Here is a 144179-nt window from a genome sequence, read left to right as displayed (position 1 = left end):
ATCATCATGGGAACTTATGAAAGAAACTTCAAAAAGCCTTCTTTTCTCTTTTTTACAACGAGGGGATGTGTAAAAACACTTTATGATGCTTTGGATTACTTCCATACTCTCCTTAGGTTACAAAGAATGAAAAAAAAAAGGATTTTTACAAAAAGGATTCTAATTGATTAATTAACACAATAGGGCCTATTAATTAATCCATTAGCCCAATCTAGAGACCTTGTTCACTTACCCCTATGCAACCTTGCATAATTATCAACACGCCCTTATGCACAAAAGTGAACCAAGAGCCAGTTCGACACTCATAACCCATGCCAACAAAGTATATAAGCATAAAACGGGGACCATTGGGACCTATAGGAATATTGGCTCTCTTATAATCCAATTCTAAAGTTCATACAACATCCCTCTATAGAGAATCAATTGAACTCCAATATCCTATGTAAATAACAATGAGACACCAAGTGCTCAGGTTTGTGACTTGCTATCCATTGTGTTCAGTCTTTCCATTAACCGGTGTTCATAGTTTAACAATGTAAAAGCTATCAATCTTGCAAGACTAACTTTACCATCCTTGAGTTACAGATCCTCCTATTGTGTGTTCAATTAACATATCTTAGCTCTCAAAGAGCCTATGTCAAGTTCCACTTAAGGAACTATTATGGCCATTGTTTCCATGAACACACCTCCTTAGGATCACCCAAGGGGACACACTATCTTAATCTCAAGAGATATCATGGTACCTTTATTAAAAATACCTATTGCTACCAGCTTCCATCAATAGTGACCCAATCCATAGGGAATATATGATTAGCTTATGATCTCACCCATAGGTCAAAGCCACTACTAACTTTAACACAAGCACAATATTTTCTCAAGGTTGAGAGACAATACAATAAAGAAGCTTGATGGAGTCATAACTACTTGATAGCCTTAAGTCATAGCTTACCGTAGGTCCTGTCCAATGTGCAACCATACACACTAGTGCACTCACCATAGGAAACTCATCCCAATAGCCAAGACTAACCATATCTCCCATCAGAAGGTGGTGCACTACAACCTATAATGGGTTGCCTAAGCCCATGAACCGACTATGAATAAGTCATCTATTTGCATGGACCCCATGACTTGGATCGTCTGCACAACTCCTAATGCACCTAAGTCATGCACAATGCAAAAGATGCAGACAAGAATGCTCATAAAGTATAATACATGGAATAAGAATAGATAAAAGTGAAACTATAATATCATTAAATAAATAATGAATTCCAAATTTATTACATCATGTCATGTTTTTAAGGGCTCTATCTTAAGATGAATGTCTCTGGGTCATGGGTTTAGAGTTGTAGATGCTATGAATATCTAAGGGTTGTGGATGACATGAACAACACTAGGTCATGACCTTAGCGCTCTAGATGCTATGAAAATCTCAAGGTTGTGGATGACATGAACGACTCTAGGTTGTGAGCTGAGCATTCTAGATGATATGAACAGCTTAAGGTTATTAATGATATGAATAACTCCAAGTCATGAGCTTAAGGCTTTAGATGCTATGAACAGCTTAGGACTATGAATGATATGAATGACTCGGGGATGTAAGCTCAAGGCCCTAGATGCTATGAACAGCTCAAGGTTGTGCATGACATAAACGACTCTAGGTTGTGAGCTAAGGGCTCTAGATGCTATAAACAACTCAAGGTTATGGATGACATGAACGACTTTGGTTCATGTACTCAAGGATCTAGATGCAATGAACAACTTAGGGTTGTGGATGAGTTAAATGACTCTGGATCATGAGCTCAAGACTCTAGATTCTAAGAATAGCTCAGGGTTTGAAGTTCAAGGCCCTAGATGCTATGAATAGCTTAGGATTGTTGATGATATTAACAAATCATGGTTGTGAGCTCTATGCTCTAGATGTTATGAATAGCCCAAGGGTGTGGATGACATAAATGATTCTGTGTTGTGAGCTCACAACTCTAGATGCTATGAATAGCTCAAGATTGTGGATGACATGAATGACTCTGGGTTGCAAGCTCAAAGCTCTAGATTCTATGAACAACTCAAGGCTTTGAATGAAATGAACGACTTTGAGTCGTAAGCTTAGGGTTCTAGATGCTATGAATAGCTTAGAGATGTGGATGACATGAACAAATCTAGGTTGTGAGCTAAAGGGTTTAGAAGCTAAGAACAACTCAGAGCTATGGATGACATGAATTACTTTGGGTTGTGAGCTTAAGACTCTAGATTCTATGAATAACCTAGGGTTGTGGATGATAGGAAGACTTATGGATTGTAAGCTGAGTGCTCTAGATGCTATGAATAGCTTAAGGTTATGGATGACATGAATGACTTTGGGTCATGAGTTCAAGGCTTTAGATGCTATGAACAGCTCAAGGTTGTGGATAATATGAACTACTCCTTGTCATGAGCTTCGGTCTCTAAATGCTATGAACAACTCATGGTTATAGATGATATGAACAACTCAAGGTCATGAATATTAGGCTCTAGATGCTATGATCGGCTAATGGTTATAGATGATATGAATAACTCAAGGTCCCGTGAGCTTAAGGCTCTAGGCTTAATAAACAACTCAGTGCTATGGATGTTATAAATGATTGTGGGTTATGAGATCAAGGTATTAGATGCTACAAATAGCTCAAGGTTGTGGATGGCATGAACGATTATGGGTCTTGATTTTAGGGTACAAAATGCTATGAAAAACTTAAAGTTGTGGATGGCATGAACGATTACGAGTCTTGATTTTAGGGCACAAAATGCTATGAAAAACTTAAAGTTGTGGATGACATAAACGACTCAGGGTCGTGAGCTAAGGGCTCTAAATGCTATGGAAAGCTAAGGGTTGTGGATGATTTTGAGAACTCATGGTCATGAGCTCTAGGCTTTAGATGTTATAAATAACTTAGAGTTGTCGATGACATGAACAACTCCGGTGCATGAGCTTAAGGCTCTAAATGCTATGAATAGATGACGATTGTTGATGACATGAACGTCTCTACGTCATGAGCTCAGAGTTATAAATGCTATAAAGATCTAAGGGCTATGGATGACATGAATGACATCGAGTCATGAGCTTAAGGCTCTAGATGCTATGAACAACTCAAAGGTGTGGATGGCTTGAGCAACACTGGCTAGTGAGGACAAGGCTCTAGATGTTATCAATAACTCAGGGTTGTGAATGACATGAATGAATTTGGGTTGTGTGCTCACGACTCTAGATGCAATGAATAACTTAGGGCCATGGATGAGTTGAATGACTCTGAGTCATGAGCGCAGGGCTTTAGATTCTAAGAACAGCTTAGGGTTATGGATGATATGAAAGACTCAAGGTCAAGAGCTCAAGACCTAGATGTTATGAATAGATCAATGTAGTGGATGATGATTGCAGGTCATGAGATTAGGGCATTAATTGCTACGAACAACTCAGAGTTGTAGATGACATGAACTACTTGTGGTCGTGATCTTATGCGTCTAGATGCAATGAAAGACTCAAGGTTGTTGATGATATTAATGAATCATGGTTGTGAGCTCTAGGCTCTAAATGCTACGAATAACTCAAGGCTATGGATGACATGAGCGATTCTATGTGGTGAGCTCACAACTTTAGATGCTATGACTAGCTTAGGATTGTGGATGACATGAACGACTCTAGGTCATGAGCTGAGAGCTCTAGATGATATGAACAACTCAAGATTATGGATGAAGTAAACAACACCTGGTTGTGAGCAGATAGCCTTAGATGTTGTGAACAACTCAAGGCTATGAATGACATTAATGACTCCGGGTCGTAAGCTCAGGGTTTTAGATGCTATGAATAGCTCAAGGTTGTGGATGACATGAACGACTCCAAGTCATGAACTTAGGGCTCTAGAAGCTAAGAACAAGTCAAGGCTATGGATGACATTAATAACTTCAGGTCAGGAACTTAAGGCCCTAGATGGCATGAATAACCTAAGGTTGTGGATGATAGGAAAACTTATAGATCGTGTTGAGAGCTCTAGATGTTATAAATAGCTTAGGGTTGTGGATGACATGAACGACTTTGGGTCGTGAGCTCAGGGCTCTAGATGCAATCAATAGCTTAGAGCTGTGCATGACATGAACAACACCAGATCATGAACTCAAGGCTCTAGGTGCTATGAATAGATCAAGGTTGTGGATGATATGAACTACTTTTAGTCGTGAGCTCCAGTCTCTAGATGCTATGAACAACTTAGGCCTATGGATGACATGAATGACTCCAGGTCATGAGTATAGGGCTTTAGATGCTACAAGCAGCTAAGGGATGTAGATGATATGAATGACTTGAGGTTCCATGAGCTCAAAGCTCTAGACTCAATGAACAACTCAGGGCGATGGATGATTTGAATGATTCTAGGTCATGAGATCAAGTTCCTAGATGCTACGAATAGCTCAGGTTTGTGGATGACATGAATGATTTTAGGTCTTGAGATTAGAGCACTAAATGCTAGAAACAACTTAAACAACTCAAGGTTGTGAGCTCAAGGCTCTAGATGTTATGAAGAGGTCATGGTTGTGGATGATTTTGAGGACTCATGGTCATGAGCTCTATGCTCTGGATGCTATAAATAGCTTAAGGTTGTCGATGACATGAATGACTTCAGTGCATGAGCTCAAGGCTCTAAATGCTATGAATAGTTGAGGATTATGGATGACATGAACCTCTTCGGGTCACGAGCTCAGAGTTGTAGATGCTATGAATATCTAAGGGTTGTGAATGACATGAACGACACCAAGTCATGAGCTTAGGGTTATAGATGTTATGAATAGCTCAAGGGTGTGGATGACATGAACAACTTCAGGTCATGAGGATAGGGCTCTAGATGCTATCAACAGCTTAAGGTTATGGATGACATGAACGACTTTCGATCGTGTGCTTATGAATCTAGAAGCAATGGATAACTTTAGGCTATGGATGAGTTGAATGACTTCAGATCATGAGCTCATGGCTCTCAATTTTAAAAATGGTTGAGGGTTGTGGAAGATGTGATCAACTAGAGATCGAGAGCTCAAGGCCCTAAATGCTATGAATAGCTAAGAGCTATGGATGATATGAACAATTATGGGTCGTGAGATCACAACATTAATTGTTGCAAATAGTTCAGGGTTGTTGATTATATTAATAAATCATTGTTGTGGGCTCTTGGATTTAGATGCTATGAATAGCTCAAGGCTATGGATTACATAAACAATTACGTGTCGTGAGCTCATGACTCGAGAAACTATGACTAGATCAAGACTATGAATGACATGAACGACTCTAGGTTGTGATCTTAGGGCTCTAGATGCTATGAACAACTGAAGCCCATGGATGACATGAACGACTCCCTATCATGAGGACAAGGCCCTAAATGCTATGAACAACTCAAGGCTATAGATGACATGAATGACTTCATGTCTTAAGCTCAAGGTTTTAGATGTATTGAAAAGCTTCGGGTTGTGGATGATATGACTGACTCCGTGCTGTGAGCTCAAGGCACTAGATGCTATGAGCAACTCAGGTCTATGGATGATATGATAAACTTGAGGTCTCATTGGCTCAATGCTCTAAATGTAATGAACAACTTTGGGCTTTGGATGATATGAACAATTCTGGGTCGTGAGCTCAAGGCTTTAGATGCAATGAATAGATCACGGTTGTAGATGACCTAAACAACTTTGGATCATGAGCTTAGGGGTCTAGATGCTATGAATTGATCAGGGCTATGGATGACATGAATGACTCTAGGTTGTGAGCTCAGGACTATAAAAGCTAATAACAACTTAAGGTTGTGGATGACATGAACAATTTTGGGTCATGAGGTTAGAGCACTAAATGTTGTGAACAACTTAGGCCTATAGATGACATGAACGACTTAGGGTTGTGAGCTCAAGGTTATAGATGCTATGAAAAGCTCGGGTTTGTGGATGGTATTAATGACCTGTGGTTGTGAGCTCTAGACTCTAGATGCTATAAATAGCTTAGGGTTGTGGATGACATGAATGACTCCAGGTTGTGAGCTTAGGGCTCTAGATGTTATGAATAACTCAAGGTTGTGGATGACATGAGCAACTCCGGGTCGTTAGCTCAAGACTCTAGATGTTATGAATAGCTCAGGACTATGAATGATATGAATCACTCCGGGTCGTGTACTGAGGGCTCTAGATGCTATAAATAGCTTAAGGCTATGGATGACATGAACAACTCTTGGTTGTGTGCTTCAGGCTCTTAATACTATGAACAGTTCAGGGCTGTGGATGATATCAATGACTTTGTGTCGCGAGCTTAGGTCAATAAATGCTATGAATAGGTAAGGGCTGTGAATGATATGAATGAATTAGGATCATGAGGTCATGGCCCTTGATGCTTCGAACAATTCACTGTTATGGTTGATATGAAGAACTCGAGCTCATGTGCATGGGGCTCTAGATGCTATGAAAAACATAGGGCTATATATGACATGAATAACTCTGGGTCATGAGATCAGGGCAATAAATGTTATGAACAACTCAGGGCTATGGATAAAGTGAAAGACTATAGGTCACAAGCTCAGGGCTATAGATGATATGAACGACTTGTGGTCGTGGGCTTTAGGCTCTAGATGCTATGAATAGCTCAGGGCAATAGATGATATGAATGACTCTGGGTCGTGAGCTCATGGCTGTAAATGTTATGAAAAGCTTAAGGTTATAGATGATAGGATTGACTTCGGGTCATGACCCAAAAGCTTCAGATGCTATGAACAACTAAGGATTGTGGATGACATGAACGACTTTGGGTCATGAACTCAGGGTTCTTAATATTATGAACAACTTAGTGTTGTAGATGATATGCATGACTTGGGGTTGTGTGCTCAAGTCTCTATATGCTATGAATAGCTCAAGACTGTGGATGACATGAATGACTCTAGGTCATGAGCTCACGACAATAAATGCTATGAACAACTCAGGGCTTGATTCGTCCCCAATTGGTGTTCCTTTGATTCAGTCCTCAGATGAGAGTTATCAACAAAATTTATAAACCTAAATCAGCATATACTAGGGTAGCATATCTAGCTAGCATAATGGTTCTAGGATTGTCCACAGGGATGGATTTTCATTTCACACATGATATTATTTAAAGCACTGAAATGGTGGTTTTTCTTTTATGAGTTAGCTTTAAAAGAAAACAAAAAGTTGGTTGGAAAAGGTTGGTTTTAAGCTAATAAAAAATAGTAACTGATTTTAATTGCATAAAAAAGGTTTCTTGGAGTTTTAGGTCACTAGGTTCAGGTTCCTTATACAAAAGGGGAGATTCCGGATCTTTTCCTCGCATTGAGGATTTAACCTATAGTTATTTCCCTAACCGGTGTGTTACACTGCATCCAATTAATGGTTTCAAACACTAAAATCCTCTCACTAATGCATCTTGCAATGGTTCATACCTCTCACCTAGTATTGGCCATTCAAGGTGATCTTTAACCTTGGCTTACCCTTCAAAACCTCGCAAGAGATAACTAATGGATGTCCCCAAGGAGTCCAAAAGCTTACCAAGTGTTGTCTATTCTAGGTAATCCTACCTTTAAACCACCTCCCAGAGGCTCGCAAGAGATAACTAATGGATCTCTATGGACTAAGTCCGAAAATATTACCAAGTGTTGGCCCAGATGATTATAAGGGATTTTAAGTTAACTAAAAATATAAAAACCATTAACGGGTCACAACTTCTCTTTATTAAAAACTGAAACAAGAAAAACTTCCACTTTTGTATCCGGATCCCTTACCTAGCTTCTTTCAGTCCAATAAACAAAAAGCCTAGCTACTCATCCTCTGAGAAAACATCCTCAGAGGTTGTTTGGCTAGAAAGAAAATAAAATCAAAATGAGTAGGTAAGGTAGAGCAAAGCTCTGTATATTTCTAAAAATGTACAAGTGATTCCCAAGAATTTCTTCCAAGATTCTGAGATAGATGGTACAAAAAGAGATATGTTAAGACATATATAGAGAGATATTTTTAACCCCTCAATTAGATATCCTAAATATCTAAAAAGATCTTTAGCTGATTACAAGGAGAGAATAGATAATTACATAAAATATCTTGAGATAAAAATCTAACGAAGTCGGTGCAAAAATATTTGAAGATTTCAAGAAGATTTCGCAAGGTTGTGAAAATTTCGCAAGGGGTTGCGAAATTCATCAATTTTGCAATGCTTGCAAAATTCCTTCTGGCTTACGAAAATTTTGCAAGGGGTTGTGAAATTCATCATCGGTTTCGTAAGGCTTGCGAAATTCCTTCTTAGGCAAGTCACAAGGGGTTGCGAAATTCATGAATGTTAGATTCCTTATCTGATTCTCTTCCTTGCATACTTGATTGATTTGGCAAAGGCTTTGAAGCTCTCCTAAACTTGGATTATTCATGTAATTTAACTTCAATCTTGCTTTTCCATGGACTATACCATGTTCTCCCTCATTCATGGCTTGTTTTAATGATAAAAAAGTTATAAAAAACATCAAAACTTGCCAAAAACTGATTAGTAACACTTGTAAGAGTCCTTAATGTGCCAATTGAGTTAAAAGGTAATAAATACTACTCAAAAGTGTTTAAAAAAGTTTATAAGAAGCTATAAAAGAGCACTTTTTGAGTAGTAATAACTCCCCCCAACCGACATATTGCTAGTCCCTTAGTAATGAAGGAGAGGAAAACAAAAATTAAGACAGTAAAATAATTTACAAAATCATGCAGATCACTCCAAAAAATCATAAGTGGCATGATTGTAAAGCATACTCTCACATGCAACATTAAAGAAACAAAACCCATCCTTCAACAAGAGGGTATCAAATATCTTTCCTGATCATAATTCATTAAGAGTAGGCATTATGCAAATTCAAGTATTGAGAGGATTTCCACTCTCCTAGGCTCAATCATTACTCTTCCACAAAAATCTATGTATTAAGCTTATTAGTTTCCGAATATAGTACTCTAAACTAATCTCTCCCCCCAACCTAGTTCTTACTCAAACTTAAGCAAACTAGCCAACCTCCAATAGGTTAAGAACGCACTTATTTTATTTGACAACAATTTTTTTCATTGTAGGCGTGCAATGCTAAAGGTATTGTTTTCTAAAGTGTCCATGTAACGGGGATCCATCGATGACTCCCAACCAATCAAGGTTTAGAGCATCAAGCTTTAAGGATCTTTCGACCACTAACTCCTCGGATTTTACCTCGGACTTTTGAGATTGAAATTTAATACCCAAGCACCTACAATATGTTAAACTCCACCTATTCACCCTTGTAACGAGCATTGAGGTCGGTGACTCCCAACCAATCAAGGCTTAGGGCATTGGGTTTTAAAGATTTTCCCCATATACCCCTCAGACCTTACTCAGGTTTCAAAGCAAATGCAACACTTTGTTATTTTTCATTTTTTTTTCAAAGGCTCATTGGCCTTTTATCAGGTGTCCCAACACTATTAAAACGAGGTCAAAGGTACCAAGTCTAAATTTTCCTAAGTTCAGGGGGTGAGATAGTTTTTCATCTTATAAATGGAACCTAAGGTGCATAGTGTGTGGTAAGACTATAGTGGAAGAAATAAGGTTGAATTCAATAAGAGTTTCAATAAATCATCAACTTTAATAAGCATAATACGAACTCTAATATTCAAGTAAAAATGTAAGAATTCAATTTCTCCCATTTCATTTTGAGAATTTTTCATTAATAATCATGGAGAGTAGAGTAAAAACTTTAAAATTAAGCAAAAAGTACTAAATTAACAAAATAACCTAGCAATATTAACAAGACTTCCTTCCTTAACTCTTCTTCCCCCAACCAAGATCAACATTGCCCTTAATGTGGCAAGAATGATTGTAATAAAGGGAGGAAGTGGTGCCTCCTAAGTGACATTGAATCTGAGCCATCTAGGAGAAACCACATGATTAAAAAAAAAAATAAAAGATTAATGAGTAAAGGAGATAGAAAAAATGCCAAGTATAAACAAAAATGATGTGTATATATTACTCTAAGAAAGTACAATGATATATGATCATGTAATACATTCAATCCCAGAATATAAACTATCAAAACAAGTAATAATGTCTACTAATATACTAAGTAAATACAAAATAAAGAAATGATCAAGGAGCGGGGCTCTCTGATGGAGATGATGGCTCTATGGCTGCCTCGTGAGTGGCCTGGACAAGGACATCGGCTCTAGTGGTCTCCTCAACTGGAATAACCTCCTCAATTGGAGCTATGGGCTCTGATGGTCCTGGAATATCAGTCTAAGGAAGTGGCAAGAGTCCCAGATGCTGCTGAATCTGATGAAGAATAGCAGTATGTTGGTCCTACTGAGCACGCATGTCTGCCATCTGCCGGAATAGAGCATTGTGCTTAGTGGTTAGTGTCTTTAACAAATGTACCATGGCACGAAACTCCATGGCAGATATGGTGATAGAGGCCTCCGATGTAGGAGGTGCAGCTGGTGGAACAGGAGATGTAGCTAGAGGATCAGTAGAGGTGGCCTTAGGCATAGATAGTGCAGCAGGGGCATGTGGTACATACTCTACGGGAAACTCATCCTATTGCTCAACATGTGGTGACACTAGAGATGCTAGCCTGGGTAGTGTTGCTACAGGTGTCGAATGGCCTACCAACTGTGTCCGCTCAAGGCGAGGCTCAGTAAGATAGCCCATGTGTTCCAATATTTGACAGAGCAGCCTCGAAAACAATAAAGGAATAGTGTCGGCTCGTAGTAGCTTCCTTCTATGAACTTTCTCCTCAAAGTGGAGGAAAGCGGCCATAATCAGGTGATGTGGCCCAAAATAGAAGCCCTCAGATATCCTGAATAACACGTCCAGGATGGCTCCTCGCCTCTGCACTAGATGCTGAAGAGGGAAAATGTTGGACTGCAGCAATACATCTACTAGGAGCATCCCAGATGGAAGCTCCTCACGTAGAAGGAATGAATCTCCAAAAGTCCCCCTGGATAGGATGCAGACCATGTCCCACTGAGAGATAGGGGACCACTCTCGGAAATGTGCAGGATCTTCTTGTTACTATGGAATATGGAGAGCCTCAGCAATGTGCCTAGCCTCTAGGATACCTCGGCGCACATCAATGTTGAAATGAATGGCGGTAGGACTTTGGGCGCCTTGAGTAGTCATGGACTGATAGAAGTCCATCACCACTCTGGGGTAGAAAAACTCCCTGGGAGTCATAAGGCACTTGAGATGGTACCTCTGGAGCAGTCTAAATGAATCCCGAAGCTCTGGCTGCTGTCGCATGTCCTCAATGTCAAAATAAAGCTCAAAATGAAATGGCCTGGCTCTACAATATGTATTGTCCTCAATGGGCAGCTGGATAACCATAGGCCTCTAGATGATGGCTTCCGGAACAATGTCGGAAGGATGTTGAGAATCTGCTGGGGCCTGAGGTTCAGGTTATGCATGCCTAAACGTCTCTCCAAGGCCTGAGGTCCTGGCTCTCTTTGGTGGAATGCGGTGTACTGATGGCTCAGGGGGCGGAGAAGTCGATGGTCTCCGTGTTGAGTATCGGCGCTGAGGAGGGCTAGAGGGCACCTCACCCTCAGAAGACAGAACGATCAGGGCCTAAGGGGCCTGAGATGAATCTTGAGGAAATGAGGCTCTTGGCTTGGCCTCGCAAGATACTGAAGGGTTGGTATGGCCTCCTCTGATGCGCGCCATGGCCGAAATAGGGTGAGAGGTGGAGGTAGAGGTGGAGGTCACTTCTTCAAATTCATGGCCGCAGCGGGGCCTGGAATGGAAAGGAAACCAATTCGCAATGTGGCGCAGGGCTTCTCGCAATAGGGAAGGGGGTATGCGAAATGAATAGAGGCAGATTGGGTAGTAGGAGGTCTTTAAATAGGTTTATTCAAGCGACCTTTGGCTTTCCCACTAACCGTTGGCATTTCACACAGAAGCCGTTGGAATTCGCAAGGTTGCGAAATGGGTTCTTGAGTTGCGAACTGAGTTTGAAACCTCCTTCAAATTTTGCAATGTTTTTACAAAGCAAAGTTGGTTTGCAAAATGAGTTTGCACAGGTTTTTCAAATTTCGCATCGGATTTCGCAAGGAAAAGTTGGTTTGCAAATTTTTTGCAAGACAAATTTGGGGTTGCGAAATTTTCGTAAGCTAATTTTGGGGTTGCGAAATTTTCGCAAGCTGATTTTGGGGTTGCGAAATTTTCTCATGCCTTTGCGAATTGCTCTGTTTTTCCTCCTTTAGAAAAAAATTGAAAAGTTTTTCCATCCGTTTTTTAATTCACCTGCAATTGATCATTAAAAATTAAATTAAGTCACAAAAAAATAAAATTAACGCAAGAAATTTCAATTTAAAACATATACTAAATCAATGAAACCTGAAATTAACATCAAAACAAAAAATATGGACTTAGTGTCTTCCGATAGACTAAGTCCATCTAACCATTTATCTTTTTAAGCTTGATTTGGCTCAAAGAGGTTGATTTCCTCCTTGTCTCGAGAAAATGGCTCCATGAATGGCTTGAGACGTTGGCCATTGACTTTAAAACTCCCGGTGTTGTTGGAATTGAGTAGCTCCACTACTCCATTTAAATACACTTGTTGGATAGTAAACGAACCTATCCATCTTGACTTCAACTTTCCTAGGAAGATGTGGAGCTTAAAGTCATACAACAAGACTCTTTGTCCCTTCTAGAATTCTTTGCGGGAGACTAACTGATCATGCCACATTTTCAATCTTTGTTTTGCCATGTTTGAATTATTATAGGCGTCATTTCTCAGTTCTTCCATCTTATTAAGGTGTAGAAATCTCTTCATGTTAGCTCTGTTCAAGTCCATGTTGAGCGTCTTGATTGCCCACCAAGCTTTGTATTGTACTTCAACGGGGAGATGGCATGCTTTGCCATAGACTAGGCGATAAGGAGACATTCCAAGAATGGTCTTGTAAGTTGTTCTATAAGCCTATAGTGAATCATGAAGCTTAATAGACCAATCTCTTCTACTCGTTTTCACCACCTTCATCAGTATGTTTTTGATCTCCCGGTTTGCTAACTCAACTTACCCAGAAGTCTGAGGGTGGTAAGGTGTAGCTATCTTATGCTTTACCCCGTACTTGGCTAAGAGAGTTTCGAACGACTTGTTACAAAAATAAGTACCCCCATCACTGATTATAACCTTAGGTACTCCAAATCTGGAGAAGATGTTCTCTTTGAGAAATTTGAGAACAACTTTGTGATCATTGTGTTTGCACGGGATCGCTTCAACCCCTTTAGAAACATAGTCCACTCCTACCAAGATGTAGAAGTAGCCAAAGGACATAGGAAAAGGTCCTATGAAGTCAATGCCCCAGACATAAAAAAAATCAACTATTAAAATGGGGTTCAAAGGCATCATGTTCTCATGTGTTAATTTCCCAAGCCTTTGGAATTTGTCACAACTCCTACACATGGTGAGGGCATCTTTGAAAAGTGATGGCCAGCAAAAACCTGATTGCAACACCTTCATAGTGTCTTTTGAGAAGCAAAGTGGCCTCCACATGCGCTTTCGTGGCATTAACTGAGGATCCCCTGTTGCTCTTGCTCAGGGACGCACTTCCTTATTATTTGATCCGCACAATATTTGAATAGAAATGGCTCTTCCCAATAGTAGGCATGAATTTTTGCAAAGAAGTGCTTATTCTCTTGTACTCCCCACTCACTTGGAACTTCTCCGGTAACTAGATAGTTAGCAATATGAGCATACCAAGGAGCGGCTTCTATCAACATGAGTGACTCCTCTAGAAAATCATCATTAATTGGCAAACTATGGGAATTATGTGCGATGGCTAACCTTAACAGATGGTCGGCTACCACATTCTCTACTTCTTTCTTGTCTTTGATCTGAAGATTGAACTCTTGAAGCAAGAGAATCCATCTAATTAGCCTCGCTTTTGCATCTTGTTTAGCCAGTAAAGATTTCAAGGCTGAGTGGTCCGTGAAAACCACAATGAAAGACTCTACTAAGTAAGTGCAGAATTTGTCTAAGGCAAAAGCTACAACTAACAATTCTTTTTCTATGGTTGTATAGTTTCTTTGCCCTTCATTCAACATTTTGCTTGCATAGTAGATCACATAGGGCTTTCCATCTTCTCTTTGCCCAAGAACAGCTCCTATAGCAAAGTCACTGGCATTGCACATCACTTCAAAGGGCAATTGCCAGTTGGGAGCTCTCACTATTAGAGTGGTTGTCAGTAATAGCTTTAGTTCTTCAAAACTCTGTTGACATCGATCATCCCATACAAATTTCGCATCCTTTAGCAATAGTTCACAAAGAGGTCTTGCAAGTTTAGAGAAATCTTTGATAAACCTCCTATAGAACCCAGCATGGCCAAGGAATTGCCTTACTCCTTTGACAGTTGTTGGCGATGGCAACTTGAAAATAAGTTCAACTTTTGCTTTGTCCACTTCAATACCTTGCTTGGAGATCATATGCCCAACGACAATCCCTTGGGGTACCATGAAATGACATTTCTCCTAATTAAGCACCAAGTCTTTCTCAATGCATCGATTCAACACAGCTTCCAAGTTGACTAAGCATTCATCAAACGCACTTCCATATATGGTGATATCATCCATAAAGGCTTTCATAATACGCTCCACCATATCAGTAAAAATGCTTAACAGGCATCTTTGGAATGTTGCTGGTACATTGCATAAGCCGGAAGGCATTCTTCTATTTGCGTAGGTTCCAAATGGACATGTGAAACTGGTTTTCTCCTGGTCCTCAATAGCAATTTGATTCGCGTGTAACTCCAGTCAGGTCATTTAATCAAAAACATTTATAAAACCTATGACCTCATACTAGCGTAGCAAAGCTACTATAGCATAGTGGCTCTAGGGTCTAACTCTGGGATGGGTTTTCATTCTACCAGTGATATACTCAAGATTAGAAATTGAATTTAATGATTTCCTTTATCAAAAACTTAAAGTTTAAAAGAAAATAAAATTTGTTTTGAAAGTGTTTGAAACTAAACTAACATAAACTAAGTAAAAATGGAAGAAAGAAAGTCTCCCAAAGCTAGAGGTTGCTAGGATCAAGTTCAGAATGCAAAGTGGAAAATTCCGGATTTTTCTCCTCGCATTGGGGATTTAACCTATAGTTATTTCCCGAACCGGTATAGGTTTGACAATGAAGATTTAATCCATAAAAAGTCAATAGAAATGGTAGTCAAGGTCCATTAATGGCTTTAGACACTATGGGTCTTCACCTTGAATCACTTTCCAATGGCTCGTACATGATAACTAATGGACTGATATGGATCTAGCAATAAGCATCCATAGAGACCTGAAGCTTACCATGTATTGGCCATTCAAAATGATTCTAAGGGATTTAAAGCAAAACTTTGGATTTAGAAGCCATTTATGAACTCCAACTACCTATATTTAATGCACGGGAGTTTTCCACCTTTGCATCTGGACTTTTCACCTAGCTTCCTTCACTCCAAGAAACCAAAAGTTTAGCCTCTCATCCTCCGGGAAAACATCCTCAGAGGTTGTTTGGCTTCCAAGAAAAAGAAAATAGTAAAGAGAAAAGGGAAATGAGAGAGCTTTGTATTTTACTAAGTGTAAAACGTAACACACATGTTCTCTCTTTTTCAAGAGGTGATTTCCACCCTTTATATAGTCTTTACAAAAGCAAAAGCTTGTGATTGGCTAGTTACAAGGATAAGAAAGGAAATTACATCAAAAAATTACATAAGAAAAGATCTAAAGTGGAGTCGGCAAAAACAGAGGAAAATTCGCACCACGCATGGGTTGTGCGAATTTTGAAGGTGTTGTGCGAGTTTCGCATAAGCTTCGCACAACCTGAAGGTGTTGTGCGAATTTCGCACAAGCCTAGAGCAGTTGTCTTCCAAAGGCCATATATTCCTCATTTCAGCTCCAAATCGTACACGGTTTGAAGCGTTGGATTCTTGACTTCCTGAGCTTTGAAATGGTATACAGCATGTAGAAAATGGACTTCGGGAAGTGATCCAAAAGTTCGAAGGAAGACTGCAGCTGCTGTCCTCTATTTTCTTCATTTTCTCTTAGCTTCTCTTTGCTTCTCTTTGCTTCTCTCCTTTGCTTGGCTTGTCTTAATGATCCAAAAAGCTGTCAAAACACTAAAAATAGCCACAAATATGATTAGAAGTCATTGCTAGGTCCTTAACATGCCAATTGGAATAAAGATGGAGAATTACTACACAAAAGTGCTTAAAAGATATTGAATTAAAGGTATAAAATAGCACTTTTTGGGTAGTAATCACAATTTCTATTTGAAAATACCTAAGTAGCCATCCAAGAAACAGTAGAATGAATGGCCTGAGACCCTCTCAAGCACTTGATCAATAAACGGCAACGGGAAGTGGTCCTTCCTTGTTACAACATTCAACTTTCTATAATCAATACACACCCTCCAACCTGAAGTAAGGTGTGTAGACACTTCTTCTCCCTTATCATTTTTCACCACTGTGATCCTTGATTTCTTTGGCACGACTTGTGTAGGACTCACCCATGGGCTATCTGATATGGGGTAGATAATACCGGCCTGTAGTAGCTTAAGCACTTCGGCTCACACCACCTCTTGCATGCGAGGGTTCAACCTTCTCTGGGGTTGATGAACTGGCTTAGCTTCCTCTCCCATGTATATATGATGAGTATAGACTAAAGGGTTGATCCCTTTCTAATTAGAAATTTTTCACCCTATCGCCTTCTTGCATCTCCTGAGGATTTCAAGTAGACAATCCTCCTGAGTAGTGGCAAGAGACAAAGAAATAACAATAGGGCTCTGCTTGCTCTCTTCCAAACATGCATACTTCAACTCCGTGGGTAATGGCTTCAGAATAAGCTTTGGGGGCTCCTCCTTAACGGCTTCTTGTGTCTCCTCGTCATTGAATAAAAGGAGAATTTCTTCCCTCATCTTCAAATGGAGTAGAGTAGCAAGCAAATCTAAGGGTTCAGGTAACCCTTCATCAAGATCCCCAAGATTCTCTTTCAAATCTTCTAGCATTTTCTTATCACAATGCTCTTCCACTAAGTTGTCTATCATGCATACCTCTTCTGGTCCTTCTTTTTCTTCTAGATGGAATTGTTTATTGCACATATAGAAGATATTTAGCTCCAACGTCATGTTTCCAAATGTAAGTTGCATGACTCCATTCCTACAATTGATGATAGCATTTGATGTAGCTAGGAATGGTCTTCCAAGTATGATAGGAATACAGTTAGTTTATTTGGCAACTGGGTCCATATCAAGAACAACAAAATCCACTGGGTAGTAGAATTTGTCAACTTGAACTAGGACATCTTCAATCATACCTCTTGGAATTTTCATAGATCTATCTACTAGAGATAGAGTTATTAATGTCGGCTTTAACTCTCCAAGTCTCAATTGCTTATAGACAGAGTAGGGTAGCAAATTCACGCTTGCCCCCAAGTCTAACAAAGCTTTCTCCACACACGTCTCTCCAATCATCACTGAGATGGTAGGACAACCCGAATCTTTGTGTTTCATTGGAGACTTGCACTGTATAATGGAACTTACTTACTCAGTTAAGAAGGCTTTCTTATTCACATTCAACCCTCTTTTTATAGTGCATAAGTCCTTCAGGAATTTTGCATAAGTCAGAACTTGTTTAATCATGTCTAGCAAAGGGATGTTAACTTTCACTTGCTTCAACACTTCAAGAATTTCTGGTGCATTATTGATGCCCTTTTTGCCATGCAAAGCTTGTGGGAATGGTGGAGGCATGTGCTTCTTTATCATTTCTTCTTGGTTGATGGTCCTCTACAGTTCTTCATTCACAGTAGCTTCATTGTCCTCATTCTTTGTATTGTTCTCTTTCCTCTTTCCTTTGATTTCCCCCCTCTTCTCTTTCTCTGCTTCACTCAGTGGTTCACGTTCTGTCTTAGATGTAGGCAGATCAACCTCTTTACCACTCCTTAGAGTGATCACTGCTTTAACTTCCCTCACTTGTGAAGATTCTCCCTCGTGAGCCTTCACTTAATGGATGTCCTTGGGATTCAGATGAGGTTGAGAAGGAAATTTTCCTTTCTCTTGGACTGTGTTGAGATTGGTGAGCCTTGAGATTGAGTATTGGAGATTATCTATCTTTTGAGATAGATCATTTTTCATCTCATCCATCCTTTTGTTTGTCCTTTCAATTTTTTGTTTGACTTGAGCATTGATGGATTTCTGGTCTCCAACAAAGTCTCCCACGACCTTGCTAAGATTCATAATGGCTTGTTCAAGACTTGAGGCTTACGAAGGTGCTTGGTCAGGTTGCATATACTGAGGTACCCTTGGCTTCCAAGAGAAATTTGGATGGTTCCTCCAATTTGAATTGTAGGTGTTGCCATATGAAGCATTGTTATTGGGCTTAAATTATCCAATAACATTTGCTTGATCCCCAAACATTTCTCTCACAGCTGGCATCGTAGGACACTCCTCCACCAAGTGCTTAAATGATTGACAAATGGAACACGGCATAGCTTGCACTGGTGTCTCTAAAATGGCTTGTACGTCTCGTATCTTCTTCACTTCAAGCTCCTCTAATCTTCTTGCCATAGTTGCAAATTTTGTTTTCATTCAAAGTATACATCCCAGCCTTAGCATTAGAAGCATTAAGTTGAGATTTCATTCTTCCCACTTCTCTCACATTGGGTTCATCCCATCCTCTTGACACTTTAGCTACATAACTCAAGAAATCCATGGCTTCCTCCGGATTCTTACTCATGAAGTCTCCTCCGCACATTGTTTCTAAGAGTTGCTTCATTGAGGAAGACATACTGTCGTAAAAATAACTCACCAATAGCCATGTATCAAAGCCATGGTGAGGACAAGCATTGATAGTCTCCATGTATCTCTCCCAACACTCATAGAATTACTAATTCTTTTTAGCTGAGAAGTTTGAAATTTGCCTTTTCAAGTCGTTGGTCCTATGAGTCGGGAAAAATTTCTTGAGAAACTCATCTTGCAAATCAGTCTAAGTTTGGATACTCCTTGTCCTTAAAGAATTAAGACAGACCTTGGCCTTGTCCTTTAAAGTGAAAGGAAATAGCTTGAGCCTCATCAAGTCGATTGAAGCTCCTCCTTCTAGGAAAGTATTACAAACCTCCTCAAATTCCTTGATATGCGAGTAAGGATTCTCACTTTCCATCCCATGGAAAGTAGGTAGAAGTGGCACAATATGTGGTTGGATCACTAGATGCTCTGTAGGTGGCACTATACATGAGGGTGCACTCATACGAGGTGGATGCATGTGGTCCCTCATGGATCGGTATGCTTTGATATTCTCCTTTAGAGCATGTTAACTATGCTGATCTTCAGGTGTAGCTTCCATAACGTTCACACACAATTCCAACTCTGTTTCATGAGGATTTTTTTTATTTTCACAAGTCTTCCCTTACTGTCTCGTATCCAATATGGGATGCACAACTAGCAATAACTGAAACAAAAACAAAGAAAACAAAAGAAAAACAATTCTAGAAGAAAAAAGAAAAGTAAGATTAACTAAAAACTAGATAAAAGATAAACTAAAAATAGAAACAAATAAAAAGAAATAAATAAAAGGAGTTAGTAAAAGAAAAGAAAAATCACCAAACTTGTGATGAAGATCACAAGTGTTCTGAAAAGATCATATCACTGTGAAGTGGCACCATCCCCAGCAACAGCGCCATTTGATTCGTCCCTAATTGGTGTTCCTTTGATTCAGTCCTCAGACGAGAATATCAGTTGTAATTTGAAAACCCATCCCAGTGAACGATCTTAGAGCCACTATGCTATGCTAGCTGAGGCTATCCTAGTATATGGTGAAATAGGTTATAAATTTTGTTGATTACTCCCGTCTGAGGACCGAAATCAAGGTACACCAGTTGATTGATCACCAATCAACAGGACATACACTAGCTGGGCATGGAATCAAATGGCGCTGTTGCCGGGGATGGTGCCAACTTTACAGTGATATCATCTTTTCAGAGTACTTGTGATCTTCATCACAAGTTTGGTGATTTTTCTTTCATTTTACTAACTCTTTTTAATTGTTTCTTTTTTCTTGTTCATATTTTAGCATATCTTTTAATTTAGTTTTAGTTAATCTTAATCTTTTTGTAGTTTTGTTTTCTTTTGTTTTCTTTTGTTTCTTTGTTTTTGTTACAATTGATACTAGTTGTGTATGCCATATTGGATACGAGACAGTGGAGGAAGACTTGTGAAACTTGAAACACCTCATAAAACAGAGTTGGAATTGTGCTTGAACATCATGGAAGGTACACCTAAAGATCAGGATAGTCACCATGGTCACCAGGACAATCCTAATACATTCAGATCAATGAGGAACCACATGCATCCACCTCATATGAGTGCACCATCATGTATAGTGCTTCCTACAGAGCAGCAAGTAATTAGACCGCATATTGTTCCACTTCTACCTACTTTCCATGGGATGGAAAGTGAGAATCCCTATGCACATATCAAGGAATTTGAAGATGTTTGTAATACATTCAAAGAGGAAGGAGCTTCAATCGACTTGATGAGGCTAAAGCTATTTCCTTTTACTTTGAAGGATAAGACCAAGATTTGGCTTAATTCTTTAAGACCAAGGAGTATCCGAACTTGGAATGATTTGCAAGCTAAATTCCTCAAGAAATTTTTCCATACTCATAGGACAAATGGCTTGAAAAGGCAAATTTCAAACTTCTCAGCTAAAGAGAATGAGAAATTCTATGAGTGTTGGGAGAGATACATGGAAGCCATTAATACTTGTCCTCACCATGGTTTTGATACATGGCTATTGGTGAGCTATTTTTATGACGGAATGTCTTCCTCAATGAAGCAACTCCTCAAGACTATGTGTGGAGAAGATTTCATGAGTAAGAATGCAGAGGAAGCCATGGACTTCTTGAGTTATGTGGCCGAAGTTTCAAGGGGATGGGATGAACTGGACAAAGGAGAAATGGGGAAGACGAAGTCTCAACCAAATGCCTTTAATGCTAAGGCTGGGATGTATACCTTGAATAAAGACATTGATATGAAAGCAAAAGTTGCAGCTATGACAAGAAGATTGGAGGAGCTAGAATTGAAAAAGATACATGAAGTGCAAGCCCGTTGCTGAGACACCAGTGCAAGTCATGCCATGTCCTATTTATCAATCTTATGAGCACTTGGTGGAGGAGTGATTACTACTCAAAAAGTGCTATTTCATAACTTTTAATTAACTCTTTTAAACACTTTTGAGTAGTAGTTATTGCCTTTTAACCCAATTAACATATTAAGGACCTTTGCAATCAATTCTAATCAAATTGTGTTATGTTTTGGTGTTTTGATAGCTTTTTGATCACCAAAGCAATCCGAGGTTGAGGAGAGTTATCTGGAATCCTTGGCAAAGCATTGGAAAGCTCAAAAACATGAAGAACCAAAGCTTTGAAGTCCTTTTCCATAATCAAATCCGGAATGCAAGGAGGGGAAGCAAAGAGAAATCTGCCATGAAGCATTCTTGATGACAGTCATGTCAGCCACTTTTGGAGCACTTTCTGAAGTCCAATTTATCCATGCTATATGTCGTTTCGAAGCTCAGGAAGTCAATAATCCAATACTTCAAACGGTACACAATTTGGAGTTGAAATGAAGGAGTTACAACCATTACAAACTGATCACTCCAAGCTGAAGGAAGAATTTTGCACAGCGCTACGAAATCACCCTTTTGTTGCGAAATGATTTCGCAGCCTTTTTGTACAGTACTGTGGATTTCCCCCTGAAGTTTCCCATCACGATGGAAGCCAAATACCACAAGCTGAAAGACTGCTTCGCAGTGTTGCAAAATCAGTCGTTTGTTGCGAAGTGATTTCGCAGCCCTTTATGTGCATCTGCGAAATCTCGCAGACCTCGTTTGCACCTGCGAAATGGTCCCTAGTGCTTCCCAATATTTACGACTGACACTTGGAGATATTTTTCATCAGATTTTTGTTGTCTAAATCCCAAAATTCTCCTTGTAATCCACCAATTATAAGTTTCCTTAGCTTTTAAGTTAGGAAAAAGACTAAATATCCATGTAATAATTAGTATTGTAATTTTTCATATAAATAGCTCTTGAGAGCCTGTTCCCAAGGGACGACCCCTTTTGTAAAAGTTTGTAAGAAAGTAAAATACAGAGCTTTGCTTTGCCTTACCTTCTCACTTTGATTGTATTTTTCATTTTCTTAGTTATGCACTCTCTGAGGAAGATTCCCTAGGGAATGAGTAACTAAACCTTTAATTCCTTGGAGCTAAGGTTGCTGAGAAAGGTTCCAAGTGCATGAATTAGTAGCTTTGTGGTTTCAGCCATGAATGAAGAGTAAGTGTGATCCTTTTGTGATTTCTTTATGTTTTTAGTTAACTTAAAACGCCTTGAAGTCACCTGGGCCAACACTTGGTAAGGCAAGTGATCTCCGTCGAAGGAGATGCACTAGTTTACCCTTTGCGAGCCTCTGGGAGGTGACTTGAAGGTAGGATTTTCTAGAATTGCCAACACTTGGTAAGCTTTTGGACTCTAAGGAGACATCCATTAGTTATCTCTTGCGAGCTTTTGAAGGGAAGTCCAAGGTTAAAGATCATCTTGAATGGTAAGTGCTAGTGAGAGGCATAAACCGTTGCAAGTTGTATCAGTGAGAGGGAATCAGAGCTGAAATCCAATTAAGGGATGCATTTATACAGCACTGATTAGAGAATTAACTATATGTTAATTCTCTAATGCGAGGAAATGAGCCAACTGACCAGAGTTATGTTTTTGCATGAGGAACCTCCCCTGTGAACCTAAATCTCCAAGGAATGTTTTTCTTCATAAGTAATTTCCATTACTTGTTTTGCCGTTAGCTTAAATCTAAATCTTTTTAAACCAAAGTTTGTGTTTTATTTTTTAAGCTAACCTTGAAATGAAAAAGCACCAATTCACTTTGAATTGGTATCATTTGTAATTTGGAAACCCTTCCCAGTGAACGATCCTAGAACCACTATACTATAGTAGCTTTTTCTTTGCTACCCTAGTATATGGTGTAATAGGTTATAAATTGTGTTGATTACTCCCTCAATCAAGTAGCCAGCTGGACACGAATCAGCTGAGACACCAATTGGGCATGAATCAAGGAGTATCCTAAATTCCAGCTGCTAGGAAAATGTTTGGAGATCAAGCAAATGTCATTAGACAATTCAAGCCCAACAACAATGCCTCATACGGTAATATCTACAACTCAAATTGGAGGAACCACCCAAATTTCTCCTGGAAGCCAAGAGCACCTCAGTATACACAGCCAGGCCAAGCATCTCAACAAGCTTCAGATTTTGAGCAAGCAATAGTGAATGTAAGCAAGGTCGTGGGAGATTTTATTGGAGATCAGAAATCCATCAATGCTCAACTCAGTCAAAGAATTGACAGTGTAGGGAATACATTGAGTAAAATGATGGATGGAATGCAAAATGATTTATCTCAAAAGATAGATAATCTCCAATACTCAATCTCAAGGCTTACTAACCTTAATACAGTGCAAGAGAAGGGGAGATTTCCTTCTCAACCTCATAAAAACCCCAAGGGTATCCATGAAGTGGAAGCTCATGAGGGAGAGTCTTCACAGGTGAGAGACGTCAAAGCCTTGATCACTCTAAGGAGTGGTAAAAAGGTTGAGCTGCCAACACCCAAGCCACATGCTGAGAAAGAGAAGGAAGAAGAAAAGACAGAGAAGAGGGAGGAAATCAAAGGAAAGAAGAAAGATAGCAGTGAAAGGAAAGAGGACCATGATTCAACAGTGAATGCAAATCCAGAGAAAGTAGTTATCAAGGGAGATATGATGAAGAAACACACACCTCCACCTTTTCCTCAAGCTTTGCATTGGAAAAAGGGAATTAGAAATGCATCAGAAATTCTTGAAGTATTGAGACAGGTGAAGGTCAACATCCCATTGCTAGATATGATTAAACAAGTGCCAACTTATGCAAAATTCCTAAAGGACTTGTGTACTATCAAAAGAGGGTTGAATGTGAATAAGAAAGCCTTCTTGATTGAGCAAGTAAGTGCTATCATACAGTGCAAGTCTCTATTGAAGTACAAAGATTCGGGTTGCCTTACCATCTCAGTCATGATTGGAGAAACTGTAGTGGAGAAAGCTTTGTTAGACTTGGGAGCAATTGTGAATTTGCTACCATACTCTGTCTACAAGCAATTGGGACTTGGTGAATTGAAGCCAACATCAATCACTCTATCTCTAGCAGATAGATCAGTGAAAATTCTAAGAGGGATAATTCAAGATGTCTTAGTTCACTCTATCTAGTAGACTTTGTTGTTCTTGACACAAACCCAATTATCAAGGAAACTAATTATGTTCCTATCATACTTGGAAGGCCATTCCTAGCTACATCAAACACAATCACAAATTGTAGGAATGGACTCATGCAACTCACGTTTGGCAACATGACATTGGATCTCAATATCTTCTATATGTCCAAAAAGCCAATCACTCCGGAAGAAGAGGAAGGTCCAGAAGAGGTGTGTAGTATTGACACTCTAGTGGAGGAGCATTGTAATCATAAAATGCAAGAGAAGTTGAATGAAAATCTTGAGGATCTTGAAGAAGGGTTGCCTGACCCCTTAGATTTGCTTGCTACTCTACAAGGTTGGAGGAGGATAGAATAAATTCTACCTTTGTTCAATAAAGGGGAGGCACAAGAAGCTGCTAATGAGGAGACCCCAAAGCTTAATTTGAAGCCCCTACCCACGAAGTTGAAGTATACATACCTAGAAGAGAATAAAAAGTGCCCTGTTGTCATATCTTCATCTCTTACTACTTCTCAGGAGGTGTGTCTACTTGAAGTTCTTAAGAGATGTAAGAAAGCAATAGGATGGAAAATATCTTACTTGAAAGGCATCAGTCCTTTGGTCTGTACACATCATAAATACATGGAAGAAGAAGCCAAACCAATTTGTCAACCTCAAAGAAGATTGAATCCTCATATGTAAGAGGTGGTGCGAGCTGATGTTCTTAAGCTACTTCAAGCAGGTATTATCTACCCCATATCAGATAGCCTATGGGTGAGTCCTACTCAAGTGGTACCAAAGAAGTCAGGGATCACGGTGGTGCAAAATGAAAAGGGAGAAGAAGTTGTTACATGCCTCACTTCAGGTTGGAGGGTGTGTATTGATTATAGAAAATTTGATTACTACTCAAAACATGTTATTTTGTATCTTGTAATTAGCTCTTTGAAACACCCTTGAGTAGTAATTATTACCTTTTAACTCAATTGGCATGTTAGGGACCCTTGCAATCGTTTCTAATCAAATTGTGTTAAGTTTTGGTGTTTTTGATAGCTTTTTGCTCACCAAAGCAATTTAAGAATGAGGGAGAGCTGTATATAGTTCATGGCAAAGCTTTTGGAAGCTCAAATTCATGAAGAAACCAAGCTTTGGAGCCTCATAGTCCTTTGCCTTAGTCGTTCAAAGTATGCAAGGAAAGAGCAATGGAGAGAGGAAAATAGAGTGAAGAAAACAGATGACAGCAGATTCAGTCTTCCTTCACCCTTTTGGAGCACTTCTCGAAGTCCATTTTCTACATGCTATATAGCATTTCGAATCTCAAGAAGTCAACAATCCAACGCTTCAAACCATGTATGATTTGGAGCTGAAATGAGAAAGATATGGCCTTCGGAAGGCAACTGCATCAAGTTGAGGGACAATTTCGCACCTTGCGAAATTGGAACTTCAACGTGCGAAATTTAAAGTGGATGGTAGCTGTGTAGTCGCGGTGAAGCCTAGCATTCGAAGTTGATTTTGCAACTTGTGAACTTGGATTTCAACGTGCAAGAGTGGATTCTAAGTTGCGAAATCAACTTGCGAAATTTTCGCAAGTCACCATGCAACATGCGAAACTGGGATATTTGTGCCGACTCTTTTTCTTCAGATATTTTTGTGTCTAAATTTCCATTTTCTCCTTGTATTCAGCCACTCATGTAATTCCTTAGCTAGGAAGTATCCAAGGAAGGGTAAATTACCTTCCTATAGAAACTCTCTTGTAAACACTAAAAAACTCTCTCTCGGGGAGCTTTTCCTAGGAGACCAACTTATGTATATTTGATACTTAGTGAAATACAGGGATCTCTTTTGATTTCTTTTTCCCTCTACTATTTTATTTTTCTTGGAAGCCAAACAACCTTTGAGGATGTTTTCCCAGAGGATGAGAGGCTAAACTTTTGGTTTCTTGGAGTGAAGGAAGCTAGGTGAAAAGTCCAGATGCAAAGGTGGAAAACTCTCGTGCATTAAATACAATTAGTTGGAGTTCATAAATGGCTTTTAAATCTAAAGTTTTGCTTTAAATCCCTTAGAATCACTTTGAATGGCCAATACATGGTAAGCTTTAGGTCTCTATGGATACTTATTGCTAGATCCACATCAGACCATTAGTTATCATGTACAAGCCATTGGAAAGTGGCTTAAGGTGAAGACCCTTAGTGTCTAAAGCCATTAATGGAACTTGAATTCCACTTCTATTGAATTTTTATGGATTAAATCTTCATTGTTAAACCTATACCGATTCAGGAAATAACCATCATTTATGTTGTTGTCCCCAATGCGAGAAGAAAAATCCGGAATTTCCCACTTTGCATCCTGAACTTGATCCTAGCAACCTCTAGCTCCGAGAGACTTTCTTTCTTTCATTTCTCCCTAGTTCTATATTAGTTTAGTTTCAAACACCACTTTCAAAACAAATTTTATTTTCTTTTAAACTTTAAGTTTATGATAAAGGAAATCATCAGACTCAATTTCTAATCTTGAGGCTATCATTGGTAGAGTGAAAACCCATCCCTGAGTTCGACCCTAGAGCTGCTATACTATAGTAGCTTTGCTACGCCAGTATAAGGTCATAGGATTTATAAATATTTTTGATTAAAATACTCAACTGGGCATGAATCAAAATTGAATGCTATGACAAGGAAGGATCATTTTCCATTGCCATTTATTTATCAAGTGTATGAAAGAGTCTCAGGCCATCCTTTCTATTGTTTCTTGGACGACTACTCCGGGTATTTTCAAATGGAAATTGATGTTGAAGATCAGGAGAAGACCACTTTCACATATCCATTTGGAACATATGCCTACAGAAGAATGCCTTTTGGTTTATGCAATGCACCTGCAACATTCCAACGATGTATGTTAAGTATCTTCAGTGATATGGTGGAGCAAATTATGGAGGTTTTCATGGATGACACCACTATATATGGAAGCACATTTGAGGAATGCTTAGTTAACTTGGAAGCGGTTCTAAACAGATGCATTGAAAATGACTTGGTGCTTAACTAGGAGAAATGCCATTTTATGGTACAGCAAGGAATTGTCCTTGGCCACATCATCTCCGAGAAAGGCATTGAAGTTGATAAAGCAAAGGTGGAACTTATTATCAGATTGCCACCCCCAAAAACTGTAAAAGGAGTAAGGCAATTCCTTGGCCATGCAAGTTTCTACAAGGGGTTTATAAAAGATTTCTCTAAGCTTTCAAAGCCTCTTTGTGAACTATTGGGTAAGGATGCTAAATTTGTATGGGATGAGAGATGTCAAAGGAGTTTTGAGCAACTGAAGCAATTCTTGACAACCACTCCAATAGTAAGGGCTCTTAATTGGCAACTACCTTTTGAAGGGATGTGTGATGCCAGTGACTTTGCTATTGCTATAGGAGTTGTTCTTGGTCAAAGAGAAGATGGAAAGCCCTATGTGATCTACTATGCAAGCAAAACATTGAACGAAGCGGAAAGGAACTACACATCCATAGAGAAAGAATTGTTAGTTGTAGTGTTTGACTTAAACAAGTTTCGTGCTTATCTAGTAAGGTCTTTCATCGTGGTTTTCACTGACCATTCTGCCTTAAAGTATTTATTGACAAAGCAAGATGCAAAAGCAAGGTTGATTAGATGGATTCTCTTACTACAAGAGTTCAATCTCCAAATCAAAGATAAGAAAGGAGTGGAGAATGTGGTAGCTGACCACCTTTCAAGGTTGGCTATAACACATAATTCCCATGTTTTACCTATTAATGATGACTTTCCAGGGGAATCACTCATGTTGCAAGAAAATGCTCCTTGGTATGCTCATATTTCTAACTATTTAGTTACTGGTGATGTTCCAGGTGAGTGGAAAGCACAAGATAGGAAGCACTTCTTTGCAAAGATTCATGCCTACTATTGGGAAGAACATTTTCTTTTCAAGTATTGTGCAGACCAAATAATAAGGAAGTGTGTCCCTGAAGAAGAGCAACAAGGAATCCTCAGTCATTGCCATGAAAGTGCATGTGAAGGCCACTTTGCCTCTCAGAAAACAGCCATGAAGGTGTTGCAATCAGGTTTTAGTTGGCCATCACTTTTCAAAGATGCCCACACCATGTGTAGGAACTGTGATAGATGCCAAAGGCTTGGGAAGCTGACGTGAAGAAATCAAATGCCTATGAACCCCGTTTTAATAGTTGATCTCTTCGATGTTTGGGGCATTGACTTCATGGGACCTTTCCCAATGTCTTTTGGTAACTCTTACATTTTGGTGGGGATAGGCTATGTTTCTAAATGGGTTGAGACAATCCCATGTAAACACAATGATCACAGAGTTGTTCTCAAGTTTCTCAAAGAGAACATCATTTCAAGATTTAGGGTGCCCAAGGCCATAAATCAGTGATGAGGGTACTCATTTTTGCAACAAGCCTTTTGAAACTCTTTTAACCAAGTATGGGGTGAAGCATAAGGTAGCTACACCTTATCACCCTCAGACTTCCGGGCAAGTTGAGTTAGCAAATAGGGAAATCAAGAATATATTGATGAAAGTGGTGAACACGAGCAGAAGAGATTGGTCTGTTAAGCTCCATGATTCACTATGGGCATATAGAACAGCTTACAAGACTATTCTTGGCATGTCTCCTTATCGCCTAGTCTATGGCAAAGCATGTTATCTCCCTGTGGAAGTTGAATATAAGGCTTGGTGGGTAATTAAGAAGGTAAACATGGACTTGACCAGAGCCGGGATAAAGACGTGCTTAGACCTTAATGAGATGGAGGAATTAAGAAATGATGCCTACATCAATTCCAAATTTGCAAAATAGAGGATGAAGAGGTGGCATGACTAGTTAATCTCCAACAAAGAATTGAGGAAGGGACAAAGAGTCTTACTCTATGACTCTAGGCTCCATATCTTTCTTAGAAAGCTAAAATCAAGGCGGATAGGCCCTTTCATTATTCACCAAGTGCATCTAAATGGAGTAGTGGAACTACTAAATTCCAATAGCACAAACACTTTCAAAGTCAATGGCCACCATCTCAAACCATTCATGGAGCCATTCAATCAACACAAGGAGGAAGTCAACCTCCTTGAGCCACAGAAATCCTGACCAAAAAAGGGTTAGATGGACTTAGTCTTTTTGAAGACTAATCAAAGTCCATGTTTTTGTTTTGATTTTGTTAATTTAAAAGTTTTATTAATTGTTTTAATTTTTATCTTTGCTTTGATATATTTTATTTTGACAGAACTTAGACTTTTTGAATGATCAAAATCAGGAGAAATTTCAAAGGAAGTGGAGGGAAGCCACGGAGGACCAAAGAATGAGGAAAACAAAGGGATTTATTTTACTTGCGAAAATTTTGCAAAATAAAAAGTCATCCTGCGAAAATGGGGTCATCCTGCGAAAAAATTTCGCAAGCTAAAGAGCCATCCTACGAAAAACTTTCGCAAGCCAAAGACCCAAGCTGCGAAAAGTTTCGCAGATTCGAACCACCCTCTAGGCACACATGTGCCATTTCCTAGCCTTCAAAGCCCATTTCACTGCTGCGAAATGAGCTGCGAAATCCCCAAAGCATAATTTCGCAAGCAAAAGGCCCCAAGTTGCGAAATTTTTTGGAGCTGCGAACCACCCTCTAGGCACATGTGTGCTATTTCGCAGCCTCCAAAGCCCATTTCACAGCTACGAGATGAGTTGCGAAACCACCTGTGAAATCTCCTTATAGTTGCGAAATCTCCATCATGCTGCGAAATGGCCCTCCAGCTGCAAAAATGTTAACCGTCATTTGAACATCTATTTAAGCCTCTAATTTCCAAAAATTTTATTTCGCACAACTATTTTAACCTACGAAAAACCTCTTTAACTTGCAAAACTCAAGAATATTAGAGAACCCCCTCCAAAGGAAGTCCAAAGGACATGCGTCTAAAGAAGAACACCCCGCGCACCTCCACCTACCCTCTGGAACCTCTTCACTTCAGCCATGGCCCAAACGAGATGAGCCAAGGCCCCATCTCCATCAGCTCACAGCAGTAGACCAAGAGTCTCACCTATGCGAGACTCCATGACTGAGCCTCCACAGCCACCCGCCATGCCACCTTCCGAGGATGGAGCGCCATCTAGTCCTCTTCAGCGAAGATATCAGACCAAGAAACCACCCATTACACCACGGGCAAGCTCTTCATGCCCCAAGAAGTCAATTAGTTGCCCTCTTGCGAAGAAAGCCAGAGTCTCAGGTCCAGTAGAGCCATCAGAGCCTCCACAGCCTCAACCGCCTACTACAGAGTCTCAGATTCCTTCTAGGATGACTCCGGAAGTGATTATCAGGTGACCTATGGTTACTCAGCCACCCATAGAGGGAAATTTGGATTGCCGAGCTAGGCCATTCCACTCCGAGCTATGTTTTGACAGAGAGACTTTCCGACACTAGCTAGAGCTCAGAGATTCATTCCACCTACTGCAGAGGTAGCATTTGGAGCACCTGATGACTCCAAGGGATTTCTTCTATCCCTGAATAGCATTAGACTTTTATCAGTCTATGATTACGCATCACGTCTGGGATCCTACTGTCATCCACTTCACTATTGATGTACGTCATGGTATCTTAGGAGCCAGACACATTGTAGAGGTTCTGCGCATTCCATATGAAATAGTGAGTCCAACAGATTACAGAGAGTGGGCTCATCTTTCTCAGAGCGATATGGTTCTTATATTATCTAAGGGGACATCCACACGCTCGTTTCTTTTGAGGAAAGAGATTCCGCCCAACATGTTTCTTCTGGATGCACTCCTACACTTCAACATATTTCCACTTCAGCATATGGTGCAGAGCAGGGGAGCTATACTGGAAGCCTTGTTCAGGATATCAGAGGGTTTTGACTTTGGCCCTTATCATTTGATCATGACCGTTCTTCTGTACTTTGAAGAGAAGGTCCACAAGAAGAAGTTATAGAGAGCAGATGCCATTCTACTGCTTTTCCCAAGGCTGCTCTATTAGATATTAAAGCATTTGGGCTATCCTTCTAAGCCTCATCTTGAGCGTAGACACATTTGCCGAGAGATATTCACTCTTAACAAATGGACTAATATGACGGCTTATGTTGCACATCCAGGAGCCCCAGTTGGACCAAAGTATCTAGAGATACCATAGGACGAGCAACCACAATAGGTACAATAGGCTGAGATACCTACAGAGATCATAGGACCTGCCCCTGCAGTGCCTTCTATAGTGCTCACACTTGAGGCTACATCTTCTACTCCTCCTACCACTCCTGGGACTCCGCTAGTTGTACCGACTACATCCGCGCCTCCTCCATCTGAGTCTAGTATCACCATATCCATTTCAGAGTTCAGAGGTCTATGTCATACATTGTAGACATTGACCGCTACTCAGAGCGTCCTTGCCCAGCAGATGGCAGTCGTACGTGCACATTAGGATCAGCTTATTACTACCCAAACCCAGCATACTGCCATTTTAGGCAGATACAACAACATTTGGGTATTTTATCGCCACCTAAGCATGATATGCCCGGCCCATCAGAGCCTACAGATCCATCTCAGGACTCTCCTCCAGTAGAGCAGACTGTGCCTTATGAGAAGACTACTACAGGAGAGATAGAGACACCGATCCCGAGCACTCAGACTTCCACAACCGAGCCATCGTCTCCACACGATCCTCCCACCACCACCTGATCATCTATTTTTATTTTTTTTTGTATTTACTTATTATAGTAGAACTCGTAATGCCATGTTTTGATGTTTTATATATTGGGATTGGATGTATTACTTGCTCATAGTTCATAGTGTACTTTCTTAAAGTAATACATATCCATCATTTTTTAGTATACTTGGCATAATAGCATTTTATTTCCTCTACTCATAAATTTTTGTTGTTTTTTGAATCATGTGATTTCTCCTAGATGACTCAGACTCCATGTCACTCAGGAGGTACCACTTCCTCCGTGTATTTTTAATCGCTCTTGCCACATTAAGGGCAATGTTCAGCTTGGTTGAGGGGAAGAGAGTTGAGGAAGGAAGTTTTGTTATTAATGCTAAGTTATTTTAGTTATTTAGTTGTTTTTGCTTAAATTTTTTTTTTTAAAAAATTAAAGTTTTTATTCTACTCTTCATGGTTATCAAGGAAAAATTCTCAAAATGAAATGAGAGAAATTGAATTTTTGTCTTTTTACTTGACTGAGAATTTGTATTATGCTTATTAAAGTTGATGAATTGTTGAAACTTCTATTGAATTCAACCTTATTTCTTCCACTTCAAGCTATTCACACACTATGCACGTTAGGTTCCGATTATACGATGAAAAACTATTTCACCCCCTTGACTTAGGAAATTTTAGACTTGGTACTTTTGACCTCATTTAATAGTGTTGGGACACCTTATAAAAGGCCAATGAGCCTTTAAAAAATAAAAGAAAGAAGAAAAAATGTTTTACTTGCCTTGAAACCCGAGCAAGGTCTGGGATATATGGGAAAAATCTTTAAAACCTGGTGCCCTAAGCCTTCATTGGTTAGGATTCACCGACCTCAATGCTCATTACAAGGGTGAATAGGTGGAGTTTAACATACTGTAGGTGCTTAGGTATTAAAATTAATTCTCAAAAGTCTGGGGTAAAATCCGAGAAGTTAGTGGTTGAAAGATCCTTAAAGCTTGATGCCCTAAACCTTAATTGGTTGGGAGTCATCGATGAACTCCCATTACATGGACAATTTAGAAAAGAATACCTTTAAGCTTTGTACTCTTACAATGAAAAAATTGTGAACCAAGAAGTGCGTTCTTAGCCTATTGGAGGTTGTCAGTTTGCTAAGTGTTGAAAAAGAACTAGGTTGGGGGGAGAGATTAGTTCAGCATACTATATTCGGAAGCTAATAAGTAACACTTAGATTTTTGTGGAAGAGTAAGGTTTGGCCCTTTGGGAGTGGAAATTCTTTTAAAGCTTAAATTTGCATAATACCTTCTCTTTATGAATTGTGATTAGACAAGTTATTTGATAACTCTTGTTGAAGTGATCCACATGATGTTGTAAATTATATCTTTAATGATCCACATGAGAGTTTGAGTTTTATTTTTCTTTTTCTCTCCTTCATTGCTAAGGGACTAGCAATATGTCGGTTGGGGGGAGTGATTACTTCTCAAAAAGTGCTATTTTATAGCTTGTAATGAACTCTTTTAAACACTTTTGAGTAGTAGTTATTACCTTTTAACTCAATTGGCATGTTAAGGACCCTTGCAATCATTTCTAATCAAATGATGTTAAGTTTTGGTGTTTTTGATAGCTTTTTTATCACCAAAGTAATCTAAGATGAGGGAGAGCTCTGTATAATCCATGGCAAAGCAAATGGAAGCTCATTAATAGGAGGATTCCAAGCTTTGGAGCTTTGTAGTCCTTTGCCAAAACCAAATCAAGAATGCGAGGAAAAATAGAGAGAGGAATCTAACATGAAGAAATCCAAGAGGACAGCAACTGTAGGACACATTTCTAGCACTTTCTGGAGTTCATTTTATGCATACTATATGTCTTTTCGAAGCTTGGGAAGTCAAGAGTCCAACACTTTAAACAGTGTGCAAATCAGAGCTGAAATGAAGAAGTTATGACCATTGAAATACAATTGCACCAAGTTGAAAGACAATTTCGCAAGCTACGAAATCACAAAATTCAAGTTGCGAAATCAACCTTTTCTTGAGAAACGGACACTTTCAGCTTGCGAAATTTTCGCAAGACATGTTCCAAGCTGTGAAATCCATCTGTGCTCCCAAATATTTCAGACCGACTCTTTTAGATTTTTTTCTTCAGATATTTGTTGTTAAATCCCCATTTTCTCCTTGTAATACACTAATCATAGGATTCCTTAGTTAGGAAGTAAGAAGAAATGGTGAATAACATCCTATATATCATTTGTAATTTTCTTTTTATAGAGATATCGGGAGTTTGTTCTCAGAGACCAACTTTTTGTATAGTTTTGAAGAAAGTAATACACAGAGCTTTGCTCTGCCTTACCTACTCATTTTGATTGTATTTTTCTCACTAGCCAAACAAGCTCTGAGGATGTTTCCTTAGAGAATGAGTGGCTAGGCTTTTTGTCTCTTGGAGTTAAGGAAGCTGGGTAAGGTGCTGAATGCAAAAATTGGAAGTTTTGTTGTTTCAACTTTTAATGAAGAGAAAGTGTGACCCGTTAATGGTTTCTATGTTTTTAGTTAACTTGAAACGCCTTAAAATCACCTGGGCCAACACTTGGTAAGGCAAGTGGTCTTCGTCCATTGAGATACACTAGTTTATCTCTTGCGAGCCTTTGGTAGGTGGTTTAAAGGTAGGATTTTCTAGAATAGCCAACACTTGGTAAGCTTTTAGACTCCAAGGAGACATCCATTAGTTATCTCTTGCGAGCTTTTGACAGGTAATCCAAGATTAAGAATCACCTTGAATGACCAATACTAGGTAAGAGGTATGAACCATTGCAAGATGATTCAGTGGCAAAGAATTAGTGTTTGAATCCATTAAAGGGAAGCATCTATACCACACCGGTTCGGGAAATAATTATATGTTAAATTCCCAATGCGAGGAAAAGATTCAAGTGATCGGAACTCTCTTTTTGTAATAGGAACTTGAGCCTAGTGATCCAAAAACTCCAAGATACACTTTTCTTTGTAAGTAATTTCCGTTACTTTATTGTTGGTTTCATTTAAAAACCAACCTTTTCAAACATCTTTATGTTTTATTTTTTAGCTAACCTTGAAATGAAAAAGCACCAATTCAGCTTTGAATTAATATCAATTGTAATTTGAAAACCCATCCTAGTGAACGATCCTAGAGCCACTATGCTATGCTAGCTGAGGCTATCCTAGTACATGGTGAAATAGGTTATAAATTTTGTTGATTACTCCTGTCTAAGATCCGAAATCAAGGTACACCAGTTGATTGATCACCAATCAACAGGACATACACCAGCTGGGCACGAAATCAGTTATGAACAACTCAAAGCTATGGTTGACATGAACAACTCCAGGTTCTCAGCTCAAGCTGTAGATGCTATGAACAAATCAATGTTATGGTTGACATGAATGCCTTCGAGTCATGATCTTAGGGCTTTATATGCTTTGAAAATATTAAGGTTGTGGATGACATGATTGATTCCGGGTCGTGAGCTAAGAGCTCTAAATGCTATAAATATCAAAGTGGCATGGTTGACATGATCAAGTCTAGGTAGTGAGCATAGGGCTCTAGATGCTATTATTAGCTTAGGGTTGTGGATGACACAAATGACTATGGGTCGTGAGCTCAAGGCTTTAGAATCTATGAACACCTCAGGGCTATGGTTGGCATGAATAACTCCAGGTCATGGGCTCAAGGCCCTATATGTTATGAACAACTTAGGGATGTTGATGATATGAGCTAATTCGGGTCATAAGCTCAAAGCGATGGATGTTATCAACAACTCAGCGTTGTGGATGAACGAATCACTCCAAATCTCATGGACTCATGGCTCCATATGTTATCCACATATAAGGGTTGTGGATGACATGAACGACTTCATGTCATGAGCTTAAGCCTCTAGATATGTTGAACAACTCAAGGTTGTGGACGAAATGAATGACTCTACGTCATGAACTCAAAGCTCTTGATCCTATGTATAGCTTAGGGTTGTGGTTGACATATACGATTCCCAATCATGAGCTCACGACTCTAAAACCTAAGAATAGCTCAAGGTAATGTATAACATGAACGAGTCAAAGTCATGACCATAAGGCTCTAAATCCTAAGAAAAACTCGGGGTATTGGATGACATGAATGACTCTAGCTCGTCAACTGAGGGCTCTAAGTGATATGAACAACTTAGAGTTGTGGTTGACATGAATGACTTTAGGTCATGAGCTGAAGGCTCTAGATGCTATGAACAGCTCATGGCTGTGGATGACATGAAAGACTCCGAGTTGTGAGCTTAGGGCTCTAGATGCTATGAACATCTCTAGGTTGTGGCTAACCTCAGTCACTATGGATCATGAGCTCAGGGTCTAGATGCTACAAATAGCCTAGGGGTGTTGTTGAAAGAAATGATTCTAGGTCATTAGCTCAGGGATCTTTATGGTATGAACAATTTAGGACTATAAATGGCATGTGCTACTGTCGATTGTTAGCTCATTGCTCTTAATGCAGTGAATAGCTCAGAGTTGTGGATGATCTGAATGGCTTAGTATCCCATGTGCTTAGGCCTTTAGATGCTATGAACAGGTCAACGGTGTGGTTGACATAAACGACTCCAAGTCATGAGCTTAAGCTATAGATGCTATGAATAGATCAGTGCAATGGTTGACATGAATGCCTCCGAGTCGTGATTTTAGGGCTTTATATGCTATGAAAATATTAAGATTGTGGATGATATGAACGACTTCGGGTCATGAGCTAAGGGCTCTAAATGCTATAAATAGTTCAAGGGTGTGGTTGACATGATTGAGTTGAGGTTGTGAGCTTATGGCTCTAGATGCTATTAATAGCTCAGGGTTGTGGATGACACAAACGAATCTGGGTCATGAGCTCAAGGCTCTAGAATCTATGAACACCTCATGGTTGTGGTTGACATGAACAACTCCAAGTCATGGGCTCAAGGCCCTAGATGTTATGAACAACTTATGGTTGTGGATGATATGAGCTACTCCGAGTCATAAGCTTAAGGCGATGAATGTTATCAATAACTCAGGATTATGGATGAACGAATGACTCCAAATCTCCTAAACTCATGGCTCCATATGTTATCCACACATAAGGGTTGTGGATGATATGAACAACTTCATGTCATGAGCTTAAGCCTCTAAGTATGTTTAACAGCTCAAGGTTGTGGATGGCATGAATGACTCTGGATCATGAGCTTAGAGCTCTAGATCCTACGTATAGTCTAAGGTTACGGTTGACATAAATGATTCCCAATCATGAGCTCACGACTCTAAAACCCAAGAATAGCTCAGGGTTGTGTATAACATGAAGAAGTCCAAGTCATGACCATAGGGCTCTAAATCTTATGAAGAACTCAATGTAGTGGATGACATGAATGACTTTAGGTCGTCAACTGAGGGCTCTAAGTGCTATGAACAACTCAGAGTTGTGGTTGACATGAATGACTCTAGGTCGTGAGCTGAGGGCTCTAGATGCTACAAATAGCTTAGGGGTGATGTTCGAAGGAACGATTCTCCATTGTGAGCTTAGGGCTCTCGATGATATGAATAGCTCAGAACTAGAAATGACGTAAGCTACTCTCGATCATTACCTCATCGCTTTAGATTATGAGAATTGCTTAGGGTTGTGGATGATCTGAACAACTCAAGATCCCATGTGTTTAGGCCTTTAGATGCTACGAACAGGTTAGGGGTGTAGTTTGTATGAACAATTCCTAGTCGTGATCCCATGGCTCTAAATACAATGAATAGGTCAGGGTTGTGGATGACATTAACAACTCTGGGTCATAAGCTCAAGGCTCTAGATGCTATAAACAACTCAAAGTTGTGGTTAACATGAATAACTCCAAGTCCTGAGCTAAGGGTTGTAGATGCTATGAACAGCTCAATGCTATGGTTGACATGAATGTCTTCAAGTTGTGATTTTAGGGCTTTATATGCTATGAAAATGATAAGGTTGTGGATGACATGAATGACTCTGGGTTGTGAACTTAGGGCTCTAAATGCTATGAATAACTCAGAGGTGTGGTTGACATGATCAAGTCGAGATTGTGAGCTTAGTGCTTTAGATGCTATTAAAAGCTTAGGATTGTGGATGACACGAATGACTCCAGGTTATGAGCTCAAGGCTCTAAAATATATTAATAGCTCAGGGTTGAGGTTGACATAAACAACTGCAGGTCGTGGGCTCAAGGCCCTAGATGATATGAACAACTTAGGGTTGTGGATCATATGAGCTACTCCGGATCATGAGTTAAGGGTGATGGATGCTATCAACAACTTAGCATTGTTGATGAAATGAATGACTCTAGATCTCGTGAGCTCATGCCTTTAGACGTTATGCACACGTATGGGTTGTGGATGATATGAACGAATTCGGGTCACGAGCTCAAGGCTTTAAATATATTTAATAGCTAATGGTTGTGGTTAACATGAACAACTGTTGCACATGAGCTCAGAGCTATAGATGTTATGAACAACTTATGGTAGTGAAAGACATGAGCAACTTCGAGTCATCAGTTTATGGCTCTAGATGCTATGAATAACTTAGTGCTATGGATGATGTGAATGAATCGAGATTACGTGAGCTCAAGGCCCAATATGGTATGAACAACTTAGGGTTATGGTTGACATGAACAACTACAGGTCATGACTGTAGACCCTCTATTTTGTCATACTAGCACATGTTCTATTACGTGTCCGTTTGATACTTTATAATAATTCTCTGATGACCCATTGGGCACCACCTTAGGCCCACTTTTGCACCCTAGGCCCATTTAGATACACCTGGCCCGGTAGGTACACTCCTAGGTCACTTAGATTTTTTATTTTTTTATTTTTTTATTTTTTTATTTTTTTATTTTTTATTTTTTTATTTTTTTTATTTTTTTATTTTTTATTTTATTATTATTATTATTATTGGTAAGCTTAATTCTCTAAGATTAGTTTCTTGATTGATGAATTTTTGAGACTAGGTGAGTATTCAGCTTGATATTTCTTTATTATTTTATTTGGGTTGCCTAAGATGAGTTTTCGATGTTTAATTGTATCAGCTTAATGTTCTATTTTTATTTTCATTTTATATTTTTATTTATTCATTTATTTATTTATTTTTATTTTTTTTCATTTGTGTTTTAGTTTAATATTTAGATTATTGTTATGTGCGTGTGGTATTTATTTATTTTTCCTACTTTATTTGTTCATTGATCCACTTATTTATTTTCAGAAAATTGTAAGTGACTAGGGATCTTATATTATCATTAGTACCAGTATTATTAGTTGTCTTTATTATCATCAATATTATTATTATTATTATTATTATTATAATCATTATTATTATTTTTTTTATCATCACCTTTGTTATTCTTAGTACCATTATTATTTAGTTATATTATGCTTTTACTATGTCATTTTATTTTCATTTTTTTATTGTATTATGTTTTTTTTTTTTATTGCCTTATTTACTTTGTTTTTATTATATAAAAAAATAAATAAACAATAGAAAAGGAGAGTCAGTGGACTACATAAATAAGAAGAAGAAGAAAAAAAAAAAAAAAAGATATTTTGTGGAAAAAATTAAAAGTCAAAAGCCAGCAAGAAGCATGGGGATTAAGAAAGTTGTTATTTTTTAAAAACAAAGAAAGGGAGAGTAGAAAAAGGGATTTTTTTGGAGAGAAAGAAAAGTGGGGGGTATTTTCCCGAAGAGGGAAGCTGTAGGGAAGTCTAAAGGGTGAAGTCTGGAGAGGAAAAAGAGAAGGAAAGTTGGAAGGGTTAGCCGGCTGCATGGAATGAAGAGAAGCTTGGGAAAACGGTGAGAGGGAGTTTTCGAAGAGTTTGGCACGGGAAAATGCAGAGAAGGGAAGTATTGAAGAGGAAGAAAGGAGCGGTCGTAGGTAAGATGGGTTACATACTGAACTTGGTTGATTTATGGATTATTGTTTACATTTAGTTGTTGTTGATCTCACTATCATTCTTGAGGACTGGCTCGGTGTTAGTGTGACTCTGTTTTGAATTGGATTCTTCTGAACCATTTTCTAAGGTTTCCGACATTGTTTTATACGTATTGTAGATTTGTTTAGCTTCAATTGGGTCTCTTTTGTTAGGGCTAGGGTTTGTGGGGGTTTATGGTCGGGTCAATTTGGGGGCTATTCTTCGTGTAATTTTCTGGGAACAACTCTGCTTTGTTTCTTTATTTTTATTTTGTTATTCGGAGAATTTTCGATCCAGGAGGAACCCTCCCCAGCTTGATGGTTGAAAGCTTTCTTTTCAAGTCTTGGTAAAAGAGGCGCTTCGTGACATATTGCCAAGGAGTCCAATGAACGGTCCATGCTTATATGATACCCCCCCTATACCTAGCTCCAACTTCTCATGACTCATACCCATTGGAAAATAATAAGGCTGGTGAACGGGTTGATGTTGATTCAAGGAAGCGAAATCCCGCTAAATTCGTGTTGTGGAAGAATGTAAGGCCTGGTGAGTCAAGTCAGGACAACTCGTGGGATTTTAAAATACCAGGACGGCACGTAGAGTTTCAGCATAATGAGTGCACGTTATTTGACCTTCAAATTTGATATTCCTGGCGGTGGAAAGTGGGTTTGAATGTTTCCATGCATGGCTGCATCTTGCTCATCCCACGCTCATGCCCATTTCGTGCCCGTTTCTTCCCATCCATATTCATACCCATGTAAACGAAGCTCCATGCAAATGCCATGTGACACCCAGTCGTGATGTTTTTAAGCATGTCGCGAGTCTATTGCTGCCTTTTAGGAAGTGGAATGAGGCTCTACATGGTGATTTGTGTGCTGCCAGGTGTACATGGGCTGCGGGCTGTTGCTTTAGTGGAGAAATGGAGCTTCGTTCTCCGTCTTCCAGAAGAGGCCACTCACTAAGGACATAAGAAAGTTTAAATAAACTATGATGAAAAGTCAATGGTGGCATGGTATTTCCCATAAGTGGCAGGCACTTCAAGTTTTCTTTTGGAATAAATTAGTGACTGTTGCGTGGCCCAGTTGTGGTCTCATGTGGTGGATTTTATTATTATTTTTCTTATTACTATTTTTACCCTTTTTTTTTTACATGTCAAGTTTGGATATTTTTCTTTAGTGGAATTATTATTATAATAGGTAAGTGGATTGAATTTTATTACTAGTGCCGGCATATACTTGTTTCATTTTAATATGACAATACGGGAATTGTGTTTAGGGTTAGTTTTTGGTTTATTATATTAAATTCGGAAAATATAATTTTTTTTATGTAGTTTTACTTTAAGAAAAAAAATATATATATAGTTTGATTTTTATTTAATTTAGTTTTGATTCATTTAATTATTAGTTGTTTATTTATTTATTTGCTACTAATTTAATGCTTAGTAACTTATTTATTTATTTATTTATTTATGAGATTGAACCTATGGGTTAAAGATTTAGTTTAAAATAAAAATTAAAAAAAAAATATATTGAAGGTGGTTTGAATTGGCTTTAGGTTTAGTTAAAATTATAGTATGTCGAAATGATTGATTTTTATGTGTTAAGTATTATATTCTAAACTTGCCTTGATTAGTGATAAAAATGTTTGTTAAGCTCAAATTTATTTTACTGATGTAAGTTTATTAAAAATAAAAATAAAAATAAAAATTATTTAATTCCTTGAGTTCGTATTTCGTTTCATTCATATTTTATTGCATTCATATTTATTTGTTTGTGTCATCAACTTATCCATTTGATCATGAGTTTAATTTTGTAGGTTAGAAATTTAGTCTCAGGTAGTTTTTTTTTTTTTTTTTTTAATTTAATTTGTGGTTAAGGTAAAATTTTAGTTTGTTAAAATAATTGATCATGTGTGTTAAGAATTTAAGTTTAGATTGACTTTAATTAATGTTTAGTTGTTTTTAAGCCTAGATTTCATTTTAATAATGTAAGTTTATTTCAAAATTAGATTCCCTGAATTCATATTTTGTTTTAGTTTCCTTTCGTTTAAATTGATTCATTTTAATTATTTTAGGAGTTTGTATAATTTTAGGTCATTAATAAAATCAATTCTATTTTTGAAAATTCATGCCTTTAGTTTACTTTGATTTAGTTTCGCACATCTATTCGATTTAGGTATTTTATATAATATTAGTTCATTAATAAAGTTAATTCTATGTTTGAAAATTATTGTTTGCTTTGATTTAATTTGACTCATTTTAATCAGTCTAGATGTGTTTGTGTGTTTAATTGATTTCATGCTAATTCTTGATTGTTATTCTTAATAGATGTGTTTCTTGAATATTTGACATTAATTCTTGGTGGGTATTTGGTTAGCTTATTTGATCTAAGTTTGAATAGTTTATTGCTTTGGTAGTCTCTAGTAAAATTTACTTTCCGGAGGCTATCGGAAAATAGTGAAGATTGGCCCCCATTCTCACCGACTATGTACCATCTGTTTATTTATTATTTTTATTTTTATTCTCATACATGAAAAAAAATATATATAATTTTCAAAACGTTGATCTTCACGTTTCGATTTTCAAAAATTCCAAATTTTCAAAAATTTCTATTTTCGAAATAATTTACCAAAATTTCATTTTTTTTAGTTTAATTTTCCGAAATTCTATTCTCGAAGTCCCAATTTTCCAAATTTACAATTTTTAAAATTTAATTTTCCGAAATTTCATTTTTCAAAAATAACCCTTCCAAATTTTCAATTTTTTAATTTAATTTTTCAAAATTCCATTCTCAAAATTCCCATTTTCCAAAATTCCAAATTTATTTATTTTATTACTTTTTTTATTTTTTATTATTTAATTTAATTTTAATTTATTTATTTATTTTGAAATATCATTCTCAAAGAGACTTCCAAAATTTTCAAGCTCACTTATTTTAAAATAAAATTCCACACTTCCGAAATTTCAAATTTAATTTTCAAAATTCCTCTTTTCAATTTTTTTTAAAAAAAGTGAATAAGCTTTCATAATTCCAAAATGATGGAATTTATGAGAATTAATTCATAGCAAAAATAAATTGGGCTTTGGTGGGGGCCCGACATTCATAACACTTTCTTTGAAAATAATTCAAGTAAGTTGTGCTCTCCATTCTGTTTGATTTTGATTTAGTTTTGTATGAGATTGTTTTTACACTTGTCATTGTACACTAACCTTGTTTTCATGACAGCGCTTTATTAGCTGCTAATAAGGTACACTCTCACTCTCACTTCGTTTATCATTTCGTCATCATGACTTATTTTTGAACTATGATCGTTTTGGTATCCGTTGATCTTCTAGTTAATTGCCATGTCTGGTTCACCTTATTTAGTAAAGACCCATTTTTTTAGGGGCTTAGAGGGGTGCTACGGTCTTTACCGTACCTTCCCAATAAGTAACCTGATCCCCGAACCCAGACTCAGGTTTTTCGCAGACAGCTTTTCCAAAAAAAATCAGGAGTCCATTTAGGGGTTTTATTCTTACTTGTTTTCCCCTTTAAAAATAAATAAAAGTAAGTGGCGACTCCAAGTCTTTTCTAAAAATCATATTTTTCACCTAAATAAACGAAAAGCGAGTCTCGTCGATCGAGTGGGAACGCATCATTAAAAATGTGGGGTTTGCTTGATTGCCTGTTGCATGACAGCTCTTCTCCTATGTGATTGCATGTTGCTTGTCTGTGTGGGTCGCACATATATCCCCTTACCTCCAACCCTCTAGTTTCGGTCATTTCCTTCCTTTCGGTTCGTACATTTGCAAGTGTGAGACCTTGTGTGTGTTTGTTTCTCTGACCGAGCTAGTGGTTAGGAGTAGGGTCTAGCGATGGGCTATATTGATGTTTGGGAGCATTTTGGAGAAAGCCGACACACTGATACTGATTGAAGTCCGATCTTTGAAGACCTGTATAGCCCAGAGCTAGGATTTATGGATATTTGTGTGACAAGTGTGTTTCTGTTTTCTATTTTAGATTCATAGGATTTTCGGATGCACCGACACCACTCACTGTGCACTTTAGTTGACTACTGAGTGCTGAGAATTGTGAGAGCTTTAGCCATAGGAAACCCCCTGGGATGTCGAGGTAGTGCATGTGTGGAGGTGATAACCACCTTGCATGGAAGCGCCCCGTCTCTTCGGAGGCGTGTAGAGGGTTGCATACCGCTGGAGGGTATGATCGCTTCTGCTAGGGATCCTTTAACCCACCTTGTTATTTTTAGAGCCACCTTGTCCTTTTAGGCTAAGCTTAGGCCCCATTATGATTCCCTTCCTACACGTGGGTGCATCTGTGGTCCTTCAAAGTCGGGTTAGTAGAAATAGGTTTAGTTACTGATTACTACCCAAAAAGTGCTATTTTACACCTTTAATGCATTATGTTTTAAGCACTTTTGTGTAGTAGTTCTCCATCTTTAGTCCAATTGGCATGTTAAGGACCTAGCAATGTCTTATAATCATATTTGTGGCTAGTTTTAATGTTTTGACAGCTTTTTGGATCATTAAGACAAGTCAAGCAAAGAGAAGCAAAGTGAAGAAAAATCAAAATGTAGCAGCTGCAGTCTTCTTTCACACTTTTGGAGCACTTCCCGAAGTCCATTTTTTATATGCTATATACCATTTCAAAGCTCTGGAAGTCAAGAATCTAACGCTTCAAACCGTGTACGATTTGGAGCTGAAATGAGGAATATATGGCCTTCGGAAGCCAACTGCTCCAGCATATGCGAAAATTTCGCATTCCACAAGAGCATATGCGAAATTCGCATAACATTCGCATATGGTTCGCATAACCCATGCGTGTTGCGAATTTTGCTCTGCCCTTTGCCGACTCCACTTTAGATATTTTCCTTTGTATTTTGTGATGTAATTTCCTTTATTATCCTTGTAATTAACCAATCATAAGCTATGGCTTTTGTAAAGACTTTATAAGGGGTGGAAATCACCTCTTGAAACATATGGAATACGTATTACGTTTTTACACTTAGAATTTTGCAGAGCTCTCTCGTTCTCCTTGCTCTTTACTATTTTCTTTTTCTTGGAAGCCAAACAACCTCTAAGGATGTTTGCCTGGAGGATGAGAGGCTAAACTTTTGGTTTCTTGGAGTAAAGGAAGCTAGGTGAAAAGTCCAGATGAAAAGATGGAAAGCTTCCATGCATTAAATTCAGGTAGTTGGAATTCATAAATGGCTTCTAAATCCAAAGTTTTGCTTTAAACCCCTTAGAATCACTTTGAATGACCAATACATGGTAAGCTTCAGGTCTTTATGGATGCTTATTGCTAGATTCATATTAGTCCATTAGTTATCATGTACGAGTCATTGGAAAGTGATTCAAGGTGAAGACCCATAGTGTCTTAAGCCATTAATGGACCTTGACTACCATTTCTATTGATCTTTTATGGATTAAATCTTCATTGTCAAACCTATACCGGTTCGGGAAATAACTATAGGTTAAATCCCCAATGCGAGGAGAAAAATCCGGAATTTTCCACTTTCTATTCTGAACTTGATCCTAGCAACCCTTAGCTCCGGGAGACTTTCTTTCTTCCATTTTTAATTAGTTTATGTTAGTTTAGTTTCAAACACTTTCAAAACGAATTTTATTTTCTTTTAAACTTTAAGTTTTTGATTAAGGAAATCATTAAATACAATTTCTAATTTTGAATACATCACTGGTAGAATGAAAACCCATCCCAGAGTTCGACCCTAGAGCCACTATACTATAGTAGCTTTACTACATTAGTATGAGGTCATAGGTTTTATAAATGTTTTTGATTAAATGACCCATTTGGAGTTACACGCGAATCAAAATGGCGCCGTTGCCGGGGATGGTGCCACAATACAGTGATGCAACCTTTTAGAGGCTACTTGTGATTTCCATCACAAGTTTGGTGAATTCCTTTTTCACTAACTTCATTTCCTTTCATTTTATTTTTGTCAGGTTTATTTTCATTTTCTTTCTAGCCTTAACTTTTTTCTAGGTTTCTTTTGTTTTTGTTGTTTTTGTTTTATTTCAGGTAAGTTGTAACTTGTGCATGCCCTATTGGATTCGGGACCAAGAGGGAAGATTAGTAAGGATTGAGAATCTTCAAGACACAGAGTTGGATATTTGTGTTAACATCATGGACCCTCCACCAGAGGATCAGAATTCTCAACAAGGTCAAGGGGGTAATCCTAATGCATACCTATCCATGAGGGATAGAATGCATCCACCAAGGATGAGTGCACCCTCATGCATCCTGCCTCCTCTTGAGCAGTTGGTTATAAGGCCCCATATTGTGCCCCTTCTACCAAATTTCCATGGAATGGAGAGTGAGAATCCATATGCCCATATCAAGGAGTTTGAAGAGGTTTGCAATACCTTTAGAGAGGGAGGAGCTTCAATAGACTTGATGAGACTCAAGCTATTCCCTTTTACTTTGAAGGACAAGGCAAAAATATGGCTTAATTATTTAAGGCCAAGGAGCATAAGGAATTGGGTTGATCTTTAGGCCGAATTTTTGAAGAAATTTTTCCCCACCCATAGGACCAATGGGTTGAAGAGACAAATCTCAAATTTTTCTGCTAAAGAAAATGATAAGTTCCATGAATGTTGGGAAAGGTATATGGAGGCCATCAATGCTTGTCCTCATCATGGCTTTGATACATGGCTCTTGGTGAGCTATTTTTATGATGGAATGTCTTCCTCCATGAAGCAAATTCTTGAAACCATGTGTGGGGGAGATTTTATGAGTAAGAATCCGGAAGAAGCCATGGACTTTTTAAGTTATGTGTCTGAGGTGTCAAGAGGATGGGATGAGCCCAACTCAAGCGAGAAAGGGAAGTTTCCCTCCCAACCAACCCAAAATCCAAAAGGTGGAATGTATGTATTAAGTGAAGACATGGACATGAAAGCTAAAGTGGCAACAATAGCAAGGAGATTGGAAGAACTTGAGTTGAAAAAGATGCATGAAGTCCAAGCCATTTCTGAGACCCAAGCCCATGTCATGCCATGCACCATTTTCCAATCATGTGATCATGTGGTAGATGAGTGCCCAACCATGCCAGCTGTGAGAGAGATGTTAGGTGATCAAGCCAATGTTGTGGGGCAATTTAGGCCTAACAACAATGCACCTTATGGAAACACCTATAACTCAAGCTGGAGAAACCATCCAAATTTTTCTTGGAAACCAAGACCACCTCCATACCAACCACAAGGCCAAACCCAAGCACCTCAACAAACCTCTTCAGTGGAGCAAGCCATTGTGAACCTAAGTAAAGTCATGGGTGACTTTGTGGGTGAACAAAAGGCAATCAACTCCCAATTGCATCAAAAGATTGAAAATGTTGAGAGTTCTCAAATTAAGAGAATGGAGGGGATGCAAAATGATCTATCTCAGAAGATAGATAATATTCAATACTCCATCTCTAGGCTTACCAACCTCAACACTGTGAATGAGAAGGGAAAGTTTCCCTCTCAACCAAGCCAAAATCCCAAGGGTGTTCATGAAGTTGAAACCCAAGAGGGGGAGTCTTCAAAGTTGAGGGAGGTTAAAGCTGTGATCACTTTAAGGAGTGGAAAAGAGGTTGATCAACCCCTGCCTAAGGCGAGGCAAGATGAAGAACTCATGTCAAAGAAAACCTTGGTCAAAGAGAGCAATAACCAAGAAGAGAAGAGTGGGAAGAAAAGTGCATCCAAATCAAGCATTGAAGAAGAGCCAAGGATAGTGATTAAAGAGGATATGATGAAGAAACATATGCCTCCCCCTTTTCCTCAAGCTTTACATGGAAAGAAGGAAATCAAGAATTCATCAGAAATTCTTGAAGTCTTGAGACAAGTGAAGGTGAATATACCCTTACTTGATATGATCAAGCAAGTCCCCACATATGCAAAGTTTCTAAAGGACTTGTGCACGGTCAAGAGAGGGTTACATGTGACAAAGAATGCATTCCTCACTGAGCAAGTAAGTGCTATCATTTAGAGTAAGTCTCCAGTTAAGTATAAAGATCCGGGATGCCCCACCATTTCAGTCAACATTGGAGGGACACATGTGGAGAAAGCTTTACTAGACTTGGGGGCAAGTGTGAATTTGCTCCCATACTCTGTGTACAAGCAACTGGGACTTGGAGGATTGAAGCCCACAGCCATCACTCTCTCCTTAGCTGACAGGTCAATAAAAATCCCAAGGGGGGTGATAGAGGATGTTCTAGTTCAAGTGGACAAATTCTACTATCCTATGGATTTTGTTGTGCTTGATACTGATCCCACAGTGAAGGAAGCAAACTATGTACCAATTATCCTTGGGAGACCTTTCCTAGCTACCTCCAATGCCATCATCAATTGTAAAAATGGGGTGATGCAGCTCACATTTGGGAATATGACCTTGGAATTAAACATATTCCACCTATGCAAGAGGCATCTTCACCCAGAAGAAGAGGAAGGATTGGAGGAGGTGTGCTTGATCAACACCTTGGTTGAAGAGCATTGTGACAAGAATTTACAAGAGAGCTTGAATGAAAGCCTTGAAATGTTTGAAGAAGGGTTACCTGAACCCTCTGATGTTCTACCTATCATGTCTCCTTGGAGGAGACGGGAAGAGATCTTACCACTGTTCAACCAAGAAGACTCACATGAAGCAACTGTGGATGAACCTCCAAAGCTTGTTTTGAAGCCGCTTCCTGTTGATTTGAAATATGCATATTTGGAGGAAAATGAGAAATGTCCAGTGGTGGTTTCTTCAACTCTTACTAGTGATCAAGAGGATAATCTTTTGGGAGTCCTCAGGAAATGCAAGAAAGCCATTGGATGGCAAATTTCTGATCTGAAAGGGATTAGCCCTTTGGTGTGCACCCACCATATTTATATGGAGGATGATGCCAAACCAGTGAGGCAGCCCCAGAGGAGGTTGAATCCTCACATGCAAGAGGTGGTGAGGGGTGAAGTTCTGAAGCTACTCCAAGCTGGGATCATATATCCCATTTCAGACAGTTTGTGGGTGAGCCCCACCCAAGTAGTCCCAAAGAAATCTGGAATCACTGTGGTCCAGAATGAGAAAGGGGAGGAAGTCTCTACACGCCCTACCTCAGGATGGAGGGTGTGTATAGACTATAGGAGGTTGAATTCAGTGACTAGGAAGGACCATTTCCCATTGCCTTTCATGGACCAAGTCCTTGAGAGAGTCTCAGGACATCCTTTCTACTGTTTTCTGGATGGGTACTCGGGGTACTTCCAAATAGAGATTGATTTGGAAGATCAAGAAAAGACAACCTTCGCTTGCCCCTTTGGTACTTTTGCGTATAGGAGAATGCCCTTTGGTCTATGCAATGCTCCTGCAACTTTCCAAAGATGTATGCTGAGCATCTTCAGTGATATGGTGGAGCGCATCATGGAAGTTTTCATGGATGACATCACTGTTTATGGAAGTTCTTATGAGGAGTGTTTGTTGCATTTAGAAGCTGTTCTCCAAAGATGTATTGAGAAAGACCTAGTGCTAAATTGGGAGAAGTGCCATTTTATGGTACAACAAGGAATTGTCTTAGGACATATCATCTCCAAAAATGGCATTGAGGTAGATAAGGCTAAGGTGGAGCTTATTGTTAAGTTGCCACCTCCCACAAATGTTAAGGGAATTAGGCAATTCCTTGGACATGCCGGGTTCTATAGGAGGTTCATTAAGGATTTCTCAAAAATCTCAAAGCCTCTTTGTGAACTCTTGGTAAAAGATGCCAAGTTTGTGTGGGATGAGAAGTGTCAGAAGAGTTTTGAGGAACTGAAGCAATTCCTCACAACTGCACCAATAGTGAGAGCCCCAAATTGGAAGTTACCTTTTGAGGTAATGTGTGATGCAAGTGACCTTGCTATGGGGGCTGTCTTAGGGCAAAGAGAAGATGGAAAGCCCTATGTAATTTATTATGCTAGCAAAACTTTGAACGAGGCTCAAAGGAACTATACAACTACTGAGAAGGAGTTGTTGGCGGTAGTTTTTGCCTTGGATAAGTTTCGTGCTTATTTGGTAGGGTCTTCTATAGTGGTGTTCACTGACCATTCCGCCTTGAAGTACTTGCTAACCAAGCAAGATGCCAAGGCAAGATTGATAAGATGGATCCTTTTGCTCCAAGAATTCAATCTCCAAATCCGGGATAAAAAGGGGGTAGAAAATGTGGTAGCTGACCACTTGTCAAGACTTGTGATATCACATGACTCACATGGTCTGCCTATCAATGATGACTTCCCTGAGGAGTCTCTCATGTCAATAGAGGTAGCTCCATGGTATTCTCACATTGCAAATTTCTTGGTTACTGGAGAAGTACCAAGTGAGTGGAGTGCCCAAGACAAGAGGCATTTCTTTGCTAAGATCCATGCCTATTATTGGGAGGAGCCTTTTCTCTTCAAATATTGTGCGGATCAAATCATAAGGAAATGTGTTCCTGAACAAGAGCAATCAGGAATTCTTTCCCATTGCCATGATAATGCATGTGGAGGTCATTTTGCCTCCCAGAAAACAGCAATGAAAGTGATCCAATCAGGTTTTTGGTGGCCCTCTCTTTTCAAGGATGCCCACTCTATGTGCAAGGGATGTGATCGGTGTCAAAGGCTTGGTAAGCTAACACGCCAAAATATGATGCCCTTGAATCCCATCTTGATAGTGGATGTCTTTGATGTTTGGGGGATAGACTTCATGGGACCATTTCCAATGTCGTTTGGACATTCCTACATTTTGGTGGGAGTGGATTATGTCTCTAAGTGGGTAGAAGCAATACCATGTAAGAGCAATGATCATAAGGTGGTTCTTAAATTCCTCAAGGACAACATCTTTGCAAGATTTGGAGTGCCTAAGGCCATTATCAGTGATGGAGGAACCCATTTTTGCAATAAACCTTTTGAGACTCTTCTAGCCAAGTATGGGGTTAAGCACAAGGTAGCTACACCTTATCATCCTCAAACAAGTGGCCAAGTTGAGTTAGCCAACCGGGAAATCAAGAATATACTGATAAAGGTGGTGAATGTGAATAGGAAAGATTGGTCTATTAAGCTCTTAGATTCCCTATGGGCTTATAGGACCGCTTACAAGACCATTCTTGGGATGTCTCCTTATCGCCTTGTTTATGGCAAAGCGTGTCACCTTCCAGTGGAGATTGAATATAAAGCATGGTGGGCAATCAAGAAGCTCAACATGGATTTGACAAGAGCCGGGTTGAAGAGATGTTTGGATTTGAATGAATTGGAGGAAATGAGAAATGATGCTTACCTCAATTCAAAAATTGCAAAAGAAAGGTTGAAGAAATGGCATGATCAATTGGTAAAACAAAAGAATTTTGCCAAGGGACAAAGAGTCTTGCTTTATGACTCTAAGCTTCATCTTTTTCCGGGAAAATTGAAATCAAGATGGACGGGTCCTTTCATAATTCATGATGTGCAATCAAATGGAGTAGTGGAACTACTCAACTTCAATAGCACTCGAACTTTCAAAGTGAATGGGCATCGTCTTAAGCCTTATATAGAATCATTTTCCCAAGACAAGGAGGAATTCATCCTCCTTGATCCACCTCCAACATGAAAATACTTGGTTTATGGATGAACTTAGTCTTTTCAAAGACTAAAGAGTTCATCCTCTTTTTGTTTTCTTGTAAGTTGATTTTAATTTAATCTAGTTTTTTTCTTGTGTTTTTCCATGTTTTGATTTTTATTTTTGACTTTAATGCCGTTCTAATGTGTTTTGAATTGGTTTTTTGTGTTAACATTCAGGTGGGAAAGCTTGAAGAATGAAGTCATGGTGAAAGCAAGGCAAAACAGGGGAGAAAAAACAAAGTCTCAGCCATTTTCGCATAACACTTCCTGTAATGCGAAATTTTCGCATAACACACCCCTTATGCGAAAATGCTTTTGTGGCAATTTCCAAAAAAACATGCTCTCGGTCCCTTCCCAAAATCCCTTATGCGAATTTCACAGGAATGCGAACCTAATGCGAACCATATGCGAATTCGTTTTTGAGACAAATTTGCAAAACCATGCTCTCTGTCTGAATTTCACAGGAATGCGAAATTTTCACATAACATAAGGGGTAATGCGAAATTTGCATTTCCTTTTTAAAGTCGTGTTCTCCTCTTCCCATGCTCAATTCCTTCTTCATTTCTCGTAGCACCTCTTTTCCGATCACCAAATCCCTTCCTTAAGTTTCTTTTCATCATCATTCACCACTCTCAACACCACTATGGCAGCCCATCTCCATAACTCCACCTCATAGCCGCGGCAGCCACTATTCATCACCGTCCACCACTTCAATTTTCAGTTTTTTTTCCACCATCAAAAGCCTCCCAATTCCTCACTCAACACTCTAAATCCAACCCTTAACCAATTTCAGCCTTGTATTCACCAATTCAAAACCTCAAACCAAGCATTCAAGCCACGTTTTCTTCAAAGAGAACCCATGGCCGCCGGGTAGAGGAGCTCCAATTTTCAAAATTTCTTCGTGAAAAAGCTCCAATTTCCAAGCCTATTCACCGTGAAAAATTCTTTTCTTACCTTAGCCAGCATTTCCCACCCTCAAAAGCCAAAAATTTCCACAATTTCAATGAGCTTCAAAACTTCAAGTGGGCGTGTGAATAGTGCAAATACGAAATTTTCGCATTCCCTCATGTGTTATGCGAAATTCGCATAACCCCTCCCATATGCGAAATTTTCGCATAACCCCTACCTTGTGCCAATTTTTCACTTTTTCCATCTCTGCCCTCCCCAATCCAAAGCCTGTGAGCCTCATTTCATTACTTCATTATGCCTAAGACCCGAGGAGGACATACCTCAGCTCCCCAGAGCAGTGAGAGAGCCGCCCCTGTGCGGGCCCCACTAGATGCGCCGCCACATTTAGCTGATTCTGCCTCTCAGAGCAGATATCATACGAGGAGAGCATCTACCACACCTGTGGCTCCTACTCAGATTCCACCCCGGGGTCCTCCTACAAAGAAAGCCAAGACTTCAGGGCCAGGTGGGTCCTCCTACCGCAGAGCCGCCCATCACTATCCCTGGTTCAGAGTACCGTGCCTTGCTTGCTTCTTTTCAGACTCTGACCACTACTCAGGCGGCCATTATGGAGCGTATGAACCACTTCCAGACTCAGCAGGACCAACAGACTCTCATTCTCCGTGACATTCAGCAGCACCTCGGTCTTGTGCCACCAGCTCCACCTGTAGCGGTGCCTTCCTCAGTGCCAGCAGAGGATCTCTCCTATCCACCAGAGGAGCCTACTACTTGATCATACGATCACTCCTCTCCCTTTTTTGTATCTATATTCTATATTTTTGGATGTCTTATATATTTTGGACCACTTTTATACTGGGATTGGATATATTCCATGTTTGTCTTGTATATTGTACTCTCTCAGTTTATATAGACATCTTCCTTTTTGTGTATTTTAGCTATTCCTTTTTATTTCCTCTAATCATCACTCTTATGATTTTTCTTTTCTTATGCAACATGTGGTTTCTCCTCTCTATTCAGAGTACCTTATTATAAGGAGGTATCACTTCCTCCCTTTTATTACCATTTGCTTTTAGAACATTGGGGACAATGTTCATCCTAGTTGGGGGGAGAGTTGAGGAAGTAAATTGTTGAATTTTTTTTTTTTTTGGTTAAGTTATTTTGCTAACAAATTTTTTGCAAACTCTCCTTGTTTTCTTAAAGATAAATTCTCCAAAATAAATAGGAGAAATTAAATTCTTATCTTATTGCCATAGTCTTAGAGTTTGTATTATGCTTATTAAAGTTGATAAATTGTTGAAGCTCCTTTTGATTTCAATCTTAAGTCTTCCACTCTAATCTTTTCACACACTGAACACATTAGATTTCAGTTATAAGATGGAAAACTTTTTCACCCCCTAAACTTAGGAAATTTTTGACTTGGTGCCATTGACCTCATTCTATTAGTGTTGGGACACCTTATAAAAGGCCAATGTGTCTTATGAAAATTTTTTGCTTCACTTGCTTTGAAACCCGAGCAAGGTCCGAGGGGTATATGGTGAAAATCTTTAAAACCTGGTGCCCTAAGCCTTCAATGGTTGGGAGCCACCGACCTCACTGCTCGTTACATGGGTGGATGGGTGGAGTATATTAAAAAAAAAAAAAATGTGCGTTCTTAGCGTTCTATATATGAGTTAGTGTTGCTAAAGTTAGAGAAAAACCTTAGTTGGGGGGAGAATATAGTTTGACACACTATAACTAGAAACTAAGCATCTTAACACTTAGATTTTTGTGGAAGATTAAGAGTTGGTCCTTTGGGAGTGGAAATTATTTTGATACTCAAATTTGCATAATGCCCGCTTTTTGAATGTTGTGATAGGTAAGTTATTTGATGACTCTTGTTGATGATTGAGTTTTATATCCTTGACTATTCACAAGAGAGTTTGATCCAATCATGCCACTTGGTTATTTTTTGGAGTGATCAGCATGATTTTGTAAAATATTATATTATCTATTCTTCTTTATTTTTCTTTCCTTCATTGCTCAGGGACTAGCAATGTGTCAGTTGGGGGGAGGTTACCTTCGTAGTAGTCTCTTCTATATTCACTTAGAATTGGATATTAGTCTCAGTACTTCCTGGTTACCTTCCTGTATAGTTGATATACATTCCTTGTAGAGTTTTCTTTACACCGTATCTTATCTAGTATTTCCACTATTGTAGGAATATTGATACGTTCGATCTGGGTTCAGCTTCTTGGATCAGAGTTAGAGGGAGATTGATTAGAGTGCCAGACCAGTCAGATCAGACAGATATGGATTCGCAGGTGGTTACAGTTGATCAGTTTGCTGCTGCTATGGCTTCGATCCAGGAGGCCATAACTGGCCTTGGTCAGAGGATGGATGGGCAGCAGGCCCAACAGGTTCCAGTTCAGGAGAGTGTGCAGTATGATCCCACTATTCCGCCCTCTCTCCCGCCTAGTCAGATAGCTCCACAGGACACTCAGATGCCACCACCTCCCCCACTTGGTCAGACAGTTCCACAGCCTACACCATTTACTTTACAGAGTTAGACTGAGGTTACCCCACCCCCTGCCATGGTGGTTGTTCCGACCTCGAAGGATACCCATGCACGCATGGACAGGCTTGAGTAGAAGATGAGACAGATGAGAGTATCAGATGGAGGTATGGGATGGGATGATTTTGATGGACTACCAGTGGCCAGTCTGCCGGCCAAGTTTAGGATGCCAGAGATCGAGCGATACACAGGGATTGGATGTCCGCGCATTCATTTGAGACTATATAGTACTGTTATGAGGGCCCACGGCTTGGATGAGGCTCAGATGATTATGCTATTCCCCATGTCCTTGAGTGGGGCGGCCCAGCGTTGGTTTGCTTCTTTAGATGTATCACGTCGTCGTACATGGGATGATTTAGCCTAGGAGTTTCTACGACAGTTTGCATTTAACACTGTCATAGATGTCTCACGGAGGGAGTTGGAGGCCCTGAGGCAGAGGCCCGATGAGACAGTCACATCATTCATCTCCCGTTGGAGGGAGAAGATTGCCCAGATCATTGATAGGCCGTCTGAGAGAGATCAGATCAGCATGATTATGAAGAGCTTGCAGCCTCGATTTGCTAGACATTTGATGGGGTTCCCACACGTGGACTTTGGATCTTTGGTGCAGGCATTATATGGTATTGAGGAGGGTATTGCTAGAGGTTTGTGGCCTGATTCTTCCCCTTCAGACTCGAAAGGGAAGAAACCCGCTATTGGACAAAGACCAGGGGACGTCAGCGCCATCAGCACCGTCAGACCGAGGCCCCCCAGATATTATCAGACAGTTGGACAGACTTCTGGAGTTTATTATCCGCCATCACCCCATGTGCAGTATAGGTCACCAGTTCCTTTTAGACCCATGTCTCCCACATATCTACACTCAGCTCCACAGCCAGTTTATGCTACTCAGACCACACAGAGGCCACCTGCTCATTATCCTCAGCCTAGGGCTCCACCTGCACCGAGACCGATGCGGCAGTTTTCCCAGCTGGGAATGCCTTTGAGTAGAGCTTTCCAGAAGCTCATGGAGGGAGGATTGTTGACTGCACTAGCACCGAGACCCCCACCTCAGCCTTTGCCACCTCAGTTCAGGTTGGACCTTCACTGTGCTTACCATCAGGGTCTAGGACATGACACTGACCGCTGCTCTGCTCTGAGACATGCTATTCAGGACTTGATAGATCAGGGTCTGGTTAACTTGGGACAGCCAAGTGTGACCACGAACCCTTTACCTGCTCACACCACACATTCGGTGCCTCCGCCTACTGGTGGTATTCATCACATGGATTTTGTTTAGGATGATGTCATACATATGCTGAGTTGGGATGATGGATTGCCTGAGATGATTGTTCTAGATGATGGCTATGAGATTGTAGGAGCTACATCAGATTCTTCGATCCCTGCACCATTCAGCTTGATCCCGGATAGAGCACCGTTACAGTTGATTCCTTTTACACCATCATATGTCGGGCATAGGGACATGTTTGCTCCGTTTATTCTATGGCCTGAAGATGTTGATGTACAGGTTATGACCCGTAGTGGGAGATTAGCCCAGGCTGCACCTCCAGTTACCAGACCATTTGGTGGTACGGACTCTCGTGAGGAGGTCAGGAGGGAGGATGATGAGATATTGAGACAGTTGCAGAGCACCCAGGCTCGGATATCCATTTGGAGTTTGTTGGCTACTTCTAGCATTCATAGAGATGCACTTATTCGAGCTTTGAGTCAGATACGTGTTGAGACCTCTACTACTCCAGAGGGATTGATTCATATGATGACAGCTGATAGGGCCACTTGCATTGTGTTTTTTGCTGATGATCTACCACCGGAGGGTTCTGACCATACTCGCCCTCTCTATATTACAGTTGTTTGTTCAGGCCACAGAGTCCCATCCGTCTTGTTGGACAATGGCTCTGCCTTGAATGTTTGCCCATTAGCCACTACTATAGCCCTCGGCTTTGCACCCTCAGATTTTGGTCCCTCCACACAGACAGTGAGGGCTTATGACAGCACTCAGAGAGAGGTCATGGGCACCTTGACTATGGATTTGCTCATCGACCCGACCACATTCTCTATATTATTCCAGGTTTTGAGGATTCCTGCTTCCTTTAACTTGCTTTTGGGCCGACCTTGGATTCACCAGGCTGGAGCTATTCCATCTTCCCTTCATCAGAAGGTGAAGTTTATCCATGACGGACAGGTTATTACAGTGCAGTCTACTAGAGACATGATTTCATCATCTGAGCCAATATTGCAGATCAGTCATAGTGATGATGATTTTTTTCTGACGGGATTCACATTTGATGAGGTACAGACCCTTGAGATTCAGGATTTTTGCAAAGATTTCGTGGCCATGTCATTTGACCAGCATAGTAGTACCCTTGTTCTTGATATGATGAGGGGCATGTCATTTCTACCTGGTTTTGGGTTAGGACGACGCCAACATGGATCTAGTGAGTTCGTGACTTCTATTGATCATGAAACTCCTTATGGACTTGGATTCACCCCTTCAGAGGATGATGTTTGTTATATGTCACGACTACGTAGGGACAAGGTGAGGGCTCGTTTGTTTGGCATCCCATTTGATTATCCTGTTCGTCCTTACACTTTCAGCTTGGCCGATTACTTTGTTAAGGGATCAGAGGTTCAGCCTCGTGTTGAGGAGATAGGTGTTGATGATAGTACATTAGGTGAGCTTCAGCATGTGTTTCATCAGATGCAGTTGGGTGATGAGACCCCTGACATGTCAGCTTCTCTGATGATCCTTCCACCATCTCCAGATCGAGCCAGCTTATTCTCCTTGTGCTTCCCGGATGAGACTACTGATTATGGGGTAATCATTGACCCCGAAGATATGACTGATGGAGTAGTTCCTCGTGACGAGTATCATGATGAGATGGACATGTTGGGTATCAGTCAGTTCCTTGATACAGTTCAGCGTGAGCCTTTCTCGCCATTGGAGCTTTCTGGAGTATCTGTCATCGAGATTGTTGAGGAGGACCAGACTGTTCCTGCTCCTGAGCTTTCTGCTTTTGTTATTCCTACTATTGATATGTATGAGGGCACTGTTGGCCCAATTGAGGGAGCGTCCGACTCTGTGGACCCACCTCTTTCATTTGACATTCTATCGGGATTTGTCACCCGCTTTGACTATGTTTCTGATGATTCAGTTATGGATTTGAGCATTTACGAGTATTCGTCTGTCTCTTGTGATGATGTTTCGTTATTTGCACCTTATCCACTCACTTCACAGATATTTCATATAAATGATGAAATTGCATAGCCCGATTCAGGTAAAGACTCTTTTGATCATGACTCTGATCCCATAGATGAGAGAGTTTCACCCGCTACAGGGGATGTTGAGATTGTTGATTTTGGCATAGATGATCAGCCTAGAGAACTGAAGATTGGTTTACCCCTATCCATAGATGAAAGAAATAGACTTATTCATTTACTCAAATCATACTTGGATGTCTTTGCGTGGTCATATGAGGACATGTCAGGCCTTGATCCCTCTATAGTTCAGCATCATCTACCCATTCTGCCACATGCCAGACCAGTTAAGCAGAAATTGAGGCGATTACACCCACGTTGGAGTCTGCAGGTAAAAGAGGAGATTCAAAGACAACTCAGTGTTGGATTTATATCAGTGGTTAAGTATCCAGAGTGGTTGTCTAACGTTGTCCCTGTTCCAAAAAAGGACGGCAAAGTCAGGGTTTGTGTTGATTTTAGAGACCTCAATAAAGCCAGCCCTAAAGATGACTTTCCTCTCCCACACATTGATCTGTTGGTCGATGGCACCGCTGGCCATTCGATGTTGTCCTTGATGGATAGGTTTTCAGGGTATAATCAGATTTTGATGGCTCCAGAGGATATGGAAAAGACAGCCTTTATTACTGAGTGGGGTACTTACTGTTACAGGGTTATGCCATTTGGGTTGAAGAATGCCGGAGCCACTTATCAGCGAGCAGCCACTGCTTTATTTCATGACATGATGTATAAGGATGTTGAGGTGTATGTCGATGATATGATTGTGAAATCCCGAGGCAGAGCAGATCACCTAGCGGCTCTAGAGAGATTTTTTGAAAGGATTCGAAAATTCAGATTGAGGCTAAATCCCAAGAAGTACACTTTTGGAGTAACATCTGGGAAATTGTTAGGGCATATGGTCAGTGAGCGAGGCATAGAGGTTGACCCAGATAAGATCAAAGCCATACTTGACATGCCTGTGCCAAGGACTGAGAAAGAGATCAGGGGTTTTCTGGGTAGGTTACAGTACATCAGTCGATTCATAGCCAAATTGACAGACATATGTGAGCCCATTTTTCGTCTATTGAGAAAGAACCAGCCTACAGTTTGGAGTGATGATTGTCAACTTGCGTTTGAAAGGATTAAGGAGTATTTGCTTTCTCCTCCTGTTTTAGTGCCTCCCATGCCAGGGCGTCCACTTCTCTTATATCTGTCAGTTTCAGACATGGCCTTGGGATGTATGCTAGCTCAGCTGGATGACTTAGGAAAGGAGCGAGCTATCTACTATCTGAGTAAGAGGATGCTGGAATATGAGATGAGATATGTTATGATTGAGCGCTTTTGCTTAGCGCTAGTATGGGCTACTAGGAGGTTGAGGCATTACATGACAGAGTATTCAGTATACTTGATTTCCCATCTTGATCCATTGAGATACTTGTTTGATAGACCTGCTTTGGCTGGTAGACTGATGAGATGGTTAGTGCTTCTTACAGAATTTGATATTCATTATGTCTCTCAGAAATCCATTAAGGGAAGTGATTACTACCCAAAAAGTGCTATTTTACACCTTTAATGCATTATGTTTTAAGCACTTTTGTGTAGTAGTTCTCCATCTTTAGTCCAATTGGCATGTTAAGGACCTAGCAATGTCTTCTAATCATATTTGTGGCTAGTTTTAATGTTTTGATAGCTTTTTGGATCATTAAGACAAGTCAAGCAAAGGAGAGAAGCAAAGAGAAGCAAAGTGAAAAAAAATCAAGATGTAGCAGCTGCAGTCTTCTTTCACACTTTTGGAGCACTTTCCGAAGTCCATTTTTTACATGCTATATACCATTTTAAATTTCTGGAAGTCAAGAATCTAACGCTTCAAACCGTGTACGATTTGGAGCTGAAATGAGGAAGATATGGCCTTCGGAAGCCAACTGCTCCAGCATATGCGAAAATTTCGCATTCCACAAGAGCATATGCGAAATTCGCATAACATTCGCATATGGTTCGCATAACCCATGCGTGTTGCGAATTTTGCTCTGCCCTTTGCCGACTCCACTTTAGATATTTTCCTTTGTATTTTGTGATGTAATTTCCTTTATTATCCTTGTAATTAACCAATCATAAGCTATGGCTTTTGTAAAGACTTTATAAGGGGTGGAAATCACCTCTTGAAACATATGGAATACGTATTACATTTTTACACTTAGAATTTTGCAGAGCTCTCTCGTTCTCTTTGCTCTTTACTATTTTCTTTTTCATGGAAGCCAAACAACCTCTAAGGATGTTTGCCCGGAGGATGAGAGGCTAAACTTTCGGTTTCTTGGAGTAAAGGAAGCTAGGTGAAAAGTCCAGATGAAAAGGTGGAAAGCTTCCATGCATTAAATTCAGGTAGTTGGAATTCATAAATGGCTTCTAAATCCAAAGTTTTGCTTTAAACCCCTTAGAATCACTTTGAATGACCAATACATGGTAAGCTTCAGGTCTTTATGGATGCTTATTGCTAGATTCATATTAGTCCATTAGTTATCATGTACGAGTCATTGGAAAGTGATTCAAGGTGAAGACCCATAGTGTCTTAAGCCATTAATGGACCTTGACTACCATTTCTATTGATCTTTTATGGATTAAATCTTCATTTTCAAACCTATACCGGTTCGGGAAATAACTATAGGTTAAATCCCCAATGCGAGGAGAAAAATCCAGAATTTTCCACTTTCTATTCTGAACTTGATCCTAGCAACCCTTAGCTCCAGGAGACTTTCTTTCTTCCATTTTTAATTAGTTTATGTTAGTTTAGTTTCAAACACTTTCAAAACAAATTTTATTTTCTTTTAAACTTTAAGTTTTTGATTAAGGAAATCATTAAATACAATTTCTAATTTTGAATACATCACTGGTAGAATGAAAACCCAGCCCAGAGTTCGACCCTAGAGCCACTATACTATAGTAGCTTTACTACATTAGTACGAGGTCATAGGTTTTATAAATGTTTTTGATTAAATGACCCATTTGGAGTTACACGCGAACCAAAATGGCGTCGTTGCCGGGGATGGTGCCACAATACAGTGATGCAACCTTTTAGAGGCTACTTGTGATTTCCATCACAAGTTTGGTGAATTCCTTTTTCACTAACTTCATTTCCTTTCATTTTATTTTTGTCAGGTTTATTTTCATTTTCTTTCTAACCTTAACTTTTTTCTAGGTTTCTTTTGTTTTTGTTGTTTTTGTTTTATTTCAGGTAAGTAGTAACTTTTGCATGCCCTATTGGATTCGGGACCAAGAGGGAAGATTAGTAAGGATTAAGAATCCTCAAGACACAGAGTTGGATATTTGTGTTAATATCATGGACCCTCCACCAGAGGATCAGAATTCTCAACAAGGTCAAAGGGGTAATCCCAATGCATATTTATCCATGAGGGATAGAATGCACCCACCAAGGATGAGTGCACCCTCGTGCATCCTGCCTCCTCTTGAGCAGCTGGTTATAAGGCCCCATATTGTGCCCCTTCTACCAAATTTCCATGGAATGGAGAGTGAGAATCCATATGCCCATATCAAGGAGTTTGAGGAGGTTTGCAATACCTTTAGAGAGGGAGGAGCTTCAATAGACTTGATGAGACTCAAGCTATTCCCTTTTACTTTGAAGGACAAGGCAAAAATATGGCTTAATTCTTTAAGGCCAAGGAGCATAAGGAATTGGGTTGATCTTCAGGCCGAATTTTTGAAGAAATTTTTCCCCACCCATAGGACCAATGGGTTGAAGAGACAAATTTCAAATTTTTCTGCTAAAGAAAATGAGAAGTTCCATGAATGTTGGGAAAGGTATATGGAGGCCATCAATGCTTGTCCTCGTCATGGCTTTGATACATGGCTCTTGGTGAGCTATTTTTATGATGGAATGTCTTCCTCCATGAAGCAAATTCTTGAAACCATGTGTGGGGGAGATTTTATGAGCAAGAATCCGGAAGAAACCATGGACTTTTTAAGTTATGTGTCTGAAGTGTCAAGAGGATGGGATGAGCCCAACTCAAGAGAGAAAGGGAAGTTTCCCTCTCAACCAACCCAAAATCCAAAAGGTGGAATGTATGTATTAAGTGAAGACATGGACATGAAAGCTAAAGTGGCAACAATAGCAAGGAGATTGGAAGAACTTGAGTTGAAAAAGATGCATGAAGTCCAAGCCATTTCTGAAACCCAAGCCCATGTCATGCCATGCACCATTTGCCAATCATGTGATCATGTGGTAGATGAGTGCCCAACCATGCCAGCTGTGAGAGAGATGTTAGGTGATCAAGCCAATGTTGTGGGGCAATTTAGGCCTAACAACAATGCACCTTATGGAAACACCTATAACTCAAGCTGGAGAAACCATCCAAATTTTTCTTGGAAACCAAGACCACCTCCATACCAACCACAAGCCCAAACCCAAGCACCTTAACAAACCTCTTCAGTGGAGCAAGCCATTGTGAACCTAAGTAAAGTCATGGGTGACTTTGTGGGTGAACAAAAGGCAATCAACTCCCAATTGCATCAAAAGATTGAAAATGTTGAGAGATCTCAAATTAAGAGAATGGAGGGGATGCAAAATGATATATCTCAGAAGATAGATAATATTCAATACTCCATCTCTAGGCTTACCAACCTCAACACTGTGAATGAGAAGGGAAAGTTTCCCTCTCAACCAAGCCAAAATCCCAAGGGTGTTCATGAAGTTGAAACCCAAGAGGGGGAGTCTTCAAAGTTGAGGGAGGTTAAAGCTGTGATCACTTTAAGGAGTGGAAAAGAGGTTGATCAACCCCTGCCTAAGGTGAAGCAAGATGAAGAACTCATGTCAAAGAAAACCTTGGTCAAAGAGAGCAATAACCAAGAAGAGAAGAGTGGGAAGAAAAGTGCATCCAAATCAAGCATTGAAGAAGAGCCAAGGATAGTGATTAAAGAGGATATGATGAAGAAACATATGCCTCCCCCTTTTCCTCAAGCTTTACATGGAAAGAAGGAAATCAAGAATTCATCAGAAATTCTTGAAGTCTTGAGACAAGTAAAGGTGAATATACCCTTACTTGATATGATCAAACAAGTCCCCACATATGCAAAGTTTCTAAAGGACTTGTGCAAGATCAAGAGAGGGTTACATGTGACAAAGAATGCATTCCTCACTGAGCAAGTAAGTGCTATCATTCAGAGTAAGTCTCCAGTTAAGTATAAAGATCCGGGATGCCCCACCATTTCAGTCAACATTGGAGGGACACATGTGGAGAAAGCTTTACTAGACTTGGGGGCAAGTGTGAATTTGCTCCCATACTCTGTGTACAAGCAACTGGGACTTGGAGGATTGAAGCCCACAGCCATCACTCTCTCCTTAGCTGACAGGTCAGTAAAAATCCCAAGGGGGGTGATAGAGGATGTTCTAGTTCAAGTGGACAAATTCTACTATCCTGTGGATTTTGTTGTGCTTGATACTGATCCCACAGTGAAGGAAGCAAACTATGTACCAATTATCCTTGGGAGACCTTTCCTAGCTACCTCCAATGCCATCATCAATTGTAGAAATGGGGTGATGCAGCTCACATTTGGGAATATGACCTTGGAATTAAACATATTCCACCTATGCAAGAGGCATCTTCACCCAGAAGAAGAGGAAGGATTGGAGGAGGTGTGCTTGATCAACACCTTGGTTGAAGAGCATTGTGACAATAATTTACAAGAGAGCTTGAATGAAAGCCTTGAAATGTTTGAAGAAGGGTTACCTGAACCCTCTGATGTTCTACCTATCATGTCTCCTTGGAGGAGACGGGAAGAGATCTTACCACTGTTCAACCAAGAAGACTCACATGAAGCAACTGTGGATGAACCTCCAAAGCTTGTTTTGAAGCCGCTTCCTGTTGATTTGAAATATGCATATTTGGAGGAAAATGAGAAATGTCCAGTGGTGGTTTCTTCAACTCTTACTAGTGATCAAGAGGATAATCTTTTGGGAGTCCTCAGGAAATGCAAGAAAGTCATTGGATGGCAAATTTCTGATCTGAAAGGGATTAGCCCTTTGGTGTGCACCCACCATATTTATATGGAGGATGATGCGAAACCAGTGAGGCAGCCCCAGAGGAGGTTGAATCCTCACATGCAAGAAGTGGTGAGGGGTGAAGTTCTGAAGCTACTCCAAGCTGGGATCATATATCCCATTTCAGACAGTTTGTGGGTGAGCCCCACCCAAGTAGTCCCAAAGAAATCTGGAATCACTGTGGTCCAGAATGAGAAAGGGGAGGAAGTCTCTACACGCCCTACCTCAGGATGGAGGGTGTGTATAGACTACAGGAGGTTGAATTCAGTGACTAGGAAGGACCATTTCCCATTGCCTTTCGTGGACCAAGTCCTTGAGAGAGTCTCAGGACATCCTTTCTACTGTTTTCTGGATGGGTACTCGGGGTACTTCCAAATAGAGATTGATTTGGAAGATCAAGAAAAGACAACCTTCCCTTGCCCCTTTGGTACTTTTGCGTATAGGAGAATGTCCTTTGGTCTATGCAATGCTCCTGCAACTTTCCAAAGATGTATGCTGAGCATCTTCAGTGATATGGTGGAGCGCATCATGGAAGTCTTCATGGATGACATCACTGTTTATGGAAGTTCTTATGAGGAGTGTTTGTTGCATTTAGAAGCTGTTCTCCAAAGATGTATTGAGAAAGACCTAGTGCTAAATTGGGAGAAGTGCCATTTTATGGTACAACAAGGAATTGTCTTAGGACATATCATCTCCAAAAATGGCATTGAGGTAGATAAGGCTAAGGTGGAGCTTATTGTTAAGTTGCCACCTCCCACAAATGTTAAGGGAATTAGGCAATTCCTTGGACATGCCGGGTTCTATAGGAGGTTCATTAAGGATTTCTCAAAAATCTCAAAGCCTCTTTGTGAACTCTTGGTAAAAGATGCCAAGTTTGTGTGGGATGAGAAGTGTCAGAAGAGTTTTGAGGAACTGAAGCAATTCCTCACAACTGCACCAATAGTGAGAGCCCCAAATTGGAAGTTACCTTTTGAGGTAATGTGTGATGCAAGTGACCTTGCTATGGGGGTTGTCTTAGGGCAAAGAGAAGATGGAAAGCCCTATGTAATTTATTATGCTAGCAAAACTTTGAACGAGGCTCAAAGGAACTACACAACTACTGAGAAGGAGTTGTTGGCAGTAGTTTTTGCCTTGGATAAGTTTCGTGCTTATTTGGTAGGGTCCTCTATAGTGGTGTTTACTGACCATTCCGCTTTGAAGTACTTGCTAACCAAGCAAGATGCCAAGGCAAGATTGATAAGATGGATCCTTTTGCTCCAAGAATTCAATCTCCAAATCCGGGATAAAAAGGGGGTAGAAAATGTGGTAGCTGACCACTTGTCAAGACTTGTGATATCACATGACTCACATGGTCTGCCTATCAATGATGACTTCCCTGAGGAGTCTCTCATGTCAATAGAGGTAGCTCCATGGTATTCTCACATTGCAAATTTCTTGGTTACTGGAGAAGTACCAAGTGAGTGGAGTGCCCAAGACAAGAGGCATTTCTTTGCTAAGATCCATGCCTATTATTGGGAGGAGCCTTTTCTCTTCAAATATTGTGCGGATCAAATCATAAGGAAATGTGTTCCTGAACAAGAGCAATCAGGAATTCTTTCCCATTGCCATGATAATGCATGTGGAGGTCATTTTGCCTCCCAGAAAACAGCAATGAAAGTGATCCAATCAGGTTTTTGGTGGCCCTCTCTTTTCAAGGATGCCCACTCTATGTGCAAGGGATGTGATCGGTGTCAAAGGCTTGGTAAGCTAACACGCCAAAATATGATGCCCTTGAATCCTATCTTGATAGTGGATGTCTTTGATGTTTGGGGGATAGACTTCATGGGACCATTTCCAATGTCGTTTGGACATTCCTACATTTTGGTGGGAGTGGATTATGTCTCTAAGTGGGTAGAAGCAATCCCATGTAAGAGCAATGATCATAAGGTGGTTCTTAAATTCCTCAAGGACAACATCTTTGCAAGATTTGGAGTGCCTAAGGCCATTATCAGTGATGGAGGAACCCATTTTTGCAATAAACCTTTTGAGACTCTTCTAGCCAAGTATGGGGTTAAGCACAAGGTAGCTACACCTTATCATCCCCAAACAAGTGGCCAAGTTGAGTTAGCCAACCGGGAAATCAAGAATACACTGATGAAGGTGGTGAATGTGAATAGGAAGGATTGGTTTATTAAGCTCCTGGATTCCTTATGGGCTTATAGGACCGCTTACAAGACCATTCTTGGAATGTCTCCTTATCGCCTTGTTTATGGCAAAGCGTGTCATCTTCCAGTGGAGGTTGAATATAAAGCATGGTGGGCAATCAAGAAACTCAACATGGATTTGACAAGAGCCGAGTTGAAGAGATGTTTGGATTTAAATGAATTGGAGGAAATGAGGAATGATGCTTACCTTAATTCAAAAATTGCAAAAGAGAGGTTGAAGAAATGGCATGATCAATTGGTAAAACAAAAGAATTTTGCCAAGGGACAAAGAGTGTTGCTTTATGACTCTAAGCTTCATCTTTTTCCGGGAAAATTGAAATCAAGATGGACGGGTCCTTTCATAATTCATGATGTGCAATCAAATGGAGTAGTGGAACTACTCAACTTCAATAGCACTCGAACTTTCAAAGTGAATGGGCATCGTCTTAAGCCTTATATAGAATCATTTTCCCGAGACAAGGAGGAATTCATCCTCCTTGATCCACCTCCAACATGAAAATACTTGGTTTATGGATGAACTTAGTCTTTTCAAAGACTAAAGAGTTCATCCTCTTTTTGTTTTCTTTTAAGTTGATTTTAATTTAATCTAGTTTTTTTCTTGTGTTTTTCCATGTTTTGATTTTTATTTTTGACTTTAATGCCGTTCTAATGTGTTTTGAATTGGTTTTTTGTGTTAACATTCAGGTGGGAAAGCTTGAAGAATGAAGTCATGGTGAAAGCAAGGCAAAACAGGGGAGAAAAAACAAAGTCTCAGCCATTTTCGCATAACACACCCCTTATGCGAAAATGCTTTTGTGGCAATTTCCAAAAAAACATGCTCTCGGTCCCTTCCCAAAATCCCTTATGCGAATTTCACAGGAATGCGAACCATATGCGAATTCGTTTTTGAGACAAATTTGCAAAACCATGCTCTCTGTCTGAATTTCACAGGAATGCGAAATTTTCGCATAACATAAGGGGTAATGCGAAATTTGCATTTCCTTTTTAAAGCCGTGTTCTCCTCTTCCCATGCTCAATTCCTTCTTCATTTCTCGTAGCACCTCTCTTCCGATCACCAAATCCCTTCCTTAAGTTTCTTTTCATCATCATTCACCACTCTCAACACCACCATGGCAGCCCATCTCCATAACTCCACCTCATAGCCGCGGCAGCCACTATTCATCACCGTCCACCACTTCAATTTTCAGTTTTTTTTCCACCATCAAAAGCCTCCCAATTCCTCACTCAACACTCTAAATCCAACCCTTAACCAATTTCAGCCTTGTATTCACCAATTCAAAACCTCAAACCAAGCATTCAAGCCACGTTTTCTTCAAAGAGAACCCATGGCCGCCGGGTAGAGGAGCTCCAATTTTCAAAATTTCTTCGTGAAAAAGCTCCAATTTCCAAGCCTATTCACCGTGAAAAATTCTTTTCTTACCTTAGCCAGCATTTCCCACCCTCAAAAGCCAAAAATTTCCACAATTTCAATGAGCTTCAAAACTTCAAGTGGGCGTGTGAATAGTGCAAATGCGAAATTTTCGCATTCCCTCATGTGTTATGCGAAATTCACATAACCCCTACCTTGTGCCAATTTTTCACTTTTTCCATCTCTGCCCTCCCCAATCCAAAGCCTGTGAGCCTCGTTTCATTACTTCATTATGCCTAAGACCCGAGGAGGACATACCTCAGCTCCCCAGAGCAGTGAGAGAGCCGCCCCTGTGCGGGCCCCACTAGATGCGCCGCCACATTTAGATGATTCTGCCTCTCAGAGGAGATACCATACGAGAAGAGCATCTGCCACACCTGTGGCCCCTACTCAGATTCCACTTCGGGGTCCTCCTACAAAGAAATCCAAGACTTCAAAGCAAGGAGAGTCCTCTAGAGCGCCTCGGGATTCACAGTCTCAGCCGCCATCCATCAGACGCCCTAGACCCAGCTCGCCTATTGAGGGCAACTCAGATTGCCGGTCCAAATCATTTCATGCCGAGGCATATTTTGAGCACACTATGTTGCGCCAGCAGACTGACTTGCGGGATTCATACAACCTACTTCAGAGGTACCATCTTGTACCCTTTATGACTCCGCCCCAGTTCTTTTATCCTCGAGTAGTTTTAGACTTTTACCAGTCTATGACTACTCGTGGCATCCCGGTACCAGCCTCGATACTTTTTACCATTGATGGACGCCAGGGTATTTTGGGGGCTCGACAGATTGCCGAGGCTTTCCATATCCCTTATGCACCAGCTGATCCCACTTTATTTAGACGTTGGGTCCCACTTTCTGAGTGGGACATGGTTCGTAGCCTATCTCGAGGGACATCTTCCCAGAGGACCATTTTCAGGAGGGAGCTTCCCCCAGGGATGCTCTTAGTTGATGTGGTGCTTCGCACCAACCTTTTTCCTCTTCAGCATACAGTACAGAGGCGAGGGGCCATTTTAGAGGCATTATTTCGTATCTCTGAGGGCTACTACTTTGGTCCTCATCATTTGATTATGGCCGCTCTCCTCCATTTTGAGGAGAAGGTGCATAAGCGGCGTCTTACGAGGGCGACCTCCATTCAGTTACTTTTTCCTCGGTTGCTTTGCCATGTTTTGGCGCATATGGGTTTTCCTGCAGACCCTCAGGCTGAGCCTCGTCGCCATTGTCGAGAGAGCTTCTCTCTTAAACACTGGACTCAGCTATCGCTCCATCAGCATTCCCCAGAACTTCCCGAGCCAAGGGAAGTCCCTCCTACTCCATCCACTTCAGTTCCCTCGGAGCCTGTACCAGAGGCAGCATCATCTGATGCTCCACCTGCTGTTCCTCCTACCGCAGAGCCGCCCATCACTATCCCTGGTTCAGAGTACCGTGCCTTGCTTGCTTCTTTTCAGACTCTGACCACTACTCAGACGACCATTATGGAGCGTATGGACCACTTCCAGACTCAGCAGGACCAGCAGACTCTCATTCTCCGTGACATTCAGCAGCACCTCGGTCTTGTGCCACCAGCTCCACCTGTAGCGGTGCCTTCCTCAGTGCCAGCAGAGGATCCCTCCTATCCACCAGAGGAGCCTACTACTTGATCATACGATCACTCCTCTTCCCTTTTTTGTATCTATATTCTATGTTTTTTGGATGTCTTATGTATTTTGGACCACTTTTATACTAGGATTGGATATATTCCATGTTTGTCTTGTATATTGTACTCTCTCAGTTTATATAGACATCTTTCTTTTTGTGTATTTTAGCTATTCCTTTTTATTTCCTCTAATCATCACTGTTATGATTTTTCTTTTCTTATGCAACATGTGGTTTCTCCTCTCTATTCAGAGTACCTTATTATAAGGAGGTATCACTTCCTCCCTTTTATTACCATTTGCTTTTAGAACATTGGGGACAATGTTCATCCTAGTTGGGGGGAGAGTTGAGGAAGTAAATTGTTGAATTTTTTTTTTTTTTGGTTAAGTTATTTTGCTAACAAATTTTTTGCAAACTCTCCTTGTTTTCTTAAAGATAAATTCTCAAAAATAAATAGGAGAAATTAAATTCTTATCTTATTGCCATAGTCTTAGAGTTTGTATTATGCTTATTAAAGTTGATAAATTGTTGAAGCTCCTTTTGATTTCAATCTTAAGTCTTCCACTCTAATCTTGTCACACACTGAACACATTAGATTCCAGTTATAAGATAGAAAACTTTTTCACCCCCTAAACTTAGGAAATTTTTGACTTGGTGCCATTGACCTCATTCTATTAGTGTTGGGACACCTTATAAAAGGCCAATGTGTCTTATGAAAATTTTTTTGCTTCACTTGCTTTGAAACCTGAGCAAGGTCCGAGGGGTATATGGTGAAAATCTTTAAAACCTGGTGCCCTAAGCCTTCAATGGTTGGGAGCCACCGACCTCACTGCTCGTTACATGGGTGGATGGGTGGAGTATATTAAAAAAAAAAAAAAAAAAAAAAAAGAAGAGGTGCGTTCTTAGCCTTCTATATATGAGTTAGTGTTGCTAAAGTTAGAGAAAAACCTTAGTTGAGGGGAGAATATAGTTTGACACACTATAACTGGAAACTAAGCATCTTAACACTTAGATTTTTGTGGAAGATTAAGAGTTGGTCCTTTGGGAGTGGAAATTATTTTGATACTCAAATTTGCATAATGCCCGCTTTTTGAATGTTGTGATAGGTAAGTTATTTGATGACTCTTGTTGATGATTGAGTTTTATATCCTTGACTATTCACAAGAGAGTTTGATCCAATCATGCCACTTGGTTATTTTTTGGAGTGATCAGCATGATTTTGTAAAATATTATATTATCTATTCTTCTTTATTTTTCTTTCCTTCATTGCTCAGGGACTAGCAATGTGTCAGTTGGGGGGAGTGATTACTACCCAAAAAGTGCTATTTTACACCTTTAATGCATTATGTTTTAAGCACTTTTGTGTAGTAGTTCTCCATCTTTAGTCCAATTGGCATGTTAAGGACCTAGCAATGTCTTCTAATCATATTTGTGGCTAGTTTTAATGTTTTGATAGCTTTTTGGATCATTAAGACAAGTCAAGCAAAGGAGAGAAGCAAAGTGAAAAAAAATCAAGATGTAGCAGCTGCAGTCTTATTTCACACTTTTGGAGCACTTTCCGAAGTCCATTTTTTACATGCTATATACCATTTCAAAGCTCTGGAAGTCAAGAATCTAACGCTTCAAACCGTGTACGATTTGGAGCTGAAATGAGGAAGATATGGCCTTCGGAAGCCAACTGCTCCAGCATATGCGAAAATTTCGCATTCCACAAGAGCATATGCGAAATTCGCATAACATTCGCATATGGTTCGCATAACCCATGCGTGTTGCGAATTTTGCTCTGCCCTTTGCCGACTCCACTTTAGATATTTTCCTTTGTATTTTGTGATGTAATTTCCTTTATTATCCTTGTAATTAACCAATCATAAGCTATGGCTTTTGTAAAGACTTTATAAGGGGTGGAAATCACCTCTTGAAACATATGGAATATGTATTACGTTTTTACACTTAGAATTTTGCAGAGCTCTCTCATTCTCTTTGCTCTTTACTATTTTCTTTTTCTTGGAAGCCAAACAACCTCTAAGGATGTTTGCCCGGAGGATGAGAGGCTAAACTTTCGGTTTCTTGGAGTAAAGGAAGCTAGGTGAAAAGTCCAGATGAAAAGGTAGAAAGCTTCCATGCATTAAATTCAGGTAGTTGGAATTCATAAATGGCTTCTAAATCCAAAGTTTTGCTTTAAACCCCTTAGAATCACTTTGAATGACCAATACATGGTAAGCTTCAGGTCTTTATGGATGCTTATTGCTAGATTCATATTAGTCCATTAGTTATCATGTACGAGTCATTGGAAAGTGATTCAAGGTGAAGACCCATAGTGTCTTAAGCCATTAATGGACCTTGAATACCATTTCTATTGATCTTTTATGGATTAAATCTTCATTGTCAAACCTATACCGGTTCGGGAAATAACTATAGGTTAAATCCCCAATGCAAGAAGAAAAATCCGGAATTTTCCACTTTCTATTCTGAACTTGATCCTAGCAACCCTTAGCTCCGGGAGACTTTCTTTCTTCCATTTTTAATTAGTTTATGTTAGTTTAGTTTCAAACACTTTCAAAACAAATTTTATTTTCTTTTAAACTTTAAGTTTTTGATTAAGGAAATCATTAAATACAATTTCTAATTTTGAATACATCACTGGTAGAATGAAAACCCATCCCAAAGTTCGACCCTAGAGCCACTATACTATAGTAGCTTTACTACATTAGTATGAGGTCATAGGTTTTATAAATGTTTTTGATTAAATGACCCATTTGGAGTTACACGCGAATCAGGAAGCGTTGTTGCGGATCATTTAGCGTCCTTACCAATAATCGAGAGTAGGCCAATTGATGATGATTTTCCAGATGAGCAGTTTGTTGCTATGACTAGATTATCAGGATGGCGCATGTACTTCGATGGAGCAGCTAATCATTCAGGGTATGGGATAGGTGTTTTGTTGGTATCTCCCCAGGGTGATCACATCTCGAGATCTGTTCGTTTAACATTTCCTGATTACTATCCCACCACAAATAATATTGTTGAGTATGAGGCATGTATCCTCGGTTTAGAGACTGCATTAGAGCTTGGCATCACACAGATGGATGTACTTGGTGATTCCGATCTAGTGCTCAGACAGGTTCGGGGTGACTGGAAGACCAGAGACGCGAAGTTGAAGCCATACCATGCCTACTTGGAGTTATTGATTGAGAAATTTGAAGAGTTGAAATACATTCATCTCCCTAGAGCACATAATCAGTTTGTTGATGCTTTGGCTACCTTAGCTTCTACAGTTGATATTCCAACTAATGTGGTAGTTCGTCCTTTACTGATTGAGACTAGATCTACGCCTGCATATTATCATTTGATTGATGAGATAGAGGTCCAAGATGACCTACCATGGTTTCATGACATTCGTCAGTTTCTTAGATTTGGCACATACCCTGAAGCTGCGACAGCTAAGGATCGGAGAGCGTTGAGGCAGTTAGCCACTAGATTTGTGATATGTGGGGAGACCTTATACAGACGATCAGTTGATGGAATATTACTATTATGTTTGGATCGAGCCTCTGCAGATCGAGTGATGAGACAGGTTCATGCAGGAGTTTGTGGTCCGCATATGGGAAGACACATGTTGACCTGTAAGATCATGAGGGCTGGCTATTTCTGGTTGACCATGGAGACAGATTGTTGCCAGTTTGTCCAGAGATGCTCAGAGTGTCAGATGCATGGGGATCTTATTCATGTAGCACCCTCAGAGTTGCATGCTTTGACATCACCATGGCCATTCTCAGTATGGGGTATTGATATCATTGGAAAGATCTCGCCGAAATCTTCCAATGGCCATGAGTTCATCTTAGTAGCCATTGATTATTTTACCAAGTGGGTGGAAGCTGCATCATATGCGAAGTTGACATCTACTAGAGTTGCTAGTTTCATCAGGTCACACATCATTTGTCGCTACGGAGTTCCACACGAGTTGATTTCAGATAGGGGTGCACACTTTAGAGCTGAAGTCGAAACTTTGTTACAGAAGTATGGCATCCAACACCACAGATCGTCTGCATACAGGCCACAAACTAATGGAGCTGTAGAGGCTACAAATAAGAACATTAAGAGAATTCTGAGAAAGATGGTCAACACTTCTCGAGATTGGTCAGAGAAGCTTCCTTTTGCCTTGTGGGCATATCGTACTTCTTTTCGTACTCCTACAGAAGCTACACCTTACTCCTTAGTTTATGGTATGGAGGCTGTTTTGCCAATCGAGACAGAGATGGGTTCTTTAAGAGTGACTCTTGAGCAGCAGATTTCAGAGACAGAGTGGGCCCAGGCTCGATTTGATCAGCTTAACCTTTTAGATGAGAGGAGATTGAGAGCAGCGGATCATGTTCAGGACTATCAGAGAAAAATGGCTCGTGCCTTCAAGAAAAGGGTCAAGCCTAGACCACTACATAAGGGAGATTTGGTTTTGAGGATGCTCAGAGGTTTGATTGGAGACCCTAGAGGGAATTTCAGACCTAATTGGAGTGGACCTTATGTTATTCGAGAGCTAACTCCAGAAGGGGCGGCATGGTTGACTGACCTAGATGGAAACCAATTTTTGGAACCAACCAATGTGGATCAACTGAAGAAGTATTACGTTTAAGATCATGGTCAAAGGATGGGTGGCCATCATTTCGATTAGCCTTATACCTTATCGCACCCATTTCACATACATCCCGTTGCTAGCCCCTTGAGCCCCATGAGTACATTAAAGCCTTTCATTCTTATAGCTCTGCTTACCTTTCATCACCTGGGTAGGGGCCCTTGGTTGTGTATGAATGTTTTACTTGGTTAGTCTCGTGAGTTTCAGCTATTTGATCTATTTTCATTTTTTTTTCTTGTCATCATCCTTTACTATTCTACTTCTATCATGTTTCATTATTGTTCATTTTCCATCTACTTTCGTGTTTTGTCTTTCCTTGCTTCGTCTCATCCTCTTTATTTTCTCTAGTCGATGACTTTTCACATTTTTTGGTGCATCAAGGTAGTCATGTCACACCCTTCATTCCATCTGTTGACTTTGATTTGGATACCTTAGCTTGAGAGGTGACCTTAGGGTGGGGGGTTTTATATACATGTCAGTGATTGGAGTTGACATACTTTTGGGGGTTTGTGTATGATTCATATTTTCATTAGGGATTGGAGAGAGTTCATTCATTTCTATTCTTTGCTCAGTGGGGTTTTGGTTTATTGATACTAGTGTTCACAAAAAGCAAAAAAAAAAAAAAAAAAAAAAACAAAACAAAAAAAATAAACAAAAAAAAACAAAAAAAAAAGCAAGAAAAAAAAAAAAAGGTTGTGACAATAAGTTTGTTTATGGTAGCATATTCCACTGGGCATTCATTGATGTTTAAGGACTGTTCATTGAGCTCGTATGTGAGCCTATCTGAGAGCATCATGTTCCTTGCATTACTCATGTTTTCTGAGTAACAATAGTTTGATGAGAGTTTTGTGTGATCCTTCGCTTCATGGATCAGGGTTGGTATACATTGGGTGTGAGGATTGGGTAACCCATCACTAGGATCTCCAAATCACTGTCTTCACTTCCATTCCATTTTTGGTGATATGATTTTCCTTGGCTGCACTAATATGAGTTAGTCATCATCCTTGTATCTTCTCGCTTCTCTCATTCATTTTCGATCATCTCTTTTCATGTTGATTATTCCATATTTATTCTTTTCTTCCATTAATACATGTCTTCGTTTTAGTAGCCTCTTCATATCGATTACATCGCGTTGAAGACCTGACCACTTCCCTTTTCTCTTATAGTTCGTCATTGACACTTCCATTGTTCGCTATCGAGTTAGTTGGCTCACGAGATTACCCTGCACATCACATCTTACACACAAGGGTATTGGGTTTGATCATTGGATACTTGAGCCTAGTTTCCTTTCATTTCTTTTACCCTATAACCTAAGCCTACATTACGGTCCGTGTCGTAAGACCACCCTGAGGCCATGAGATTAAACGTTATCTTTGACAGTCTCCAATTGGGCAGGTCTTAACAATTGGTTGAAATATGGGTGTTGCTATGCTTTCCCTTATGGAAGATGCTTCGAGTGACATTTGGTTCCTCTTATGCTTAGTCTGATGATGTTTGGCAGAACATGAGTATGAAGATAGTGTTTAACTAGTGATATCAGTCCTGTTTCTTTGACACACCATATGCCTATACTGGGGCATATTACCCTCATCATGGGATTTTCCTAGTTGTGATTGGATTGTACGACTCCCACATCCATGATTTATAGAGATGCTTGACTAGTAATGATAGACCCTTGTCATACGCTACGCATCTACTCTGGTACACCTTGGCCCAGTACCTTGGGTTATCATCATATGAGCGTGTTATTTTTCTCTTGGGATGCTAAGATTTGTTTGAATGTTGGGTGCATAAAGGGGATAATCAATGTTGTTCGATTATCTTGAGACTTGATCATCAGATGTCATACTGGGGCATATCCCTTTCTTGTTAAGGTGAACTGATTGGAGTAGTAATGCATGGGTGGATGGTTTGTATTAATTACTCACTTCACGTAAGGATCATCTGTTACACTGGAGTATATTTCTCGCTTTGAGGAGATGGGTGGCTTTGTGCCTTGTATTTATGATTATCTATTCTACATGGGAGATTGATGTCTCTATGATCAGTTTTTGTTTTCGTAGCCAGTTTATCTCCTTATATGAGCACATTTCTTCAGTTTTATAATTTGTGATATTGTGATTGGCTACATATGACATTGCTTGAGATTGAGACGGACCCCACCAAATTTCACCCAAAAAGTATCGATGGACTCCCTTGTCAAGAGTTTATGAGATGATTTGTTTTCGCCATAGTAGTTCTTTTGTCAAATTATGATGTGCATTTGTTAAGCTTTATCTTTGAGATCAGTTGACAAGGAATTCATTTGAGATATGAAGAAATTTGTATATACTTCTCGAGACCTTTGACATGAGGTGTTGCTTCTTTCTTATTACGATGTTTGCAGCTGCTTGTTTCATTGGACATTTTAGCAGCTTGATGCAACCGTGATACTGGGGCATCCCCCCTTCTTTGAGATTATCAAGCTTAGGTTTTGATTTTTTTATATAGGTCGTCATATCGGGGCATATCCCTTGAGTAGAAGTTATCCAATTTTTTTCACCATTATTTTCATAGGCGTTCAGAGCCATCATTTTCATAGGCATTCAAAGCCACCACTTTTATAGGCGTTCAGAGCCACCACTTTCATAGGCGTTCAGAGCCATCATTTTCATAGGCGTTCAGAGCCACCATCATTTTCATAGGCGTTCAGAGCCACCACTTTTATAGGCGTTCAGAGCCACCACTTTCATAGACGTTCAGAGCCATCACTTTTATAGGCGTTCAGAGCCACCGCTTTCATAGGCGTTCCGAGCCATCACTTTCATAGGCGTTCAGAGCCATCATTTTCATAGGCGTTCAGAGCCACCATCATTTTCATAGGCGTTCAGAGCCACCATTTGCATAGGCGTTCAGAGCCATCATTTTCATAGGCGTTCAGAGCCATCACTATTTTCATAGGCATTCAGAGCCATCACCATTTTCATAGGCGTTCAGAGCCATCACCACTTTCATAGGCGTTCAGAGCCACTATTTTCATAGGCGTTCAGAGCCATCATTTTCATAGGCGTTCAGAGCCATCACTTTCACAGGCGTTCAGAGCCATCACTTTCATAGGCATTCAGAGCCACCGTTTTCATAGGCGTTCAGAGCCATCACTTTCATAGGCGTTCAGAGCCACCATCACTTTCATAGGCATTCAGAGCCATCATTTTCATAGGCGTTCAGAGCCATCACCATTTTCATAGGCGTTCAGAGCCATCACCACTTTCATAGGCGTTCAGAGCCACTATTTTCATAGGCGTTCAGAGCCATCATTTTCATAGGCGTTCAGAGCCATCATTTTCATAGGCGTTCAGAGCCACCACTTTCATAGGCATTCAGAGCCACCACTTTTATAGGCATTCAGAGCCATCACCACTTTCATAGGTTTTCAGATCCATCACTTTCATAGGCGTTCAGAGCCATCATTTTCATAGGCGTTCAAAGCCATCACTTTCATAGGCGTTCAGAGCCATCACTTTCATAGGCATTCAAAGCCACCATTTTCATAGGCGTTCAGAGCCATCACTTTCATAGGCGTTTAGAGCCACCATCACTTTCATAGGCGTTCAGAGCCATCATTTTCATAGGCGTTCAGAGCCACCACTTTCATAGGCGTTCAGAGCCACCACTTTTATAGGCGTTCAAAGCCATCACCACTTTCATAGACGTTCAGAGCCACCACTTTCATAGGCGTTCAGAGCCATCATCACTTTTATAGGCGTCCAGAGCCACCATTTTCATAGGCGTTCAGAGCCACCATTTGCATAGGCGTTCAGAGTCACTTTCTATAAACCTCTTATTCAGGGTATTTCTTTCCTTGCATATGGTTTATCTTGGGATTTATTGCATCATGTGCTAAGACAAAATTTCTGGTATTTCTTAGTTCTTCGGTATAGTTCATTTCGTTCCACTCATTACTCGTGTTTCCCCTCATATTCCTTACACTCATGATCTCTACCGAAGAGGGGCATATTTGTAGACCCTGTATTTTGTCATACTAGCACATGTTCTATTACGTGTCCGTTTGATACTTTATAATAATTCTCTGATGACCCATTGGGCACCACCTTAGGCCCACTTTTGCACCCTAGGCCCATTTAGATACACCTGGCCCGGTAGGTACACTCCTAGGTCACTTATATATATATATATATATATATATATATATATATATATATATTTTATTTTATTATTATTATTATTATTGGTAAGCTTAATTCTCTAAGATTAGTTTCTTGATTGATGAATTTTTGAGACTAGGTGAGTATTTAGCTTGATATTTCTTTATTATTTTATTTGGGTTGCCTGAGATGAGTTTTCGATGTTTAATTGTATCAACTTAATGTTCTATTTTTATTTTCATTTTATCTTTTTATTTATTCATTTATTTATTTATTTTTATTTTTTTTCATTTGTGTTTTAGTTTAATATTTAGATTATTGTTATGTGCGTGTGGTATTTATTTATTTTTCCTGCTTTATTTGTTCATTGATCCACTTATTTATTTTCAGAAAATTGTAAGTGACTAGGGATCTTATATTATCATTAGTACCAGTATTATTAGTTGTCTTTATTATTATCAATATTATTATTATTATTATTATTATTATAATCATTATTATTATTATTTTTATCATCACCTTTGTTATTCTTAATACCATTATTATTTAGTTATATTATGCTTTTACTATGTCATTTTATTTTCATTTTTTTATTGTATTTTGTTTTTTTTATTGCCTTATTTACTTTGTTTTTATTATATAAAAAAATAAATAAACAATAGAAAAGGAAAGTCGGTGGACTACATAAATAAGAAGAAGAAGAAGAAAAGAAAAAAAAGAAAGATATTTTGTGGAAAAAATTAAAAGTCAAAAGCCAGCAAGAAGCATGGGGATTAAGAAAGTTGTTATTTTTTAAAAACAAAGAAAGGGAGAGTAGAAAAAGGGATTTTCTTGGAGAGAAAGAAAAGTGGGGGGTATTTTCCCGAAGAGGGAAGCTGTAGGGAAGTCTAAAGGGTGAAGTCTGGAGAGGAAAAAGAGAAGGAAAGTTGGAAGGGTTAGCAGGCTGCATGGAATGAAGAGAAGCTTGGGAAAATGGTGAGAGGGAGTTTTCGAAGAGTTTGGCACGGGAAAATGCAGAGAAGGGAAGTCTTGAAGAGGAAGAAAGGAACGGCCGTAGGTAAGATGGGTTACATACTGAACTTGGTTGATTTATGGATTATTGTTTACATTTAGTTGTTGTTGATCTCACTATCATTCTTGAGGACTGGCTCGGTGTTAGTGTGACTCTGTTTTGAATTGGATTCTTCTGAACCATTTTCTAAGGTTTCCGACATTGTTTTATATGTATTGTAGATTTGTTTAGCTTCAATTGGGTCTCTTTTGTTAGGGCTAGGGTTTGTGGGGGTTTATGGTCTGGTCAATTTGGGGGCTGTTCTTCGTGTAATTTTCTGGGAACAACTCTGCTTCGTTTCTTTATTTTTATTTTGTTATTCGGAGAATTTTCGATCCAGGAGGAACCCTCCCCAGCTTGATGGTAGAAAGCTTTCTTTTCAAGTCTTGGTAAAAGAGGCGCTTCGTGACATATTGCCAAGGAGTCCAATGAACGGTCCATGCTTATATGATACCCCCCCTATACCTAGCTCCAACTTCTCATGACTCATACTCGTTGGAAAATAATAAGGTTGGTGAACGGGTTGATGTTGATTCAAGGAAGCGAAATCCCGCTGAATTCGTGTTGTGGAAGAATGTAAGGCCTGGTGAGTCAAGTCAGGACAACCCGTGGGATTTTAAAATACCAGGACGACACGTAGAGTTTCAGCATAATGAGTGCACGTTATTTGACCTTCAAATTTGATATTCCTGGCGGTGGAAAGTGGGTTTGGATGTTTCCATGCATGGCTGCATCTTGCTCATCCCACGCTCATGCCCATTTCGTGCCCGTTTCTTCCCATCCATATTCATACCCATGTAAACGAAGCTCCATGCAAATGCCATGTGACACCCAGACGTGATGTTTTTAAGCATGTCGCGAGTCTATTGCTGCCTTTTAGGAAGTGGAATGAGGCTCTACATGGTGATTTGTGTGCTGCCAGGTGTACATGGGCTGCGGGCTGTTGCTTTAGTGGAGAAATGGAGCTTCGTTATCCGTCTTCCAGAAGAGGCCACTCACTAAGGACATAAGAAAGTTTAAATAAACTATGATGAAAAGTCAATGGTGGCATGGTATTTCCCATAAGTGGCAAGCACTTCAAGTTTTCTTTTGGAATAAATTAGTGACTGTTGCGTGGCCCAGTTGTGGTCTCATGTGGTGGATTTTATTATTATTTTTCTTATTACTATTTTTACCCTTTTTTTTTACATGTCAAGTTTGGATATTTTTCTTTAGTGGAATTATTATTATAATAGGTAAGTGGATTGAATTTTATTACTAGTGCCGGCATATACTTGTTTCATTTTAATATGACAATACGGGAATTGTGTTTAGGGTTAGCTTTTGGTTTATTATATTAAATTCGGAAAATATAATTTTTTTTTATGTAGTTTTACTTTAAGAAAAAATATATATATATAGTTTGATTTTTATTTAATTTAGTTTTGATTCATTTAATTATTAGTTGTTTATTTATTTATTTGCTACTAATTTAATGCTTTGTAACTTATTTATTTATTTATGAGATTGAACCTATGGGTTAAAGATTTAGTTTAAAAAAAAAATAAAAAAAAAAAATCTATTGAAGGTGGTTTGAATTGGCTTTAGGTTTAGTTAAAATTATAGTATGTCGAAATGATTGATTTTTATGTGTTAAGTATTATATTCTAAACTTGCCTTGATTAGTGATAAAAATGTTTGTTAAGCTCAAATTTATTTTATTGATGTAAGTTTATTAAAAATAAAAATAAAAATAAAAATTATTTAATTCCTTGAGTTCGTATTTTGTTTCATTCATATTTTATTGCATTCATATTTATTTGTTTGTGTCATCAACTTATCCATTTGATCATGAGTTTAATTTTGTAGGTTAGAAATTTAGTCTCAGGTAGTTTTTTTTTTAATTTAATTTGTGGTTAAGGTAAAATTTTAGTTTGTTAAAATAATTGATCATGTGTGTTAAGAATTTAAGTTTAGATTGACTTTAATTAATGTTTAGTTGTTTTTAAGCCTAGATTTCATTTTAATAATGTAAGTTTATTTCAAAATTAGATTCCCTGGATTCATATTTTGTTTTAGTTTCCTTTCGTTTAAATTGATTCATTTTAATTATTTTAGGAGTTTGTATAATTTTAGGTCATTAATAAAATCAATTCTATTTTTGAAAATTCATGCCTTTAGTTTACTTTGATTTAGTTTCGCACATCTATTCGATTTAGGTATTTTATATAATATTAGTTCATTAATAAAGTTAATTCTATGTTTGAAAATTATTGTTTGCTTTGATTTAATTTAACTCATTTTAATCAGTCTAGATGTGTTTGTGTGTTTAATTGATTTCATGTTAATTCTTGATTGTTATTCTTAATAGATGTGTTTCTTGAATATTTGACATTAATTCTTGGTGGGTATCTGGTTAGCTTATTTGATCTAAGTTTGAATAGTTTATTGCTTTGGTAGTCTCTAGTAAAATTTACTTTCCGGAGGCTATCGGAAAATAGTGAAGATTGGCCCCCATTCTCACCGACTATGTACCATCTGTTTATTTATTATTTTTATTTTTATTCTCATACATGAAAAAAAAAAATATAATTTTCAAAACGTTGATCTTCACATTTCGATTTTCAAAAATTCCAATTTTTCAAAAATTTCTATTTTCGAAATAATTTACCAAAATTTCATTTTTTTTAGTTTAATTTTCCGAAATTCTATTCTCGAAGTCCCAATTTTCCAAATTTACAATTTTTAAAATTTAATTTTCCGAAATTTCATTTTTCAAAAATAACCCTTCCAAATTTTCAATTTTTTAATTTAATTTTTCAAAATTCCATTCTCAAAATTCCCATTTTCCAAAATTCCAAATTTATTTTTTTTATTACTTTTTTTATTTTTTATTATTTAATTTAATTTAAATTTATTTATTTATTTATTTATTTTGAAATATCATTCTCAAAGAGACTTCCAAAATTTTCAAGCTCACTTTTTTTAAAATAAAATTCCACACTTCCGAAATTTCAAATTTAATTTTCAAAATTCCTCTTTTCAATTTTTTTTTTAAAAAGTGAATAAGCTTTCATAATTCCAAAATGATGGAATTTATGAGAATTAATTCATAGCAAAAATAAATTGGGCTTTGGTGGGGGCCCGACATTCATAACACTTTTTTTGAAAATAATTCAAGTAAGTTGTGCTCTCCATTCTGTTTGATTTTGATTTAGTTTTGTATGAGATTGTTTTTACACTTGTCATTGTACACTAACCTTGTTTTCATGACAGCGCTTTATTAGCTGCTAATAAGGTACACTCTCACTCTCACTTCGTTTATCATTTCGTCATCATGACTTATTTTTGAACTATGATCGTTTTGGTATCCGTTGATCTTCTAGTTAATTGCCATGTCTGGTTCACCTTATTTAGTAGAGACCCATTTTTTTAGGGGCTTAGAGGGGTGCTACGGTCATTACCGTACCTTCCCAATAAGTTACCTGATCCCCGAATCCAGACTCAGGTTTTTCGCAGACAGCTTTTCCAAAAAAAATCAGAAGTCCATTTAGGGGTTTTATTCTTACTTGTTTTCCCCTTTAAAAATAAATAAAAGTAAGTGGCGACTCCAAGTCTTTTCTAAAAATCATATTTTTCACCTAAATAAACGAAAAGCGAGTCTCGCCGATCGAGTGGGAACGCATCATTAAAAATGCGGGGTCCACAGTGACCTTAGGGCTTTAGATGCTAGGAAAAGCTATGGGTTCTGGATGACATTAACAACTTTGGCTCGTGACTTGAGAGCTTTAGATGAGATGAACAAATCATGACTATGGTTAAGATGAATGACTCTAGGTCGTGAGCTTAGGGCTTTAGATGCTATGAACAGCTCAGGGTTATGGTTGACCCGATCGACTCTAGGTCTTAAGCTTAAGGCTTTAGATGCTATGAAGAGGTGAGGGTTATGGATGATATGAATGACTTTAGGTCGTGAGCTCAGGGCTCTAAGTACTATGATTGGCTCAAGGCTGTGGTTCACATGAACAACTCCAGGTTATGAGCATAGGGCCCTAGATGCTATCAACAACTCAAGGCTATGGATGACATAAACGACTTCGTGTTGCGAACTTAAGGCTTAGGATGCTATGAATCATTCAAGGCTATGGATAACATGAATGGCTCCGGGTCGTGACCTCAAGGCTATAGATGCTATCAAAATCTTAGGGTTGTGGTTGAGATAAAGGACTTTAGGTCATGAGTGATTTAAGGTTATGAGCTTAGGGATTTAGAAGCTACAAACAACTCAGGGTAGTGGTCGAGATGAATTACTCTAGGTCATGAGATGAGGGCTTTAGATGCTATGAAAAGCTCAAGGGTGTGGATGACATGAACAACTCGGGGTCATGAGCTAAGGGATCTAGATGCTATGAACAACTCAAGGCTTTTGATAACATGAACGACTCTGGGTCTTGAGATTAAGGTTCTTCATGACATGAACAATTCAGGGATGTCGATGACATAGACGACTTCAAGTCATAGGCTTAGGGTTTTAGATGCTTTGAACAACTGAAGGCTTTGGATGACATGAATGACTTCGAGTCATGAGCTTAGGTCTCTAGATGGTATGAAAAACTCAGGGTTGGGGATGACATGAATGACTCCAGGTCATGAGCTTAGGGATTTAGATGCTATGAATAGCGCAGGATAGTGGTGGACATGCACGACTCTAGGTTGTGAGCTAAGTGCTCTAGATGCTATGAACAGGTCACGCTTATGGTTGGCATTAATGAATCTAGATCGTGAGATTAAGGCTTTTGATGCTATGAACATATCAGGGTTGTGGATGACATAAATGACTTTGTATCATGAGTTTAAGGTTCTAAATGTTATGAAAAACTCAAGGTTGTGAATGTCATGAAGGACTCCGATTTGTGAGATGATGTCTTTAGATGTTAAGAAAAGCTTAGGGTTGTGGATGACATGAATTACTCCAGGTCATGAGCTTAGGGCTTTTGGCATAATGAACAGCTTAAGGCAGTAGTCGACATGAATGACTTTGGGTCATCAACTTATAGCTCTAGATACTATGAAAAGCTTAGGGCTATGGATGACATGAACGACTCCGGGTCATAAGATAAGGGCTTTAGATGTTCTAAACAACATAGGGTTATGGATGACATGAACGAATTTGTGTCTTAAGCTTAGGATTATTATCAATAGCTAAGGGTTGTGGATGTGATAAATGAATTTAGGTTGTGAGCCTGGGGCTATAGATGCAATGAAAATCTTAGGGCTACGGAGGACATGAACGACTCCAGGTCATGAGCTCAAGGCCTTAAATGTTATGAACTACGCGTGGTAGTGGTTGACATGCACGACTCCGGGTCATGTACTAAGCGCTCTAGATGCCATTAATAACTCATGGTTGTGGTTGACATGAATAACTCCGAGTCGTGAGGTGAGGGTTCTAGATTCTATGAACAACTTAGGGATATGCATGACATGATCAACTTGGGGATGTGAGCTCAAGGCTCTAGGTGTTATGAATAAGTGACGATTGTGGTTAACATGAACAACTCCTGCATGTGAGCTCAAGGCTTTAGATTGTAGGAGTAACTTAGGGCTATGGATGACATAAGCTACTCCAAGTAGTGAGATCAGGGCTCAAGAGGCTATGAACAACTCAACATTACGGATAATATGAACGAATTGGGATCCCCTAAGCTCAAGGCTCTATATATTATGAATAGCCTACGATTCTGGATGACATAAGCTAGTCTCATCGTTAACATAAGGCTTTAGATGATATGAAAAGCTTAGGGTTTTGGATTATTAGAATGACTCAGGATCTTGTCAATTTAGGCCTTTAAATGCTATGAATAGCTAGGGGTTGTGGATGATAAGAACAATTCATGGTCGTGAGCCCATGGCTCTAAATCCGATGAATAATTAAAGGTTGTGGATGACATGAATGACTCTAAGTCATGGATGTCATTTAGAACTCTAGGTCGTGGATGTCATTTAGAACTCTAGGTCATGAACTTAGGGCTTTAGATGTTATGAACAACTTTGAGTAGTGATTAACATGGCTGACTCCAATTTGGGAGCCCAAGGGTTTAGATGCTATGAACAACACATGGCTATAGATGACATGAATGACTTCAAGTCGTGAGCTTAGGGCTTTAGTGTTGTGAATAGTTGAGGGTTGTGGATGACATGAATGACTCTGAGTCATGTGTTGACGGCTCTAAATCCTATGAATAGATCAAGGCTATGGTGGACATAAATGACTCCATGTTGTGAGCTCAAGACATTAGATGTTATGAAAAGCTCATGGCAATGGATGACATGAAGGACTATGGGTTGTAAGCTTAGGGTTGTGGCTAACATGAACAACTTCGGGTCATGAGCTCAAGGCTCTAGATGCTATGACCAACACACAGTTTTGGATGATATGAACGAATCAGTATCCCATGATCTCAAGTCTCTAGATTCTATGAATAGTTCAAGGCAGAGGATCATATCAATGATTAGATGCTATGAAAAGCTCATGGCAATGGATGACATGAAGGACTCCAGATTGTGAGCTCAGGGTTGTGGCTATGATTCGACTCATGGTAGCTTAGCTTTAAAGGCGTATCAACAAAATTTATACCTTAAATACTATTACTAAAGTAGCCAAGCTACTATAGCATAGTGGTTCTAGGATCGTTCATTGGGAAGGGTTTTCGCAAACACTAGTGATACTAGGAAAATAGGTGATTTTCTTATGGATGTTAGCTTTAAAAGAAGATGTAAATGCTTTAGAAAGATTGAAACTAATCTAAGCTAACATTAAAGACTAAAATGAAAGGGTGTAAAAATAAGTTTCTCAAAGATAGGATAGCTATGCTCTGGCTCTTATGCAAATTGGAAATCTCAGGATAGGCTCCTCGCGTTGGGGTTGCAACTATGGTGATGCTTGCTTCCCGAACCGGTATGGATTTAGCAAATCAAGTTTTAATCCTTTAAAATGGCAAAACAGATGGTAGTGAATTTCATCAATGGTTATTCATCTTAGACTTCCTTTGAATGGCTCGTAAGAGATAACTAATGGTCTAAATCCAAAAGCTTACCAAATATTGGCAACTCAAAGTCATTCCAGGTGATAAACTCACCTTTCAATGGCCATTGAAATTGGTTCTAACGGATTAATGCAAAACTTGGAATTGAAAACCTCACCTTCCAATAGCTCGTAGGAGATAACTAATGGATAGAAATCCAAAAGCTTATCAAGTATTGGCCGTTGGAAGTTGTCCAAAGGAAATAAAAACCAAACTTTGCATTAATGAACCTGTAATGAAAAACGACTACCTTACCTTCCAGGTGCGAGAAATTTCCATGGGATTGCATCCAAGTCATCACATAACATCCATACTTTGAGAAACTAAAAGTTTTAGCCAATCATCCTCTGAGGAAAAGCCCTCAGAGGCTGTTTGGCTACTAAGAAAATAGAAATGGGGAAGAACAGGAGAAGAGAGAAAAATAGAGCAAGGCTCTGTATAGTCTATATATTTATATCTTTTACATCTCCATCCGTCTCTGTATGTTTTTTACAATGGATGCACGGGAATATATATAGAGAAGTTTTTCCAACCTTCCTAGATAAGAAATCTTATGATTGGTGGATTACAAGGAGAAGAATGGAAATTTATACAAAAATATCTAAAAGAAAAGATCTAAAGTGGAGTCGGCGGAACAGAGGAAAATTCGCACCACGCATGGGCTGTGCGAATTTTGAAGGTGTTGTGCGAGTGTTGTGCGAGTTTCGCACAAGCTTCGCACAAGCTGAAGGTGTTGTGCGAATTTCGCACAAGCCTGGAGCAGTTGTCTTCCGAAGGCTATATCTTCCTCATTTCAGCTCGAAATTGTACACGGTTTGAAGCATTGGATTCTTGACTTCCTGAGATTTGAAATGGTATATAGCATGTAGAAAATGGACTTCGGGAAGTGCTCCAAAAGTGCGAAGGAAGACTGCAGCTGCTGTCTTCTATTTTTTCATTCTGTTTGTTTTTCCTCTTTGCTTCCCTCGTTTACTTGGCTTGTCTTAATGATCCAAAAAGCTATCAAAACACTAAAACTAGCCACAAATATGATTAGAAGTCATTGCTAGGTCCTTAACATGCCAATTGGGATAAAGATGGAGAACTACTACACAAAAGTGCTTAAAACATAATGAATTAAAGGCGCAAAATGACACTTTTTGGGTAGTAATCACTCCCCCCAACTAACACATTGCTAGTCCCTGAGCAATGAAGGAGAGAGAAATAAAGAAAAATAGATAATATAATAATTTACAAAACCATGCTGATCACTCCAAAAAATAATCAAGTGGCATGATTGGATCAAACTCTCACATGGAACATGAAAGAAATAAAACTCAAACTTCAATAGGAGCTATCAAATAATTTGCCTAGTCACAATTCATAAAGAGTAGGCATTATGCAAATTTAAGCTTCAAAATAATTTCCACTCTTAAAGGACCAACACTTAATCTTCCACAAAAATCTAAGTGTTATTTATTAGTTTCCGGATATAGTATGTCAAACTAATCTCTCCCCTCAACCTAGTTCTTTTCAAAGCTTAGCAAACTAATCAACCTCCAATAGGCTAAGAACGCACCTCTTTTCTTTCACATTTTTTTCTTGTAGGAGTGCAAAGCTTAAAGGCATTCTTTTCTAAATTGTCCATGTAACGGGGGTCCATCGATGACTCCCAACCAATCAAGGTTTAGGGCATCAAGCTTTAAGGATTTTTCAACCACTAACTCCTCGGATTTCACCCCGGACTTTTGAGAATGAATTTTTAATACCCAAGCACCTACAATATGTTAAACTCCACCTATTCACCCATGTAACGAGCATTGAGGTCGGTGACTCCCAACCAATTAAGGCTTAGGGCACCAGGTTTTAAAGATTTTCACCATATACCCCTGGGACCTTGCTCGGGTTTCAAGGCAAGTAAAACATTTTTATTTTTCTTTCTTTTTCCAAAGACTCATTGGCCTTTTACAAGGTGTCCCAACACTATTAAATGAGGTCAAAGGTACCAAGTCTAAAATTTTCCTAAGTCAAGAGGGAAATAGTTTTTCATCTTATAAACAGAACCTAGTGTGCACGATGTGTGATAAACTTAAAGTGGAAGAAATAAGGTTGAAATCAATAGGAGTTCAATAATTCATCAACTTTAATAAACATAATACAAACTCTAAGTCAAGTAAAAAGATAAAAATTCAATTTCTCCCATTTCATTTTGAAAATTTTTCCTTAATAACCATGGAGAGTAAAAAAAATTTTAAAATTAAGCAAAAAGCAACTAAATTACCAAAATAACTTAACATTAATAACAAAAACTTCCTTCCTCAACTCTCCCCCTAACCAAGCTGAACATTGTCCTCAATGTGACAAAAACGATTGAAAAATAGGGAGGAAGTGGTACCTCCTGAGTGACATGGAGTCTGAGTCGAATAGGAGAAACCACATGTTTCAAAAAAAACAAAAGAGTTAGTGAGTAGAGAAAATAGAAAAATGCCAAGTTTTAAACAAGAATTGATGTCTATATATGATGCATCATCAGTAATACATCCAATCCCAGAATATAAGACATCAAAACATGGAATTATGTATACTAATATAATATGTAAAGACAAAAAGTAAAGAGATGATCAAATAATGGTAAGGTCCTGTGGAGTTGATGCATCTGTGGTGGCCTTCTGAGTGGGTTGGAACAGGACTTTGGTCTCTGTTCTGGTATTCTCGTAGGATGGCATAGTCTCCTCAACTGGAGCTCTCAGCTGGAGCTATGGGCTTTGATGGTTTAAGGAGGTCAAGAATGGAGTGAGAGGCTTCATGTGTGTGATCCCAGGGTGCGCGAGGCTCTCTGACTACTTTGGGGAGCTGAGGCATAGCCTCCTCGGGTCTTAGGCATAATGGGGCAAAGAAATGAGGCTCAGAGGCTTGGGATTGGGGAGGGTAGGGATGAAGAAGCTCAAAAATTCGCACAAGGGGGGTGTTGTGCGAGTGTTGTGCGAAAATTTTGCATTCCTGTGGTTCTCCATGACAGAGAGCATGGTTTTGAAATTTTGTCACAAAAACGAATTCGCACAAGGTTCGCACAAGGTTCGCATTCCTGTGAAATTCGCATTGAGATTTTGGGAAGGGACCGAGAGCATGTATTTTTGAAAATTGGCACAAAAGCAAATTCGCACAAGGGATGTGTTGTGCGAAAATTTCGCACAACAGGAAGTGTTGTGTGAAAATTGCTGAGTCTTGGTTTTTCTCCCCTGTTTTCCCTTGTTTTCACCATAACTTCGATTTTTGCAAGCATCATACCTGCATGAACACTTCAAAACTCATCTTAAAAACATATTAAAACTAAATTAAAGCTAAGAATTCAAACTAAAACATGCATAAATTTAAAGAAAGCATAGAATTTAAATGAAGTTGATAGCATGTACCCCAAAAAGAAAATGAACTATTTAGCTCATCCTCACTCACACACCCACTTCATGCTGAATTCCCCCTGGATCCCAAACAAAATTGGCATCCTTCCCATTTGGTCCAAGGGAATTTGTTTCTCTTCTCTTCCCTGGAGAAGTGGATGCTTTAAAGGGTTCAGGTAACCCTTTATCATCTTGAACCTTACGATTTTCAATGGAAGGTTGGTCCATAGAGTTGTCATAGCAATCCCCCACCAAAGTGTCGATCTTCAACACTTTCCTTGATCTTTTTGCATTGGTTTCTTGAAGGTTATGGTGGGGTTGAGGAGGAAGCTTCTTTTTCCCCCTTGCTATGTCGAGATTGGTGAGCTTCTCAATGGAGTCTTGAACTTTTTCTATCCTTAGTGATAGATCATTATAAACCCCCTCCATTCTTACATTTATTGAACTCTCCAAATTATCAATCTTTTCATTAAGATGAGAGTTGATCTTTTTTTGTTCACCTACAAAGTCCTCCATGACTTTGCTTATCTTCAAAATGGCTTGCTCCAATGAAGATGTACTCATTGATGGTTGAGGTTGAGGTTGGGTTGTAAGGTTGGGATGGTTATTCCAACTTGAGGTGTAGGAGCTTTGGTAACCGTACATGTCTCTCACAGTTGGAATGGTAGGGCACTCCCCTACCGTATGCTCATATGAATCATCTCCATTCAAAGCATACTTACTACCCCATTGGCTTTGTTGAACTTGCCTTTTCCCTAATTCAATCTGATCCCTCATGGATAAGTATGCAAATTTGTCCTTCTCATGATCATAATGAGAGCTTTGATCTTCGTGTGGAATTTCCATTTCTAAAAAAAATGATATTCAACTAAGGCTCTTTTCTTCAACTTGTACCAGGGTTCCCTCTTGGTCTCGAATCCAACAAGGAATGCACAAATTGAAATTAAAACAAAAATAAAAGAAAAGAGAATAAAAAATTTAACTAAATAAAAACTAAACTAAAAAAAAATTATAAGAAAACTCACCAAACTTGTGATGAAGATCACAAGTTACCCTTAATGGTTGCTTCACTATGCTTGTGGCACCTTCCCCGGCAACGTCGCTATTTCATGCGACTCATGGTAGCTTAGCTTTAAAGGCGTATCAACAAAATTTATACCTTAAATACTATTACTAAAGTAGCCAAGCTACTATAGCATAGTGGTTCTAGGATCGTTCACTGGGAAGGGTTTTCACAAACACTAGTGATATTAGGAAAATAGGTGATTTTCTTATGGATGTTAGCTTTAAAAGAAGATGTAAATGTTTTAGAAAGATTGAAACTAATCTAAGCTAACATTAAAGACTAAAATGAAAGGGTGTAAAAATAAGTTTCTCAAAGATAGGATAGCTATGCTCTGGCTCTTATGCAAATTGGAAATCTCAGGATAGGCTCCTCGCGTTGGGGTTGCAACTATGGTGATGCTTGCTTCCCGAACCGGTATGGATTTAGCAAATCAAGTTTTAATCCTTTAAAATGGCAAAACAGATGGTAGTGAATTTCATCAATGGTTATTCACCTTAGACTTCCTTTGAATGGCTCGTAAGAGATAACTAATGGTCTAAATCCAAAAGCTTACCAAATATTGGCAACTCAAAGTCATTCCAGGTGATAAACTCACCTTTCAATGGCCATTGAAATTGGTTCTAACGGATTAATGCAAAACTTGGAATTGAAAACCTCACCTTCCAATAGCTCGTAGGAGATAACTAATGGATAGAAATCCAAAAGCTTATCAAGTATTGGCCATTGGAAGTTGTCCAAAGGAAATAAAAACTAAACTTTGCATTAATGAACCTGTAATGAAAAACGACTACCTTACCTTCCAGGTGCGAGAAATTTCCATGGGATTGCATCCAAGTCATCACATAACATCCATACTTTGAGAAACTAAAAGTTTTAGCCAATCATCCTCTGAGGAAAAGCCCTCAGAGGCTATTTGGCTACTAAGAAAATAGAAATGGGGAAGAACAGGAGAAGAGAGAAAAACAGAGCAAGGCTCTGTATAGTCTATATATTTATATCTTTTACATCTCCATCCGTCTCTGTATATTTTTTACAATGGATGCACGGGAATATATATAGAGAAGTTTTTCCAACCTTCTTAGCTAAGAAATCTTATGATTGGTGGATTACAAGGAGAAGAATGGAAATTTATACAAAAATATCTAAAAGAAAAGATCTAAAGTGGAGTCGGCGGAACAGAGGAAAATTCGCACCACGCATGGGCTGTGCGAATTTTGAAGGTGTTGTGTGAGTTTCACACAAGCTTCGCACAAGATGAAGGTGTTGTGCGAGTGTTGTGCGAGTTTCGCACAAGCTGAAGGTGTTGTGCGAATTTCGCACAAGCCTGGAGCAGTTGTCTTCCGAAGGCCATATCTTCCTCATTTCAGCTCCAAATCGTACACGGTTTGAAGCGTTGGATTCTTGACTTCCTGAGATTTGAAATGGTATATAGAATGTAGAAATGGACTTCGGGAAGTGCTCCAAAAGTGTGAAGGAATACTGCAACTGCTGTCCTCTGTTTTCTTCATTCTGTTTATTTTTCCTCTTTGCTTCCCTCCTTTACTTGGCTTGTCTTAATGATCCAAAAAGCTGTCAAAACACTAAAAATAGCCACAAATATGATTAGAAGTCATTGCTAGGTCCTTAACATACCAATTGGGATAAAGATGGAGAACTACTACACAAAAGTGCTTAAAACATAATGAATTAAAGGCGCAAAATGACACTTTTTGGGTAGTAATCAGGCTAACATGAACTGCTCTGAGTCGTGAGCTCAAGGCTTTAGATGCTGTGACAAACACACAATTTTGGATGATATGAACATTTCAATATCCCATGATCTCAGGCCTCTAGATTCTATGAATAGTTCAAGGAAAGGGATCATATCACTGATTCTTGGTCGTGAGCCTATGAGTCCAAATGCTATGAACAACTCAGGGTTGTGGATGAAATTAAAGACTTTGAGTCATAAGTTCAAGGCTCTAGATATAATTAAAATCTCAGAGTTGTGGATAATATGAACAACTCCGGGTCACTGGCTTAGGGATTTAGATGCTACGAATAGCTCAGAGTTGTGGTTACATGAATGACTTCGAGTCATGAGCTGAAGGCTCTTGATGCTATGAACAACACAGGGTTATGACAGATATGTGCTACTCTGGCTCGTGAGTTAAAGGTTATAGATTTTATCAACAACTTAGTATTATGGATGATATGAACAACTTGAGAACCCTTGAGGTCAAGCCTCTAGATGTTATGCATAGCTCAAGGTTTTGGATTAGATAAATAATTCTGCATCATGAGCTAAGGGCTATGGATGACATGAACGACTCTGGGTCGTGGACTCAAGGCTCTAGATGCTATGAACAACATAGGGTTATGGTTGACATGAACAACTTCGGGTAATGAGCTCAAGGCTCTAGATGCAATGAAAAGCTTCAGACTATGAAGGACATAAATGACTCTGGGTCGTGAGCTCAAGGCTCTACATACTATAAATAGCTTAAGGCTATGGTTAGCATGAATGAATCCAAGTCGTAAGGTTAGGGCTCCAGATACTACACAAAGCTCAGGCATGTGGTTGACAAAAACGAATCTGGGTTGTAAGATTAAGGCTCTAGATGCTATGAACAACTCAGAGTTATGGATGATATGAATGACTAGGGATCCCGTGAGCTTAGGCCTCTAGATGCTATGAACAAATCAAGGCATTGGATGATACGAATGGTTCATGGTCATGAGCCTATGAGTCTAAATGCTAGGAACAACTTAGGGCTATGGATGCCATGAATAACTCCAAGTCATTAGCTCAGGCCACTATATGCTATGCATAGCATAGGGTCGTCATTGACATGAATAATTCTAAGTCATGATCTTAGGACTCTAGATGTTATGAAAAGCTCTCGGTTGTGGTTGATAGGAAGAACTTTAGGTCATGAGCTTAAGGCTCCATATACTATGAAAAGCTCATTATGGTGGTTGACATGAACTATTTCGGGTCATAAGCTCAGGGCTCTAGATGCTATGAACAACTGAGAGTTATGGATGATATTAACAACTAAAGATCTTATGAGCTTAGGCCTCTAGATGCTATGAAGAACTAAGGGTTGAGAATGATATGAATGATTCTTAGTCCTGAGCCTATGAGCTTCAATGCTATGAACAAATGAGCGCTCTAGATGCCATGAAAAGCTCAGAGTTGTTGATGACATGAATGACTCTAGGTTGTGAGCTCAGGGCTCTAAGTGCTATGAACAAATCATGGTTGTGGTTGACATCAATGACTTTGGCTTGTGAGCACATGGCTATAGATACTATCAAAAGCTCCAAGTTGTAGTGGACATGAATGACTCTTGGTCATAAGCTCAAGGATCCAGATGTTAAGAAAAAATCAGGCCAGTGCTTGACATGAATGACTCTGGGTCCTGAGTTTAGGGCTCTAGATGCTATGAACAACTCAGGCTTAAGGTTAACTTGAATGACACAGGGTCATGAGCATGGAGCTCTAAATTCTATGAACAGCTCAGAGTTGTGGATGATATGAATGACTCAGGATCCTACGAGCCAAGGCCTCTAGATGCTTTGAACAACTTAGGGTTAATGATGATACAAATGATTCTTGGCCATGAGCCTATGAATCTAAATGTTATGAACAACTTAGGGTTGTGGATGACATGAACAACTTTAGGTCCTAAGCATAGGGCTGTAGATGTTATGAACAACTCAGAGTTGTGGTTGACATGAACGACTTTGAGTTGTGAGCTTAGGACTCTGGATGCAATGAATAACTCAAGGCGATGGATGACATGAAAGATTCTGGGTCGTTAGCTGAGGGCTTTAGATGCTATGAACAACTCAGGGTTGTGTCTTACATGAACGACTCTTGGTTGTGAGCTTAAGGCTCTAAATGCTATGCATAGCTCAAGGCTAAGGATGACATGAACAACTCTAGGTCGTAAGCTCAGAGCTTTAGATACTATGATCAACTCAGAGCTATGGTTGACATGAATGACTTCGAGTTGTGAGCTCAAGACTCTAGATGCAATGAATAGCTCAAGGTTATGGATGACATGAATGATTCCGGGTCGTGAGCTTAGGGCTTTAGATGCTATGAACAACCCAGGGTTGTGTTTTACATGAACGACTCCTAGTCATGAGCTTAGGGCTCTAAATGCTATGAACAGCTCAGGGTTATGGATGACATGAAGAACTACGGGTCATGAGTTTAGGGCTTTAGATACTATGACCAACTCAGAGCTATGGTTGACCTGAATGACTGTTGGTCATGAGCTCGAAGCTCTAGATCCTATGCACAACTTAACATTGTGGATGATATGAATGACTCAGGATCCCGTGAGCTTAGGCCTCTAGATACTATGAACAACTCAGGGTTGTGGATGATATGAATGATTCTATGTAATGAGCTCAGGACTCTAGGTCACAAGCTTAGAACTCTAGATATTATGAACAGCTCGGGGTTATGGTTGACATGAACAACTTTGAGTTGTGAGCTAAGTGCTTTGGATGCTATGAAAATCTTCAGGTCGTGGTGGACATAAATGACTTCAAGTCATGAGCTCAGGACTGTAGATGCTATGAACACCTAAGGGTAGTGGTCGACATGGACAACTTTGGTTTGTGAGCTCAGGTCTCCAAATACTATGAACAACTCAAGTTGTGGTTGACATGAATGACTCAGGGTCGTGAGCTCAGGGCTCTAGATGTTATGAACAACTCAGAGTTAAGGATGATATGAATAACTCAGGATCCTATGAACTAAGGCCTTTAGGTGCTATGAACAACTTAGGGATAAGGACGATATGAACAATTCATGGTCATGAGCCTATGAGTTTAAATGTTATAAACAACTCAAGGTTGTGGATGATATGAACGAATCTAGGTTGTGAGCTCAGGGCTCTAAATGCGATGAATAGCTTAGGGTTATAGTTGACATAAAAGACTTCGAGTTATGTGCTCTGAGCTCTAGATGCGATGAACAATTCAAAGTTGTGGATGATATAAATGACTCAGGATCTCATGATCATAGACCTTTTGATGCTATGAACAACTCAAGATTGAGGATCATATTAACGATTCTTGTTTGTGAGCCTATGACTCTAAATGCTAAGAATAGCATAGGGTTGTGCATGACATGAATGAATCATGGTCATGAGCTTATAACTTTGGATGCTAGGAACAACCTAGGGTTGTGGATGATATGAAAAAATATAGATCCCATGAGCTCAGGCCTTTAGATGCTATGAAAAGCTCAAGGGTGTTGATTATATGAACAATTCTTAGTCGTGTGCCCATGGCTCCAAATGCCATGAACAACTCATGGTTGTGGATGACATGAATGACTTCAGGTCGTGAGCTCAAGGCTCTATATGCTATGAACAGCTCAAGGTAGTGGTTGATGTGACCAACTCCTAGTCATGAGCTTAGGGCTCTAGATACTATGAATAGGTCAGGGCTATGATTGACATGAACGACTTCGGGTTGTGAGCTTAGGGCTTTAGATGCTATGAATAGTTTAGAGTTAAGGATGATATGAACAACTCGGGATCCTATGATTTGATGCCTCTATATGCTAAGAACAACATAGGGCTAAGGATGATATGTATGATTCTTGGTCGTGAGCCAAGGATCTAAAATGTAATGAACAACTCAGGGTTGTGGATGACATGAATGACTCTGGGTCATGAGCTCAAGGCTTTAAATGCTATGAATACCCCAAGGTTGTGGTTGATGTGAAGGACTTCGAGTCATGTGCTTAAGGCTCTAGATGTTATGAATAATTCAGAGTTATGGATGATATGAATGACTCAAGATCCCATGATATAAGGCCTCTAAATGCTATGAACAAGTCAAGGCTGAGGATGACATGAACGATTCTTGGTTGTGAGGCAATGACTCTAAATGATATGAATAGCTCAGGGTTGTGCATGAAATGAATGACTCTCGATGATGAGCCCAATACTCTAAATCTTATGAACAACTTAGGACTGTAGATGACATGAAGGACTCAAGGTCGTGAGCTTAGGGCACTAAATGTTATGAACAACTCGTGTTTATGGTTGATATGAATGACTCCAAATCTTGAGCTCAAGGCTTTAAATGTTATCAACATCTCAGGTCTGTGGATGATATGAGTTGCTCCGCATCTTAAGCTCATGGCTCTAAAATCTATGAATAGCTTAAGGTTGTGGACAATATGAATGACTCAAAATCTTGTGAGCTCAAACCTCTAGGAGCTATGAATAGCTTAGAGTTGTGGATGATATGAACTATTCTTGGTTGTGAGCCCAAGGCTCTAAATGTTATCAACTGGTAAGGGTTATGAATGATATGAATGACTCAAGGTCATCAGCTCGGGGCTCTTCATGCTATGATCAAATTAGAGTTGTGCTTGATATAAATGACTTTATGCTGTCAGCTTAGGGCTTTAGATACTATGAACAACTTAGAGTTATGGATGATATGGATGACTTGCTATCTCATGAGCTATGGTCTCTAGATGCTTTGAACACCTCAAGCCTGAGGATGATGCGAACGATTTTTTGTCATGAGCTTATGACGCTAAATGTTATGAACAACTCAGGGTTGTGGATGACATGAATGACTCAAGGACATGAGCTCAAGGCTCTAAATGTTATGAACAACTCAGGCCTATGGATGATAGCAATGATTCCAGGTCATGAGCTTAGGGCTCTAGATGCTATGAATAGCTTAAGGTTGTGGTTAATATGCATGTCGTGAGCTCATGGTTTTGGATGCTATGAACTACTCGGGGTTATGGATGATATGAACGACTTGAGATCCTGTAAGCTCAAGCCTTTAGGTGCTATGAATAGCTCATGGTTGTGGATGATAAGAATGATTCTTGGTCATGAGCCCAAGGCTCTAAATGTTATGAATAGCTAAGGGTTGTGGATGACATGAACCACTGAAGGTCATGAACTTAGGGCTCTAGATGCTATGAACAACTCAAGGCTCTAGATGATATGAATAGCTCAGAGTTTTGGATTATATGAATGACTTATGATCTTGTGAGCTCAGGCCTTTAGATGCTATGAATAGCTCAAGGCTATGGAAAATTTAACGACTCCAAGTTTTGAGCTCTATGAATAGCTTAAGGTTGTGGACGACATGAATGAATCAAGATCATGAGCTCTAAGCTCTGAATGTTAACAACAACTCAGGGCTCTAGATGACATAAACAACTTTGGGTCGTGAGCTCAACAACTCAGGGTTATGGTTGACATGAATGACTATGGGTCATGAGTTGAGGGCTTAAGATGCTATGAATAGTTTAGGGATGTAGGTGACATGAATGACTCCGTGTGGTCTCTAGATGCTATGAACAACTCAGAGTTATGGATGGTATGAAAGACTTAGGATCCCATGAGCTCAGACCTTTAGATTCTATGAACAACTTAGGGCTTCGGGTGATATGAACGATTCTTGGTAATGAGGAGAAGGCTTTAAATGTTATGAACAACTCAATGTTGTGGATGGCATGAACAACTTAGGGTTGTGGATGACATGATCAACTCAAGGTCGTGAGCTTAGGGCTCTAGAAGCTATGAACAAATCTCGACTATGGATGACATGAATGTCTCAAGGTCGTGAGCTTAGGGCTCTAGATATTAGGAACAACTCAAGGCTATGGATGTCCTGAATGATTCCAAGTCATGAGTTTAAGGCTCTAGATGCTATGAACAATTTAGGGATGTGGATGACATAAACGACGTCGTGTTGTGAGCTTAGGTCACTAGATTCTATGAACAAGTCAAAGTTGTGGATGATATGAATGACTCAGGATCCCGTGAGCTTAGGCCTCTAAATGCTATGAACAACTCAAGGCTTTCGATGATATGAACGATTCTTGGTTTTGAGCACAAGGCACTAAATGTTATATATAACTTAGGGCTGTAGAGGATAGGAACTACTCAAGGTTGTGACATCACGGCTCTAGACAATAGAAACAGATCAGGTATATGATTGACTTAAACAACTCTAGGTTGTGAGCTTAGGGTTTTAGATGCTAAGAAAACAAAGGTTATGCTTAGTTAAGAAAAACACCCAAAAGGAGGGGTGAATTGGGTTTTTAAAATTTTTTCAATCACAACAAATTCAAACATAATATAAGCAAAGTAAAGAGATAGAGTTTAGAGAATTCAAACTTAGGTTTATAGTGTTTCGGCACTTCCTTGCCTATGTCCACTCTCCTCAACCTCCTAACCGAGTGAGGGTTCCACTAACTTGAAGCTTCAACCAAGCTTCCAATCTTCTTACACTTGGATTCCACCTCCAATGGGCTCTTACACAACCTCTTCAAGATTCAACCCTCTTGAAGGCTTTAACACTTAGATTTTTACAAGATATAATCCCTTGACCTAGCTTAAGGATAGCTCAAATACAAGACAAAGCTAGGATGACACATAAGAGTGCACTAAAGGATATGCAAGTGGTGATTTAATGCACTATGAAAGAAATGAGAGCTTTTTGATCAAGAATAGGTAGGTAGGCTATTGAATGCAAGTGTTCACTTGTCAATAAATTAAGTGGAGCTCTCAATTTATAGGTTTCTAAGCTCGGGAGTCAAAAACAGTAAAAGGTAACCTCGTCCGGTCGAGCTAGGGGTCAACCGGTTCACTAGCCGTTGTAGCATTTAATGCATGACAGGTTACCGTTGCCTTAATCGGACCTTGACTGGTAAGAGAAACACCTCAACCGAGAAGAGAAGGCTACTGGGAGAGAGAGAAGGTTTTTGACCTCCCTCGACCGGTCCTCAATCCGACGAGCACAACCGGTCGACCGGTTCCTCAATCGGTTGAGCCGGTTGGCCATAGCCTCGACCGATTGAGCCTTTTTAGCCCCGAAAACCTTTTTTTTTTTTAATTCCTTTCTTTTCTAACACTTAGGCAAGGTCTTTAGGTAAATTATTAAGCTAATTTTGAAACATTTTGGCTAAGGTACATTAGTTAAAAACTCGAGTTTTAATGAAATTGAGTTGTTAAAGAATAAACCGAGTTTTCAAACATGCATGAAACGTGTTAAAATCCTAAGTGCACTCATACATTCATCTTACATTAGTTTCCTATGATCACAAGTCTTCCAAGCATCTCGATCTTGTATCCATTTGGTCCTTTGATGAATTTTCGAGTTTATACCTGAGATTCTTAATCATTAAACCAATTAGTCACTTAACCATGGTTTGTTATCATCAAAACCCGATTAGGAGAACCCTTGGGCTAACAATCTCCCCCTTTTTTATGATGACAAACCTTGGTTATCTAGGAGAGAAAAAAATCTCCCCCTCAAACCAATCATGGATCAATGAAACAATTTTTAATAGGAAGCAATGTAAAACACGAAAAATGAACAATGGATCATAAAAATATCATATCATATATATATGGAAACCTCACATATACAAACAAGATAGATATGGCAATGATGACAATGACATGCATGAAGGTCTCCTAGATCCTATAAATTTCTCCCCCTTTGGCAACATAAAAAAGAAACGGAGGAGGATCTCTAGACAGTCTCAAAGCTGAGGGGGTGGAGGAGGAAACACAGAGTGGAGGTAAGCCATCATCTCTTCATGCTAACTCGTCTGACGACTCTCAATACGATCAATGCTCTGCTGGAGATGCTCGAATGTAGCCTGTTGCTGATCCATACGCTCCTCTATGCGCTCAAATCTTTGCTGGAAGTGATCAAACCGAGAAGTGACTCCAGTCTAATACTGATCCATGTGTTCCTCCATAGAATAGAAGCGAGAGTCATGGACTAAGGCAAGCTCCTCCATATGAGTCCCAAGGGAGCTTATCTGAGCAGAGACATCCATCCAAGGTGCATGATCAGGAGCGTGAGGTGCTTGAGATGGTAGCTCGGTAAATGATGGCTGAGATGATGGTCCTGCTGTGAAAGACGACTCAGTCATCATTGGCTCTGAGAAGGTAGCCTCAACATGAATGCCCTCTAACTGAGGTGGAGGCCGAATGTCAAGCTCAGGCCCTCTCTACTCAAAGTCCCTCTGAGGGTCTAACCCATCCTCCATCACTCTGATCTCGGCCTCCTCCTCTGCCTCAGGATGCATCTGTCTCTATCCCCGGGCCTGTCGCTCAGCTCTCCTAACCCAGGAGCCATCGGGTGCCTTCTTGAATTTCATGCGCCCCAAGGACTACTCATCATACATGTCATAGCTAGTGGGGGCCTCGAAGTCCGTCTCTCTACTCAAGTCGACCCCGGCATCCTTGAATACTTGGGTAAGGAAGCGGCCATAGGGGAGTACTCATGTCGTGCTCTCAACGTAGGAGATCATATGCATCATTATCAGATATCCCACGTGAATCCGTCTCCCGATAAGGATCGAGTCCACAATAAATGCCTCAAGGTAGGAGACCTCGTCTCGATGTCCTCCACGTGGCAATAAAATGGAGCATATCATGTGGTGAAGGACTCGATTGGGCACGGTCAGGCTATGTGCCGATGGTTTGCCCATTCCTTGGGCATCTACGAGTCTGCACAACCTCTGAACAGCCTTTTTAGGCTCAAATCCTGGCATAGTGGGCCATGCCTTGGCCTCATACACTCGGAGTCCAACTGAAGGGATGTCAAGAATGTGGTAGATACTCTCTGGACTCAATCTAATCTCAACTCCTCTCACAGTGGACAATACTGGTCCTCAGATCCCATAGGTCGCTCGGGAATAAAAAGCCCGCACCAAAGTCTAGAAGATCGGCTCAGAAATCGTCACAACTAACAATCATCCCATTCGACCGAATAGTCCCTTCAAACCCGAAGTGATGAAGTTAGGAGAAATTGACACTTCTCCCTAGGACGACTTTCCTCTGGGCGAACTTTTGCTTGTAGCGCTAATAGTCTTCAATTGAACTGAAGAGGGTCGTGCCATACCTCGCCTTTCGGCGAACCTTCGTCAGCTCAAGCTGAGATGGCTCAACAGGGCACTTGCCCTGAGCCATGGAGGTGCACGTCTCTCGCCTAGGATCCATCCAACGAACTGAAGGGAGAAAGAGAAGGCCAAAATGAGAATGAAAACAGACCAAAAGGAGCGACCACAAACCCGAAGCCCTAGGCGCACAGAGATGAAGCTGAACAGACCTTGAGGCGCGCGGTGTAGAGAGAAGACACTCCCAAAAGCTGAAACCCTGGGTTTCAAATCAAAACCCTAACCTCAAGGCGTCCCAAAATCAAGTCCACAACCTATAATCGGTTCGAAATCTGGCAAAAACGGTCTTCTAGAAGCATGGATGTGAAGAGGCTTCAAGCTATGGAGGAGAACAGGTGAGAAATGAAGCGCTAGGAGGCTTTTTAAATTCCCAGCCCCAACGAACCAGTCGACCGCCTGGTCAACGATCATGGTCAATGGTCAATTTTTCCAAATTTTGTTGCATTTTCTTGTCTCGTGATCCTCCCCCTACCCTTTTCAATTGAAATCCCCAATTTTTTATGTCCAATGCCACGAGAATTTTGATTTTTGGTCAAAATTGGACCTCTTTCCTAGGATTATTTCTATATGATGCATATGATATGAATTTCATGCAATCATAGGGTATATTCAAGTATAATATCAACAAGAATTCATCAAGCAATCATTTGATCATAAAGAAATCAGCCCTAGTTGTCTTCTAATATAAAAAAATTGCTCTTCACTTAGGGGTTTTATAAAAATGTCAGCAAGTTGATCTTTTGTGCTTACAAATTCAAGTGTAATGTCACCCTTTTGTGCATGTTCTCTAAGAAAATGATGTCTTATCTCTATATGCTTAGTCCTAGAGTGTTGTGCCAGATTTTTTGAAATGTTAATGGCACTAGTGTTATCACATTTTATAGGAACATGCTCAAAAATCAAATTGAAATCACTAAGTGTTTGTTTCATCCAAAAGATTTGTGCACAACATAAACCGGCTGCTATGTATTCGGCTTCCACCATAGACAAAGTTACTGAATTTTGCTTCTTACTATGCCACGAAACAAGTGAGTGTCCTAGGAAATGACAAGTGTCACTAGTGTTTTTCCTTTCAACTTTACAACCGGCGAAGTCGGCATCCAAGTATCCAATTAATTCAAAGTTATCACCCTTAGGATACCGTAGGCCTATGTCCATAGTCCCTTTTAAATATCTAAGAATTCATTTTACAACACTTAAATGAGATTCTTTAGGACAAGATTGAAATCTTGCACACAAGCATACACTATACATGATGTCGAGTCTACTAGCGGTCAAATATAGCAAAGAACCTATCATGCCTCTATACATAGTTGAGTTGACGGGCTTACCTTTCTCATCTATGTCAAGCTTGATGGATGAACTCATTGGAGTCTTCATTGTTTTGGCTTCCTCCATATTGAACCTTTTGAGGAGATCTCTTATATACTTTACTTGATTGATGAAGGTTCCTTTCTTTAGTTGCTTGATTTAAAGTCCAAGGAAGAAGTTAAGTTCTCCCATTATGCTCATTTCGAACTCATTATGCATGCATTTAGAGAATTCTTCACAAAGAGAGACATTAGTAGTTCCAAAAAAGATATCATCAACGTATATTTGTACTAAGAGTTGTGTTAATTTTTCCCATTTTAAAACCCTTTTTCAAAAGAAATTTACTCAATCTTTCATACCATGCTCTAGGTGCTTGTTTCAAACCATAAAGTGCCTTTTTAAGTCTAAAAACATGATTAGAAAAGTTAAAACTTTGAAAACCGGGTGGTTGTTCAACATATACCTCTTCATTTATAAAGCCATTTAAGAAAGCACTTTTCACATCCATTTGATATAAAACAAAGTTTTTAAAACATGCAAAAGCAAGTAGCATCCTAATGGCTTCCAATCTAGCTACGGGAGCAAAGGTTTCTTCATAATCTATCCATTCTTCTTGATTAAAACCTTGGGCTACCAATCTTGCTTTATTCCTTATAATTATGTCATTTTCATCCATTTTGTTTCTAAAGATCCATCTAGTTCTAATAACACTTTGATTTTGAGGTCTTGGCACAAATTCCCATACTTCACTCCTTTCAAATTGATTTAACTCTTCTTGCATGGCAATCATCCAATTTTCATCAACTAGAGCATCTTTTATATTTTTAGGTTCAATTTGAGAGATAAAAGCAAGATTATTGCAAATATTTATAAGAGATGATCTAGTTCTTACCCCACTAGATGGATTACCTATAATTTGATCTTGTGGGTGGTTGATGACAAACTTCCAATCTTTAGGGAGGTCTTGGCTTGATTCACCTTGCACTTGTTGATGAGGAGGTAGTGCCAAAGGTGATTCTTCTTTCTTAGGATCCTCTACAACTTCTTCTTCTTTCCTTATATCTTCAATTTGTAATTTTCCCATGGAGGTCTCCAAGCCTAAATCATCATCAAAGCTCTCTCTTTCTTGGAGAGAATTGTTAGATTCATAAAAAATAACATGGATGGACTCCTCAACAACCATGGTTCTTTTGTTAAAAACTCTAAAGGCTTTACTTGAAGTTGAGTAACCAAGAAAAATTCTAACATCCGATTTTGCATCAAATTTTCCAAGATTGTCTTTAGTGTTTAAATAAAGCATTTGCACCCAAAGACTTTGAAATAACTAAAGTTGGGTTTCTTGTTTTTTCGAAGCTCATAGGGAGTTTTCTTAAGAATAGGCCATAATAAAATTCTATTTAAAACATAACAAGTGTTAACCGCTTTGGCCCAAAAGTATTTTGGTAAATTGTTTTCATTTAGCATGGTTCTAGCCATTTCTTGAAGAGTTCTATTTTTCATTTCAACTACCCCATTTTGTTGAGGAGTTCTAGGAGCTGAAAAGTTGTGGTTAATACCATGTTCATTGCAATGGTCTTCAAAATCAATATTTTCAAATTCTCTCCCATGATCACTTCTTATACAAGTAATTGTAAAACCTTTTTCATTTTGAACCTTGTTGCAAAACTTTGAAAACTCATAAAAGGCTTCATTCTTTTGACTTAAAAATAAGACCCAAGTGTATCTAGAGAAGTCATCCACAATAAGTGTCCTATAGGGACCAAATAAATCCATATGCAACAATTCAAGAGGCCTAGTTGTTGAAAGGAAATTTTTGTTTTTAAAAGAGTTTTTGATTTGTTTTCCCATTTGACAAGCTTCACAAACTTTGTCTTTTTAGAAATTTATTTTGGGAAGGCCTCTAACAAGTTCATCTTTCTTGAGTTGGGAAATGAGGTCCATGTTAGCATGTCCTAACCTCCTATGCCACAACCAACTTTGATCATGCATGCTTGAAAAGCATCTATCATGGCCATCATATTTTGAAATATTTATTGCATAAAAATTATCACATCTATGGCCCATGAAGATGGTTTTATCATTTTGAATATCTTTGATGATGCAATGAGATGCTTCAAAAATCACTTTAAAACCTTTGTCACAAAGTTAACTTATGCTCAAAAGATTATGTTTTAAACCATCCACTAATAAAACAATTTCAATAAGAGAGGATATGCCATTACTAATGTTGCCTTGACCAATGATCCTTCCTTTTGAATTGTCTCCAAAGGTAACGTATCCTCTCTTTCTCTTTGTAAGGAAAGCAAACTTGGATTCATCCCCGGTCATGTGTCTTGAGCATCCACTATCCAAGAACCATTTATCCTTCTTTGATCCCTATAAAATAAAATTTAAGTTAATTTAGGTACCCATATCTTTTTGGGTCCTTGAGGGTTAGTGACCTTGGATTTCTCAACCCAAACCTTTTTAGCTTTAGCATTTGAAGTCTTTTGAGAACCATTTCTTAAGGGACATGTACTACTAATGTGCCCTCCTCTTCCACAAAAGTTGCAAGTGGTGGAAGGACTTGCACTTGCGGATTCTTTTACAAAGTAGTTTTTAAAATACTTTTGATTTTTTTATGATTTGAATCCTAGCCCTTGTTTATCAAAGACACATTTTTGGCTAGCTAAGATCATTTCAAAAGATTTTTGTCCACAAGAGAAAATTGAAAGAGAGGAGGTTAACCATTCATTTTTCTTTTTCAAAATCTCATTTTCACTCCTCAAAATCTCATTTTCTTTTTCAAGATGAGTTTTAGATATTTCAACAATTATAAATTTTTCTTTCACTTCTTCAAGTTCTTGAATTTTCTTTTTAAGAGAATTATTTTTCAAACTAAGTTTTTCAAAATCCTCATATAATTCTTCAACAACATCATGCATATCTTCATCACTAAAGTTAGAGTTTACCTCATCTAGATCATCTATTGCCATGAAGCACGTGCTTGCCACTTCCTTCTCATTTTCTTCTTCGGAGGATTCTTCACTTTCACTCCAAGTGACCATCATTGCTTTCTTCATTCTTCCCTTGGCTTCACTCTTGTAGAGAGGACAATCATATTTAATGTGTCTCGATTTTTTGCACTTGAAGCATGTCAAATCTCTTTTCTCTTCCCATTTCTCCTTGTCACCATGGGATGAAGATTCCTTTTTAGAAGGATCCCTTCTAGAGGTGAATTTCCTTCCTCTAAACCTTTCGCCTCTCATGCATTTGTTGAGCTTTCTTGTGATGAGGGCTAGATCATCATCTTCATCACTTGGCTTTTCTTCTTCAACATCTTCTTCTTTCTTGGTTATAGCTTTGAGGGTTATGCTCTTCTTCTTTTTATCTTCACCCTATTACAGCTTCTTTGTCAAATTGATCTCATATGTCATTAATGACCCTATGAGCTCTTCCATAGGTAGCTTAGTCAAGTCTTTTTTTTCTTGAATTGCGGTGACCTTGGTATGCCAATTTGATGGGAGAGACCTCAATATCTTCATCACCTTCTCGGATTCCTTGTAGGTTTTTCCCAAAGCTTCAAGACCATTGACAATGTCGGTGAACCTAGTAATCATCTCAACAATAGTCTCAGTTTCTTTCATTGAAAACAAATCATAGTTATGAACAAGTAAATTGATTTTTGACTCTTTCACTTGATTAGTTCCTTCATGAGTTATTTCAAGCAACCTCCAAATTTCTTTAGCCAACTTGCATTGACATATTCTATTATATTCATTTCTATCCATAGCACATTGCAAAGTAAAAAACGGCTTTAGCATTTAATTGAAAATTTCTTCTACCAAGCTCATTCCATTCTTGCTTGGGTTTTGGAACCAAAACTCCATCAACTAGTTTAGTGGGAAAAGTTGGGCCATCTTCAATGACATCCCATACATCTAAATCAGCAGATTGCAAATACCAAGTCATTCTAGTTTTCCAATAGGGATAGTCGGTTCCCGTAAAGAATGGAGCTCTATGTTTTGAAAAATTTTCAGCTTCAGATGAGCTTGATGAAATAGCCATTTCCTCTTAGATGATTAAGTCTTAAAAAAAAACGTCTAGCTCTGATACCAATTGAGAAAACAAAGGTTATGCTTAGTTAAGAAAAACACCCAAAAGGAGGGGTGAATTGGGTTTTTAAAATCTTTTCAATCACAATAAATTCAAACACAATATAAGCAAAGTAAAGAGATGGAGTTTAGAGAATTCAAACTCGGGTTTATAGTGGTTCGACACTTCCTTGCCTACGTCCACTCTCCTCAACCTCCTAACCAAGTGAGGGTTCCACTAACTTGAAGATTCAACCAAGCTTCCAATCTTCTTACACTTGGATTCCGCCTCCAATGGGCTCTTACACAACCTTTTCAAGATTCAACCCTCTTAAAGGCTTTAACACTTAGATTTTTACAAGATATAATCCCTCAACCTAGCTGAAGGATAGCTCAAATACAAGACAAAGCTAGGATGACACACAAGAGTGCACTAAAGGATATGCAAGTGGTGATTTAATGCACTATGAAAGAAATAAGAGCTTTTTGATCAAGAACAGGTAGGTAGGCTATTGAATGCAAGTATTTTCTTGTCAATAAATTAAGTGGAGCTCTCAATTTATAGGTTTCTAAGCTCGGGAGTCAAAAATAGTAAAAGGTAACCTCGTCCGGTCGAGCTAGGGGTCGATCGGTTCACTAGCCGTTGCAGCATTTAATGCATGACAGGTTACCGTTGCCTTAATCGGACCTCGACTGGTAAGATAAACACCTCGACCGGGAAGAGAAGGCTATTGGGAGAGAGAGAGAGAGAGAAGGTTTTTGACCTCCCTAAACCGGTCCTCGATCGGACAAGCACAATCGGTCAACCGGTTCCTCAACTGGTTGAGTCGGTTGGCCATAGCCTCGACTGGTTAAGCCTTTTTGGCCCCGAAGACCTATTTTTTTAATTCCTTTCTTTTATAACACTTAGGCAAGGTCTTTAGGTAAATTATTAAGCCAATTTTGAAACATTTTGCCTAAGGTACATTAGTTAAAAACTCGGGTTTTAATGAAATCGACGTGTTAAAGAATAAATCGAGTTTTCAAAGATGCGTGAAATGTGTGAAAATCCTAAGTGCACTCATGCATTCATCTTACATTAGTTTCCTATGATATCAAGTCTTCCAAGTGTCTCGATCTTGTATCCATTTAGTCATTTGATGAATTTTCGAGTTTATACCCGAGATTCTTAATCATTAAACCAATTAGTCACTTAACTATGATTTGTTATCATCAAAACCTGATTAGGAGAACCCTTGGGCTAACAGATTCTATGAACAACGTAGGCCTATAGATGACATGAGTTGCTCCATGTTGTCAATTCATAGCTTTGGATACTATAAACTACTTGAGGTTGTGATTTGTCCTCAATTGTGTTCTACTGGATTCAGTCCTTAGACGGGAGTTATCAACAAAATTTATAAACCTAATTCACCATACACTAGGGTAGCATAGCTAGCATAGTATAGTGGTTCTAGGATCGTTCACAGGAAGGGGTTTTCTTATCACACGTGATATTAGTTAAAGTGTTGAAATGGTGTTTTTTCTTTTGTGAGTTAGCTTTAAAAGAAAACATAATTTTGGTTGAAAAAGTATGGTTTTAAGTTAACCAAAGTAGTAACTAAGATAAATTACAAAGAAAAGGTTTCTTAGAGTTTTAAGTCACTAGGTTCAGGTTCCTTAGACAAAAAGAGGAGATTCCAAATCTTTTCCTCGTGTTAGGGATAATAACATAAAGAATGGTTATCTCCCGAACCGGTGTGTATTTAGCAATCAAGATTTGATCCCACTGGTCCATGAAAAACTGCAGTTACTTCCCATTAATGGTTTCAAACACTAAAGACCTCTCACATTGAATCATCTTTCAATGGCTCGTAAGAGATAACTAATAGACTTCCATGGATTCCATGGAGTCCGAAAAATCTTACCAAGTATTGGCCATTTAAGGTGATCCTAACCTTGGATTACCCTTCAAAGGCTTATAAGAGATAACTAATGGATCTCTAAGGAGTCTGAAAAACTTACTTAAGTATTGGCCATTCTACGTAATCCTACTTTTAAATCACCTCCCAAAGGCTTGTAAGAGATAACTAATGGATCTCTAGGGAGTCTGAAAAGCTTACCAAGTATTGGCCCAGGTGATTTTAAGTTAAACCTTAAAATAAAAACCATTAACGAGTAACAACTCTCCTCATTTAAAATAAGGAAAACTCCCATTTTTGTATCCGGATCCCTTACCTAGCTTCCTTTAGTCTAAGAAACGAAAAACCTAGCCACTCATCCTCTGAGAAAACATCCTCAGAGGTTGTTTGGCTAGAAATAAAATAAACACAAAGTGAGTAGGTAAGGTAGAGCAACGCTCCGTGTATTTCTTCCTCAAAGAATTTACAAGTGTTCTCCAGAATTTCTTTCGAGATATTACAAAAGTGATATTTTAAGACATATATAGAGAGATATTTTTAACCCCTCATTTAGATATCCTAAATATCTAAAAATATCTTTAGCTGATTACAAGGAGAAAATAGGTAATTACGCAAACTATCTCGAGATAAAAATCTAACGGAGTCGGTGCTAAAATATCTGAAAATTACATAGGAGGACATTCGCAATGCTTGCAGCATTTCGCATAGGGTATGAAATTCATTTTTCACAGTCTTGTTCTTTGTCCTGCAGCTTGTGCTTATTTTGGCTTTTCGCATGCTATGCGAAAATTTCACATAGCTATGTGAAATTGCTGGATGTTAGATTTCTTCTTTGATTCTCTTTCTTGCATACTTGATTGATTTGGAAAAGGCTACGAAGCTCTCCAAAACTTGGATTCTTCATGTGTTTGAGCTTCAACTTGCTTTGCCATGGACTATACAAAATTCTCCCTCCTTCTTGGCTCGTTTTAATGATAAAAAAGCTATAAAAAACACCAAAACTTGCCACAAACTGATTAGTAACACTTGCAAGGGTCTTTAATGTGGCAATTGAGTTAAAAGGTAATAAATACTACTCAAAAGTGTTTAAAAGAGTTTATAACAAGCTATAAAAGAGTACTTTTTGAGTAGTAATCAGGTTGTGAATGATATGAACAACTCGGGATCCTATGAGTTCAAACCTCTAAGTGCTATCAATCGTTCAAGGTTGTGGCTAATATGAATGATTCTTGGTCGTGAGCAAATCAGGGATTTGGATGACATGAATGAGTAAAGGTCATTGATTCATTCCCAATTAGTGTCTCAGCTGATTCATGTCCTCTTAATGGTCCCTGACAGTGGTGCCATTTGATTCGTGTCTAGTTGGTGTTCCTTGATTGTGGTCCTCAGAAGGGAGTAATCAACAAAATTTATAACCTATATCACCATGCATTAGGATAGTCTTAGCTAATATAGCATAGTGGCTCTAGGATCGTTCACTGGGAAGGGTTTTCAACTTACAACTGATACCAATTCAAAGTTGAATTGGTGCTTTTTCATTTCAAGGTTAGCTTAAAAAGAAAACATAAACTTTGGTTGAAAAGGGTTTTGTTTTAAGCTAACTGAAAAGAAAGTAATGGAAATTACTTATGAAGAAAAGCATTCCTTGGAGTTTTAGGTTCACAGGGGAGGCTTCTCATGCAAAAATAGAGCTCCGGTCAATTGAATATTCTCCTCGCATTAGAGAATTAACATATAGTTAATTCTCTAACCGGTGTTGTACAAATGTTTCCCTTTAATGGATTTTAGCACTAATTCCCTCTCATTGATGCAACTTGCAATGGCTCGTGCCTCTCACCTAGCATTTGCCATTCAAGGTGATCATTAACCTTGGACTTCCCTTCTCAAGCTCGCAATAGATAACTAATGGATGTCTCCTTAGAGTCCAAAAGCTTACCAAGTGTTGGCATTCTAGAAAATCCTACCTTCAAGTCACCTCCCAAAAGCTCGCAAGAGATAAACTAGTGCATTTCCATGGACGGAGATCACTTGCCTTACCAAGTGTTGGCTCAGGTGAATTGAAGGTGTTTTAAGCTAACTAAAAACATAGAAATCATTAATGGGTCACACTTTCTCTTCATTAATGGCTGAAACAACAAAACTACCAATTCTTGCATTTGGGGCCTTACTCGGCAACCTTAGCTCCAAGGAACTAAAAGCCTAGCCACTCATTCTCCGAGGAAATATCCTCAGAGCTTGTTTGGCTAGTAAGAAAAAAATATAAATACAATACAATCAAATTGAGTAGGTAGAGCAGAGCAAAAACTGTGTAATTTACTTCCTTCAAAAACTATATTACATATATGAGGCTAATTACCCTTTGTTCTTGCTTAAAGACTAAGGAATCCTATGATAGGTGGATTACAAGGAGAGTTTGGGGATTTAGACATCAAATATCTAAAGCAAAAAATCTAAAAAATGTTAGTCGCAGATATCGGGAAGCTTCAAGAGAATTTCGCAGCCGTGCAAGATGGCTGCAAAATTTTACAACATGAAGGACACCATTTCGCAGCCAAAGGCTGATTTCACAACCATCCTCTTGTGATTTTGCAGCCAAAGGCTGATTTCGTAGCCTGCGAAATTGGCCTTTAGCTTTGTGTGATCAGCTTCCAATGGCTCTAATTCCTTCATTTCAACTCCAAATTATGTACCATTTGAAGCGTTGGATTGATGACATCCCAAGCTTCAAAATGACATATAGTATGCATAATTTGAGCTCTAAGAAGTGCTCCAAAAGTGGCTGATAGTTGTTGTCCTCTTTAATGCTTCATGTTAGATTTCTCTTTGCTTCCCCTCCTTGCATTCCGGATTTGCTTATGGCAAAGGACTATACAGCTTCAAAGCTTTGGTTCTTCATGTTTCTGAGCTTCCCATTGCTTTGCCATGGATTTCAAAGAACTCTCTTCAATCTTGGATTGCTTTGGTGATCAAATTACTAACAAAAACACCAAAACTTACACAATTTGATTAGAAGTGATTACAATGGTCCTTAATATGTTAATTGGGTTAAAAGGTAATAACTACTACTCAAAAGTGTTTAAAAGAGTTAATTACAAGCTATCAAATAGCACTTTTTGAGTAGTAACCAGTCATGAGCTCAGAGCTCTGGATGCTGTGAATAGCTCAGGGCTCTAGATTCTATGAACAACTCAAAGTTGTGGATGATATGAATGACTTGGGATCCCGTCAGCTTAGGCCTCTAAATGCTATGAATAGCTAAGGGTTGTGTATGAACTTAAACAACCCCAGGTTGTGAGGTCAAGGCCTCAAATGCTATGAACCGCTCTAGGTTGTGGATAACATGAACAACTCAAGGTCATAAGCTCAGAGCTCTAAATGTTAAGAATAGTTTAGGACTGTGAATGACAGGAACAACTTCGGGTTGTAAGCTCAAGGCTTTAGATGTTATGAACAACTAAAGGTTATGATTGACATGAACTACTTTGGTCGTGAGCTAAGGGATCTAGATGTGATGAACAGTTTAACGTTGTGGATGACATGAAAGACTCCATGTCATGAGCTCAAGGCTCTAGATGCTATGAACAACTCAAAGTTGTGGATGATATGAACAACTCATGATCCTTTTAGCTTAGGCCTCTGGATGCTATAAATGACTCAGGGCTCTAGAAGATATGAACGATTCTTGGTCGTGAGCATCAAGCTCTAAACGTTATGAACACCTCAGGGCTATGGATGATAGGCACGTCCCATGGTCGTAAGCTTAAAGCTCTAGATGATATGAACAACTCAAGTCTATGGTTGATATGAAATACTCTAGGTCATGAGCTAAGGGTATTAATGTTAGAATAGAGCCCTTAAATGAATGACATGATGTAATAAATTTAAATTCATTATTTATTTAATGATGTTCTCATTTCACTGTTATCCATCCTTATTCCATGTATTCTACTCTATGATCATTCTTGCCTCAACTTTTTGCATTGTGCATGACTTAGATACATTTCCACCAAGCTACTTCATTATGTTGTCTCTCAACCTTGAGAGAATATTGAGCTTTTTATGAAGTTGGTAGTGGCTTTGACCTATGGGTGACATCGTAAGCTAATCATATATTCCCTATGGATTGGGTCACTATTAATGGAAGCCGATAGTAATAGGTATTCTCAATAAAGGTACCATGATATCTCTTGGGATTGAGATAGAGTGTCCCATTGGGTGATCTTAAGGAGGTGTATTCATGGAAACTATGGTCATAGTAGTTCCTTAAGTGGAACTTGACAGAGGCTCTTTCAGAGCTAAGATATGTCAATTGAACACATAATAGGAGGATCTGTAACTCAAGGATGGTAGAGGAAGTCTTGAAAGGCTGATAACTTTTATCTTGTTAGACTATGGACACTAATTCATGGGGAGACTGAACATAATGGATACCAGGTCACGGATCCAAGCACTTGGTGTCTTGTTGTTATTTACATAGGATACTAAAGTTCAATTGATTCTCTGTAGTGGGATGTTGAATCAACTTTAGAATTGGATTATAAGGGAGCTAGTATTCCTATAGGTCCCAGTTGTCCCCACTCTGATCTCATATCCCTTGGCATGGGTTATAAGGGTCGAATTGGATCTAAGTTCAGTTTTGTGCATAAGGGCATTTTGGTAATTACGTAAGGTTGCATATGGGTAAGTGAACAAGGTCTCTAGATTGGATTAAGTGATTAATTAGTAGGCCTTATTAGCTTAATTAATCAATTATAACCCATTTTGGGTTAGATTAAGTGACCCAAGCCCATATGGGCTTAAGTGACTTAAGCCCACTTAGGAACCCTATAAATACCCTCTAAGGGTTAGGGTTTCCATAGCTTTTATCTTCCACCATCCAGAGAGGTAGAGAGCCATAGCCTCCACCCTCTTTTTCTCCCTACCGAAAGTGTGCCAAGATCATGGTTCGAGTCATCGAGTGAAAGACTTCGGGTTTACGAGACTTCTAAGATTTCGATCTTCATCTTCACCATGTGGATTTGATTTAGAAACATCTGAATTCGAAGAATTGTTTTTGTTAGCACTTTTTGAATCCTTTTAAAGTATAAAAATGTTATTTTTTTCACTGTGCATGGAATTTAGAAAAAGCTTAGGATAGTTATACATATTCCTATCCTGATCCAGACTTAGGAAACAGAGAGATCTGGGTTTTTCCCATCAATTAACTCAAGGCTCTAGATGTTATGAACAACTTAAGGTTGTGGATGATATGAACAACTTGGGATCCTTTAAGCTCAAGCCTCTAGATGACATGAACAGCTCAGGGGTGTGGATGATATGAACGATTCTTGGTTGCGAGCCCAAGGCTTTAAATGTTATAAACAACTCAAGGTTATGAATTACATGAACGACTCAAGGTTGTGAGCTCAGGGCTCTAAATGCTATGAACAACTCAGGGTTGTGGTTGACATGAACGACTGTGGATTGTGATCTCAAGGCTCTAGATGTTATAAACAGCTCAAGGTTTTGGATGCTTTGAATATCTCAACATTGTTGGTGATTTGAATTACTCAGGATCCCATGAGTTTAGGCCTCTAGATGATATGAGCAGCTTAAGGATGTAGATGATATGAATGATTCTGTGTCATGAGCTCAAGGCTATGCATGACATGAACAACTCCAAGTCATGAGCTCACAACTCTAGATACTATGAATAACTCAAGGTTGTGGTTGACTTGAACCACTTCGAGTTGTGAGCTTTAGGCTCTAGATGTTACAAAGAGCTCAGAGTTATGGATGATATGAATGATTCAAGATCCCATAAGTTTAGGCCTCGAGATGTTATGAACACCTTAGGGTTAAGAATGATATGAACAACTCAAGGCTATGGTGAACATGAATGACTCTGGTCATGAGCTCAAGGCTCTAAATGTTATGAAAAACTTAGGACTCTAGATGCTATTAATAGCTGAAGGTTGTGGATGACATGAACAACTTTTGCTCATGAGCTAAGGACTATAGATGCCATGCACAGCTCAGGGTTGTGGTTGAAATGAACGACTCCGGTTTATGAGCTCTAGGCTCTAGATGTTATGAAAAACTCAAGGTTGTAGATCATATGAGCTACTCTAGATCATGAGCTCAGGTTATGGAAGATATGAACAACTCAGCTTTATGGATGATATGTGATTCGTGACCAGCTGGTGTATGCCCTGTTGATCAGTGTTCAATCAACTGGTGTACTTTGATTTCGATCCTTACACAAAAGTAATCAACAAAATTTATAAACTTATTTCACCATATACTAGGGTAGCATTAGCTATCATAGCATAGTGGCTCTAGGATCGTCCACAGGGATGGGTTTTCAAATTACAACTGATATTAGTTCAAAAACTGAATTGGTGCTTCTTCTTTTCAAGGTTAACTTTAAAAGAAAACATAAATATGTTTGAAAAGGTTGGTTTTAAGTGAAACCAATAATAAAGTAATTGAAATTACTTACAAAGAAAAGTTTTTCTTGGAGTTTCAGATCACTAGGCTCAGATTCGTTATACAAAAAGGGAGTTCCGGCCACTTGAATCTTTTCCTCGCATTGGGGATTTAACATATAGTTATTTCCTGAACCGGTGTGGTACCAATGCTTCCCCTTAATGGGCTCAAACACTAAATCCCTTTCACTGAATCATCTTGCAATGGTTCATACTTCTCACCTAGTATTGGCCATTCAAGGTGATCCTTAACCTTGGATTACCCATCAAAAGCTTGCAAGAGATAACTAATGGATGTTTCCTTGGAGTCCAAAAGCTTACCAAGTTTTCGTTATTCTAGAAAATTCTACCTTTAAACCACCTCCCAGAGGCTCGTAACAGATAAACTAGTGTAACTCAATGGACGGAGACCACTTGCCTTACCAAGTGTTAGCCCATGTGATTTTAAGGAATTTTAGGTTAACTAAAAAGATAAAAACCATTAACGGGTCACACTTTCTCTTCATTAAAAACTGAAACAACAAAACTTCCACTTTTGCATTTGGAACCTTACCCAGCTTCCTTCACTCCAAGAACCAAAAAGCCTAGCCACTCATCCTCTGGGAAAACATCCTCAAAGTTTGATTTGCTAGAAATAAAAATAAAAGAGAAAACAAAATGAGTAGGTAAGGCAGAGCAAAGCTGTGTGTATTACTTGAAAAACTATACAAAAGTGTCGTCTCTGAGAGAAACTCTCGAGCTCTCTTTTAAAAGAAAATTATAATAGATTATATAGAGAGGCTATTCACCCCTCTTACTAACTTCCCAACCAAGGAAACTTGTCATTGGTGGGTTACAAGGAGAAAATAGGGATTTATACACAAATATCTGAACATAAATATCAAACGGAGTTGATGCACAAATATCTCAAATTATAGGTGGATTTCGCAAGTTCAAATGCAACTTTCGAAAATTTCGCAAGTTGAAATTATCCATTTTGCAAGTTGCAAAAGTATCCTGTAACTCATTAGCTCTCGGTCCTACAGCGATTCCTTTCCTTTTTCTATTTCACAATTTGCGAAAATCTCGCAAGTTGGATTCCACAACTTGCAAAATTGTTGTATGGTTGATTTCTTCTGTGCCTTTCCTCTTTGCATCCTTGTTTGGATTTTGCAAAGGGTTATGAAGCTCCAAAGCTTGGTTTCTTCATGAATTTGAGCTTCAACTTGGCTTGCCTTGAACTATACAAAGATCTCCCTCATTCTTGGATTGCTTTGGTGATAAAAAAGCTATCAAAAACACCAAAACTTAACACAATTTGATTAAAAATGATTGCAAGGGTCCTTAATGTGCCACTTGAGTTAAAAGGTAATAACTACTACTTAAAAGTTTTTAAAAGAGTTAATTACAAGCTATAAAATAACACGTTTTGAGTAATAATCAATATGAATGACTTGGAATCATGTGAGCTCAAGCCTCTAGATGCTATAAATAGCTCAAGGTTGTATATGATATGAATGAATCTTGGTCATGAGCCTATGGCACTAAATGCTATGAACAACTCAAGTATGTAGATAACATGAACGACTTCAAGTCATGAGCTCAGGGCTTTAAATGTAAGGAACAACTCAAGGTTGTCATTGACATGAATTACTTCAAGTTGTGACCTCAGGACTCTAGATGATATGAACAACTCAAGGCTATGGATGACATGAGCTACTCTAGGTCATTAGCATAAGGCTCTAGATGCTATGAACAACTCAAGGCTGTGGATGATATGATTGACTCGGGATCTCATGAGCACATGCCTCTAGATGGTATGAATAACTCAGGGGTGTGGATGATATGAATGATTCTTGGTCGGGATACCATGGCTCTAAAATTCTATGAAAAACACAGGCCTATCGTTGACATGAATAACTCTAGGTCGTGAGCTCAAGGCTTTACATGCTATGAATAGCTTAGGGTTGTGGATGACATGAATGACTTTAGGTCGTTAGCTTAAGGCTCGAGATGCTATGAACAACTCATGGTTGTGGATGAGATGAACAACTCTAGGTTGTGTGCTTAGGAATCTAGATACTATGAACAACTTAGGGCTGTGGTGGACATGAATGTCTTCAAGTTGTGAGCATAGGGCTTGAGATGCTATGAATAGCTCATGGATTTGGATGACATGAATGACTCTATGTCATGAGCTCAAGGCTCTAGATACTATGAATAGAACAAGGTTGTGGATGACATGAATGGCTCTTTGTTGTGAGCTTAGGGCTTTAAATATTACGAATAGCTAAGGGATGTGTTGACATAAACGACTCTAGGTCGTGAGCTTAGGGCTCTAGATACTATGAACAAGTCAAGGCTTTGTATGATAGTGCTACTCTGAGTCGTGAGCTCAAGGCTATAGATGCTTTGAACAACTCAACATTATGGATGATATGAACGACTTGGGATCTCGTGAGATCAGTCCTCTAGATTCTATGAGTAGCTTAGGGTTGTGGATGATATGAATGATTCTGCATCATGAGCTGAGGGTTGTGGATGACATGAGCGACTTTGAGTCATGAGCTCGCGGTTCAAAAGACAATGTAAAGATTAAGGATGTGGTTGACATGAATGACTCAAGGTTGTCAGCTCAAGGCTTTGGATGCTATGAGCAACTCAAAGCTATGGATGATATGAACAACTCAGGATGTTGTGAGATCAAGCCTCAAGATGCCATGAACAACTCATGGTTGAAGATGATATTAATGAGTCTTGGTCATAAGCCTATGACTCTAATTGCTATAAATAGCTTAGAGCTATGGATAACATGAACGACTCTAGGTCGTGAGCTCAAGGCTCAAGATTCTATGAACAACTCAGGGCTATGTATGACCTAAACAACGTTGTGTTGTAGGCTTAAGGCTCTAGATGCTATGAATAACTCAAGGATGTTGATGACATGAATGACTCAAGGTCGTCTACTTAGGGTCTGAATGCTTTGAAAAAATCAAGGTTATGGTGGACATGAATGACTTCGGGTCATGATCTCAGGGCTCTAGATGCTATGAACAACTTAAGGTTGTGGATTACATAAATGAATTTGAGTTGTGAGCTTAGGGCACTAGATGTTATGAACAACTAGGGTTGTGGATGACATGAACTACATAAGGTTGGGATTTTAAGGCTTTAGATGCTATTAATAGCTTAGGGCTATGGATGACATGAACAACTCTGAGTTGTGTGTTGTAGGCTCTAGATGTTATGAAAAGCTAGGGTTAGGGATGGCATGAATGACTTTGGGTCATGATTTGAAGGCTCTAGATTTTATGAAAAGCTTAGCCCTATAGATGACATCATTGATTCGTTCCCAATTGGTGTACTCATTCGTTCCCAATTGGTGTTTCAGCTGATTCATGTCCAGCTGGTGTCCCTTGATTTTGGTCCTCAGGGAGTAATCAACAAAATTTATAACCTATTACACCATGTACTAGGATAGCCTTAGCTAGCATAGCATAGTGGCTCTAGGGTCGTTCACTGGGATGGGTTTTCACCTCACAATTGACATTAATTAAAAGTTGAATTGATGCCTTTTCATTTCAAGGTTAGCTTTAAAAGAAAACATAATCTTTGGTGGAAAAGGTTGGTTTTAAGCTAACCAAAAATAGTAACTAATTTTACTTACAAAGAAAAGTGTTTCTTGGAGTTTCTGATCACTAGGCTCAGATTCCTCATACAAAAAGGAAGTTCCGATCATTTGTTTCTTTTCCTCGCATTAGAGAATTAATATATAGTTAATTCTCTAATCGGTGTGGTACAAATGCTTCCCCTTAATGGGTTCAAACACTAATTCCCTCTCACTGATGCACCTTGCAATGGCTCGTGCCTCTCACCTAGCATTTGCCATTCAAGGTGATCCTTAACCTTGGATTACCCGTCAAAAGCTCGCAAGAGATAACTAATGGATGTCTCCTTGGAGTTCAAAAGCTTACCAAGTGTTGGCTATTCTAGAAAATCCTACCTCTAAACCACCTCCCAAAGGCTCGCAAGAGATAAACAAGTGCATCTCAATGGATGGAGATCACTTGCCTTACCAAGTGTTGGCCTAGGTGATTTAAAGGCGTTTTAAGTTAACTAAAAAAATAAAAACCATTAACGGCTCACACTTTCTCTTCTTTAAAAACTAAAACAGCAAAACTTCCAATTTATGCATATGGAAACTTACCCGGATTTCTTCACTCCAAGAGACGAAGAGCCTAGCCTCTCATCCTCTGAGGAAAAATACTCAGAGTTTGATTGGCTAGAAAGAAAAATAATGAGAAAACAAAAATATAGAGGAAAAACAGAGCAAGTTCTCGGTAAAATATATTTCTTGCAAAATTGTACAAAGGATGCGTCTGAGAAGAAGCTCCCCCATAGATTGATGATAATTACAAACTATATATAAGAGGTTATTCACCCCTTTGTTCTTGCTTAAAGACTAAGGAATCTTATGATAGGTGGGTTACAAGGAGAGTTTGGGATTTAGACATCAAATATCTAAAGCAAAAAATCTCAAAATGTCAGTCGCAAATATCGGGAAGCTTCAGGAGAACACCACGGCACTGTGCAAAATAAACTCTTCGGGTAAGCGCTATCAGTGGATCCGGACATGTCTGACTGGGGAAGTTGAAATGCCCTCCTCTCCCATCCGGCGTCAGGCGTCGGATGTGAAATATCCGGAGAAGGTGGAACGTTGGCCGGATAGAATTCCAGATGTGAGATATCCGGAGAAAGTGGATCGTCGGCCGGACAGAATTCTTCCCCGGGTGGAATGAGTTATGCCGCGCATCGCAAGGGGGACCGTCTACGTGTGCAAGGGAGAGAGAGCCACGTGGCATTTTTTAGGGAGGATCCCACACTCCTTGCATTCCGGATTTGCTTATGGCAAAGGACTTCAAAGCTTCGGTTCTTCATGTTTCTGAGCTTTCTATTGCTTTGCCATGGATTCCAAATAACTCTCCTCAATCTCGGATTGCTTTGGTGATCAAAAAGCTATCAAAGCACCAAAACTTAACACAATCTGATTGGAAATGATTACAAGGGTCCTTAACATGTTAATTGGGTTAAAAGGTGATAACTACTACTCAAAAGTGTTTAAAAGAGTTAATTACAACCTATCAAATAGCACTTTATGAGTAGTAATCACTCCCCCTAACCGACATATTGCTAGTCCCTTAGCAATGAAGGAGAGAAAAATAAAAATAAAAAGTATTATAATTTACAACATCATGTTGATAAAAAAAACAATTTTCAAGTGGCATGATGATCTAACTCTGACATGGAACATTAAAGAAATAAAACTCAAACTTCAACAAGAGTTATCAAATAACTTGTCTAATCACAATTCTTAAAGAGAAGGCATTATGCAAATTTAAGCTTTAAAAGAGTTTCCACTCCCAAAGGGTCAAACCTTACTCTTCCACATAAATCTAAGTGTTATTTATTAGTTTCCGAATATAGTATGTTGAACTAATCTCTCCCCCCAGCCTAGTTCTTTTTCAAAGCTTAGCAAACTGATCAACCTCCAATAGGCTAAGAACGCGCCTCTTTTCTCACAATTTTTTTCATTGTAGGAGTACAAGGCTTAAAGGTATTCTTTTCTAAATTGTCCATGTAATGGGGGTCCATCGATGACTCCCAACCAATTAAGGTTTAGGGCATCAAGCTTTAAGGATCTTTCAACCACTAACTCCTCGGATTTTACCCCAGACTTTTGAGAATGAATTTTAATACCTAAGCACCTATAGTATGTTAAAATCCACCTATTCACCCTTGTAACGAGCATTGAGGTCGGTGACTCCCAACCAATGAAGGCTTAAGGCACCAGGTTTTAAAGATTTTCACCATATACCCCTCAGACCTTGCTCGGGTTTCAAGGCAAGTAAACATTTTTCTCTTTTTTCAAAGACTCATTGGCCTTTTATAAGGTGTCTCAACACTATTAAATGAGGTCAAAGGTACCAAGTCTAAAATTTTCCTAAGTCAAGAGGGAAATACTTTTTCATCTTATAATCGGAACCTATTGTGCATAGTGTGTGAATAGGTTAAAGTGGAAGAACTAAGGTTGAATTCAATAGAAGTTTCAATAATTCATCAACTTTAATAAGCATAATATAAACTCTAAGTCAAGTAAAAAGACAAAAATTCAATTTCTCCCATTTTAGTTTGAAAATTTTTCCTTAATAACCATGGAGAGTAGAATAAAAACTTTAAAAAATTTTAAAAATTAAGCAAAAAGCAACTAAATTACCAAAATAACTTAGCATTAATAACAAAAACTTCCTTCCTTAACTCTCCCTCCAACCAAGCTAAACATTGTCCTCAATGTGAGAAAAGTGATTAAAAAATAGGGAGGAAGTGGTACCTCCTGAGTAACATGGAATCTGAGTCGTATAGGAGAAACCACATGTTTCAAAGAAAACATAAGAGTTAGTGAGTAGAGGAAATAGGAAAATGCCAAGTTTAAACAAAAATGATGTCTATATATGATGCATCGTCAATAATACATCCAATCCCAGAATATAAGACATCAAAACATGGAATTATCTATACTAATATAATAAGTAAATACAAAAAAAATAAAGAGATGATCAAGTAGTGGTAGGGTCATGTGGAGCTGATGCATCTGTGGTGGCCTCTTGAGTGGGTTGGATTAGGACTTTGACCTCTGTTCTGGTAGTCTCCTTAGATTACATAGTCTCCTCAGCTGGAGCTATGGGCTCTGATGGTTTAACGAGGTAAGAAATGAAATGAGAGGCTTCGTGTGTGTGATCTCAGTGAGAGGGCTCTCCTCTTCATATGCATGGTCGTGTGGCTCTCTTGGCATTTTTGCAACTTTCCTTGGCTTTACAAAGTGTTTATACAAACCTCTCTTCATTTTGCAAGTCATTTTTATAGCCTGGAGGCCATTTTATAGCTTGGAGATCATCTTGCAGCTAAAGGGAAAAAATAAACATAAAAAAGAAGATCGCATTCCATTTTTTAATCTTGGAAATTGTTTCCGCAACGGGGGAAGCATTTTGTAGAGGAGAGGATTTTTGCAGCCCATTTCGCAGCTGCGAAATGGCCATATGGCTCTGCGAAGTGGCACTTGTGTGCCAAAAGGTGGTTTTGCAGCTGCGAAACACCCTTCGAAATGGCTCATTGGCTGCGAAATTCCCGCTCAACTTTGCGCATTCGTCTTCAAACGGCCATAACTTTTTCGTTTCAACTCCAAATCATGTACCATTTGAAGCATTGGACTCCTGACTTCCCAAGATTCGAATTGACATATGGTATGCATAATTTGAGCTCTAGGAAGTGCTCCAAAAATGTGTCCAACAGTGGAGAAATGGGGTGTGGATGCGACAGGTCAACTCATGGTGTGCGCGCTGAAGGATTTTAAGGTGTGGAGATTTCGCAACCATTTCGCATAGGGCGCTTGGAGGCTGTGAAACCATTTCATAGCGAGGGGGGAGATTTTCACAGCGGCTCACTTTTGTTGCGAAATTTCGCAACCCATGCTCTCTTCATGCTTTTTGAGCTCCTCTTGATTCCCAACTTCCTTCTTTCAGCTCTTTTGACATTCCTCTTGATTTTGATCATCCAAAAACCTATATTAAATCAAAACAAATTAGAATTAAAGCATTGAAATCAAAATTAAAACAAGTAATAAATAAAACAAAAAGCTATGGACTAACTAGTCTTTAAAAAGAATAAGTCCATAAAAAAATTTGATCCTGATTTAGCTTGCCCAGATCCCATATGAAGTTTGCATCCCTCACTTGAGATTTTCTCTGTATGATTTTGCCATACAACGCTTGGAGAAAAAGTGAAGTCATGTGTTTCATCATTTCTTCCTTGATGACTATCCTCTGTGGTTCTCCTTGTACATTAACATCATAGCCATCTTTCTCTATCCTTTTCCCCTTTTTCTTTCCTTTGATTTCCTCCCTCTTTTCTTTCTCTGTTTCACTTTCTACCATATGTTGTAGCTTGGATGTGGGCAGATCAACCTCTTTACCACTCCTCAAAGTGATAGTCGCTTCAACTTCCTTCACCATTGAAGATTCTCCCTCCTTAGCCTCCATTTCATGGATACCCTTGAAATTTTGATAAGGTTGAGAAGGAAAGTTTCCTTTTTCTTGCACTTTGTTAAGGTTCGAAAACCTTGAGATTGAATATTGGAGATTATCTATCTTCTGAGATAGATCATTTTTTATTCCATCCATCCTTTTGTTCAATGAACTCTCTACACTGTCAATTCTTTGACTGAGCTGAGTGTTGATGGATTTCTGAACTCCAATAAAGTCTCCCACTACCTTGCTAAGATTCACCATAGCTAGTTCAAGGTTTGAGGCTTGCAGAAATGCTTGAACATGTTGCTTGTACTGAGGTGGCTGTGGTTTCCAAGAGAAATTTGGATGGTCCCTCCAATTGGAATTGTCGGTGTTGCAATCACCAAACATTTCCCTCATGGCTGGAATGATAGGACACTCTTCTACCAAGTGCTCATATGATAGACAAATGGCACAAGGCATAGCTTGCAATGGTGTCTGAGATATGGCTTGCACTTCTTGCATCTTCTTCATTTCTAACTCTTCCAATCTCCTTGCCATAGCTGCAATCTTTGCCTTCATGTCTATGCCATCATTTAAAATATACATCTCACCCTTAGCATTAGGTTGAGACGTCATTCTTCCCATATCTCTAGCCTTTGGTTCATCCCATCTTCTTGAAACTTCAGCCACATAACTCATGAAGTTCATGGCTTCCTCTGCTATCTCGTATTCAATATGGCATGCACAACTAGCAATTTATGAATTAAAAATAGAGAAAACAAAAGAAAACAAAAGAAAAACAATTCTAAGAAAAAATTAAGGTAAACTAAAAACTAAATAAAAGGTATACTAAAATATGAGCAAAGAAAAAAAAAATAAAAAATAAAATAAAAAGAGTTAGTAAAAAGAAAAGAAAAGTCACCAAACTTGTGATGAAGATCACAAGTACTCTAGAAAGGTGATATCACTATAAAGTGGCACCATTCCCCGGCAACGACACCATTTGATTCTTTCCCAATTGGTGTTTCAGTTGATTCATGTCCAGCTGGTGTCCCTTGATTTTGGTCCTCAGGGAGTAATCAACAAAATTTATAACCTATTACACCATGTACTAGGATAGCCTTAGCTAGCATAGCATAGTGGCTCTAGGGTCGTTCACTAGGATGGGTTTTCACCTCACAATTGATATTAATTCAAAGTTGAATTGGTGCGTTTTCACTTCAAGGTTAGCTTTAAAAGAAAACATAATCTTTGGTGGAAAAGGTTGGTTTTAAGCTAACCAAAAATAGTAACTAATTTTACTTAGAAAGAAAAGTGTCTCTTGGAGTTTCAGATCACTAGGCTCAGATTCCTCATACAAAAAGGAAGTTCCGGTCACTTGTTTCTTTTCCTCGCATTAGAGAATTAACATATAGTTAATTCTCTAACCGGTGTGGTACAGATGCTTCCCCTTAATGGGTTCAAACACTAATTCCCTCTCACTGATGCACCTTGCAATGGCTCGTGCCTCTTACCTAGCATTTTCCATTCAAGGTGATCTATAACCTTGGATTACCCGTCAAAAGCTCGCAAGAGATAACTAATGGATGTCTCCTTGGAGTCCAAAAGCTTACCAAGTGTTGGCTATTCTAGAAAATCCTACCTCTAAACCACCTCCCAAAGGCTCGCAAGAGATAAACAAGTGCATCTCAATGGATGGAGATCACTTGCCTTACCAAGTGTTGGCCCAGGTGATTTAAAGGCATTTTAAGTTAACTAAAAAGATAAAAACCATTAACGGCTCACACTTTCTCTTCATTAAAAACTAAAACAACAAAACTTCCAATTTATGCATATGGAAACTTACCCGAATTTCTTCACTCCAAGGGACGAAGAGCCTAGCCTCTCATCCTCTGAGGAAAAATCCTCAGAGTTTGATTGGCAAGAAAGAAAAAGAATGAGAAAACAAAAATATATAGGAAAAACAAAGCAAGTGCTCAGTAAAATATATTTCTTGCAAAATTGTACAAAGGATGCGTCTGAGAAGAAGCTCCCCGAGATATTGATGATAATTACAAACTATATATAAGAGGTTATTCACCCCTTTGTTCTTGCTTAAAGACTAAGGAATCTTATGATAGGTGGGTTACAAGGAGAGTTTGGGGATTTAGACATCAAATATCTAAAGCAAAAAATCTCAAAATATCGGTCCCAAATATCTGGATGCTTCAGGAGAACACCGCGGCACTGTGCAAAATAAACTCTTCGGGTAAGCACTATCAGAGGATCTGGACATGTCTGACCGGGGAAGTTGAAACGCCCTCCTCTCCCATCCAGCATCAGGCGCCGGATGTGAAATATCCGGAGAAGGTGGAACGTCGGCCGGACAGAATTCCGGATGTGAGATATCTGGAGAAGGTGGAACGTCGGTCGGACAGAATTCTTCCCCAGGTGGAATGAGTTATGTCACGCGTCGCAAGGGGGACCGTCTGCGTGTGCAAGGGAGAGAGAGCCACGTGGCATTTTTTAGGGAGGATCCCACACTCCTTGCATTCCGAATTTGCTTATGGAAAAAGACTTCAAAGCTTCAGTTCTTCATGTTTCTGAGCTTTCTATTGCTTTGCCATGGATTCCAAAGAACTCTCCTCAATCTCGGATTGCTTTGGTGATAAAAAAGCTATCAAAACACCAAAACTTAACACAATCTGATTAGAATTGATTGCAAGGGTCCTTAACATGTTAATTGGGTTAAAAGGTGATAACTACTACTCAAAAGTGTTTAAAAGAGTTAATTACAAGCTATCAAATAACACTTTTTGAGTAGTAATCATGTACCTTGATTTTGGTCCTCAGACAGGAGTAATCAACAAAATTTATAACCTATATCACCATGTACTAGGATAGCCTCAGCTAGCATAGCATAGTGGCTCTAGGATCGTTCATTGGGAAGGGTTTTCAACTTACAAATGATAATAATTCAAAGTTGGATTGGTGCTTTTTCATTTCAAGGTTAGCTTCAAAAGAAAACAGAAACTTTGGTTTAAAAAGGAATGGTTTTAAGCTAACCAAAAATAAAGTAAAGAAATTACTTATAAAGAAAAGTGTTTCTTGGAGTTTTAGGATCACTGGGGTTAGGCTCCTAATACAAAAACAGAGTTCTGGTCACTTGAATCTTTTCCTCGCATTAGAGAATTAACATATAGTTATTTCTCTAATCGGTGTGGTACAGATGCTTCCCTTTTATGGATTCAAACACTAACTCTCTCTCATTGATTCATCTCACAATGGCTCATGCCTCTCACTTAGCATTTTCCATTCAAGGTGATCCTTAACCTTGGATTTCCCTTCTCAAGCTCGCAAGAGATAACTAATGGATGTATCCTTAGAGTCCAAAAGCTTACCAAATGTTGGCTACTCTAGAAAATCCTACCTTCAAACCACCTCCCAATGGCTTGCAAGAGATAAACTAGTGCATCTCAATTGATGGAGATCACTTGCCTTACCAAGTGTTGGCCCAGGTGATTTAAGGGCGTTTTAAGTTAACTAAAAACATAGAAACCATTAACGGGTCACACTTTCTCTTCATTAAAAGCTGAAACAACACAACTTCCAATTCTTGCATTCGGCACCTTACCCAGCTTCCTTAACTCCAAGAGATAAAAAGTCTAGCCACTCATTCTCTGAGGAAACATCCCCAGAGCTTGTTTGGCTAGTAAGAAAAATACAATCAAAGTGAGTAGGTAAGGCGGAGCAAAGCTCTGCATATTACTTCCTTCCAAACTATACAAAAAATTGTCTCTGAGAACAAGCTCCCAAGATGTTTGCGTAAAGAAAATTGCAAATTATATATATGAGGTTATTCACCCCTTTGTTCTTACTTATTAACTAAGGAATCCTAGGATTGGTGGATTACAAGAAGAGAATGGGGATTTAAACAACAAATATCTGAAGAAAAAAATCTAAAAGAGTCGGTCGAAAATATTTGGAAGCACTTAGGTGGATTTTGCAGGCATGCTAGATGGGCTGTGAAATTTCGCAAGCTGAAGGTCTCCATTTCACAGCCAAAGGCTGATTTTACAGCTAGCACCTTGTGATTTCGCAGCTACGAAATTGGCCTTCAGCTTGGTGTGATTGGCTTCTAATGGCTATAACTTCTTCATTTCAACTTGGATTTATACATAGTTTGAAGTGTTGGATTCCTGACTTCCCGAGCTTCGAAACGACATATAGTATTCATGAAATGGACTCCAGAAAGTACTCTAAATGTGTCCAACAGTTTCTATCCTCTTGAATTCTTCATGTTAGATTTCTTGATTCGTGCCCAATTGGTGTCTCAGCTGATTTGTGTTCAGCTGGTGCTCCTTGATTGAGGGAGTAATCAACAAAATTTATAACCTATAACACCATATAATAGGGTAGCAAAGAAAAAGCTACTATAGTATAGTGGCTCTAGGATCGTCCACTAGGAAAGATTAACAAGCTATCAATGATACCAATTCAAAGTGAATTGGTCTTGTTTCATTTCAAGGTTAGCTTAAGAAGTAAAACACAAACTTTGATTGGTAAAGGTTTAGACTTAAACTAACTAACATAACAGAAGTTTGGAATAATTTAGGAAGAAAAGCATTCCCTGGAGATTTAGGTTCACTGGGGTGGTTCCTCATGCAAAAGACATAGCTCCGGTCAGATGGTTCATTTCCTCGCATTAGAGATTCAACATATAGTCAATTCTCTAACCGGTGTTATACAGAGACTCCTTCAATTAGATTTCACTTTAATTCTCTCACTAATGCACTTTGCAATGGTTTAAACCTCTCACTAAGCCTTAACCATTCAAGGTGATATTTAACCTTGGATTACCCGTCAAAAGCTCGCAAGAGATAACTAATGGATGTCTCCTAGGAGTCCAAAAGCTTACCAAGTGTTGGCTATTCTAGAAAATCCTACCTTGAAGTCACCTCCCAGAGGCTCGCAAGGGGTAAACTAGTGCATTTCCATGGTTGGAAATCACTTGCCTTACCAAGTGTTAGCCCAAGTGACTCCAAGGTGTTTTAAGTTAACTAAAAACATAGAAATCATTAAAGGATTTCACTTCCTCTTCATTACTAGCTAAAACCACAAAGCTTTGCATTCTTGCACTTGGAACCTTCCCGGGCAACCTTAGCTCCAAGGAATTAGAGGTTTAGTTACTCATTCTCTGGGGAAAACTCCTCAGAGAATTCATAACTTAGAAATAAAATGAAAATACAAAGTGAGAAGGTAAGGCAGTAGAAAGAAAATAGACTTTACTTGCTTACCTAAACTTTTACAGAAGGAACTCCTCTCCGAGAACAGGCTCTCGAGAGGTATATATATGAACATAATATAAAACTAATTATTACATAGATATTTAGTCTTTTTACTAACTTAAAAACTAAGGAATCATGTAATTGGTGGTTTACAAGGAGTATTTTGGGATTTAGACAACAAAAATCTAATGGAAAATATCTCCCAATGTCGGTAGCAAATATCAGGAGGCTTCAGGAACCATTTCGCATGAGAAAAATGGTGTCTGCGAGATTTCGCAGACACTCAAGAGGGCTGCGAAATAATTTCGCAACACCAAGCTATCTTCATAGGGCTGCGAAGTTGGCCTCCACCTTGAGGTTCCCAGCTTCCTTCTCGCGGCATAAATCGGGTATCGTTAGAAGGAGAAACATCACACTGTTCAAAAAGGCTGCGAAATCACTTCGCAACAAAAGGGTGATTTCGCAACACTTTGCAAAATGCTTCCTTCAGCTCGGAGTGATTGGCTTGTAATGGCTGCAAATTCTTTGTTTCAACTCCGAATTGCACACCGTTTGAAGCATTGGATTGTTGACTTCCTGATCTTTGAAATGGTATATAGAGTGCATCATTTGGACTTTAGAAAGTGCTCCAAAAGTGGCTACTACGACTGTCATCAAGAATATGCTTTATGGCATATTCTCTTTGCTTTTTCTCCTTGCAATCCGGATTTACTCTTGGCAAATGACTTCTCAACTTTGCCCAAGATTCCTCATAGCTCTCCTCAGACTTGACTTGCTTTGGTGATCAAATTACTAATAAAAACACCAAAACTTGCACAAAGTGATTAAAGTTGCTTTAAAGGATCCTTAACATGCCAATTGAGTTAAAAGGCCTAAACTACTACTCAAAAGTGTTTAAAAGGATTAATTATAGGTTATCAAATAGCACTTTTTGAGTAGTAATCACTCCCCCCAATCGACATATTGCTAGTCCCTTAGCAATATAGGAGAGAAAAATGAAAATAAAAAGCAAATTATACTAAAATTTACAACATCATGCTGAAAGAAAATAATTCTCAAGTGGCATGATGATCTAATTCTCACATGAAGCATTAAAGAAATACAAACCCAAATCTCAACAAGAGTCATAACAAACTATGCTAAACACTGTCAATCAAGGGAGTGCATTATGCAAACTGAAGTTTTAAAATCATTTCCACTTTCTAAGAACCAAACTTTAATCTTCCACAAAAATCTATGTGTATTGGTTCCTTAGGTTCCGAGAATAATATGCTAAATTAGTCTCACCCCCCAACCTATCTCTTTTCAATACTTTAGCAATCTGACCAAAATCAATAAGAAAAGAACACATTTTCATTTTTTTTTTTTTTATATATGAGGCTTTATGGGGTACTCTTTCTAACTTGTCCATGTAATGGGGGTCCATCGATGACTCCCAACCAATTAAGGTTTAGGGCACCAAGCTTTAAGGATCTTTCAACCACTAACTCCTCGGATTTTTCCCCGGACTTTTAAGAATGAGTTTCTAATACCCAAGCATCTATCATATGCTAACTCTACCTATTCACCCTTGTAACAAGCATTGTTGGTGACTCCCAACCAATTAAGGCTTAGGGCACCAGGCTTAAAATATTTTCACCATATACCCCTCAGACCTTGCTCGGGTTTCAAGGCAAGCAAACAACTTTCTTTATTTCAAAGGCTCATTGGCCTTTTGCAGGGTGTTTCAATTTTTATCAAATGAGGTCAAATATACCAAGTCCCAAAATTATCCTATGTCAAGAGGGAAATAGCTTTTCATCTTATAATCGGAATCTAATGTGCACAGTGTGTGAATAGCTTAAAGTGGAAGAACTAACTTCAATTTCAATAGAAGCTTCAACAATTGAACCACTTTAGTAAGCATAATCCATACTCTAAGTCAAGTGAAAAACAACAGTTCAATTTCTCTTGGTTTAATTTGAAAATTTTTCCTCAAAATTCATAGAGAATAGAGTAAAAAGTAAAAACTACAACTAATTAACCAATATAATTGCAATACCAAAAATATTTAGCATACTTCCTTCCTCATACCCCCCAACCGAACTGAGCATTGTCCTCAATGTGATTTGAGTGACTATAATAAAAGGGAGGAAGTGGTACCTCCTTGTTGATATCAAATTCGAATATTGATTGGGGAAAACCACATGTTTCAAAAAGAATAGAATATGTGAGAAAAGGAAATAAGGAGAACTTAATGCTAACTTTTAATAAGAAATATTCAACTTGTATTACTTTCTGTTCATTCAAGTACAGTGTAAAAGACAAGTAATCACAAGGAATCCCAAATATAGTACCAAAATATTGGGATTTCTTGTCAACTAAAAAAAAAAACAAAATACATAGAAATATTAGATAGATAGTAGTCTGATGAGTGGTGCTAGGGCTAGAACTAGGCAGATGGATCTGCTGCCTTTTCAGTAGGTGCATCAGCTGGGGCTTCGGGCTCTGGAGGATGAGACTCTGAAGGCTGAGAGTGTGGCTCTGGTGGAGTAGAAATGGAGGGCTCTACAACTTGTGGCAGATCGAAATGGACTGGGAGCTGCCTTAAGATGGCAGCTTGTTGAGCCTGAGTGGCTAACATCTGCTCTTGGCATGCTCTGATGGCTGCCATCTCCTGAGCAAGATTGCTCTGAGAAGCTGTAAGAGTCTCCAATGCACGGCACAACTCTCGATATTCAGATATAGGAATGGCCATCCTCGGCTCAGCTGATGTGGATGGCTGAGATGAAGCAGGTGCAGCTGGTGTGGATGGTTGAGATGAAGCAGGTGCAGCTGGTGGAGCTCTAGGAATGGCAGGAGCAGCAACTGTTATACCCTCGGGTATATGTCTTGGGGATGCTCTCCTTGCAGCTGGCTGAGGCTGCCTAGGCTGATCGACTTTGTAGGCCGTCATATTGTTCCATTTATCAAGAGTGAATGGCTCACGGCATATTCGCTTTCTCTCCAGTTGAGGCTCAGAGGGATATCCCAGATGCTCCAAAATTTGGCATAGCAGCCTTGGGAAGAGGAGTGGAATGCAATCAGCTCTCTGAACCTTCTTTTTGTGAACCTTCTCTTCAAAATAGAGAAGGGCTGCCATGATCAGATGATGAGGCCTAAAGAAAATTCTTCTGACATCTTGTAAAGAGCTTCCAGGAGAACTCCCCTTCTTTGGGTCCAATGCTGCAATGGATAGATATTATGACGCAAAAAGGCATCAATAAAAAACATAACTGGAGGAAGCTCCCCCCTCGACAGATGTGATCGATTTGCAGCTCCTCTGGAAAGAGTGCGCACCATCTCTACCTCAGTAGGATTTGCCTAAGCTCTAAAATTATCGAATTGGGTTGGATCAAAGGGAATTTGCAGGGCTTCAGCAATATGTCGTGCTCCCAATATGCCATGTCTCCCATCGATTGTGAAATGAATCAAAGTCGGATTCCTTACCTCTTTGGTTGTCATGGATTGATAGAAATCCGTGGCTATCCGGGGATAGAAAAAGTCTCTTGGAGCTAGCAGATGCTCCATATGGTACCTCCTCAGCAGCTGGAATGATTGGGCAAGCTCCGGCCTCACTCTGAATGCTGCTAAGTCGAAGCAAAGCTCGGAATGGAATGGTCGTGTTCTACAATCCAAGTTTCTCTCAATTAGGGGCTGAGGTAGCATTGGCGTCCGGATTACTTCTTCCAGAGCTGTTTCAGCTTGAATTTGGGGCTCAGGAAGTGGCGCTTGGGGCTCCTGAGATTTTTCTTGCGGCGCCGGAGATGGTACCGGCGATGGAACTGGCAGGGGACTCGGCGAGGGAACTGGAGACGGCACTGGAGTTTGAACCGGTGATGGAATTGGTGAAGGCTCTGGAGATTGCTCAGTCAAATCGATGGGTTCTGAGCTCTCCACCCTGGGTCTCTTCTGCAATGGCCTACCTCCTGACCTGGTTAGATATCATCTTGCCGGCGGCTTTGGTGGCGCGGGCTTCACCGGAGGTGGAATTGGTCTCGAGGGCGAAGGCTTTGGAGCAGGTTCTGGAACTGACTCCTTTCACAGACTCTTCTTGCAGTTCGAAGGAGATGAAGACTCAGCCCCTCGAGTTCGCGCCATTTCGGGCTACCGAACTTGGGGCGACGTTGCTGATCTGAGAGGATGACCAGAGGCTTGGACGGCGAAGCTTGGTGAAGAAGACGAACAGGCTGCGAGAATGGTGCTTTGATTTTTGAAACCCTTTTCGTAGCTCAAATGACCGGTATAAATAGGAAAAACGGAAGCCTAAGGGTCAGTTTGAGTTTCGCAACAAAACGCCAATTTCGCAGCAAAATGCCATTTTCACAGCAACTTCGCAGTGCGTTTCGCAGCTGCGAAATGAGAGTTCCTGTGCTGCGAAATGAGAGTTCCTGTGCTGCGAAGTGGCACTCGTGTGCCAAAACCACTTTCGCAATTGCGAAATACCCTACGGAATGGGACTTTTGGTGCGAAATCACGCTTTTCCATTTCGCAATGTGTTTCGCAGCTGCCAAATGGATGCTACTGTACTGCGAAGTGGCACTCGTGTGCCAAATTTGCTTTCGCAACTGCGAAATACCCTCGCAGAGACTTCTATAGTGTTGCGGAATGGTTTGGCAACAAAATGCTCATTTCGCAGAAGTTTCCTTCACTTTGCGAAATTTCGCAGAGCTCTATTTTTGCTCTGTTTTGGCTTCGATTTCGACCCGATTTTTTTTCTTTCAATCTCCTTGAAATTTCTTCCACCTGGGATCATTCAAAAAGATTAAAACACATACAAAAACATGATTTAAGATAAAAAACTAAGATCAACAGTATGGAAACCACTTGAAAATTTACAATATTTACCAAAATTTTGGACTGTGGTAAAACCACGTCCAGCAAACCCTTTTTCACTTAGGCTTTTTGAGGCTCAAGGAGGTTGATCTCCTCCTTTTCTGGTTTGAATGGCTCCATGAATGGCTTGAGACGATATCCATTGACTCTAAAGCTGTCCTTGCCATTGGAATTCAATAATTCCACCACTCCATTGGAATATACTCGGTGAATAACAAACGGGCCAATCCACCTTGACTTGAGCTTCCCCGGAAAGATATGGAGTCTTGTGTCATACAACAAAACTCTTTGCCCTTCCTGAAATTCCTTGTTGGAGATGAGTTGATCATGCCACTTCTTCATCCTCTGTTTTGCAACTTTGGAATTGATATAAGCATTATTTCTTAATTCCTCCATCTCATTAAGGTCTAGAAATCTCTTTTCTCCTGCCTTGATCAAGTCCATATTCATCTTCTTTATTGCCCACCAAGCTTTGTATTCAACTTCCACAGGGAGATGACATGCTTTGCCATAGACAAGACGATAGGGAGACATGCCAAGAATAGTCTTATAAGCTGTTCTATACGCCCATAATGAATCATGAAGCCTAATAGACCAATCTTTTCTGTTGGAATTCACCACTTTCATCAAGATGTTCTTTATTTCCCTATTAGCTAGCTCAACTTGCCCAGAAGTTTGAGGATGGTAAGGTGTGGCCACCTTATGCTTCACTCCATACTCGGATAACAGAGCTTCAAAAGGTTTGTTGCAAAAATGAGCACCTCCATCATTGATTATGGCTTTGGGCACCCCAAATCTTGAGAAAATGTTCTCTTTAAGAAACTTGAGAACCACCCTATGATCATTTTGTTTACAGGGGATTGCCTCAACCCATTTAGAAACATAATCCACCCCCACCAAGATGTAAGAATTACCAAAAGACATTGGGAAAGGTCCCATGAAGTCAATGCCCCAAACATCAAATAACTCAACTATTAGAATGGGGTTCATAGGCATTTGATATCTTTTTGTTAGCTTTCCAAGCCTTTGGCATCTGTCACAACTCCTACACACGATGTGGGCATCTTTGAAAAGAGATGGCCAAGTAAACCCTGATTGCAACACCTTCATGGTTGTTTTCTGAGAGGCAAAGTGGCCTCCACATGCATTCTCATGACAATGAGATAGAATTCCTTGCTGCTCCTCTTCAGGGACACACTTCCTTATGATTTGATCTGCACAATACTTAAAGAGAAAGGGCTCTTCCCAATAATAAGAATGAATTTTGGCAAAGAAGTGCTTCCTGTCCTGTGCATTCCACTTACTTGGAATTTCACCAGTTACTAAATAATTAGCAATATGAGCATACCAAGGAGTTTTCACTAGGAACATGAGTGATTCTTCAGGAAAATCATCATTAATAGGCAAGGGATGGGAGTTATGTGCTATAACTAACCTTGACAAGTGGTCAGCTACCACATTCTCCACTCCTTTCTTATCTTTGATTTGAAGATCGAATTCCTGTAACAAAAGAATCCATCTAATCAACCTTGCTTTTGCATCTTGCTTTGTCAATAAATACTTCAAGGCTGAATGGTCAGTAAACATAATGATGAAAGACCCCATTAAATAAGCTCGAAATTTGTCCAAAGCAAATACCACAGCTAACAATTCTTTCTCTATAGTTGTGTAGTTCCTTTGAGCTTCATTTAGTGTTTTACTTGCATAGTAAATCACATAGGGCTTCCCATCTTCCCTTTGGCCAAGCACAGCTCCTATAGCAAAGTCACTGGCATCACACATCAGTTCAAAAGGTAATTGCCAGTTAGGGGCTCTAACTATTGGAGTTGTTAAAAATTTCTTCAGTTGATCAAAGCTATTCTGACACCTTTCATCCCATATAAACTTAGCATCCTTAGCTAACAGCTCACAAAGAGGTTTTGAAAGACTTGAAAAACCTTTTATAAACCTCCTATAGAACCCTGCATGGCTAAGGAACTGCCTTACTCCTTTCACAGTTGTTGGAGATGGTAATTTGACAATAAGCTCCACCTTTGCTTTATCAACTTCAATGCCTTTTTCAGAGATGATATGGCCAAGGACAATTCCTTGTCGTACCATAAAATGGCATTTCTCCCAGTTGAGCACCAGGTCTTTTTCAATGCATCTATGAAGAACTGCTTCCAAATTAACCAAGCATTCCTCAAATGTACCTCCATATACGGTGATGTCATCCATGAAAACCTCCATAATTCGCTCCACCATATCACTGAAAATACTCAACATACATATTTGAAATGTAGCAGGTGTATTGCATAAACCAAAAGGCATTCTTCTATAAGCATATGTTCCAAATGGACATGTAAAAGTGGTCTTTTCTTGATCTGCCAAATCAATTTCAATCTGAAAATACCCTGAATACCCATCCAAGAAACAATAGAATGGATGTCCAGAGACTCTCTCCAGCACTTGATCAATAAATGGCAATGGAAAATGATCCTTCCTGGTGACAACATTCAGCTTTCTATAATCAATACACACCCTCCATCCTGAAGTGAGGCGTGTAGTAATTTCTTCCTCTTTTTCATTTTTAACCACTGTGATCTCTGACTTCTTAGGTACCACTTGAGTAGGACTCACCCAAGGGCTATCAGATATAGGGTAAATGATTCCTGCTTGAAGTAGCTTCAGTACCTCAGCTCGCACCACCTCTTGTAGATGAGGATTCAACCTTCTTTGAAATTGACGAATTGGCTTTGCTTCCTCCTCCATATATATATGATGAGTACAAACTAAAGGACTAATGCCTTTTAAGTCAGATATTTGCCATCCTATTGCCTTCTTACACCTCTTGAGAACTTCCATTAAACAATTCTCTTGATGATTGGTCAGAGATGAAAATATTACAACAGGACATTGATTATTTGCTTCAAGATATGTATATTTCAGCTCCACAGGTAAAGACTTCAGATTGAGTTTTGGAATTTCTTTTTCAACAGCTGCCTCCTCTTCTTTATTGAACAAAGGTAGAATCTCTTCTATCTTTCTCTAACTTTGTAGAGTAGCAAGCCCAATAGGAGATTCAGACAAACCTTCCTCCAAATTCACAAGACTTTTATTCAACTTGTCTTGCATATTTTGATTATAGTGCTCCTCCACCAAAGTATCAATAATACATAACTCTTCTGGACCTTCTTCTTCTTCTGGAGTGATTTGCTTTTTAGACATATAGAAAATATTAAGATCCAATGTCATGTTGCCAAAAGTGAGTTGCATCAGCCCATTCCTGCAGTTGATGATTGCATTTGAAGTTGCAAGAAATGGCCTTCCAAGGATGATAGGAACTAAATTAGCTTCCTTTACAGTAGGATCTGTATCAAGAACAATAAAATCTACTGGATAGTAGAAATTATCCACTTGAACCAATACATCCTCAATTACCCCTCTTGGAATTTTCACTGATCTATCTGCCAGAGATAAAGTGATTGCTGTTGGCTTCAACTCTCCAAGTCCCAATTGCTTGTAGACGGAATATGGAAGCAAATTCACACTTGCTCCCAAATCTAGCAAGGCTTTCTCCACTACCTTTCCTCCAGTCATGACTGAAATGGTAGGACTTCCAGGGTCTTTGTACTTCAAAGGAGACTTACATTGTAAGATTGCACTTACTTGCTCAGTCAAGAAGGCTTTCTTGTTTACAGTCAACCCTCTCTTGATAGTACACAAGTCCTTTAGGAATTTTGCATACGTTGGAACTTGTTTAATCATATCCAATAGTGGAATATTGACTTTCACTTGTCTCAATACTTCAAGGATTTCAGCTGCATTTCTAATCCCCTTTTTCCCATGTAATGCTTGAGGAAAAGGTGGAGAAGTTGATTTCTTCAGCATTTCTTCCTTCAGAAGCTCCTTCTCTGGAATTACTTTCCTTGTTGAATCAGAGTCCTTCTTTTCTTCACTGATTTCACTGTCTTTATCTTCCATTTCCTTCCCTTTCTTTATCTCTTCTTCTTTCTCAACATGTGGCTTGGGTGTTGGCTGCTCAATTTTCTTACCACTCCTTAGAGTGATCAAGGCCTTGACATCTTTCACCTGTGATGATTCTCCCTCTTGGCTTTCCACTTCATGGACACCTTTGGGATTTTGGTGAGGTTGAGAAGGAAATCTTCCCTTTTCTTGCAGTGTATTCAAATTTGTAAGGCTTGAAATTGAATATTGGATGTTATCAAACTTTTGGTTCATATCATTTTGCATTCCATCCATCCTTTTATTCAACATACTCTCCACTCTATCAATTCTTTGATCGACTCGAGCATTAGTAGCTTCTTGCTTTTCAATAAAATCTCTCATTACCTTGCTGAGATTAGCCATTGCTTGTTCAATACTTGAAGATTGTTGAGATGGTGGATCCGGCTGTTGGTATTGAGTTGCTCTGGCCTTCCATGAGAAATTTGGATAATTCCTCCAACTTGAGTTGTAGGTATTTCCATATGGCGCATTGTTATTGGGCCTAAATTGTCCAACAACATTTGCTTGATCTCTATACATTTCCCTTTCAGCTGAAATTGCAGGGCATTCCTCCACCAAATATTCAAATGATTGACAATTGGGACACAGCTTCACTTGCACTAGTGCTTCAACAACAGCTTGCACTTCATGTATTCTTTTCAGCTCCAGCTCCTCCAATCTTCTTGTCATAGCAGCCAACTTTGCCTTCATGTCATCATCTTCGTTTAAAGTATACATCCCAGCCTTTGCATTGTAAGCATTCAACTGAGACTTCATCTTTCCCACTTCTCCTTTAGTTGGTTCATCCCATCCCCTTGAAACATCAGCTACATAGCTCAAAAAATCCATAGCTTCCTCTGGATTTTTGCTCATGAAATCTCCTCCACACATTGTCTCGAGGAGTTGCTTCATTGAGGATGACATACCATCATAAAAATAGCTCACCAATAGCCAAGTATCAAAGCCATGGTGAGGACAAGCATTTATAGCTTCCATATATCTTTCCCAACACTCAGAATTTCTCATTCTCTTTAGCTGAGAAGTTTGAAATTTGCCTTTTCAAGCCATTTGTTCTATGAGTGGGAAAAAATTTCTTGAGGAATTCAGCTTGTAAATCAGTCTAAGAGCGGATACTCCTTGGCCTTAAAGAATTAAGCCAAATTTTGGCTTTATCCTTTAAAGTAAAAGGAAATAACTTAAGCCTCATCAAATCAATTGAAGCTCCTTCCTCTTGGAATGTATTACAAACATCTTCAAATTCCTTGATGTGTGCATACGGATTCTCACTTTCCATCCCATGGAAAGTTGGTAGAAGTGGAACAAGATATGGTCTGATCACTAGCTGCTCTGTAGGGGGCACTATACATGATGGTGCACTCATACGAGGTGGATGCATACGGTCCCTCATTGATCTGAATTCATTGAGATTGTCTTGACGACCTTGGTGACTATGCTGATCTTCAGGTGTAGCTTCCATGATATTCAAGATCACTTCGAATTCTCTTCTCTGAGGTGTATCACACTTAACAAGCCTTCCTCCACTGTCTCGTATCCACTTTGGCATACACAACTAGTATCTATCTGCAACTTAAATAAAAACAGAGGACAACAAGAGAAACAGGGCTACAACAACAAAATTAAACTAGGCTAAATAAAAAAAATAAACTTAGATTATGAATAAACAAAGAAGGAATGAAAATTAGTAAAGTGAAAGAAACTTTACCAACTTGTGATGAAAATCACAAGTGCTCAAAAATGGTATCAATATAAACTTGACACTCATTCCCCGGCAACGACGCCATTTGATTCGTGCCCAATTGGTGTCTCAGCTGATTTGTGTTCAGTTGGTGCTCCTTGATTGAGGGAGTAATCAACAAAATTTATAACCTATAACACCATATACTAGGGTAGCAAAGAAAAAGCTACTATAGTATAGTGGCTCTAGGATCGTCCACTGGGAAAGATTAACAAGCTATCAATGATACCAATTCAAAGTGAATTGGTCTTGTTTCATTTCAAGGTTAGCTTAAGAAGTAAAACACAAACTTTGATTGGTAAAGGTTTAGACTTAAACTAACTAACATAACAGAAGTTTGGAATAATTTAGGAAGAAAAGCATTCCCTGGAGATTTAGGTTCACTGGGGTGGTTCCTTATGCAAAAGACATAGCTCCGGTCAGATGGTTCATTTCCTCGCATTAGAGATTCAACATATAGTCAATTATCTAACCGGTGTTATACAGAGACTCCTTCAATTAGATTTCACTTTAATTCTCTCATTGATGCACTTTGCAATGGTTTAAGCCTCTCACTAAGCCTTAACCATTCAAGGTGATATTTAACCTTGGATTACCCGTCAAAAGCTCGCAAGAGATAACTAATGGATGTCTCTTAGGAGTCCAAAAGCTTACCAAGTGTTGGATATTCTAGAAAATCCTACCTTGAAGTCACCTCCCAGAGGCTCGCAAGGGGTAAACTAGTGCATTTCCATGGTTGGAAATCACTTGCCTTACCAAGTGTTGGCCCAGGTGACTCCAAGGTGTTTTAAGTTAACTAAAAACATAGAAATCATTAAAGGATTTCACTTCCTCTTCATTACTAGCTAAAACCACAAAGCTTTGCATTCTTGCACTTGGAACCTTCCCCGGCAACCTTAGCTCCAAGGAATTAGAGGTTTAGTTACTCATTCTCTGGGGAAAACTCCTCAGAGAATTCATAACTTAGAAATAAAATGAAAATACAAAGTGAGAAGGTAAGGCAGTAGAAAGAAAATAGACTTTACTTGCTTACCCAAACTTTTACAGAAGGAACTCCTCTCCGAGAACAGGCTCTCGAGAGGTATATATATGAACATAGTATAAAACTAATTATTACATAGATATTTAGTCTTTTTACTAACTTAAAAACTAAGGAATCATGTAATTGGTGGTTTACAAGGAGTATTTTGGGATTTAGACAACAAAAATCTAATGGAAAATATCTCCCAATGTCGGTAGAAAATATCGGGAGGCTTCAGGAACCATTTTGCAGGAGAAAAATGGTGTCTGCGAGATTTCGCAGACACTCAAGAGGGCTGCGAAATAATTTCGCAACACCAAGCTATCTGCATAGGGCTGCGAAGTTGGCTTCCACCTTGAGGTTCCCAGCTTCCTTCTCGCGGCATAAATCAGGTATCGTCAGAAGGAGAAACATCACACTATTCAAAAAGGCTGCGAAATCACTTCGCAACAAAAGGGTGATTTCACAACACTTTGCAAAATGCTTCCTTCAGCTCGGAGTGATTGGCTTGTAATGGCTGCAACTTATTCGTTTCAACTCCGAATTGCACACCGTTTAAAGCATTGGATTGTTGACTTCCTGATCTTTGAAATGGTATATAGCATGCATCATTTGGACTTCAGAAAGTGCTCTAAAAGTGGCTGCTACGACTGTCATCAAGAATATGCTTTATGGCAGATTCTCTTTGCTTTTTCTCCTTGCAATCCGGATTTACTCTTGGCAAATGACTTCTCAACTTTGCCCAAGATTCCTCATAGCTCTCCTCAGACTTGACTTGCTTTGGTGATCAAATTACTAATAAAAACACCAAAACTTGCACAAAGTGATTAAAGTTGCTTTAAAGGATCCTTAACATGCCAATTGAGTTAAAAGGCCTAAACTACTACTCAAAAGTGTTTAAAAGGATTAATTATAGATTATCAAATAGCACTTTTTGAGTAGTAATCATTTCTCTCTTTGCTTTCTCTCCTTGCATTCATGATTTGCTTTTGGCAAAGGATTATAGAGCTTCAAAGCTTGGGTTCTTAATGTAAATGAGCTTCCAATTGCTTTGCCATGGATTCTATAGAACTCTCCTCAATCTTGAATTGCTTTGGTGATGAAAATACTATCAAAAACACCAAAACTTAACACAATTTGATTAGAAACGATTGCAAAGGTACTTAATATGCCAATTGAGTTAAAAGGTAATAACTACTACTCATAAGTGTTTAAAAGAGTTAATTACAAGCTACAAAATAACACTTTTTGAGTAGTAATCAATCATGGGCTTAAGGATTTAAATGCTATGAACAACTTAGGGTTATTGATGACATGAACAACTCTAGGTTGTGCGCATAGGGCTTTAGATGCTATTAACAACTTAGGGCTAGAGATGATATATGCCACTCTAGGTCATGAGCTCAAGGCTATGGATGCTTTGAACAACTATGCATTGTGAATGATATGAATGCTTTGAACAACTCAATATTATGGATGATATGAACGACTGAGGATCTTGTGAAGTCAAGCCTCTAGATGCTATGAGTAGCTTAGGGCTATGGATGATATTAATGACTTCATATCATGAGCTCATGGTTGTGGATAACATGAACAACTCTAAGTCATGAGCTCACAACTCAAGATACTATGAACACCTCAAAGTTGTGGTTGACATGAAAGACTTTGGGTTATAAGGTTAGGGCTCTAAATGCTATGATCAACTTTGAGTTGTGGATGATATGAACGACTCAGGATCCCATGAGCTTAAGGTTTAAGATACTATGAATAGCTCAAGGCTATAGAGGACATGAGTAACTTTAGGTCGTGAGCTCAGGGCTCTAAATGCTATGAAAAGCTATGGGTTATGGTTGACATGAATGACTTAAGGGCGAGAGCTTTGTGTTCTAGATGCTATGAGTAGCTCCAGGCTGTGGATGACTTGAGTTACTCTGGGTTATGAGCTCATGCTCTAGATTCTATGAACAACTCAGGGTCATGATCACAAGGCTCTAGATGCTATCAACAGCTCAAGGTTGTGGATGACATGAGATACTCTGGGTTGTGAGCTCAGGCTTCTAGATGCGATGAACAACCCTAGGCTATGGTAGACATGAATGACTTTGGATCGTGAGCTTAGGGCTCTAGATACTATGTACAACTCAGGGTTGTTAATGACACCAAAGACTCTAGGTCCTAAGCTAAGGGTTTTGAATGTTATAAACAACTCAGGGTTGTGGATGACATGAACAACTCAAGGCCATAAGATCAAGGCTTTAGATACTATGAACAACTCATGGCTATGGTTTACATGAACGACTATGGGTCATGAGCTCAGGGCTTTAGATGCTATGAATAGCTCAGGGTCATGGATGACATGAGCTACTCTAGGTCATGACCTCAGGGCTTTAGGTTCGATGAACAACTCTAAGGTATGGTTGACATGAACAATTTTGGGTCATGAGTTCAGGGCTCTAGATACTATACATAGCTCAAGGCTATGATTCATATGAATGACATTGGGTGGTGAGCTAAAGGCCTAAGATGCTATGAAAAAACTAAGGGTTGTAGATGCCATGAAAGACTTCGGGTCATGAGCTTAGGGGTCTAAATGCTATGAATAGCTCAGGGTTGTGGATTACATGTACTATTCGAGGTCATGAGATGAGGGCTATAAATATTATGAACATCTCAAGGATGTAGTTGGCATGAATAACTCTAGGTCCTTAGCTGAGGGCTTTAGATGTTATGAACAACTTAGGGAGATTGAAGACATGGGCTTTATATGTTATGAATAACTTAAGGCTGTTGATCACATGGCCCACTCCCGCTCGTGAGGACAGAGCTCTTGATGCTATGAACAACTCTAGGTTGTGGTTGACATGAACAACCCTGGGTCTTGAGCTCAGGGCTTTAGATGCTAAGAACAACTTAGGGTTGTGGATAACATGGGTTACTCAGGGTCATGAGCTCTTGGCTCTGAATCCTCTGAACAATGTTGGGTTGTGGTTGACATGAATGACTATGGGTCGTGAGCTCAGGGCTCAAGATGCTATTAAAAACTTAGGGTTGTGGTTGACATGAACAATGACTCTAGGTCATGAGCTCAAGGCTCTAAATGCTATGAGTAACTCAATGTTATGGATGATATGAAAATCTCCAGGTCGTGAGCTCAAGCCTTTAGATGCTTTGAATAGCTCAAGGCTATGGATGACATGAATGACTCCGAGTTATGAGCTCAAGCCTCTAAATGCTATGAACTGCTCTAGGTTATGAATGACATGAAAGACTCTAGGTCTTAAGCTCAGGGCTTTGGAAGGTATGAACAACTAAGAGCCATTGAAGACATGAGGCACTCTACGTCATGACCTCATGGCTCTGGATGCAATCAACAGTTGTAGGTTGTGGTTGCAATGAATGAATCTGGTTTGCGAGCTTAGGGCTCTAGATACTATGTACAGATTAAGGTTGTCGACAACATGAAAGACTCCGGGTCATGAGCTTAGGGCTTTAGATCTTATGCACAGCTTACGGTTGTGGACAACATGAAAGACTCAGGGTCATGAGATTAGGGCTTTAGATCTTATGCACAACTTACGGTTGTGGACAACATGAACGACTCAGGGTCATGAGCTTAGGGTTGTATATACTATGAATAGCTCAGGGTTGTGGTTGACATGAACGACTTTAGGTTGTCATCTCAAGGCTTTAGATCATATGAACAATTGAGGGCTATGGATGACATGTGATACTCTGGGTCATCAGCTCAAGGCTTTAGATACTATACATAACTTAA

The 144179-nt window shown here is 39.2% G+C and overlaps 1 protein-coding gene across 1 annotated transcript; it reads left to right on the top strand.

Moving 5' to 3' along the window:
- The first annotated feature begins 68975 nt into the window (after positions 1-68975).
- LOC100854783 (uncharacterized) lies at positions 68976-131820 on the top strand. Its single transcript, XM_010655013.1, has 3 exons — positions 68976-69327; positions 72210-73734; positions 131679-131820. The coding sequence occupies exons 1-3, from the start codon at positions 68976-68978 to the stop codon at positions 131818-131820; spliced, it is 2019 nt and encodes a 672-aa protein (XP_010653315.1).
- Positions 131821-144179: the final 12359 nt, after the last annotated feature.

Source organism: Vitis vinifera, chromosome 8 (assembly GCF_030704535.1).
Source record: "Vitis vinifera cultivar Pinot Noir 40024 chromosome 8, ASM3070453v1".
Taxonomy (NCBI): Eukaryota; Viridiplantae; Streptophyta; class Magnoliopsida; order Vitales; family Vitaceae; genus Vitis; species Vitis vinifera.
The sequence above is the reverse complement of the archived record's forward strand: the minus strand, read 5'-3'. Positions and strand labels throughout refer to the sequence as shown.

Excerpts from the sequence above, each read along its gene's own strand:
- LOC100854783 (XM_010655013.1), top strand. The coding sequence starts at position 68,976 with ATGGGTTTTCCTGCAGACCCTCAGGCTGAGCCTCGTCGCCATTGTCGA. Across the intron at positions 69,328-72,209 it reads CCAGCAGACTCTCATTCTCC|GAAGCGTTGTTGCGGATCAT; the intron begins GTGACATTCAGC and ends CACGCGAATCAG. Across the intron at positions 73,735-131,678 it reads CAGCAGATTTCAGAGACAGA|CTGGCTGAGGCTGCCTAGGC; the intron begins GTGGGCCCAGGC and ends CTCTCCTTGCAG.